The sequence below is a fragment of the Malaclemys terrapin genome, chromosome 3 (genome assembly GCF_027887155.1).
Source record: "Malaclemys terrapin pileata isolate rMalTer1 chromosome 3, rMalTer1.hap1, whole genome shotgun sequence".
Classification (NCBI taxonomy): domain Eukaryota; kingdom Metazoa; phylum Chordata; order Testudines; family Emydidae; genus Malaclemys; species Malaclemys terrapin.
In genome coordinates, this window is record NC_071507.1 from 1,881,742 (window position 1) to 1,986,144 (window position 104,403).

The following is a 104,403-nucleotide window of genomic DNA, read 5'->3' on the forward strand; positions in this document are numbered from 1 at the left end:
GAGTAACCTGAATGTCGCTGTGATTCTTGGGGCAAAGGGCCATCGACCCCAGCGATACACGGACACCCCCTCCCCAGGCTCCCACCTCTCCCAGGGGAGGGACCGACAGACTTTCCCCGCGACACACACGTATGCCCTCCCCCGAGACCACCTCCTCCCACACGAGGGAGGGCCCAACAAACCCCTCCCGCCCCAGACAAACCTGGTAACCCCACTTTGGCCACCAATGTGTGGACTCCCACCATAACCTAGAGATGACCCGCCCCGATAGCTGGAATAATACTCCCCCCATCCTTATCCCCACAGTGTCGGGGGTGTGTGAGAGGGATGATGTCATCATCACTAGGGTGACACCTCCCCAGTCCCTAATGCCTCACCTCTCTCCTTGTGGCCAGCACTGGAGCGTCTCTGCCGCGCCGATCCCTCCCAGGGGCGGCAGGCGCCTCGCGGGGGCCCCCAGGAAGCCAAGGGGGCACTGGCCCTGAAGGACTCGCTGCCCAGGACGTGGGAGCAGAGCTTGTGCTGAGTTAGCTGCAGCCTCTGGGCATGGGGCAGGGGTGTGTGTGTGTGTGTGTGTGTGTGTGTGTATGTGGGGGGGGGTGCTGGAGTCTGTAGGTGAAGTGGCTGCAGCCCCACTGCAGAAAGGGGGTTCTGCTGCCTGGGCTGGACACGCTGTACAGTTTGCGGGGAAGGGAGGCATTGCCCCCCCATCTCTGCCTGTGTGTAAAATGTCAGCGACAGGCTTTATAACCCAGGCTGACGCCAAATCCAAACCCCAGGGGGACCAAGGAGCTGAAGAACCCATCACCTGGCGGTTCAAAAATCGCCATCCCGAGCAGAACAGCCCCAGTGTCGGGGTGCGGCGAGCTGGGGCTGCAGGCGGGGCCCTGAATAAGGGTGGGCCAGTGCTATGAATGCTGAGCTGAACTCGGGGCAGAGCTGAGGGCGTGCGCTACCCCCCGATTTGTGCTTGCTGTAGAGTTAATGATTGTGCTGGGCTAAAACTGGCTCATGGACCCCGTCGAGCCCACGGGACACCCGTATTAACGTGACTCGTACACCAGGGTGTGTAGCACAGCTGAATGCACTTTTCAAACGCTAGCCCTGTATTCGGTGTCCACACAACGCTAGATGGGGAGCGCCCACCCCCGTGCTTTATCACTGTCACGCTGGCAGCTTAGCCAGGTGTACTCCACGTCTCACTTGTGCCCACTTCAGCTTTCAGCCCTCGTCCTCTGATCCTGCCCTTGCTAACTACCCTTCCTGGCCAAGAGGGGCCAAACCCGGGGGTGGTGCTGTTAAGGTTTTGCGCCTACAAGTTCGTGTGTGTGTGTGTTTTGTCCCAGACTTGAAAAATCCATGTGGTCAGGGTATAATGCAGCTATAGACTAAGCGGCTGTGCCCTTAGCTTGCAATCTCACGCTTGTTTGTCTTCCAACTCGCTCGGTGGCTCTCTCTCTATGGTAAACTTTTTTTTAACTTAAATATACAAGCTGCAGTTCTAGGCTGGACTTCATGGCAACCTTTGCTTTCTTACTTGTCACATGGGAACATCTGATCAGAAAAATGTCTTTTGTGAGCCAAGACCAGACACGCAACCTGCACCGAAACAAACTGCTCTTGATTCCAACAGGGCAATATTAATGGCCACCTATTCTAGGGCCCCAGATCCTGGAGTCATGTGATTAAAAAATAAATGCTGATAATCTTCTGTAAAGTCACCCTTTCTAGTGTTCGTGGTTGTGAAAAGCAATTTGAAAACGTGACCCAAGTGTAATCGATGGAGTGCCATCTGCCTGAGTCTGCAGGCAGTCTGAAACTAAAGCTTGGAGAGGTGTGAACCACATCATGAATCTCAATGGTGCATTTAACACCAAGACCCACTGCTCTGGGGAGCCAGGCCAACACCACCCCAGCAAGGGGCCCTGTGTGTGGGTGGAACGGGCAGAAAGCAGCCAGCCAGGTGGCCCCACTCAAGCAGATAGACCCTGCTTGCTAGGGCAAATATTGGGGTGCACCCCCTTTCAGTAGCCCCTGCTGCTACTCCTGCAAGGAGAAGGGAATGGCAAGGCCCTGATTTGAGGGGAGGGGCATGAACTCAGGAGTGACAGAGCCTGGGCTGCTACCCCTGTACAGTACAGGGCACTGGCAGCTGTCCAAAGAAAGCTCCACCACTTGGCCTAGCGGCTGTATGCTGTGTGTTTTACTAAACCGTATAACTAGCCAAAAACTAGTTCTGAATGTGTTTGTATCCTCCCCCGCTCCCCTCCCCCCAAAACACAATCCCAAAGCACAGGGAGAAACTAGACAAGAAATACAGAATTGGAACAAATGATCCTCAGTGGCCTTCTTCGAGAAATAAGTGGTGCTGACAGCCCCAAATGAATGAATATTAAAACAGCCATTTGCAATGATCAATGTTTCACCATTATTATATACATATAGCTCTCCGATCAACCAACTCTCTTGAAAGAAATGCTAGATTTGAAAAAGAAAGGTGGAGGGGGGTGGCAGAAAGCAAAGAAGCCTATTATTGCGGTCAGTGAAATGAGGACAACGCTTAGTTCCTTTACAGTGGACCAGTTCAGGTGTGTATCGGGGGCGGCACAGTGAGAAAATGGCACACGTTCTCTCGCCATGTGGCGGCTGGGCGTGATGTCTAAGAATCCGCTGCGGTGCCATGATGTTGGAATTTGAGGGTCTTCCTTTGCTGTTCTGTGTCCGAGTCTGCTCGGGGGTGGGCCTACGAAGTGGTCCTTCCCTGTGTTAGTCCCCTGCTTGCCCAGGACATATTGCCGAGGGTTGCTTGTATTAAGGTGCTGAATGGTCCCCCCAGGGAGGTGGAGGCTGCCTGACTGCGTTACGTGGCTCAGGGGCATCACTCGCGCAGCATGACTGCCGAGAAGGATTAATTTGACAATAGATCCCATACTAGACTAACGTCATGTGCCGTGCACTGAGCGTGTTCGTGCTTAGCTGTCGCTGTGCACAGCCCCGCCCCATTAGTTTCTTTTTAAAATGAACCAAGAGCAGGAAAGGAAAATCATTTTCTCTTTTTTCCTCTTACGGCAGCCTACTGAATGCAAGAAGATTAGGCCACACTGTTCTATGCTGAGGCCTCAAGCTCACCCTTCAGCAAACGCGTCCTAGTGTCCAAAGAAAAACTTTCCGTTTCAGGAATCGCTCCTCGAAGAACCAGTAGTGGAGTGTGCTCCCGCAGAGTTCAGTGCAGTGCAGACTAACGTATTAACTAGCAAGCCGGGGCAAACCAGCGGTGGGGGCAAAGTTCTAGATCACCGGTAGGAGCTAGATTCTTGTAAACACAGTATTGCGTAAAACAAAGAAGAGTTGGAGGATGAAAAGATGCAGGACGTGTGCATCATAAACCATCAACCCACTTTTCTGTCTTTCCAGTATCCAACACCAGCACGTGTGTCTCATGGGCGCCTTGGAAAATCGCAGTCCGAGCTGCTGTGGTTTTCTGCACTGCAGAGAGCTGCACAGGTGGTTCTTCCTCTCTCCTGAGCCTCACAAGTGGTTGTTCTTGGACAGGTAGGCGATCAGAGCCACGGCAACCCCCACATAGATGCCAGTTCCAATCGTGATTGACAGCACGGCCAAGAAGAGTGCTCGCCGGGAGCTAGAGCTTGCTTGGTGGAAGTCTCCCTTGGCCACTGCTTTGTTCGTCTGAAAGATAAATCGACAAAAACGGTATTTATTGACCCTGAAAATGAAGTGGACACATTCCTACCATACGGAGATGACTCTTACGATTCACAAATCAGTAACAGCTTCTGAGTGGAATTTAATGGAGATAGGCCCAGATTTTGCAAGGTATCTGGGTGCTACTGTGGTCACATCACAAAACCTAACTAATTTAGGAGATCAAATCTCATTTTCAAAAGGGGCCTCTTTTGGCTTTCACTTTGGCCTCGCCCTTAACGAAGCAGGGAAAGCAGCCCTAAACGTTCTCATTACCGTACCGCTGTTGTGCACATATTTCTTACTGGCAAATGATTACCATAATTAGTGGGTACAATAGAAAGCAGTAACACGGCCCCCATCTCTCTTACGAGTGAGTTGTACTGTTCCACAATGAATGTCCACACTGGGGACACGTAAGGTATTGGGGGCGGGGAGAAGGATTTGTGGGCATCAAATGGAACATTTCATGGGACTTGCCCTGAGGCCATTTCTCCATTTCCACATGCAGTGTCCGAGGAGCAGTGTAAGAGCTGGGAACCCAAAGATCTAGTGAAATGTGAAAATCACAACTGGCTCCTCTCAGATGGCCTTCAAATGGCTGACGCGCTTCCTGCTTCACACGCTCGCTGCCAGCTGCCAGACAAACGTTCTCGCCAACCTGGCCAAAGCCGCTGCAGACAGTCACTCCACATGGCTTGGGGACAAGAGCCAGAGCCGTGCTGCTGTGGGACAGCAGGTTTGCAGCTGGAGGCTTTGGGGGCTCCCGTTCACTGGCAAAGTTACTGCTCCTATGCTTAGGTGCTTTGCGGAACTGGGGCCATAGGGGTGCTTCTCCCTGGGTTTGGCTGCATAACGCTGTATTTAGCTGCTTGATCCCCACCCCCAGGGACCTACAGGATGAACCTCACCTTGATCCCCACCCCGGACAGTGGTAGGGGAGGCACTGAGTATGCTCGGACATCTTTTTCCCTAGCTGACTCGATGGCTCAGAGGCACAGTCCAAAGCCGGCTGAAGCTGATGGGAACCATCCCACTGAAACCAGTCCATTGGATTCTTCCCCTGTCTGCCCTAGAAAGCTACATGACAAGGACGCTGGATGGGAAACTGCAAGGTTGAAGGGCGCTCCTTTGATTATTGCAATTCCATTTGCTAACAATGAAAACCAAGACGACAACGTCTCAAACCGCATCCTTTTCCTGTTCGGAGTATCCTTACGCCTGTTCACCCCACGCCAGTGACACACGAAGGCCCATGGGCGTAGGCTCCTAGAGACCGGTGACGATGTGGGACTTTGACAGCAGTGGCATTACTCGTGTGCTTAACATTACACATGCGCTTAAGCGCTTTGCTGGGTTGTGACCCCAGTCAATCATTCGTTTGTATTTTTAAATTACCTTACTCCTAGGAACCCTGGACATGAAATGGTGCAGTGCATGGGCTGGCCCCACATGCAGAATTTTTAAAGTATATGTATTAGTAGGCTGAGCAGAATTCAATTTTGACAGTATCGATGGTTATTTTTAAGCATTTTTTTCTATTTTTATCTATTTAAATGTTCACAGTTGTGGGAAATTACGTGGGGGTCAGACAATTATTTAATGACAGGAGATGCTGAGATTCAAAAAGTGAAAGCTTTATAACTGTTAAAACACAAATTGTCATCATCACGTGTCAAAATATACAAAGTAAATCTCCTTAAATCAAACTCTAATACATTCTCAAACAGCATTTTTCTTACTGTGCCTGTCTGTACATTTCAATTATCAGCAATGGAAATATTTTTTGGTTGGCTTGTGTACGGTGAAATTAACATTTACCAGTAAAAATTGAATCCTTCCAAGTCTAATGATGACCCTACTATTATTTATTGTTTGTACTGCCCGAGCACCGAGGAGCAGCAGTAAAGACTGAGACGCTAGACACTGGGCAACCATGGAACAAAACCCCCAGTCCCTGACCCAGGTCAGTAAAACAGTTAGAAAAGGAACAACATTACAGGGCTGACTCATAACAATACCTACCTCTCATCTAGTGCCTTTTGTCAATGGATCTCAAAGCGCTTTACAAATGAGGTCAGCATCGTTATCCTCATTATACAGATGGGGAAACTGAGGCACAGAGCAGTGAGGTGACTGATCAGACCAGTGGCAGAGCTGGGAATGGAACCCAGGTCTCCAGAGGCCCAACACGGTACTCTAGCCACTAGGCCACACAGCCTCCCAAATGGCTTCTGTCACTCTGTCGGCTTCATATTGTCACTGGCAGACTTACTCGTCAGTCAATTACAATATATCAGTGTGCGGGGAGAGGGGGAGGGGCATAATGAATGCTTTGATTATATTTCTTTGTGCACAGACACTCTGTTTTTGACACATCTCTGCCCGTCTCTAGCTTTCTAACCGGTTCCCGCTACGCCGGTATTTGCCTTTTTACCATCTTGCTCCCTGAAGCAATTTCGAGCAGCCAAATGACAATCCACGAAGCTGACAAAAAGGCTGCTAGCCATTACGTAGTGACTCTATTAGGAGAACTGTCTCTTCTGATTTATCAGCCTAATTCTTCTTGAGCATAATGCCTTATGAAAGCGAAAACAACCTCAAACAATACATTAGTAGGCATCAGCGTGGGCCGGCAGGGGAGGAGAATAATTCTTGGGAAAGAGCGACAAGTAAACAGCTGCCATGATGAGATTAACCTCTCCTCCTCTGCCACCAGGCGAAGCTGCCGCTGACTTCCTGAGCAGCACACGGTATTTCCCCAGCTCTTGGCATCTGGCTGAACACACAGGCCAAAAGTTCCCAAAGTGACCAGTGATTTCAGGGCCTCCTGTTAGCCCAGCGAGGGCTACGGCCAAGCAGGCCTGCCCCAAAGGTGGGGCCCGTTGAAGGGTCTCAGGTTCACTACACGAACGTACTAGTCACTCTTAAGGCTTGGCCATAGGACCTGATCCCAAGCCCAGGTCCCCAAAGGTATTTAGGTGCATAACCCCTATTGAAACTAATGCGAGTCAGGTGCCTAAATACCTTTGGGGATCTGGGCCTGGGAATCTTTCCATTCAACAGACTTTGGATCAGGCCCATAGCGAGAGGAGTTTCCATTTATACATTACACTTTATTCCTAACATGTGCAGACACCCACAGAAAGCTTCAGAGATTGTCGTTCCTTCCTCAGGGGATTGCGATAGCTTCAACTTGCTCCCCACCTCCATGCCCCGGCTATCTGCAGCAGTCTTAACAAACGGCCTGATCCAAAACTCTCTGAAGGGAATTAAAAAAACTCCTACTGCTCCGGCCCATACTCCCATGGGAAATCTGTCTGGAACGCCCCAACTGCCGTGCTTAGCTCTGCCCTCGGTAGCCACTAAGCACCCCTGTCTTCACACCCTACACACCACTGTAATAATCTTTGTACAGAACATGCCTGGTGAGGTGTCATTTGAAAACTAATAACTCGCCGGTCAGTCACATCATGGTGACATGTCTGTAGCAACATGATAAGTCAGGTTATGAATTCCCCCATACGATGCCACTAGCACGCGTTCCGGACCAGACCACCTGCCTAGGCAAAAAGGTAAAACTGGGAGGTCCTAACCAAGCAATGTGGGTTTACCTCAATTTACATACAAGCAGTAAACAGGGCCATCAAGCTAACAAGGCAAAGAGACTGCAGGAGACAGAACAATTTGCATTTAGCAAGCGGGGGCGGGGAAGAGAAAGGGGGCGGAGGGAACACCAGGGAGCTTCCTTCACTGCCAGACTCCTCCTCACCTTTCTCACAATTTGAATAAAACTTTACTGTGAGGGGGAACCTTCTGAAGAATCCAATTCAAAGGTTCACTGGACTATAAAAGAATGGGACAAAGAACCCCAAGTTCTCTCTTTCAGTGAAGACATCAAAGGAACCAGCACTTTGGGCTTCCGGGGGAGATCCTGATCGAGAGGATGGGGTGACGTCCATCTTGCTGGAAAACTCTGGGTGAGAAAAGCCATCTTGAAGAAAGACTTATCTTGCTAGGGTAAATTCAGTCACTAGAAAGCATAGGGCAGTGCGCGTTATTTTCTTGTCCACACTGTCCTCGTTTACAGCTCTCCACTGTCACCTTTTAATTTCCTTGTGATTTGGGGGTTTGGCTAAAAATAATGATTACAGCATAAGCATCATATGGCAGGGCATGTAGACAACTCACACTTGGCATGATTATTGCTCAAATCACATCGCCTGCAGCTTCACGAGTGATCATTTGCTTTCAGGCAGGTCACTTTTCAACTCGCAGGGGAACTGTTTTGCACTGGACCCCGCACGTCAGTCTCTCTTTCTCTGCAGGTGATGTATGTTCTCTTTACCATGCAGTCATACGTGTACTGGTGTGTTCCCTTTGTGTTAGGAATTGCCATACCGGATCCGAGAAGTTGGAAAGGGTTCAGAAGGGAGCTAGGAGAATGACTTGAGGTTTGTGAAATCTGCCATATAGCAAGAGACTAAAGGCACTTATCTATTTCGCTTATCCAAGAAAAGGCAAAGAGGTGATTTGACCAAGTACCTACATGGGGCAGAGATGACCGATAGTCAATGGTTCTTTAATCTAGCAGAAAAGGGCATAGCGAGCTCCTGCGGCTGGAAGCCGAAGCTCGACAAATTCAGATTAGAAATAAAACATGCATTTTTAATAGCCAGGTAATTAACCACTGGAACAAGTTATCTGGGATGTGGAGGATTCTCCACCAGTGGGCATGGTTTAATGAAGACGGGGAATCTTTCTCAAAGATAAGCTCTAGCTCAAACAGAAGGTATGGGCCTGGCGCAGGAAGGACTAGGGGAGGTTCCACAGCCCCTGCTATGCAGGAGGTCAGACAAGATGATCGTAATGGTCCCTTCTTGCCTGAGACTCTGAGAGTCAGCCCAGTGGCCGATCTTGTCCAGTGCCGTGTCTCCAACAGAGGCCAGAACCAGCTAATTCACTGGATGGTTCAAAACCCCATGAAGCGGGCAGTTGTTGCCCATAGAAAATTCTTCTGACTACACTCCATGTCCTGAAGCCTGCGGGCTTACCTCTCTTCCACACTTCTGGGATTTATGATCCGAAGCCAATGGAATTCTATGAGGAGTCTTTCTCTTGAATTCCATGGGCTCTGGATCAGCCTCACCCAGTTCAGTCTTTCTCATGGGCCCCTACGCACCTGGGCTCATTGCTTTAGTTCCTTGGCACCAAACTGCTGCCTGAAAGCTTCAAGGAAACAAAATGAACCTTGGTACAGTCAAATCTTCGAAGTGAGGCTGTTGATCTCAAGTCTGATCCTGCAAGTTGCTAGGAATCCTTGACTACTATTGAAGCTGGTGTGAGTTCAAGATGCTCAGCATCGCGTTGAAGTCACGCAACTTGTAGGATGGCGACCTTAAATGTAACCTCCTCAGTGCCCCAGCAGGGATGTCAGCATTCCAACACGCCCTTTCCAAATGCAACCCACCCACCTCCACCGCAAACGGACCGGACGTCACTCCCTTTACACCATCCATTCTGCGCAGTTCTGTACAATGATGGGGACGGTGCTGCTGGATGGAGGCATCTCTTGCTGGAGCAGGGATACCATTGTGGTGCATTCTTTGTGGTTTATGATGGTTGTGCTAGTGCCGAATGTCTCTCTCTGGGTGGGGGAGTAGAGGGCATGAGCTGATGCTCGCTTTAATGTGTAATGTCCTTGCTTTTTAGGCTGTGGGTTAGGTGTATGGGGTTAAATCCTGTCTCCTTTGAAGTCAATGGGCCCGGAGTTCACCTGTTATGTATGGAGCAATCTAAATAGACACACAACACCGTGTATTTGTATTAATTTCCCAACTATTTTAGATAGGACCTTCACCATAGCAATGATAGGGTTAATAAAAACCAGCATTTTTGTCAATGAGCTCTTTGATGAAGGGTGTAGCTCTTTGTGACTGGAGCCCTTGCTACAGCAGAGATCCAGCTCTTGGTTAAACTGTTCACCCCACGCAAAAGCGAAGGTCTTGAATTGCCGAACAGCTTTCATGGAGTTGCTGTTTTTGGACAAACCCACAGTTACTTCACTCACAGCCCCACTCATCGTGACACTGTTCCGTTAGCTCAGCCGATTTGCTTCGGAACCAGCTGAACACTTCCATGGAGATCCCATGTATGTGTCTTCAATGTACTACTTCATCAAAATCTTCTTCTCAGACACAACCCAAGCAAGATCCAGTCACTATGCACCCAGTTGTGGATACAGGAAACATTACTGAGAGCACATACAAAAGGCAGTTTTTTAGTCTTCTAATCTGTTCAGAAAGGGTTCCCTATCACACGTTGGAGAACAGACGTCACTGGGTACATCTTATCTTTCAGTCAGAGGTCTCACTGGATAATTTGCATCCAAGAGATTTTAAAAAGCTGGCGGAGGAGCTTATTAATGTTGATTTTCAATAAGTCTTGGAACATCAGGGAAGTTCCAGAAGACTAGAAGAAAGCTACTGTTGAGTCAATATTTGACAAGGGTAAACAGGATGACCCATGTCATCGTAGGCCAGTCAGTCTGATGGTGATCCTGGACAAGATAATGGATTGACGGACGGGGGGGACTCCATTAATAAAGAATTAAAGGAGGGTAATATAATTATTGTCATTCACCACGGGTTTATGGAAAATAGATCCTGACTAACTTGATATCTATTTTTTAATACAAGTTTGGTTGATAAAGGGAATAGTGTTGATGTAATATACTTAGACTTCTGCGAGGCATTTATCTAGGTGCCATGATTAAAAAACTAGAAAGGTATAAAATTAACATATTGTCCCTTGTTGTTTGCAGTGTTGTTGTGTCAGTCTGTGACGGGGCAGAGCGGCCCCGCACTGGGACAGCAGGGGTTAATCCTTCCTTCCTGGCAGAGGAAGCCCCGCCCCGGAAGCTCTGCTGGGCATGCTCCAACTGGAGGCTAGGTATAAAAGCCTGCAAAGCTGCACAGTTGGGGCTGACCACCGGAGAAGGACGCACACAGCCAGCTCCCAAGGAGGAACAGCCCATGTTCCAGGCTCCAGCCTAGCCGGCCCGAACCCTGCATTTCAGATGGAGGACCCGCCAGAGGGGAACAGACCGGAACCTACGTCTCCGGAGGAAACCGTGACATTGAGGGTAGGAAGTGACTCAGGGGAACTTTAGGGACGAGCTGCATTAGAGCAACACTGACGTTTGGCATGCTGTGGCCAGATCCCCGCCGAGCCAACGGCCAGGGGAACCCCGCCATTAGGAGAGCCCTGGGTCGGGACCTGGTGGAGAGGGAGGGCCCGGGTCCCCTTATGCCTCTGGCCATGGGGCCACACTACCCCGCAGCTGAGGGGAGTTCTCTGGACTGTGGCCGTTGGGCTGCACTACCCCGCAGCTGAGGGGAGTTCTCTGGACTCTGCCCGTTGGGCCACACTACCCTGCTACTGAGGGAGAGACGACGGATGGGACACCACCAGGAGGGGGCGCTCCACTGGACAGAGCTAATTCCCCAAAACAACCAGTAGACGGCACCAGGTGGTGAGTCCCAACCCCGTTACACGGTCCCAGGATATTCGAGAGACCAAGCGGGTGAGGTAATATCTCTTATTGGACCAACTTCCATTGTCTCTCTCACCAACAGAAGTTGGTCCAATAAGAGATATTACCTCACTCACCTTGTTTCTATAAAATGGACATTGCACCCATTAAATGGATTAAAAGCTGGCTAACTAATAGCTCTCAAAATGTAATTGTAAATGAAGAATCATCATCAAGTGGGTGTATTTCTAATGGGGTCCTGCAGGGATCAGTTCTTAGCCTTTTGCTATTTAACATTTTTATCAATGACCTGGGATAAAACATAAAATCATCACTGACAAAGTTTGCAGATGACACAAAAGTTGAGGGAGTGGTAAATAAGGAAGAGGACAGGTCACTGATACAGAGCGATCTGGGTTGGGTGGTAATCTGGGTGCAAGCAAACAATATGTGTTTTAATAGGGCTAAATGTAAAGGAATACATCTAGCAACAAAGAATGTAGGCCACACTTAAAGATGGGGCCCTCTATCCTGGGAAGCAGTGACTCTGATTGCAGAGTAGATATCTCCATTGATGCAGAATGTTTTCTCGACTGGCTAACTACAGCTTAGAGGACCTCGCTCATGATTAGCAACATCCTCCCCCCTCCTTTTTTAAAATCAACAACAAAAAATCCCTAACTCCAAACTCTCACTATGTACAAATGATACTTTGTAGCTTTTAAACTAGGAGCCCAAAAAATCGTGAAATGCAGAAGGCAATTGGGGCCAATTTTTGATGGATTAGAACTTGGAAACTCGTGGATTTTCTTGAAACTTCTCCCAAAATTCCAGCTTTACTCAAACTATGTGTTGAAACTTTGGGACTGATACATTCATTGTGTTTTCCCCATAAGATAATCAGGTTCAACTCCCCCCTCAGTGTGAATCAGAACGTAACTTTTATCTCTGGCATCACAAAGCCCTTTCACAAATATCATTCAGTTCAGCTTGCTAAAGAACGATAAATATACACGGAAGTGATACAAATATCTGGTTCTAAGATCAGAACTACCTAGTAGTCTCCGACTGCCAGGATTCAGGAGGACATGTTAAATCCACTATGAAAATAAAGAGAAACTGTTAATTGGTATATATCTTCGTTTCAGCCTCAGTTAGGCAGAAGTGCTACTTTTAGTAGAGGCAGCCCTGATTTGAAGCAATCTAGATCATGGCTGTGCAATTTTAGCAGATGAGCCACGGGGGAAGGTAAATGGGCACGATCTCTGTCTAATTCTGCTCCCGTTTGCCTTGCTTCTGGGGCACCAATGGACTAGAAAGCTTGTTTCTCTCTGCTGGCTGCGCTAACCTATGCCAGTGTCAGCACAGATCAACCCACAGAATCCGGGAGCGGGAACCAGCTGCAGGTACCACTCCTGAGGTCTCAGCACAGGAAAGAAGCTAAGTGGATCAGACATCATCTCTGCTCTAAACTGCAAGGGAAGAAGGAATTAAATCTAACACAGGCCAAGGCTTTGAACTGAAGACAGAGTGACTGTACCATTTGTTACTGTTTTCATATACTATACATCTGACACTATTCGCTTGAAGTGGAAACAAGTAACTTCCTTAACGGGCAGGCTTTAGGGCCACTGAGCGGCCGATCTACCTAGTTCCACAGCCAAGCATCAAAGAGGGATAGAAAAGCACAATCTCACCATGATAAACCACAACAGAGACAGGATTCGGAGATAGAATACTGCTGGCCATGAGGCTGGAGCCAAGGTCATTTCAAAAATCTAATCTCCTTTTCACAGAACCCTTATTATGGTCAAATGCAGAAAAACTTTCATAGCGCCGCATTGGTTAAAACCTGGGCCAGATTCTCAGCTGGTGTAAACCACTGTAACTCCACGGGAGTCAATGGGCCAGATCCCCAGTTGGTATCAATCGGGGTAGCTCCACTGAAGTCCGTGGAACGACACTATTTTACACGAGCTGAGGATCTAGTCCACAGTGCTTGTACCTCCCAGCCATGAATAAAGAAAATTGTATTTTACGGGTCAAATAAAAACTGCCCTGTGTTAGGTGACGCTAACAAGCGACTTCGTCCATCCAGGCAGGGGCTGCAGGATTGAAAATCATAAATATGAAACTAGCACGATCGGGCCACCTCTGAGCCACTTGGGCTAAAAGAACACAGAGCGCAAGTGCAATTCTTCCCAAGCCACTCAGCCTGCCTCCTTAGCTGGTGTAACCTGGCGCAGCTCCCCGGGGGATCGGATACGGATCAATGCCTCTGCAAGGATCTCAGTTAACAGTCTCTGACGGAGGGAGGGATGTAGGCAGGAGCCCAGTTTTAAGAATGTGAGCAGTGCTCTTGTGCTGAATGTACTAACACTCAGTCGGGGTGTTTTGGTTGCTAGCTCCCAGCACTAAAAGGGGAGGGGTCGGTGGGAAATCAGGGGCCTGAGACTGACAGGCCCCAGGAACAGTGGGGAGAGGCCAATGCTCCAGATCAGCCTGATTGACAGGGCGGGCAGGCTAATCGGGGAGTCAGGAGGCCAGGGGGGGTCCCGTCCTCCGTGTGAACTGGAATTGCCTGGGTCAGACAGAGTGGGGCCGAGCGAAGGAGAGAGCAGGGGCCTGAGCTGAGCTGCTGGGAGCAGAGCTGCAGCCCCAAAGCCAGAGCACAGCCCAGAGAGAGCAGAGCTGCCCTGGGAGCAGAGCTGCAGCAACCAGAGCCAGAGGGGCCAGACAAGCAGCCCAGGGAGCAGGTCAGAGCTGGGAGCGGAGTCACAGAAGCAGCCTGCAGAGCAGACCTGTCCTGGGAACAGAGCTGTAGCCACCCGAGCCAGAGAAGAGCCCAGGGAGCTGGAGGCAGAGCGGAGCTGGAGCTGGGGCTGGAGCCGTCCGGAGCTGGGGCTGGAGCCGTCCGGAGCTGGGGCTGGAGCCGTCCGGAGCTGGGGGCAGTGAGCAGCTGGGGAGAGTGAGGGGGACCCTGGGCAGTGGGCCCAGCGCAGGGAGACGCCTCAGCCAAGAGGCTCTGCAGGCCAGACTTGGAGGGGGACCGTAACCCTGTCAGGGCAGGGGCGACGCTGGGAAGAAGGGTCCTGCCACCTAGAGCCTGAGAGCGTGTGGCCACCGCCCGAGCAAGTGTCCGACCCGCAGCGTCCCTGCAGCACAGCCAGGGCCTGAGAAGGAGCCTGGGACCTGCCCTGACGTTCCAGAGACACTGTTTGTGATGTTCCCTGCCACAGAGAGGGGTGATGTGTTTCCTTTAACCTTTCCCATTTTTCCTTCTTCTTTTTTTAAATTAATTGTTAATTAAACAACTTGTATTTGCTTTAAATTGTATGAAATGATCAGTGGGTCAGGGAGGTGCCCAGTGCAAACAGAGTACCCCGGAGTGGGGATACCCTAGCCCCTGTCCTGGGTGACCACAGCAGGATTGGGGGTCGAGCCCCCCAGGAATCCTGGGCCCAGCCTTGTTGGGGTTATGAGGACTCTGCCAGACAGGAGAGTGGAAGGGGAGTCCTCAAGGGCAGGGAGGCCTCTGGGTAAAGGAAGTGGGAGCGAGGACTCAGATCCTTTCGCTAGCCCACTTCACCGGGGTAGTGCAGAAGCCAGGAAAGTTACCCACAATAGCGGGACCATTCCCCAGCTTACATTAAAATTAGGCATAGGTCAAAGTCCCATACTGACCCATAGCCAGGATGGAGAGAGAATTGTGTCAGATTTCCAGCGACTTCCTCCTTTTCTCTTGCATGGCAAGATGGGGGTTGGCACCCACGTGAGTGCTAAGCCAGTTTAACTCAGTCTTCAGGCTGCAAGTTTGGCAGCAGCAGGGCCAGCAGGTTTGATAAATAAAAGATGTGACAGGCACAGAACATTGAAAGAATTGTGAGTTAGGGATAGTTCATCACGCACTGGACTGAGCACTCATTCGCTGCACTGCCGACACAATTAGAATGTGGCGTGTGTTCTTGCAAAGAGTTCGGAGCTTGGCGCTTCACCGATTCTCGATTGTCCTTACATTCAAGCAACCCATAACAGGGGTGGATTTCCCGTGTGACTGCTTGCGCTTGAGAGTAACTGTACTGTGCGGCTACCGGAGCAGGCTGTGGACACAGCTGGAAGGACTCCAAGTCTGAGAGCATTTAACCTCGTACTCATTCTAGACGCTACGGTGGTTGAAAGATATTTTCTGCAAAGCTGTGGAAAAGCGATGGGAAAATTCCAGTTTTGCTCAGCTACCAAAATGAATGTCTTGTTGCTTCAATAGACTGTTCAAGGAACTGCTCTGGCATTTCCACCAGAGAGTCTACAGAACATATTAATCATCTCTCTGGGCTATGGGTCTATGGGCTTGAGGAAGATAAATATTACATCTCTGTAGCTGTGAGTTAAAAATCAGATGCATCATACAGTGCCTCATACATCACACCCACATTGCTCACAAATGCCTCTTCTGCGATGCTGGCTTTTAAACCCAGAAACGCATCCAGCACAGTTATCAGTTAAACCCTACGTCCTGCCCCCTGCCACGGCCTGAGCAGCTGGCAATGTGCTGGAAGGTCCCTGAGGAGGTCTCCTCCATGCCAGATTGCGCTGTGTGGCTGCTGCACCAGCCTCCGGACTGGAGGAGCCTTCCTCCCTAGTCTGCAGAGAGGAACAATTTGGGGAATCTATGAATGTGATGCAATTGTTGTATCACTGACTGTATCCGTGTGTAGTGCATCATTCATGGGCTGACAAAATCCCCAACATGAATCTCCCACTCCCTCTGTTACCCGTTGTTCACCCAGAGCACAGTCGTTAAGGTTATGCCAAGGAGGGGGCCTGAGCTGGAAAACTGGTTTGACCAAGTAGATCTGCAGAAAGCCAGGAGTGGAGAATGGAAAATATCCAGACAGGAGAACAAAGGGACAGAGGTGACACAGCAGGTGTTTAAAAAGACGGAGGATGTTTGGGGCAAGAGAGAGGAGCAGACCTTTGGAGCAGAGGGGACTGCAGGGACAGCTGGCTGCAGGAGAGAGAGAGGCTTCATGGTTCAGAAGAGAAGCTGTGTGCAGGACTGGCATCCTGGACACTCCGAGGCCTCTGACTGGGGATGCCACCAAGTGTCCAGGTTTTCCCAGGTAGCAGTCCTGGGAAATCCATAAGGGTGCTCAGTGCACACTGCCCGCTGGCCAGTTTTGTGGGCTCAGGATCATCCTAGATGTCCCGGGTTTTTGTGCGTCAGAGGTGGCAACTCTAAGTCTGCCCAAATCCCAAAGCACACCCAGAGCGGTGAGGAAACTGAGGCGGCAGCACTGTGAATTGCCAAGTGTAGCCAAGGCCTAAGTGTTGGCTGCCTGTGGGTAAGTGATCAGGACTCTTCCCCCCCCCCCCCCCCCCCAGCTTGGAGTAGAATTTGTCCCTTAAAGATCAGATGCTTGAATGAAGTGCTGATGGCAGATGCAGGCACGTGTACACACACAGCCCATAGGTAAGATGCAGCCATACGAATTCCAAGAATGTTGCCAATGGATGTTAACTGCAGGCCAAGTTCCATTGCACGGCTTTTTATTTCAAGTTTAGTTGTTGGGGGAAGGACTGTGTAAAGATCATCCAATCAATCGCTCAATCTAGAGGTGATTTACAGGGGGATTTTCAAAAGCACAAATGGCAGTGAAATGCTCAACTCTTCTGGAAAGTCAATGGTAGCTGGGTGCCTCGCTGCCATGTGAGTCCCTCTGTTATCCCCATACCCCGGCCACAGCCTTGCTAGTCCAGACTGACTGACAAAACGCCACGTCAACGGCATGGTGGCTGGGTATTCTTGCTTCCAAAAATCACCGCTTTCCTTGCAAACTTATCCTGCGTCCCGTCAGCAGCAAGAGACCCCTAATTCTTCCCAGCGTTTATATAGAGCTTTATGTTCTCAAAGTGCTGTATTGCAATTAACTCACTCACACACAAAGCACTCCTGAGAGGCAGGTAAGTATCATCACCTCCTTTGTACACGGGGGGAACTAAAGCAGAGAGCTACGTACTGTTCATGGGAGCCGGCAGATCCTCTGCTTCTGATGTCAGAGGAGCTCTGGCAATCGGCACCATCTGAGGATCTGCCCCTGATTTTTGAACCGTATCTCAGCTGTGCCTTCCTTCCTCCCTGCACGAGACTCTAGATCCCTGCCTGCTTGATGTGAGTGGATTCCCTCTTCCCACACCCAGCCCAGTCAGATGCCCGGTAACGCGACACCTCGCAACTCTGGCAAATCTTTCCATCTTTCTAAATACACCCTGTTGGCCCCACTGTATGGAAGTGGCACTTCTGATTGTTTCTTGCTTGGCTGACTGTAAAATTTGTAACAGCAGCCTGGTGTGCTTTGCTCTTCCTGTGATCAATATTCTTCTTCTGAGGGATTGCTGCTGTTGTCCCTTTGCAATACATGTGCAGCCTGCGCCCCACAGACATACACCGCACGGGGGCTGTGCAGGCCCTCAGATCTTCAACTCGGATAGACACATTTTGCTGTAAGACTGTCACATTTAGGATACTTTTCCAAGTGCGCACCTGGCTTCCAACGAGCCAGATTTCCCCCCTCATTACGTAGCTTTTCACTGAAGTCATGTCCACAGATCTTATACAAATCAGACTAATCGGACACATCTCCAAGATACATTCAGTCTGTGCATTCATCTTGGATTTCTACTTTTTCTTTTGGGATAATGACCCCTGCTTTGCATTCGTCAAGCAGATAATAAAGGATGAATTCTAAGAAAGGAAATGATAAACTAGCGACCCTATTCCGTATCCGAATACCTAGCACTGGTGTTTGTATGTTAGAAAACGATCGCTCAGCTGAAGGAGGTTTTGCTATTCTACTTCTTTGAGAATATTCAACTCAAATCAAGCCAGTTTCGCCTTACATCGTCTACCTGCCAATTTCCCTCTTTTCTTCTTTCAAAGGGTTGGAGATGTTCTGCCACAGAGTTTAAAAATGGAGTCCAGAGCTTTAAAGTTCTTCACTTTGTTTCGGAAAGAGTAAGTCTGGTGCTCCCTGCAATTGCTGTATGTTAGTCTTACCTGCTGATGCTCCAGTCTATGCGTCTATTTGACATTCTTGCCCTTCTTATAGTGAGAACTGAGTCAAAAGATTGTTAGCACAATTACTCTCCTGCTTTTTCAGGTGTGTCCTTCGTAGTTTACCCCCCCGTGTTCTCAAGCCAACAAAGGTCTATGGGTCAGTGATGCCTGGCTGGGGCCAGGTTGGCCTGGGGACAAGAGGGGACTGCCCCAAATCTCACTGCCCCTCAGTTCCTCATGGGAATCCAGCAGAAAATTAACGCAGTGGGAAACATGGCTGAGTGCAGCTCCTCAGGTGACACTGTTTTATCTGCAATCCCCCTGCGCACCTGGGAGCCCACCTGCCTCCTGAACTCTGGGGGCAGCATCGCACTGAGTCCCTGATGGTGCAGCCGGTCGCCATGGGAACTCCCAGGGGGCCCACGGGCTGATTGAGGGCCACAGCCGCTGCAAGGGTGGTTTGGGGGACCCATGGAATTGCTATTTGCTCCCCTGGGCAGGGGAAACTTCATCCCTTTTCTCACCTTCCCACCAGGCGCTGTTTTTTGGGGGGGAATTGGGGACGATCCCTGCCCCAGGGCACCTCTCTGATGGGCATTTCTGCAGGCGGCGACAGTCGGTCCCGTAACCAGTAACTCAACAGGTATGTGAGATTTGGGGATTGCTAAAGGGACGTGACCTTTGAGACCCATACCTAGGAGCTCTCCCCACCCCCGCCACCGAGCAACAGTTATCCAGGATACCAAGCACAGAGCAAGAATCAGCGACAAACAAATTCCACATAAGTAGCTTGTCTAAATGCGAAAAGGCAACACTCCGTTCCACATGCTCCAGCTGAGAGATTCTGAACAGTCCCTAAATGCCAGGGAATATATGCACAGCTCCAAAGTTAAGTGATTAGATCCTCAGGTCACCGCTTGACCCAACCTCTCATTCAACAGAGGAATCTCACTTCGTACCTTTTCATTTTTACACGGAATAAAATTCACCAGCTGACCTGGAACAAAGAACACAAGATTCATTTGTATTCCTCCTCTGATACTTGCTTCGACATAGGATCCTTAGCCTTGCATTAAGCTGTCTGCACCCTGGCAGGAAAGATCTATGTCTTCTAGGAGTCAGAGCAGACTTCAGGAAAAGCCAGAACTTTATGTTCTCAGCCGGAACACACCAGAGCATCGGCTCTCCAGCTGAAGTCCCAAAACCTGATCTGCTGCATGCAGGGAGCTGGCCAAGCCCCTCTCCTGTCAGGGGCTCTGTATGGGCGGAAGAAGGGTCTGCTACAATGCACCTTCTTGAACGATCAGAGTCCAAGAGAGATTCCTGAAGAAGTGGAACATGCAACAGCCTCTTCCTCGGAGGAGGCTGGAATATGCTCCACGGCCGCAGAAGAATGCTGGGTGAACGGCAGTTCTGGCACAGGTGGGTGTGAAGGAGGCACAGCTCAATAGGGAACCAGGGACGGCCTCAGTAAAAGCTTCTCTTGATTTTTAAGAAGGAGACATTTAGCAAAATGCAAATTGCAAACCATTGCAACCCCCGTCAAGGAGCTCCAAGTGCATCACAGAATGAGCCTAGCAGGCCCCAAGCCTGCCAAGACTGGTGCATGTGTTTCATTTTGTGTACAGGGCTAGTCCCTGGGAGTCTGCAGGATCCAGGGGTGTAGCGACTGGTGGGCTGCGGCCCACCCACTTAGCATCCAGGCCCACCCAGATCTGAGCAGGGGTGCAGTGCTGCTACAGCAGCCCGGCCCCGGAGCATCACTCGGGCCCGAGAAGCAGGACGGAGCTCTGTGCCTGCCTGTCAGAAAGCCACGCTCCGGCAGCTCTGCCTGGCCATGTTCTGAGCCACCCCAGGAGCCTGCCCAGCTCGGCAGGTGAAGCCCTGTGTCTGGGGGCACCAGAGCTAGGAACAGGGCGTCGGGGGAGAAGCTGAGCGAGCACTGTCTGTCATTGCCCGGCCACCCAAAGGTCGGGGCCCATCCACATTTCCACTCCTAGCTCCGCCACTGGCAGGATCAGGGCCTTCTAGGCCAGCGCTCCCAGCTAGAACCATGCTTCTGCTTGTCCCAGGTCCCCTCTATCCATGCTTGCTGGCTAAAGCCTCCCTTGGCTGTTCAGGAGATGGCCGATACTCGCCTGGCCAAGGAATTCAAAGTTTCCTCTTCATTCAAAGAGCAAAGCAGTAACTCACCCTACCCAACATCATTCTAACAACCATCCTCCTCTAATTTAACCCATTACAAACACAAACAAAATGGCCACCCGACGCCTAAAGTACATTTCCCAGAGCTCCCCAGGCCTAGTGCTCTCTACGTATAACAGCTCCTGCTGTTGGGCATTCCTCCATTAGACGTCCCACCTGTAGTTGGAGGTAGGCAGGGTAGAGAACAGTGTTCCAGGTCTCCTGGGCACCCTGTGGTACAATCGAACACACCTTCACAACTTCAGTACAACCACAAGAGAGTGCTACCGTGACAGAATATATGTAGTCTGGATGACCCAGTACATATGTAGATGAGCTCTCACATATGTATCCTTTACCTCAGAGAGCTCCTTAAAATGTGTCCTTTGATACCCAGCCAACACCAAGAGAATGGCCACACTGCCAAAAAAAGTGGGGGTTAACACAGGTTAACTAACTTGGATTAAAATAGCAATGAAGACACAGGTTATAACTCAGATTAGCTCTTCGAGCTAAAGACTGTAGAGGAACCAAACTGAGTTAAAAGCCAAGTTGCTATGCCTTCTCTGCTAAGTTAGCAAATGCGGGTTAGAGAACCCAGGTTAACACCGCACCTTTTATCTGCAGTGGAGACAAACCCTAAGCGTACAAGACTCTAACAGCTATCTCACTCGGCAACCAGGAGCAGATCGAGGACAGCTCTGCATGTTTCAGGATTACCTTTGGTAATATCAGAGCAACAAAACAGTCTGCTGCCTTGCTATGGAAGACACCCATCTCATGCCCACCCCACTTCATACACATGCTAGCTGTCAGCTATGTTTCCGGTCTCATGCATCTCTGCCACTGACCCAGGTTATGAGACACTGCAATTGTCATAAGATTCTGTTTTATTTGTATCGCTGGAGCCCCATCAGTGATCCGGGCTCCACTGGGGTAAGTGTGGTACACACATAAAATCAGAGCTCCTGCTCTGAGGATCTTACAGCCAAAATAGACAAGACCAACAAGGAATTGTGCTAACCCCTGCCTTACAGCTGGGGAACTGTCGCCGAGAGAGACACGGGCCCAATTCATCCCTGCTACTCGTGCACCTCTGCTTCAATGACCTCTGAAAGAGCACACAACGGCCAAGATGCAGGTCTGCCCTGGCCTGACCCCCTCCGGTCACTCCTGCGGAGGTGATGCAAGCAGGTGAAGAGCTGGCGTGGTGCCTGTACTACACCCCTCAGCATGGCAGTAGATACCAGGAGACCCTTTGCAGCAGCCTAGCTGGCACAAAGGGGCCATACAGCAATGAAGAACCCGGCCGCTAAGTGAGGTCGCGTGGCCCACACTCACAAGGGAAGTCTTTAGCAGAACTAGAGACTCAGATCTTCCGAACTGGCAGCCAGTGTCTTAATCGCGGGCTCGCTCTTCCTTTCTCTAGCAGGCCTTGGGATCACAGTGAAGGTTAACTAAAAGCCCCAGGGCCTCCCAAGGAAGAGGAGAATACCTCGGTGAAAACCCGAGCTTTCTTCAGATACATCTTAAACATTTCCACTTTTATTATCATCACTGGGAAGAAAGGATAACGAACCAAACAGAGACTTGTATATTTCCAGTGATCCTCTAGCGGTTCGATACAATCTCTTTCTGCAGTGTTTTATTAGTACCTTTTCCCTTAATGGATTACCCCTGGGCTCTGTGTTCTCAAAATCTCTTATTGCCATACTAATAGAAACAAAGTATTATTTCACATGAAAGTGAACTATTACGATGGATTCTAAAGTCACATTAGCTGGTAGTGACCCTTTAATTTAGAATCATCAAAGAAACCGATTGCAGTATTGGCTGCCTTGATGCATATTGGTTTCTTTCCACACCATAAGGCTTAACAAACTGCGCCATAGGGGTGGAACTCTTCTGTGGTGAAGATCCATTAGCATGCAAATGGCAAGCCATGAGTGGCGAACCAGGACAGCTCCAATTGCTAATAATTATCTTCCTTTTATTACAGCTAGGCATGATTAGCAGTCTGGCGACGTTCTAGAATAGAACATTATTTCACAGGATAAAAATAAGAAAATTAAACAGACCCTTCCCCTCTGCTTGCTGCATACAGGCAGAGAATACCTCGCTGTGCACAAATGGATAGGCACCGCTCTCCCTGCAAAAAAGTGATAAAATGGTTGTAAACATCCTCCTCCCATTTCATTTGTTTGACAACGGAGGAGTCAAGCTCGAACAGTAGTCACTGAATAGGCCAGCTCCTAGTCACTTGGACGTGTGGGCTGGGGTTTAAATTCCCCATGCTAGTTGCATCACTTGGAAACCCAGTAAAGGGGCAGTGCAGGGACCCGGATGGACCTTGGGTCTGACCCGGTATGTTCTATCCTACACAGATTTTAATACAGAGGTAGCAAAAGTGATGCTGAACTAATAAATGTATTGGCAGAAGATTGTGTCTGCTATGCCCCCACCTGTCCATGGTAAAGGATAAAGTGTCTCTCTAAAGAACGCCTTCCCAATTCCCTAATAGGTTGCACTGACGACTCAGGTGTAACTGGTGAAAGCCTCCCTCTGACTTCACGGAGCTTTGAACCAGTCCTCAGTGACCTTCCTTCAAGGCATTAAAAGACCAGTGGGTTACATTTAGCACCTGTCAGGATAAGAGCTTGTCTACACACACAACGCTGCAGCTATAGCGCTTAGTGCAGATGACGGGAAACGTCTCCCGAAGTGGAGTATTCAGACAATCATTGCCTCAGAGACAGAAGCTCCTCACAGATGTAAATACCGTTCAAATGGCTTCCTTTTGTCAAGCCTGGCAACGTCAAAGGGGTCCGCAAAGGTTTGAGAGAGTCAAAATAAGGGTCAATCAAGAATAGGGTAAAAGGTGGGTTTTTTCAAAAATCTGTGAATAGGTTTTAACTCGAGGGTTGCTGGTGTAGCCAGGAGAGAGAGCAGCCTATTAAGCGGCTACAGGCCCTGCATTCTATGTAGGCTTTTCTGGCGTTCCTGATTGTCACCAAAATCAAAAGCATTCTGCTCCTGGATGCCTAGAACATTCCCTGAAATTCTGGAATTGATTGGCTGTGGTGATCAAGAGCTTTTGTGTTACAGACAGCCTCTCTTCGCTCAGCCAACTCACACATTGTCAATCCCTCCCTGTTAGTTAAAACGTATTAGCGATCACCTCCCCTTTTAGCTTAGTCCGGCCACACCCTTAGGGGCTGGATTCTCCCAAGGGCTCCTGGGATACTGAGCTCTTGAGAAAACCTGGCCTCTACAGAGGTGCCGAAATGGGAACTGAGCACTACTGAAACCTGGCGGCTCAGTTCCCACGTAGGCCCCAAGTCCTTGGAAATCAGGCCTGGAGCAATTTTGAAAGTGTGACCCCGGATATGTAGGGGTGATGCGTGAGTGACAGCTACAGTCGTACGCCATTAGGGGAGACGCGTTCAGACAGGGCAGCACATGGAATGGGAGGCAGCATGCAGGCTGAGGAATCAGAGGGACGGGACTGGAGCACAGAGCTGCATGCTTGGAGTTCGGAAAGCGATGCCCCGTTGATGAGCTATGAACTCACATTCTAGCTGGCTGCTTGTTCCTCAGTAAATGACAGGATCCTGTGGGGAGCTGGCTGAATAATATTCATTTAAATCATTTGAATTTTGTGACATTTGAAGAACGCACCATTTGCTAAGTATTTTTTGCTTTCTTAGCCCTGCCAAGCAAATAATTCCCCAATACTCAAATCCACACTTTGTGCACATTCTTAAGTAAACTCTTCATGAACAATTATTTTCATTATTCGCTCATCTCTAATTCTGTCTTCCCTCCCTTCTCTCCCATCAAGGCACTGTCCCAATGCAGGAAGCCAACTACTTTTTCAACGGGACGCAGACACTATTACACTTGGAGAGCTTTTGGGTTCTTGGGAGTCACAGATTAGGTGTCTGTAGCAGCGAGGAGTCTTACATTCTGAGGTATTGCTTATAAAGTACAATACATTGCGATAGTAACCCAACAGATAGACTTCACGTTGGCTAGGAACTTTTTTTTTATTTCTATCCATTACAGAAAAATTGTCTGCTCACTCAGTAAATATTTTCTTTTAATATCACAAGGTTGAGAAATTCGTGCTCAGTTAAATTCCATCATGCTTCCTTAGTCAAACAGCAGGGCAACACGTAAAGTTGCACGTGATCTAAGCTGAGCTCTTTATTATTCATTCTGGGAAGCCAACTGCACTCAGGATCCAGATAACATGTTTCAGATGACCTGGACTGTTTCCACATTCTGATGGTTTGGTTGTCAGATGGTGATGCAATTGATTTGCTTCTGCTATGTAAAGATTAGGAGCCAGCTCCTCACCTGGTGTGAATCGGCAGAGTTCCAGGGACTTTGCTGGAGCTGGCGTTGCATGGAATAGTGGCTGGGGGGCTGGGCTGGGTCTCTCCCTGATTTCCCTCACCAACCTGGCTCTCTGACCTTGGGCCAGGAGCTTCACCTCTCCCCGACTCTGTTTCCCTCTCAGCCAGGATCAGGACCTACAGCTCCACCTCACCCAAGTCAGCCAGTGCTGTCCAATGCCTAAGCCAACGTGTGGGTGACAACAGGGCAGGGACGGGAGCTGGTGGGCTGAAACTCAAGCCAGCCAAGACTGACGTGACGATGCTGCTAGGTTGGGGGGAGCAACCAGAAGATGCGGTGTGGATTATTTGTGCCCCTCTTATTATACAGTAGGAATCCAGGTGGGTGAAGTCCTGCTGCATCTGAATGAAACAACCCAAGTTCCACTGCCATGCTGGCCTAAGGACATTTCTGCAAACCAGAACCAGCTGGTAGTGTGACGAGCAGAAACAGAGAAAAGCCCTGCTATAGCGTGGGGGCATGGCCAGTCCCTCGGGGACGTGGTGTCCAGGGCCCAGCACAACAGGGCTCTGAGCCCTGTGATATAGAGAACACAATACGTCACAAGAACAACGTGTGTCTGTGACGCGGAGGGAGGACTGTGTTGTGCCTTCACTCAGCACAGCTGTCAGGGGGTTGGCTGATGAAGAGAGGCCATGGGGAAGATGCAGGCCGGGAGAGCAGCTCCGGGGCAGAGGGGAGAGTGCAGAAGCGACTCCTACCTCACTTCTGAAGGGCGGTATGCGTTCACTCCGCACTGGCTTTACCTGAAGGGGATTCCAAAGAGGATGGATCTAGACTGTTCTCAGTGGTGGCAGATGGCAGAACAAGGAGCAATGGTCTCAAGTTGCAGTGAGGGAGGTTTAGGTTGGATATTAGGAAAAACTTTTTCACTAGGAGGGTGGTGAAGCACTGGAATGGGTTCCCTAGGGAGGTGGTGGAATCTCCTTCCTTAGAAGTTTTTAAGGTCAGGCTTGACAATGCCCTGGCTGGGACGATCTGGTTGGGGATTGGTCTTGCTTTGAGCAGGGGGTTGGACTAGATGACCTCCTGAGGTCCCTTCCAACCCTGATATTCTATGATTCATTGAACCAGTCCTGATGTTTCCACCTTACAAAGCCAAGAACCTTGAATGTCGTATTATATGTGACATCTCTGAGCTTCTGCCAGGTTGCCTCATTGTCTGTGGAGTTCTCTGGGACCTCAGCTAATGCAGTCTCCAGTGTCTGTTCCAACTTTGCTTGTTTGCTGGCATCTTTCATTGCAGCAACATTGATTTCCTTTTGTGGTTTGAGGCGTCTTCCGGGTGCCTTGGTGAGAAGTGTAGCAACATGATACTCTCGCAAGCCGATGGTCTGACCAGCATTTGGTGCCTCTCAAAGAACGGGTGATGTGCACATCTTTAATGTCTCTATACCATGCTGTTACATAGTCCAGCATGTGCCACTGTTGTCTTATATTTGTTGACCTGTTGGAAGACTGTGTTCATAATGGTGAGATTGAACTTGGCAGAGAAGTACTTGGCCATTGGAGTTTGACCTTCCAATGCTGTGATGGCCTAAACACCCTGCTCCACCTGTTAGAGTTGGTTCCCACACGAGCATTAAAATCCCCAAGGACAATGAGTTTGTCCTGGTGTGACACCCTTCAGGGAGTGAGTCAAGCTTGTGGGCAATGTCGGACCATATGGCAACCTCTACCCCCAAATATCTGGGTTCATCCTTAGGCTTGCCAATCCAGTAGTAGGTGTAGCCTGCTCCGACCTCCGCAAGGTGGGACTCATCAGCGAGTCTGGTTTCACCGAGGGCACTGGCGTCTACACCTCTTCAGTGTTTTGGCAGTAAGGGCTGTTCTTCGTTCCAGTCTTTGGCCATTGTCAAGAAGAGTTCTGATAGTCCATGACCCAAATGCATCAGTGCAATAAGTTGGGTGTGGCAGCTCACACGCAGGCGAGGCTAACCTGGGTGCTCAAACATAGATGGCTGTCACACAGGCTGACTCTGCAGGGAAGTCAAACCTAAAGTTTTCCCGTGAGCAAGCATGCAAGCAGTGGAAAGATTCTTTCAATCCTCATCCCCACTCATGTACCCTTTGACTGGACGTGAATACATCATGCTTGTCAACAGTGAAGGCTGGGACAGCACCTGAACTACAGCCCACGATGGTGTGAACTCAAGACTTCCTGCTATCTGCTGCATATGAGCAAGATGGCCCAGTGGTACCCGGGTCAAAGGAAGGATGCAGGAGTGGGGTTACCAAGCTGGAGCGAGTTCCATTTAAATGCCCATCTCTCTAGACACAAGCTGATGCTGTTTTGCAGAGCGAGAGGTTTATCTCCAGCAGCAGGTTGGGAGTGAAGCACAAGGTCACGACAGGAACTTTAGCAAGTCTCAGCTGTCACAGTTCTTGGAGTAAACAGGTGACTCACCCTTGCTGTACTTTAAATGATCTTCTTTTAACCCCACGAGGGGGAGAGCAGGTTTACCTGGGAGAGAATGTGAGCAGCGACACTCACCCCCAAAAGAGAACGTGAGTCCAGGGGGCGCTGGCCGGCTCTGCGGTGTGAAGCTAAGGGGACTGTGGTATTTTTAGGGATGGACTCTGCATCTGTGCCAGAGGATTTATGCACAAGGGAGTTACAGGGAGGCAAACCCGCAGCCAAACCAGGGCTGCTCGCTCAGCTTCCCCCGACAGAGCTGCGGTGAGTCACCACTCAGGCAACAACCCAGCCATACTGACTTCCCTCCCGCAGAGCCTGCGGGGACTCCGCCCTCCGGCGTGTGGCAGCCTATCCCTGAGCAGAGCCTGGGTCAGATGACCCCCAAACGAAGGTATTTCGCCAACTCCGCCTGACCAGGAACCTCAGTCTGCCTCGCAGCATCACAGACTTCCAGCCGGCTCCGGTGCCTGCCCCAGCCCTCTTCCAGTCTTGTCCTTGCTCTGACTTTGCTCCAGCCCTGTTACTGACCCACTCCAGCCTTGCCCCCACCTCCTGACCTCCTTGGACCCTGACCACCTGGCTTTGACCTCTGGCTTGCACTGGCACGCCGGCTACGGTACTGATTTTGGCTTGTCTACGGACTCTGATCTGGGTTCCAATCCCGGCATGTCCCTGGACCTCGAATCCAGCGCTACCCCTGGCCCAGTCCCAACCCTATGTCTGGCTTCGACCTCTTCTCCAACCACTAGGCCTGACTCCTGGGAGACAGCACCTGACAGTTACCTCTGGAAATCCACTATGCATTGAGAGAACACTAGCCCCTAATGGTGTCCAAAGACACGCGCTTGGTTTCTGAGACATTCAGCAGTGGCATAGGAATCTCTCTAAGGACAGACTTTCCTGTTACCTCTTCCTTCAAAGATTTGGATTGCAGGAATAGCATTTTAAACATAGATCATCAGCTGGGGTAAACTGCCCTGGTTCCATTGAGTGCAATGGAATGGTGCCAGTTGAGACCATCTGAGGATCTGGCCCACTGACTCCAATGAAGCGGTTCGAGTTTGCACCAGCCAGGGATCTGGCCCACTATGTCTATTCAGTGGGTCTGAGCTAGAGTCCGGAGCTCAGCCCCTCTGTCTCTGACAGGAGCTGACTGCATGGCAAAGGACGCATACTCAGCTGAAACAGTTACGTGGCCCACTTGGGACATCCTCTGGTCAGATGGAGGTGGGGCATAGATAGTCTCCAGTGGGAGGAGCCATTTGGAGTCCCTCTCTGTTGGCAGGATGATTATTGTAACACAGGTGTCTGGGGAGGAGGCCCAGAAAATGGCATCACAGAGCTGCAAGGAGATCTTGCAGGAAGTCGTTAAGATCCACTTTAAGAAACAATCACTCATGTGGGGTCTGATCCAAACCCACTGACGGGAATGGGACTCTCTCCCTGGGCTTTGGATCAGCCCCCTGAAGAGGTGCCTTAGATCTGATTTCCTTTGTAGATTGCTCTCATTTTGGGGTCAGCTCTGCTAACTTCATCCGGCTTCAGCATGAACCTTCACCCTTTGCCCCAGGTGTATGCTTTACCGTGTGAGTGCATGCGAAGATAGTAACGCTCTTGAATTACTGGCTAGTCATGCATGTCTTGAGAAGGCCTGGATTATACATCAAGGAGAATACAGGAGGTCAGAGTAGACGATCACAATGGTCCCTTCTGGGCTTTGAATCTATGAATACTTCATCTCTTGCTCCCCTTTTATGAATTCCCTCTGTAATTCAATTGCTCTCTCGTAACACTGTATTTTGCTATTCCAGCATGCCTAGAGGCAAACTGACTAAGCCAATTACAGATTCGAATGTGGGCCAATATTTACTCTCTCTCTTCGGCACAAGTAACTCTTTCCTTGGCCAGCACCAGACTTATATGAACCAGTTCTCTTCTAACCTGTAAATAACTAGCCTTATAGTTAAAGTACCAATGGATCCTGTCCCAGTCAGGGTATATTAAACCAGATCCGGCTGGGTTGTTCCCCCCCTCGCCCTGACCAAAATAAAATTATTCTGTTTCTGCTGAAATTTTTCTATGGGTTTTTGGATTTTTTGACAAAACCCTGAAAATTGTCAATAAAATTAGACATTTTCCACAAAAATTTCTGTTTTGTCAAAAATGCTTTGACGGAATTTTTTTTGACCAGGTCCATGCTGGCCATTTGTAACGGGACCCACATCAGCTGACTCTGGGCTGGTCTACACTGGGGGGGGAGGGGAAATGGATCTAAGATACGCAACTTCAGCTACATGAATAGCGTAGCTGAAGTCAAAGTATCTTAGATCGATTTACCTCGGGTTCTCACGGCGCAGGATCAACGGCCGCGGCTCCCCCGTTGACTCCGCTACCGCCTCTCGCTCTGGTGGAGTTCTGGAGTCGACGGGGAGCACATTCGGGGATTGATTTATTGTGTCTAGATGAGACGCAATAAATCGATTCCCGATAGATGGATTACAACCCGCCGATCCGGTGGGTAGTGAAGACGTACTCTCTGGCTAGCAAATCAATGCCAGTCCCTTACTAGGACACCTTGGTGTTGTGTATGTGCTTAATGGCATCAGAAGAAAACTAAATCGCTGTCAAAGATGGAGCAAAGGAAGTCCCCGAGTCCCACTGTCTGAGAGGGAACCTTGCCAAGGTATGGGGGAGGTGAGTTTTCCTGGGAATGAGTGGCCCTCAAGAGAAATTGCACAAGATGGCATGCTCCGCCTGTCCTAGTGCTTGTAGCGCAATGATCCTTTCCAGAGGGAGCAGGAATGGAAGGGGATTACCAGCTGCTAAACAAAGCCACTGAGAAATGTATTTTCCACTGCATGCATCCGATAAAGTGGGTTTTAGCCCACGAAAGCTTATGCCCAAATAAACGTGTTAGTCTCTAAGGTGCCACAAGGACTCCTCATTCTTTTTGAGAAATGTGCAGCATTCCAGGATCACACCAAATGTCACTTGAAAAAGGCACATTGTCTTTGCAACAAGCCAGCTGTCAGATGAAACCACTGACTGGTCTAACAGACCCATTTGAAAACAATGTTAAAGCATGCGGAGTTGAGTCGGGCCCGAGGAGCAGTCTCTCTGTGGTATATGCCAGGCTGTTGTGAGAAATTAATTTGACGCTGGTGAGAATGGGGGATGTGTTGTGCTTCCTAAGTGAGTGAAAAAGCTGACGTGCATCTAATTAAAATATGTGCAATAATCTCCTGCTAGCTGAGAGAGAGAAGGTTCAATACACGTGGAATTTGGTGACATGATAAAATTAGATGTAGAGGTCACTGTAATAAAACCAAGCAAATTAAGGATTTATACAGAACCAAAAGTTGTTCTGAGCATTAGTACGAATACCTAGCGCTTATCTAGTGCTTTGCATCAGTAGATCTCAAAGCACTTTACAGGGGAGGTCAGTACCTTTATCCTGGTGTAAGTTAAGCACAGGGGGTGGGGGGGGCGGGGGAGTGACTGTGCCAAGTCCAGGCCCCTCGAGTCCTAGTGCACTGCTCTACCCACTAGGCAATACCGCCTCTATTCACTACTCAGTAACTATTTTTTTTCCATGTTGTTTTCGTGCCTGGCAGCCCCTGTCTTGGCATAGGTCCCCACTGTGCTGGAAGCTGTACAAACAAACCCAAGGGTTTCCAGGAATAAGCCTTTCAACTGCAAGCTCTCGCCCACGCGAACAGTTGAGCAGGTCAGATCTAGACTTCAAAATGCAAGAGCAATTTCAGTTTTAGGTGCAAGCCAAAGGTTTTGGCAGTAGCTCCTTTCCTGGCACACAGATGTTTAATAGCTTGTCTACATGAGACCGTTGCACTGAATTAACTAGGGGGTGATTTTAAACCAATTTAGTTTCTAGCTGACTTAAGCTAACCTGAAATAAGAGTGTGCCAACACCGCTTTGTACCGCACTAACTAAATCGGTTCTAAAAATAATTTAAGTTAAACCAGTGCAACTTTCTTCTGGAGACAAAGGCATAAGTGACTTCCCCTCATTATCGCCTGAGTCTCAGAGATCTAAAGCCTCATGGTGCTGGGCCAGGCATAGTCAAATGAGTTAGCAAAAAGTTGATGCCAACAGCGATGGACTGGATTTTAAAAGGAAAATAAACAGCCTGGGGCATTCCAAGGGTCCCTACTTCACATTCTTAGAATATCACCGCCCATCTCACAATGCTTCACTAGAACGATCAGAGCAGAGACTTGTGCACAGATGGACAAAAACCTCCATTCCAACATCTCACAACGTTTCTTGAGCCAAACACCATGAACTTGGAGGCCGTCACAAAGGCACTGTGCTTCAGGTAACTAGAGCAGAAAACAAAATACTCTGACAAGAATGTCAAACCAGAATGGCCCATCTCAAGTGGGAGAAAATGTCAGAAGCTAAACAGGACATGGCTGGCAATCTGCCAAAGTCACAGCTACGCCATCCACACCAAGGTCCCACCCATCACCCCGAAGAGCAGCGCTAGAAGAGGAACAGAAGAGATCCGAACAAAGCCAGCAGGACACTGGTCTGGCTTTCTTGAGGAGTGTGGATGGATGCCGTTCTAGAGCACCCGCTTATGGCCTGGGACAGCCCCACAGGGACCCTGCCTCAGTTTCCCCTTTTCAGGGCTTCCCAAGCATTGTGCTCCTAACAGTGATGGAAGAGTCAGGTCAGGCTGTTACAAACCAGGGCACAACCCCCGCCCTGGCTGGGAGTTCCAAACTTGGATGTCACCCACCAACCGCACCAAGTGCAGACTCCACCAGCACTTTAACAGCCTGAACACAGAGTCACAGACAGGCCCCGGGGTACTCCAGACTGTCTTGCCATCCAGGTGAGTGTATCTCTGGCATTAATGGCCCCTTGCTCCAAGAATCACAGCAATAGTCAGTTTGCTCCTAATCCCAAAGGACCAGGCCCTTATCCCAGATCAACGCCCGTGTAAACCTATAGTACAATCCTATAGTAAACCATGTGAAGATGTATTAAATAGGAACAGGAAATTAGCGAGTTATTTACTGGGTTAAAGCAAGCAAACGTAGACACACGAATGAGTTACAGTCCTAGGATTCAAAAGATAATATCGGCTTCTATCATCAGCAAGCGCTATTTGATCTTTAGGGCTAACCCAGGCTAAGCAGCTAGGGAGCTCTTGCTTATGCCTAGAAACACCTTACCGCTCCCCCCTCCCCCACCCCCACCCACCCAGTCCAAGCGGCATAGCCATGCTTAGTTCCTTTCGTAGCACTATGAACCCACAGGTGAGCATGCAGATCCCAGCTCTGCATCTCGCAGTATCCAGCAGGGACGTGGGGACCTGGCATGCACTGGCGCCTGGCCTGCCAGCATCACCCCAAGAACTCCACAAAGGCCAGTTTTCTCTTGGCCAATAAACCCCTCATTGTGGATCACAGCCCACTGGCAAGGAAGTGCTCAGAGTCTACAAAGTCCATGTGTTTATCTTCCCTCGCTCCTCCTCAAGGCCCTCCCAGACCCTGCTGCCTGGAGTCTGTCCCTGCGTTGGCAGACCACAGGAGCCACCTGCCGTCTGCAGCTCTCTCCCCCTGGGTGTCTCAGAATATGTCCACACTGCAAAGTAAGCCCGTTCGTGAGCCCGGGCTCAAGACTAACCCTCCTTGCATCTACACTACTGTTGCGCTAACCCAGGGCTCGGACCCAGGGTCCCAGGACCCTGCAGGGCTGGCGGGTCTGAGTTCAAGTCAAGCCGGGATCCCAGGGTCCAAGCTCTATTGTTTTGCAGCTGCAGCCCCGCTTGACTCAGGTCATCCAGGCGCATCCCACAATCCCACAGGACAACTTCCTTAGTCCTCTCTATCCCAACAATCCGCACTCCACTCTATTGAAACCGGAAGCTGCAGCAGTTCAGGCTGGCCTTAGTCCATTCTCATCTGACCACCGATCTGCAAGGACACTGTTGGAGAGCCCCGTGGGTTTGCAACAGAGAGTGAACTCAGTGAGCCTGTTGCCTTTTCCTGGTAACATGCAGGGCGGGCAGGACAGTTTTCCCACAGTGCAGCTTGGGCTACAGCAGCCACACGAGGGTTGGTGGTGCTGGGGACTCTGGGATTCAGTTACTTTGAGTCGGGTTGGCACACGAGAGTGTGGACTCCAGAGCCCTCGGTTTGAACATGGGTACGATAATTCTTAACCTAGGGTTACAATACAATACAGGGTTCCCTAACACGGGTCAGCTGACTCGAGTCCCACTAACCCTGGGCTTCCATTGCAGTGTAGATATAACCTCTGAGTCTCCTGCAGGAGCCTTCCTGCTCTCAACAGCCCTCTCCAGGTCTCTGCTACCTTCTCCATCTCCCACTACCCTGGCCTTTTCCTTATCTATCTGTGCCCCAATTCTACAAACACTTAGGCACGTGCTTAATTTTGCTACCGGAATCCCACTGGCTCACAGTAGCAAATTTAAGAACCTGCGTAAGTGTTAGGTCCCACTGGAGGTAAAAGGTACCTTATCTGCTGACTTTCAATGCTTCTGCTATTAAAAGTAACGGGACATTACCTCAGTAATAACCTGATTTGTAAGCTGTGTCAGAAAGTTGCTCAGGAATACAGAATACGTGGCATTTCCTGAAGTCACATACCATACTTTCAGCATGTCAGTTACCAGCAGCCTCTCAGAGCATCAGCGTATGAGGTGTAAAAAATTACAGAACATGCTCCTCACTGTTCACACTTCAACAGCTAAGACTACTGGAGTGACGCCAGGGAGAGCTTCATGGTCAGTGTAATGAATGCCCACAAATCAAAAGCTTGAGAAGATCTTCCAAGGCATTGAGGACTTTTAAAGCTAGAAATTGGGGCTGACTACTCCAAACACACACTCTGAAATGAAAGACTGGGAAGCGCCACTTTAAGGTGCCTACGTCTGGGGTTTTCTGCACTTCAATAGAAACTGAAGAGAATGACAAGCCTTGAAAGTCTTGCAGACCAACATCCCCCCAGGTCATTTTCTGATCATGTATTCAGCACACTGTTCTGGGACAAAAGGTTACTTGGAACGAGAAGCATCTGTCTGAGTTTCCTACTGCTAGGAACAGTAGAACCACTGAACAAAGTAAATGCAAGCTGTCACCCAAGGATAATGCATACATTTGAATGGATTGTTCCAAGAGGCTGATTACATCTCACCTATTACAGCCTTCAGTATTTGTCATGTCGCACACCCATGTTCAGATGAGAGTTCTTTTATACCAAGTTCACAAAGGCCAGAAGCTGTAGATTGCTTATGCCCGCCAAGATCATGGTAAAGTAGAGACAAAATATTCAGTTTACAAATGAGAGAGTGTTTGTGCCTGAAATGGGAAGTGACTGAAAAAAATACATGGCCAGTGTGACGGAATACACCCCTGTATTCACACCCTACACGCTACTGTAATAATCTTTTTACAAGGTATGCCTTGTAACGTATCATTTGAAAACTCAATTTGCTGGTCAGTATTGTCCTTGTACAATGTGTGCGGCAACATCATATGTGAAGTAATAGGATTCCCTTGTATGGTGTTATTGACACATGTTCCAAACCCCATAGCCCTGCCCAGGAAGAAGGCAGGTCTGTCCGAAACAAAGGAAGGAAGGTGTGGCTGCCTTAATATGCATTTAAGTAGTAAACAGAGTCATCAAGCAGGGAGGGGAAACAAAGGAAGCTCAAAGAAGTTAAAAACAAAAACAACCAACAAGGAACATCCTTCCCCATAGATTCTTAGTCTCCTGGGTGTCAGCTGGAAATGTATTTCAAGAGGGGGACTGAAACTATCAAAAGGGAGGCAAACATCCCGAGGCACCCTCTGCCCGCCCACTTCATTCTCTCCACCTGGGAATACAAAAGGAAACAGCCATTGGCCTCTGGGGGAGGGGGCCTGACCTCAGCGTTTGGTAGTAATCTGCTGGAGCATGTGGTGAGAAAGTTTGCTTTGCAACTAAGATAGTTTCCTAAGTAGATACTAGCAAGCTTTTTATCTTTATTTTTCTTGTAACCATTTCTGACTTGTATGCCTCATGACTTGTGCTCACTTAGAAGGTATCTCTTTGTAGTTAATCAACTTGTTTTATTGTGTCATCTAATCTAGGGTGTTTAAAGTTATAGTGTCTGGGTAACTTCATTTATCATGATAATCTTGTGTATATTATTCCCTGAAAGGAATAACCAACTTATTTCTGGACTGCCTGGGAGAGGGCTGGATAGTGCAGGACATACATTACTGGGGGTAAGTCTGGGACTGGGAGTGTGTTGGGGTCACCAAGGCTGGTGAGAACCAGGGTGTAACTTGCAGGCTACAGTTACACAAACACATCTGGGAGCGGGCTGCAGGCTGGTGGCTGGTTGTGAGAAGTCCAGGTTGGAAGCTACAACACCAAGATATTGCAAGACAACCCAGGTCACAGGGCAGGGGTGACTCGGCCCCCCACTGGTCTGGATCATACCCCAGTATGTCAAAGCCACCTACCCAGTAAAAGAACACAAACAGCTCTCTGATTTGCCTTGATCTCTGGGCGTCTGGGTTCTCATGTACAAGGTGTTCCAGCTGGTTCAGTTGCCTGGCAAGAGGCCCTGATCCAGCAAAACACTTAAGCACGTGGTTAACTTTAAGCACATGAATCTTCACACTGACTTCACTTTAGTACCATTTAGGAAGCAATTGAACCTTGATTTAAAAACCCCAAGTGATGGAGAAATTACCACAATCCTTGGTGAAATGTTCACTGGTTACTTGCCTTCATCATTAACTAACGGCATCTTATTTCCAGACTGAATTTCGATGACGTCCATTTCCAGTCATTGGCTCTTGTTATGTCTTTGTCTGCTTGATAAAAGAGCCCTCTAGTATCATACATCTTTCCCCGCTCATGTTAATTAGACTCTGATCAAGTCACCTCTTCATCATGTGAGGGGGAAAAGACTGAGCTCCTTTAGTCTCCAACCATAAGGCAGGTTTTCCAGACCTCAGAGAATTCTTGTTGCTCTTTTGTGAACCCTTCCCAATTTTTCTACATCCTTTTAAAAGTGTGGACACTAGAACTGACACAGTATCCAGTACTGGTGTCATGAATAGGTCTATTATCACCTCCCGACTTTTGCTCGATGTTGCCCTGTTAATGCATCCTGCAGGACCCCGCGGCTGTAAGAGAAATAACAATATATCTATCGTGTCAATTAGAAGCAATATCAAGAGGGTGAGACTGGCGTAAAGTCAGTTGGAGCGAGATTAGTATCAGGCCCATTATTGTTTCTAGCTAAGAATTCACAGTTTTCCTCATGGCATCGTCTCATCTTCCCAGCGAGCGGGGGAGGTGTTCGGGTTTGTAAACGGGGCCAGGCTATTTGTAAAGAGCTGCAGTTCCTCCTGATGTTCTCGAGCTTCCTTTGCACACATTTTTACCCACCCACACACCGAATGACACACTCCCAGACCTGTTAGCAGCACTTAGCAACATGTTTCTGCTGGGAGCCAGGCAGACATTAGCAACACAGATTGAAACCACTCTTTGGATCGGTCCTGCCAATTCCCACTCCATTGATCCCACCCGTCTCTTGTAGGGGTTCTGTCCACCACCTCCCACAACAGCTTTCACCCATCGATCACCAAGTGCTTTGCAGGCGAGGCAGGTATCATAACCCCCAAAATTACAGATGGGGAATGGAAGAGTGACTTGCCTAGGGTCACCCCGGGGGTCAGCAGCCACATGAAGAACAGAGCCCAGGTCTCCCGCGTGCCAGTCTCTAATGCACTAGCTCTTGGGCTGTACAGACAATTAAGTACCTCTTGGTCCTCCACGTGGCTGCTTCGTGAATTTCCTTGTTGGCTGTTCCTCTGGGGGTGAATTTAATCATGATCAGATTTACAGATGCCAACACAACTGGAGGGGCTCACCGATATAACAGAGTACAGCCCCCAGCCCCCCCCCCCCCCCCCCCCCACGAGGGGAGAGGCCGTACAAAGCCCTGTGCCCGGGGAGAGGAACCGGAATCTCACCATGTAAACGTATCCTCACAAGGCCCCTGGGAGGTAGCTGGGGACCATGACCCCCTTTTTACAGAGGGGGACGAGAGGCATACAGCGACTTGCTCAAGGTCACAAGGGAACTGGCAGCAGAGATAGGACATGAGCCCAGGTCCCCTCAGCGTCAGTCTGTTTCTTTAGGGCACAAAGGCAGCCAGGAGCAAGCTAAAAGCCACCTTCTCCCCTCTCCCTGACTGCCGTGCACAGGGGCGAGAGACAATCCAGGCCCTGCGCCTGGGAGAGCCCAGGGGCTACTCCCTCTGTGAACCCTGAGGGAGCACCCCACCCGTAGGAGCATCCGCCCTCTCTTGACACGCACCCTGGACTAGCCGACCTGAATGGTGGAGGCTGCACACACACTTTGCAGGAATGGAATCTGTTGTCCACACTACCCAGTCACCCCTTCAGCCAAGCACCCTAGGGAGAAATTTTCAAGGACACAAAGGGCAGCTAGGGGCCCAACTCCCATGGGAAGTCAAAGGGAGTTAGGCACCTGCAACATTGTCAGCTCTGGTGACTTCAGTGAGAGTTTCATCATAGCTGGTGTTTTTCTGGAAGCCTCAGCTCCTGGGATCAGGTGATGCGATGAGAATCTCAGCTTTCATTAAGAAAACACGAGAAGTCAGTTCCTAGTCCTCAGCGTTTGCGGGGGAAAAAAAGCTTTCAAACGTGAACCGTCAAGACTGAAAAACTGGAAGGCAAAGAAAATGAAACCCAAATAGATTATCTTTAGGCCACTCTCAGGCTCTCTCTGGGGCCCACCTCCTGAGTTCTGAATGCTTGGGATTGGAGTTACTGTGACCCAGCCTCTCATTTGTGTCTTTGAAAATCTCTTACCCAGCGACTGCCAGGAAGGTGGGAAATTGGGGTTGGGAAGGGAGATGATTCTCTGACTTGAGATGTATTGTGAAATCTGAAAAAGCCCGAGAGCAGCACTGCTCTAGTCCCTCCCCAGCAGTGGCCTTTTTGCAAAGCAGCCTTGGAAAACGGCGTCCTTGGAAGCTGGCTGTTCGGTTACAGAGGGATGTCTGAGTCTCACATACTTTGTTCCCTGCAGACAGGCTTTTATTTAGATTCCTAAACTCAGACTCTAGGACCATCATGATCATCTCATTTTGATTGTGAAGGTAATACCAGAAACAGCCGCCTGGTAAATACTGTCCCTCGCAGATTGTAAATACTAATAAACATCTGTGAAGCAGGCAAGATGGACGTCACAATGGATGGGCAACAAGATGAAATTCAATAACGACCAGTGCAAAGCACTTCACTTAGGAAGAAAAGTCAAATGTACCACTACAAACTGGGGAATAATTGGCATGGTGGTAGTACTGCTGAAAAGGATCTGAGGGACAGAGCAGATCACAAACTGAATACGAGTCAACGATGCGATACAGTGGCAAAAAACGTTAATATCATTTTGGGAGTATTAACAGGGATATCGTATATATGACACGGAAGGTAATGGTCCTCTCTACTCAGCACTGGTGAGGCCTCAACTGGAGTACTGTGTCCAGTTCTGGGTGCTGCACTTTGGGGAAGATGAGGACAAACTGGAGCAAGTCCAGAGAAGAGCAACAGAAAAGGTTTAGAAAACCTGACCTGTGAGGAAAGGTAAAAAAAACCCAACAACTGGGTATGCTTAGTCTTGAGAAAAGAAGACTGAGGGGGGAGCTGATAGCGCTCTTCAAATACGTGAAGGGCTGTTCTAAAGAGGACAATGATCAGTTGTTCTCCATGGCCACTGAATTAGGACAAGACGTAATGGGCTTAATCTGCAGCAAGGGAGATTTAGGTTAGGTATTAGGAAAAAATTTCAAGCTGTAAGGGTACTAAAGCTCTGGAACAAGCTTCCAGGGGAGGCTGTAGGATCCCCATCACTGGAGGTTTTAAAGAACAGGTTGGACAAACACCTGTGAGGGCTAGTCTGGGTTTACTGGGTCCTGCCGAAGAGCAGGGGACTGGACTTGATGACTTCTCAAGGTCCCTTCCAGCCCTGTCTTTCTATGGTTCTATGAAGATGAAGGCTGGGTAAAACACAGAGTTCCCTAAATAAAACAACATCACCATATTCCCAATTCAAGAGACTGATTCCAGTGGGGTTCTCCAAGACTGAGGTCTAGATTCATTACAGAAAACGATTGGGGCTGGTTGTAAATTTTCCATCATAACTGGAGGTGCTGGTTTTTTGTTTTTTATTTTATTTTATTTTTTTTTGTTTTAAACAGGGTTATTGCCAAAATGTGAGTGTTTTTGCAGAAAAAGGTAGGTTTTTGTTGAAAAACAAACCCCCCAAAACAAAAATATTTTGATTTGGATATCCTGCTACAGTGCCTCATGGGAGCTGTAGTTTGGTTTCCACATGTTCCTTTCTCCTCTGAGGGCCAGGCTCCCTGGCCAGACTACATGCCCCATGATGCAACGGTCTCCCCTCACCATGAGTAGACATGATGATGCATTGTGGGAGATGCAGTCTCCAACCAGGATACCCAAGCACTCAGACTACAACTCTCATAAGGCACCAAGGCAGCATTTCCAAATTGAATTATTTAGGTTTTTGGTTAAAAAAAAAAAAATGTGCTTCTTGATTTTTTTGCTGAAGAGTTGATCTTTGTCATGGAAAATTTTGAAAAAAAAAATTTTCCTGTTTTTGTCGAAATGTTCTGTGGAAAAAAAAGCCTATTTTCTGATGAGCTAGAGAAATTATGTTTGAAGGAGAAAAAACACATGAGCGTAGCCTGCTAGAATGAGTAGCATCTATTCTTAGTGTTCCATGGCTTTAGTTTAATACTAAAACACCCACACTGCTAACCATCATCTTTTTCCAGTTGATTTAAAAGGCAATTTATTTTAGATGAGTTTAATTCTGAAAAATAAAGCACTGAGAAAGTAAACATTTCCCACAGCGAGAACAGCTTTGAAATCGGCAATCCTGAAAAAGATGCGGTTAACTTTCCAGACCAGAAACCAATGCAGTGTATTAGCGCCTAATCCTAAAAGACACCTGGCCAAGAAAATCTGGGCAATTTGCTATTGTTGGCTTAGCTATCCTGTGAATGTGGCGAGATTACATCCAGGCAACAAATGAAACGTGTGGTATGGAACAAAAACCTGCCCTGTATACAAGAGAGAGAAGAAGTAAAATGAACACTGGCTGTAAAGAATAAGCAAAGAACAGATAGCAGATAAATAAAATAAATCAACAGCATGGCAAGAACTGGCCCAGCAACTGGATTCATTCCATCGTTTAACAATATGGGAAGAAACTACAAATCATCTAATATCAGTTGCCGTTTCACTGTTAATATGTTGAAATAATCCACAATTTCTCCCTAGTTACTGTGGTATTAGTTCTGAGTACCAGCCCCTGAAGGCTATGTCTACACTACGAGCTAGGGGTGTGATTCCCACTTGTCTGTACACACTCACGCCAGCACTCACCGAGCTAGCGTGTATGTAAATAGTAGTGCAGCCGAAAGCGGCAGCAGAGGCATGGCTGAGCTGTGCTGAGCACAGACCTGCCCTGGGCAGCTGCTTGGCATGGCTCAGGCGCTCAGCTCCATCTCCGCCATCACCACCCAAGCTACCGTGTCTACACTGCTACTTCTGCTCACGCTAGCTCAATGAATGCGTGTACACGAGCAGGTAAATCACACCCCAGCTTACAGTGTAGACCTAATCTAAGAAACACTCTCCTCCCTAAATCAAACCCCATCTTTGGAGATGGGTGGCCCTGGATTTTATTGTGCTAGAATAGCAGCTAGCAAGGCCCCAGCTAGGCAGAGATTGCAGAGGCAAAAGTGCCATTTCACGAAGGATTTTGAGATTTCAAATTCTGACGTCATTTCCGTTCAGAGCAAAACCCCAAAAGTTTCAAAATTCTCCACGAAGGAAAATTCTGGGGAAAAAAATCATTAATCAAAACATTTCATTGCGATTGTGACTTTTCTATTATACAGCAAATAAATAATAATAATAATAAAAGAAACAGTCACTTCAAAACAAAAAATTGGAACATTTCATTCCAAGAATGTCAAACCACTTCAACACTATCAGAACTCTTTCCTGGTTTTCTTCCACAAACACATTCCGGCAAAACTTGGCCCGATTTTGTGAAGTTTCAATTTCAAGAGAATATGGTTCCATTGAAGTTTCTCTGACCTGTTCTAGTGAGAGCTGCTGGACGCACATAACAACAGGGGGCCCTTGCCACAAACAGCTTCTGAATTTCAGACCCAAATAAATTCCTTTTGCTGATTTCTCTGCTACATTGTGCTACACACATGAGCCGCATCTTATCACAACTCCTATGCTTCAACTGCCTGAAAAACATTCCCCTGGGGGGTACGATGCTCTGAGACAAACATGGGTGATGACTCCTCCTTTCCTTCCGTGCGTACACGGCCTTCCTTCCTTTACAATACACACAAGTAGAGGTATTCTATTAGCAGCATTCGTATTACTATAGGTTTTAGAGGCCCCAGCCAAATTTAGGTTCCATTGGATACTGGGTAAACCCACAGTGAAAGACAACCTCTTCCTCAAAGAGCTCACAGTCTAAGTAGACAAAGGGTGGGAGGGGAAATGGAGGCACAGAGCCAGGAAGTTTAGTGAAGTCCTAGATCTGGTTTAATCCTCAGAATCCATGAATCTCTGGGGTGGCCCCGTGGGTGGCCCTCAGGTAGGGTTGAGGCATGTACCCCTTCACCCACTGATGGAGAGTTTGATAGTATGGTGAAGATTTAAATAATACCATGATCAAATGACCTCAGATCTTGACCACAAACTTTACTCTGCCCCTGAAACTAGCATATCAGTTTTCAAGCCAATCTGACTATCTAATATAAATTTAGAGAGGATTCAACATTCGCCTTTTAACAGAAACCAAGTCACAACCTTAACTAAAGAGCAACCACTGATCGCTCCGTAATTTGCGCTGACACAACAGGACTACAAAGGGGAGACTGAGAACAGCCTAGGAAGTGGACCACAAAGTCTGATCCCAAGCTAGATACTGGTTAGCGCGGTGCTGACTGCAGCTGCTTGGGAATTTTCATGGGAATGTATCGCTCCAATGAGACTTTAGGTGGGAAAAGGATCTCAGGCCCAGGATGGAATTTCTGGTCGAGAGAGAGAGAGAGAGACACCGACCCTCTCCTGGGTCACCAGCTGTTCAGGACACTCAAATGGGATCTGGGAAATGCAGGCTCAAGTCCCTGCTCTGAATTACAGAGACTTGATCCTGGGTCTCCCAAATCCCAAGGAAATGTTTGACCCAACTGGCTATTCGGGAGGGGAGGGGGGAAATGTGTGGCAAGTTGCTAACCCAGCACCTCCCTCCTGGCTTGATCTGTGTTGCAGCCACTTGCCTCAGTTTCCCCTTCCCTCCTTTTGCCTAGTCTGGCCATAGAAGTGTCCTGGCTCTCTGGCCTGACTACTGTACAGAGTCCTGCCTCTTCCAGGGCCAAGGAATCCTTTGCCAAAGTCTTAATGTGTTGTATATAGAAACCAAACCTTCAGCTGGCAGCCACCTCACTGCAGGCTGACCTCTGCTTCTTTAGCCAGTCCTCTGGTCTAGCCACAGGCTGTTAGGCCTGGATCAATGCCATGGCCTCAGGGTTCAGCCAGGCTACAGTACACCAGGGCCTGTCAGACTTCCAGCTCGTCTCTCCTGGTCAGTATTTTTTCCAGGCTGCTTCCCAGAGAGAAGGAACTTGCTGGCTTATAGCTTTAATTAGGCCTGGCCCACCCTCCAGCTGCACCCAGACTGGATTTCATGGCATTCGTGGGGTAAATACCCCATCACAGGAGGTGTTTCTCTCTCTCTCTGGTTTTCACAAAAGGTCTTGGGTTCATTCCAATGCAGAACAAAAGCCAACGTCAAACCTGAAATGTTTCACTGAATCCTCATTTTCCAGCTAGTCCTACAGCTGAGTTTTACAACTCATACTAGGATTTCGTTCTCACAAACCGATAGTAGTTATCATGCCGTAGGCTGGTCTCTGAACTGCAAAGACAAGGCAATCAGCGGACATTTTAGTGAGACATTTCTGCTCTATTCTTCTGCGGAGGGGGTGGTCACTTGGGGGACTGGGGCAGCAGACCCTGACAGACGTTCTGGAAGGAATAATGCTGCTGTACATGGGAAATATATGTGATGCGGAGAGCAGAGATAATGTGTGTCATGGTGAAGTTTATGTCAGGACCAGAAGGCGCATCATGACATGATTTTCTTCTTTATTGCTCCCAACACAGCTGCAAAACCTTATATTAGACTGTAAACTTCTACCATGCAATCAATGTAAATCACAAACAAAGCCAGGAAATGTTCCCGAGTGGCACTCACAGACCTCCATGATCAGCACTATAACATCCCGGGGACCCCTTAGTGCCTTCTCTTCATGGCGTCTCTGCAGACCATACAGCAGAGCTAAGAGGAGCACTTTTTCCTTGCTTGGAATATGTCCAGAGTCACAACGCTGAATGCCCCAGTTCAGGGGACAGCCACATCTGATGGACATTGATGGGTAAGAAATCTGTGGCACGTGTTACCACCTAGACGCTAGAGAGAATGCTGGAGACTAGACTCAGGAACTTGCAGGGATTGCGTCAACAGGAGTCAGCAAATGCATCTGACCAAGGAATAGCCAGTCTCTTCTCAGCAGCTCTTTGGCATTGGGGTCACCTCTGCGACCAGGACACGGAGATGCTTATGCCAGCGGAAGCCGAGGCCCACACAAGCAGTGGAGAATGGGAAGCAATTGCAAATAAGAGAGACCGCAAATCACCTCTCGAACAGAGCAACAGCCGGGGCCCTGTGAGGATTGCAGTGATCGATTCGCTCTGAGAGAGCGCCAGAACGTGTGCTGGGGAAATGGCTGCCCTGAGAAGACAGATCCCTGGGAAGAGGCGCTGCCTTGTAGGAGTGGCTCAGGCGAAAAAGAAATCAGGACGTTGGAAAGCTCCAGCTCCAGCTCCGGCTTCAGCGCTGAAGGCTCCTGCAATCAGGGAGAGTCAGAGGCCCAAGCAAAGGCATGTTCAGAGGTTTGGCGCCAGATGGACGGCAGGTGCAGCATCCCGCCAGTGGACATGGCATGCTGGTCTGGACGTTAGCAGAAACTCCTTATTCGAGCAGTTAATGGGGCATCACCACCCCTGAGAATGGGAGCTCAGAAACCAGGGGCCACATCCTGAGTTCTCTGTGCAGGTGCGACCTGAAGCCAGCCCCAAAGCATGGGGGACTCCTCAGTTGGCCTAGAGGGGCATAGCGGGCTTGCTGCCCTCCACTCCAGTGTAGGGGGCGACGGGTATGGGGAGAGGCGTCCTGGAGCGGCGCGAGGCTGGAGTGTGCACGGCTGAAAAGGGAGATGCTGGAGGAAGAAATCAACAGCACAGCGGGTAACACTTTACAATTCCCCCTGTCATGGGGCACATTCTGGATGTTTGACGCACCGTTCGCTCTTCAATCCAACAGAAATCAGTAGGGGAGAATGAATTGTTATTGGGCTCAGTACAGGAGTAACCGGGTGAAATTCTCTGGCCTGTATTATGGAGGAGGTCAGACTTGATGATTGACTTGTCTCTTCTAGCCTTAATATCTATGAATCTAGGGGCTTCATTCAGCACCATGGGGATTCTGCCTTGAGCTCCTGGGTGCTTAGTTCTGTTATTGTTTCCCCTCCACCCCCGCCCAGGGGATCAAGCTGTGAGGAAATTGAATTAATAAGCATGAAACAGCAATTTGCGGAAGCTCCACTAGACGAGTTGGTTCATGAGCAGCTTTTTCCAGGTCTTAAAAGCCCACCAGTGAGGACTCGTCCCTGGTGAAATAATTGGTGGCATATACTCTCCTGGTAAAAGGCATTCATCTCCTCGGAGACATGATAACAGAGTCTGACTAGATGCTTATTTGGCCATTCTCAGCAGCGAGGGATTAGAGCTGAGTGAATAATGGAGCTTTTGGTTTGACGGCCCACCTGAAAAATCCAAACCAATGTGGTTTGGTTGAACTGATTTTTCGCAGGTTTTCTTGCTGAAACAAAGAGATGAAACATTTCATTTGACCTGAAATGAGTTTTTTCTTTTTTTGGTTATTCTCTGTTTCCCCCACACACACTTTTCTTAATTTGCCTTAAAAAAAAAAAAAAAAAACAACAGTTAAATTTCTAAACAAATCACTGTTCTGAAATTACCATTTGAAATGCTTCATTTCAAAATGGCCAAAACAAAGCACTTTACCTTTGTTCCCCCCTTGGCTGAACTCATCGAATTCACACATTGTTACAGTGCTGCCCAAACTGCATTTTTGAGGCAAATTTACTATTCGCCAGGAAAAAAACCATGGCCCTATTCTCGTAGGGATGTCACAGATCTCATTCCCCGTGGAAAGGCAGGCTGTGCTACGGAGGGCTCCAGTCAGGCATTGCCCATGTCAGACAGGTAAGCTGGAGTGTCATTGTAACCCTTGACGAGGGGGCGTTGTAGTGACATTAGGCGTGTGAGTGAGTGTCTAGGAGTCCCAGCCTGGGAGCAAGGGACCATTATGCTAGGCGCTGTACAAACACAGGAGACAACAGCCACTGCCCCAAAGGGCAGCACTGGAATACGACTATGACCAAACGTTGTATTTCAGTAACCCCGAGAGGCCCCGACGAGATCAGGGCCTCGCTGTGCCAGACACTCTGCTAACACACAATAAGAGCCAGCCCCTGCCCTGAGCATTCACCCTCATTTTCCAGATCACTTATGCTGGCACCCGAGCCTGGAGGCAGCCAGAGACACTTCAGGCATTTGCAGCTCCTGGGGAAAAGAGGCCAGTCAAGCCCGAGGCAGAAGCGTGCTGTGAATGGGGGGCCAAAGGGATAGGAGGGGAGAATTGCCAGGGGGTGCAGTGCCAGTTGGCTGGGAAGGGTGGGTTCTGCGGGGGTTCCTACCTGCTCCCCAGCCCAATGCTGGACATTGTGGGAGCTGCTCCAGCCCCTCCACATCCTACTTGGCTTCCCTGGCCCCCCACATGGGCCTGAGTTTATGTGGGGGTAGAGCCCCCATAATACTTCCACTGCAGGGGTGTTTACCCCCACCCCCACCTGCCTGGTTCCACTGCCCCTGAGCTGGGCACCTGGAAAGAGGCTTCCACACTTGTGGCTTAAGAAGGCACAAAAAAATGGAGAGAGAGGAAAACTGGCTCCATGGCGACTTTCAGCCTGATCCCAGCCCCTGGACATCAGTGGGTTCTTTCCACTGACTTCAGATCCATCCCACGGTGAAGGACAGAAACGGTCACAGACTTGTTTAATATTGATCATCCTTGAAGTGTGGGAGAGAAGATCCTGTCTGTCTCTACTATGTCTTTATTATTCTACACAACGCTGCAGTGGCAGACAAACTGACAAGACGAACTGATCGGTCTGTCCCATCCCTAATGGCTCTGATTTTATGAAGCATGCAATCCAGGAAATAGGAGATGAAATGTTCGAATGAAAACACAAGACAATGACATCATTGGTTTGTTTCCTCTCTCTGGAATTAGTAATCAATGGAATTGATACTGCACCATGTATCATGGACCAGAAATCTTCAACTTGCTTTTCTTGAAATATGTTTCCCACCCCCTGCCACTAAATAAATCCAGTAACAAAAATGAACGGGCAGTTTCTTGCACACACAAAATAAGAGTTTGCAATCTGAATGAGTAACACACTTGCATGCATCACAAAACAGGACTATTTCAGCCATATGTAAATCTAAGTGGAAACTGAAATGCCTTATGACAGTCTTTGGCAGCATTTTCCTCTGGCTGTTCAGTGTAAGAACGCCTCTTGTGTCGGCTGCAAGGAACAAACCTCCTGGCTCTGGCTCGAACACTGGGAGTTCTACTACCTGCGTGAAAGGAGCGGCTCAGTTAGCGCCGAGGCAGTAGCAGAGACTCAGACTTTTCGATGTGGTCTAGCTGCTAGCAGCAAACAACTAACCTCACTAGGGGCCTGGGCTGCAGTCAGCATGTACTGTGCCTTGCTTTCTTTCACGGTTCGAAGAACTAGCAATTGCAAATTAGTATTTCCCAGTTTGGGGGTAAAGCGTGGCTGGATCGGTCTTTTTGTTCTGTGCCTGTGCAGCAGGGGAGTCCTGCCCACGACCGGGCTCTTAGGTGCTACTGCAATGCTAATCATCATCATTATAAATCAATCTAACCCGGGGCAGCGTTCATTTTCATTGCCATAAAAACAGCACTGTACCCGTCACGCATGATGTGGTGTATTGAAAGCTGTGTTAAAATGGCATGCTGTCACTTTACGTTTTAAGAGGTTTCCTGGTCCTGCTGACAGGCTGAGGGGCTCTGTAGGGATGCCCGTTATCCGGGTCTTCAATAGTTCATCTGCAGACAGGCAGCCTCATGTAAGGAGGGCTGAGCTGCGGCTCTCTGGCTCAGGGAGCAGCCTGCTTTGTCTCTGTACGGGGCTGTTGTGCGTTACAGTCAGTGTTCGGCCACCGCCTGGCCGGGAGAGTCCTGCTGCCGAATTTCTAACTCTCTGGGTGTACGTCCTGAACAGAACACCAAAAGGTCACAAGCCTCCCCTTTTCGGTCAAAATGGAGACAATTCATTTTTTCCCCCACACATGGCCACTTTTAAAAAATTTTTTCTTCCGTTCTTTTTAGAGACCTTTCCCCCTTCAGCCCTGCTGCCTGGATCACCTGGTACCAATGGGGACCCGTCATATGGGATTCCAGACCTGTCCCAAGTCATTTTCTTGTGAAGGCTCCAGAACCAAGTCAGGTGGGATGGCAAGTCTGAGTGGCAACACATTTTGGCAGCATTTTTTTTCTCTGATTGTTCAGCGTAATAATGGCCATTGTCAGTTCAGCTGCAAGAATGGAACCAGGGAATCTCTGGGTTTAAAGAACACAGACTTCTATGGCTTGACCTAAAAGAATTTTAACTTCAAAGGACCAGCAGACTCAAACTCTTTGCATAGTGCAGCCACTAGCCAAAAGGCCACTCAATGCCAGGATGGGCTACAACAATCCTGCTGTTTTAGTCAACTCCAATGATTTTAACTGAATAAGAACAACATTCAAGGACACAAATCAACACGATTCAAGCTCATGTAGCCCCCTGGTGGTGAATGGGTGCTCTGTGCCAATCCACAGAGGATATGGGTTGTAACAGCGCTCACCAATAGCTCATGCTTTTAGATCTGGAGGCCGCTAGCTCCAATGGGAATTAGGCACCTAAATTACTTTGAGGCTCTTGGCTGTAGTCCTTTGTTTAAGCACGCTCTTGGTGGGACAAACAAGGGCAGGTGGTGCATGGTGCTGGAATTACAAATCTCCGAGTAGCTTTGAGTTACCCCCCAGCTCTTTTGAAGCAAGCACTCGTATTCATCGGGGGGGGGGGGGGGGGAGGCGTAACTCAAACCTGTGGCAAATCCACCGTGTACCAGCTCTGAGGAGAGAAGCAAAGCAGCCTTGCTCAGCCAGTCTGACTTCTGCTGGGGAATGACCCCATGAAGGCAGGAAAAACACCCCTACCAGAACAGGGAGAGATGCAGGTCTGGAATGCAGCTGACGAACTGGGAGCCTAGCCTAGGGCGGGTACCCTGGCTGGAGCAGAGAGGGGGAATACAGGTGCAGGTGCCCTGAACTGTGACACCCGCAACAGAATATGGAGGATAAATGATCTTAATTCTTCTGTGATACACAAATCAGGCTCTGGTCTTCTCCGGGGGTATGTCTTTGGATGTAGCTTATGTAATAAAGCTCTTTCATCTTCTACAGCGACCGCCCCATTTTGCAAAAAGAAAGCTCCTCACGCCTGCTTTGCAATGTAAAGAGTGATAAAATTAATGGATGTCTTCAGCAGAAAGGACTTAACGCTGACCTTTCCGCAGTCTGCAGTCGGCGGGGGTATTTTTCTTCCATTCTAACAGCAATCAGAGCTGTATATCAAAGACCAGGCCAGGATTCTCAGCTATGCAGCATGCATCTCTGCACATCTTGCAATGGCTACTTTGTGCTGGATTGTTTGGTCGGTTTGGTGTCGTTTGGACACAGCCATGTGAACTGATCACCTGAGACAATTCAGACACCCCTTTCAAACCACTGACAAAAGAACTTCTCAAGCAGGAGATGATTCTAGCAGCCTTAAATTACAAAGGATGTCGGCCAGACACGTCTAGCTCCCAGCTGGGCTGGCTGCTTCCACAGTTCACAAGGGTTTTCATGGTGCATCTTTGGCCAAGCTGTGAAATGTCTAAATGTACGTGCCCGGCTGCATGGTTTGGATTGTAAAAGGCTTGGGCACTATTAGATTGTAAGCTTTTGGGGGCTTTTTATTCTGTGTCTGTATCGAGTGCTGGGCCATGACTGGGGCAGCCAGGCATTCCGTTAATAAATAATGAATAACATTCCCACTACCAAAGTGGGCCCCTCAGAGGTTCCCTTTGAGCTCAGTAAAAGCTGCAGGGGGCCAGTGCTTCCAAAACCCTGTCTACTTAATCAGGTGACTAAATATGGATTTAGGAGCCGGGCTTTAGCCTCTTGTGTTTTGCAAGTCTCAACCAGAGCTCTGAGCTGGCGGCCGGCTGAGGTCCTGTGAGCCGTGGCGGATTGGAAGCCCTACAACTGAAATGCGGATGAGAGCCCTTAGAAGTAGCCAGAGATGATTGAGCTTTATCTCCATGACCTGGAGCATTTACTGGCCCACAGCAGGAATAGCGAAGATGTACAGCTTTACTGACCAATCCGTTCGGGAGCCAAGCCTGCTAGGATGTCAGGGAAACCATGTGTTTTCCTGAATCAGTGCCTTAGCCTCAGGTCTCTGAGCAGCCATCAGATGGTAATTACTTTTAGCCACTACCAGCCTTGGTCAGTGATCTAGAGATTAAATTTCCCATAGTCTATTACCAGTCTCCTGAGTCATCTAATTCCACCACTCAATTCATTTGTGTCTTAGGCAACTGAAATCTGTGCAGTCAGAGGTGAAAGATTAGTCCATTAACTAATATCACTGCATTGTTCCCAAAGATAAGGGCTGTTTCTAATCAAAATAGCCCTTTCGCTAGATTCAGCCTCCTCTCATCTCTCAGAGGTACGTACGGCACTAAAACGCACCTACTGATACACATGATGCTAATGTATTCTCGGTAATAAAACTAATGGAATATTTTATGTACACTGGAGAAAAGCGCTATTGACCTTTTTCTGCACTTTCTCCCTCACGCCACATCTTCCCTATTCTCACATGCCGGTAGCGTTACAATCTTCCCAGTTTCCAGACGGCTCTGAGATGAGCAACATTTTACACACGGCCTTCTCAGACTGGAGAAATCTCAAAGGTTCAGGTGTGATTCCAGTGGGAGGAGACTTGACTGCCTCTGAACAGCTAGGGACACAAGGGCTTATGTGACAGTGGGACTCACCACCGCAGCGCCTCCTGCTGGTCATCTCAGGAATTAGCTCAGTCCAGTGGAGCGCCCTCTCTCAGTAGTGTCCCGCCCGTTGTCTCGCCCTTGGTTGGCATGTGGACCCGCGTTGCTTCCTGCTCGGCGGTGTCCTCTTCAGGACACTGCCCTCCGGCAGTGCCCACTGCTCCGGTCTCACCTCCTTCTGGGGGTGTTGATGATTAGCAGTCTCTCTGTGCCCCAGCCACCATGTCCAACCACATACCCCAAAGTCTAATCCCTCTTGTCAGGGATCTGGCGTAGTCTATGATGGCCGCTCTCTACGGCCGATGGCAGGGTGTACTGCAAAGGGGGAAGGGGGGGACCCAGGCTATCCTCTATTCTGGATCCCGGCCCAGGGACCCTCTGGCGGCAGCCTCGCTGTCCTCCTTCTCTCCCCTCGTCTGTCCACTTCCCTGGGCCGCTTCCCCTACGGCCCCTTGCACCCGCTAGGTGCTTCCCTTCAGGGCCTGCAGCATGGCAGACACCGGGCTGGAGTTCCCTTCTGCTCCCCGAGCCTGGCCAGCACTGCGCTGTCCCGGGTGCTAGTCTCCCTGCTCTGGAGACAGACCTTCCCCTAGCGAAGGCCTGGGACAGACTGCCTGCTCTCTCCCTGAGCAGCCTTTTTATAGGGCTGAGCCTGGCCCTGATTGGCTGCTTTGGGAGCCCCAGTGGGGGCTGATTCTGGGATTTGGGCCCCTGATTTATTTTGGGAATCTAGCCCTAAATCCTTGGATTCCGGCACTTGCACCTAACCCTGCCACATCCCTGCTCTGCCATAAACTCCTGGTGTGACCATGAGCAAGTCATGTCTCTCCCTGTGCCTCAGCTACCTCCGGCTGACCAGGCGGGCAACACCTTCTACTGGGCCTGAGGAGGTTCAGCTGTTATGGTGATGAGGGCCACAGAACGGACTGGGAGGGCAGGCGTTTGAGGCCTGTTTTCCACTCGGCTGAGAACAAGACACCACTGTTCGAAAGACGCCCCTTTCCAAAGCACCAGTGACTGAGCAGCACGAACTCCAAGATCCAGGCTTGTGCTCCTCAGTCATTGACGCTCCTTTGAAAATCCCACCCATCATATGGGCTATACTACAGGTCTCATCAAGCAGAGACAAAGGAAATGGCTGCTAAGTGAAATTTGTGGTAGGCTTAAAGCACCCAAGGGGGATAGACTTGTGGGTAAGGCAGTGAGCTGGGATTCAGCTCTACGGTCAGTTCTCGACTCTGCCATGCGCTTCCTGGGCCAGCCGAAGCAAATCACTCACTCTCTCTGCCCTGTAAAACGAGGCTTACGCCAACACTCCCTTTGTCTGTTTAGGTTGTAGCTCTGTTGGGCAAGGACCGTCTCTCATTGGATACAGCGCCTACCGCAATGGGGTACCAGATCTTGGCTGACACCACGGGGTGTTATCAATGTCTGTGAGCACAAAGGAAATTACAACCATTTAATTTTCATGATGTTTGTTAGCACTGGCACGGACATCCTCTATCATGCAGCCTCATAAATGTGTCAGAAGCGCAGTGCTCAGGAAGAAAGCAAGAACAGGTCACATTAAGGGTATTCTAAAAACCACGTTCTCCCTCGGTGTCGGAACAACGCGTTCCTTCACTGACTAACATTGTGACATCACCTTTAATATAGGCCACGGCAGCAGCACCGGTTGAAATTGCATTTGTTTTTATGGTCTCAGAGCATAAAGCATTCATAGATCAATCCCCGGGCTGGACCAGCTCCTGCCACACGCGGCTGGTTGTAAAAGACCCCTCTATCTCTTTGAACATTTCAAGCTGGTTTCTTTTCTGGGCCACAGCTTTCTCATAATTAAACAATGACACGTAATAAACTGAACGGTGATGAGAATGTGCCTTGCAAGCTACCTTTCCAATGATTTAAAATCAGCTTCAGGCCCGAGTCAATCAAGTGGTTCATTAACCTAATCTCCTCTGCTGTGCCTTGGTTCCTGCCTTGGGAACCCAATCACAAGACCAAGGGGACAAGGGGGAAGGAAGGGGCCTTCTCCAAGGTATTGCTAAGGTTTCCTGATCCACAGCCCATTTTAGCCAATAGATACCATGGGACAAAATTACTGTAAAGACAGCGCTTCCATCACACAATCACCATCCCTGCTGGATTCTATTCTATGTTCAGACTCCTTTCAAAGGAGGATGGTTTTGTAACCCCAAATGAGCTAGATCATCTGGAAGTCTGCAGCATGGCTGGGAATTAACCTCAGATCTCCTGCAGCCCAGGCTAGTGCCTTAATTACCAAACCCTTCTTCCTCTCCAGACACCACAGTCAGTCCCCTTACGCTGGGATAGATTTCCAGGGAGGTCATTCCTCCCAGTAGCTTTGCTGAGAACAGCTGTCATGTTATTTAATGTTGGCCCTGGCTGCCATCATTCCGTATTGACTGCCACCCTCCGCCCACCTGATTGTCATGTGTGTGATCGGAGCGATGATGAGTGAGAGCAATGAAAAACCAAAGGCTTTCTGCAAACACACTCTGGATGCTAAATTTCAGCCTGGGTGCCTTTCAACAACAACCCATACATACATACTTGATTGGCATGCATTCATCCCAGCACCACCAAATTCATTAACAAGGGATCGATCTGTATTCCGGCAAACACGTGCCCTTCTCCGCCGGCTTGCTATACCCAGAGACATGCAGACACACTCAAATTCAACTTAATATGCAGGCACCTTGTGGAATGATCACTGTCATGACAGCCAAGTCTGTCCGTTGCATGCAGCCAACCGAGTCCCTCGTGAACATCCACACATGTGAGCCACCTTGCTGGAGGGAAAACATTTCTTCGGTGAAATCTGCACGTGCATAATCTGGCCTTCAATCCTCCTTGGTAAGGGAATGATTGTTAAGGAATAGTCTACCCGATCTGCTTTCAAACACTTCTGTGGCACACACTGGATGCTTTGTTGTGGAGTCTCGTCTGTTTGCCTTAAGGGGCAGCAGATTAGATGAGAAGGTTGAGAGGAGATGAGCCAGGGATGCCTACCTGCTGTAGCAAGCTGTCTTGTCCATACTCTGAGTCAACTACCGCCATGGATGGTTGGGCGTGTTGTGCTTCTGAAGAAGTGTCAGTCAAACGAGATGTTCGACTGGTGACCACTTGGGGTCACTGAAAGGTACCCTGAGAACAGGAATGTTGGCAGGGCCTGTGTTCTGGGCAAACACCACCTGTTGCAGGAATTGGATGTGGAATTCTCTCCGGGTCCTCATGGCTCTGCAATGCTGCTGGTAGGCAGAACACCACAGATGTCCCACTTCTTACGAAGAGTTGAAGGGACCTCCCCAGAGCATCTGTATATCTGATCTTGGAATTGTGTCCTCACGTGCGCCTGAGGGGGGCTGAGGCCTGGTGCCAGGGTTATTAGGGGCTGCGCCTTTCCAGAGAAGCTCCTAAACTGGGAAGCTAACTCACTGCAAACTTGCATGGGTGCTTTCTGCCAGTCAAGTCCTAGAGTCATAGACTGACAGGCCAGAAGGGAGCAGCAGATCATCTAGTCAGACCTCCAGTATATCATAGGCCATCGGCACCATCCAGTACCCGACAAGCAAAACCAGACCAAAGTATCCCAGCCCACAGGAGATGTGCCACTGGCAGAGAACAAGCGGGACCCAGGTTCACCAGTGCCTGAGGCTCCCGCAGTGGCAGGGCAATGACAGACACACCCAAGTAATCCTGGCAAGTGACCCACTCCCCGTGCTGCAGGGGAAGGAAACCCCCCAAAGTCACTGCCAAGGGGGCAGTATTGCTGCGCTTCATGGTCGATTTCATTTCCCATGGATTATTTTCACATCCGCTGCTCTACTATCACACTCTGGCCTGAAGAGTCCTGGCGCCACGCAGACGACCAATCCCCACATTTCAGAGACTCTTCCAGCTGCCAGTGGGCAGAATCCTAGTGATCTGGGGAAACGAGATGGCCAGACAAGCTGGATTTCCACTACTTTAAGTGAGAGGAAAATCACGTGCACAGACTAGAGCTCTGCAACCAGACCCAACCCAAGTGTCAGGTGGGAAAACAACGGGGCAGTCTCTCCTCTTCCTGCCTGCAGGACTGGTGCTGGGAGGGGGCTGCAAGCCCGGCTCCTGCCAGCCGCTGCTACTTCTCTGCGCGGTGCGTGCTGCGGAGTGAGCGTGCCGGGCAGCAGCCGCGCCTCTGGCTCCGCAGCAGACACAGAGCGGCAGCGGCTGGCAGGAGCTGTGCATGCAGCTCCCACCATTCCAACCCCACAGCAGGAGGAGGAGAGATGACCCCGGGGGCAGCAGGCGGTAACTCGGGCTCAGCGGGAAACTGACTGCTTGGGCCCCAGTCGAGCTCAGGATCCCATCACACTGGGATCCATACACACAGCACAGTAGGAGACAGCCCCTACGCCAAACAGCTCACCGTCTAAATAAACTGGGCAGACACAGGGTGGGAGAAAAGAAAACCACCATCAGACAGAGGAGCACACAGGACTGGAAGTTGGACACGTGAGCCTACAGCTTTAGAAACAAATCGGACGATGCACTCGAGAAATGAGATGTGAATTACAGAGTCCCGTAACAGCCGAGGGCTGTGCCAGGAGAGCACCTTAATGTCGTCACTCCCCAACCTCTGAGCACAAGCCGGATGCTCTCACAAGCCGGATACACTCTGCAGGCAGAGTGGGTTGAGCCGCCTCGACTTGAGGTAGCCTCAGCCTAGCTGTTCCCCTGCTTATCCTGCCTGTGGGAGCCGACCAGATCGGACTTCTCAGTCGCAGCCCATGGGATCAGGCCCTGTACAAAACATTGCTGGGGGAGCCACTGGGCCACAGGATACTTGGGTGTGGGGCTTTCTCGGGCTTTCCTGTCGGATCAGTTCCCCGTGTATAAGTAGTTCAATAGGCATTAGGCCAGAGACAGAAGGACTGTATAGCCCAATGGTTAGTGCACTCCCCTGGGAAGAAAGGAGACCCACATTCAAGACCCTGCTAGCTAGCCAGAGCAGGAATCAAACATGAGAGTCCTAACCACTAGGCCAAAACCTATAAGGGCACCTCGGTTTTGTATGAGAAAGAGCTTCGGTGCCGGACTCCAGAAGAGGACCTCGGCTGTGAATCCTGAATGGAAGGAAGTGTCTCGGACTTAGCTACTCAAGTCACTTTAAGAGGTGGGGCTTAGGCCATACCCCTCTCCTTGGCATTTCCTATTGGCTGACTTAGGAGGCTTCCCGCTTGGAACGCTGGCTTTTGTAGGTCTCACGGCACCTCTCCCCACCCAAGTATTGTCCAGGGCACCTGGACCCATAACTCAGAGCGGTGGCTTCCATTTGACGGCGGGGCACCTAAACGTTCGGTGTTGCTACGCTGTGTCTGAGTCCCCTTTGTGGGTCTAGCTCTCAGACACACTGGAGAGAGCACTGCCTGGGAGGAGGTGAATAATTCGGTATTCTGGGCAGGAAATAAGGGTTGCAGCTGTACTTTGGATGAAGAGGTTAAAGAGAGATATTAAACCGCTACCAAGTCACCGAATGAGTTTGGGGTCCAGGGAAAAAAATAGTATGGGATTGTGTAATTAAAGCCTATCCTAAACACGTATGCAGAAGGAGACCGAATACACAGAAAGGGACCAAATTAAGGTTACATGGGCAACCTTAATACTGGCATTTCCTAACTGCTGAGTGCTTGACTTGGCAACCTTAAGCACATACCCGTGCAGTGTGGAGCAAATGCGGAGGTTATTACTGGAGCAACCTGTCACTGAAGTCAATGAACCGAATGTCTCAGAGGGTGTACATTGGTGTAACTCCACTGAAGTGGCAATTGACCCCAGCTGGGGATCTGGCCCGTTGGGAGCGTCCCTGAGTGGTTCTGAGTGTGGACTTCAATGTAGGCCAACGTAAATACCGAAATAATATGAATGAAATAGACGCAATATTAAACAACTATTAACATTTAAACAGTTTACAAGGAACCAAGACATCATTGTGTCTTCTGGATGGAGCCTGGAAAGCCTTGGCGGGAGGGGTTTTCAAATCGCCACGCTAAGTACAATTCTCCTGGGGAAGTGGGGTCTGAGGCAGGAAGGATGGAAGTGCAGCCTTGGACTGCTGGACCTGGAGACCTGCACAGAACTCAGCTGTGAAGATTTCTGCCATGAACCGTCCCGGCTTTGAAGAGCACCTTTCTCACAAGAGCTTTGTGTGAGGAGACTGAAGAAATGCTTCTAATTTTGACTCGATCCCAAAACAAAGGGGTTTGTCGCAGTCATTCTTTTGCAAAGCCGTTTAAAGCGTAAGCCTTCTAAAATATTGCTTTGTTACAAGGACAAAGAAAAGGCTCTTTTTCTGAGTTCTCAGGAGGGACACTTCAAAGCGCTTACTCTCGCTCTTTTTCTGACGATATCACACTATTTTATTGGAACGTGAATTTAATGCTTACATAAGATGTCAGCCTGAACGGATGGAGAGGATAAAGCATCTGCAGAATTGATACTGCACAGGCAATGGCAATACAGGCCTCTCCTCGCTGCCCCAGGGCGGCACTTAACCCTGAGCTGAAACGTTGGTTTACATTTTCAAAGCAACGAGGGAGTTTGGGGGCCCAACCTGAGACCCCCGCAAAGGGGCCATGTTTTCAGCGGTCGGGTGCTCAGCTCTTCGTGAAAGCCAGTCCCCTTTTTAAGGTGTCTCAATTTGGGTAACTAAAACTAGAAACACTGAAAAGTCACGAATCGCTTTTGAAAATTTAAGCCAACACTCCTACGTCCCTAGTCTCATCCCCTTTGCTGCATGGGACAGTAACGTCACCAAGAACCAGAGCTGTTCCTATGATGGTATTGTTACAAACAAGTTGTCTGATGAATTTAGCCTTTTGTTCCTTTTCTGCACATTTGTTTGCTGCACACGAGTATTTGCAGAATTGTCCAGACACAAATCTCAGCAAGCCTGGTTGCAAACTACCCGCCTTGACTCTGCCTTCAATCATTTACTTATCTGTCAGGTGTGATATGTCGCATGACATGATAGGACAGTGAGGTCTAAAGGATAGAGCACTGGACTGGGACTCAGTTGACCTGGGTTCTAGTCCTGGCTTTGCCACTGGCCTGCTGGGTGATTGTGGACAAGCCACTTCAGCGTCCTGTGCCTCAGTTTTCCTGTCTGTAAAATGGGGCCAAATGAGAGGGTTCAGGAAAGATTTCTTTCAGCAGGGGGGTCCCCATCGAGTATGGGTTGTAGCTATTTGATGATACCCTGTATGGTTCCAGTATTGGGTGGCAGGTGCAACTAGGGGTGTGTAGTTCTCTTGGGGTATTTGGGTCGCCTGTTCCATGATGCACTCTCCCCTGACCTGCAAACTTCCCCTCCAACCCAACCCAACCTCGCCAAGCTCACCATCAGAAGCAAGCTTCCGCAGACCAGGACCCTCCAACTCAAAGCAGCACCAGATGCTGCCAGAACAACAGATGCAAACCCTGCAGACATACCTCCACCTGCTACGATGATCAATGCCTCCCACAACACACCTTTCAAGATCCATGGATCCTACACAAGCCTGTCACAACCTGTGCAGAACCTCATCCAGTGCACTAAATGCCCCAATAATGACTCTGTGGGGGAAACCAGACAATCACTGCGCTCTCAAATGAACTCACACAGGAAAGTGATAAAGACAAAACCACCACATCACCGGCGGGTGAACACTTTTCACAGAGCGATCGCTCTACGTCTGACCTATCAGTCCTCATCCTCAAAGGAAACCTGCACAACACTTTCAAAAGACGGGCCTGGGAGCTTAAATTCATAACTTTGCTAGCCATTACAATCGTAGTTTTAATAAAGACACGGGATTTATTGCTTATTACAACAATCTGCAACCCACTAACCTCCCTTTTTTGACCTATGACTATAGGGGTGTCAACAGGCCACTTCACCTAGAATGGTTCCTTAGAATATACTAGAGGCAAGGTGGGTGAGGTAATATCTTGCAATCTGTGAGGGGGGGCAGGGATAGCTCAGTGGTTTGAGCATTGGTCTGCTAAACCCAGGGTTATGAGTTCAATCCTTGAGGGGACCATTTAGGGATCTGGGGCAAAAATCTGTCTGGGGATTGGTCCTGCTTTGAGCAGGGGGTTGGACTAGATGACCTCCTGAGGTCCCTTCCAACCCTGATATTCTATGAACTATGTATGCTAAACAATCTGTTCCACCTTGGATTTAATGTGACACTCAGAGCACCTTTCCCAGACTTGAAGCAGAGCGCTGTGTAACTCAAAAGTGTGTCTCTCACCAACAGAAGTTGGTCCAATAAGATATATTCCCTCACCCACTTTGTGCGTGTCTTTCTCTCACCACCGCCACCCCAAAGACTCAACATTTTTCCAAAATGGTTTTTCTTCAGAATAATTTATGGAAAACATTCTCAGAATTTTTAATTCACAAAACTTAAAACCTCTCAATAACCATTCAGAGATCTTTTTCTTTTTTGGGTGGGGGTGGGGGTGGTGGTGGTGGTGGTGAACAGCTTTTTAAAATACATTTTACATTTAAAAAGGGAGTTTAATAATACTAACATTTCACAATATATTTACATTTAAATTAAAAAACAAAAACTGTTGACCCTCTCCCCACAAATGCTTGTCATCCTGCCCTGGAGGTAATATACAATACACTGTACCTTCCTTTCTGACAATCAAGCCTTTATTAATCTATTTGAATTGCAAAGATGCCTCCTGGTAGGACCTCTTTTCCCCAGCAGGCCCTCTGAAATTTGACAGAGCCAGGTAATTGTAATGGTAAGTGGGCTCTTCTCTTCTGCAACAGGCTGCTGCTTGCTGATCACTTAGTAACAGTATCGCTTCTCGGCTCTCTGAGCTGTGGTGCAAGTTATATATATATATATATATATATATATATTAGCAAAAATTCAAAAAGTAATAGCAAATTTTTTTTAAGTACATCAGCAGCAGGAAGCCTGCTAAACAACCAGTGGGGCCACTGGACGATCGAGATGCTAAAGGAGCACTCAAGGACGATAAGGCCATTGCGGAGAATTCTTTGCATCATGGCTGAGGATATGAGGCAGATTCCCAAACCTGGGCCATTCTTTTTAGGTGGCAAATCTGAGGAACTGTCCCAGATTGAGGTATCAGCAGAGGAGGTTTTGGAATAAATTGATAAACTAAACAGTAATAAGTCACCAGGATCAGATGGAATTCACCTAAGAGTTGTGAAGGAACTCAAATGTGAAATTGCAGAACTACTAACTGTAGTTTCAAAAACAACAAGGAGTCTGGTGGCACCTTAAAGACTAACAGATTTATTTGGGCATAAGCTTTCGTGGGTAAAAACCTCACTTCTTCGGATGCATCAAAGCTTATGCCCAAATAAATCTGTTAGTCTTTAAGGTGCCACCAGACTCCTTGTTGTTTTTGTAGATACAGACTAACACGGCTACCCCCTGATACTTAACTGTAGTTTGTAACCTATAATTTAAATCAGCTTCTGTACCAAATGACTGGAGGATAGCTACTGTGACACCAATTTTTAAAAAGGGTCCAGAGGTGATCTCGGCAATTACAGGCCAGTAAGCCTGACATCAGTACCGGGCAAATTAGTTGAAATTATAGTAAAGAAAACTGTCAGACATGTAGATGAACATAATTTGTTGGGGGAAAAGTCAACATGGTTTTTGTAAAGGGAAATCATGCCTTATCAATCTACTAGAATTCTTTGAGGGGGTCAACAAGCATGTGGACAAGGGGGATCCAGTGGATATAGTGTACTTAGATTTTCAGAAAGCCTTTGACAAGGTCCCTCACCAAAGGCTCTTAAGCAAAGTAAGCTGTCATGGGATAAGAGGGAAGGTTCTCTCCTGGATCACTAACTGGTTAAAGGATAGTAAACAAAGGGTAGGAATAAATGGTCAGTTTTCAGAATGGAGAGAGGTAAATAGTGGTGTCCCCCCGGGGTCTGTACTGGGACCAGTCCTATTCAACATATTCATAAATGATCTGGAAAAAGGGGTAAACAGCGAGGTGGCAAAATCTGCAGATGATATAAAACTATTCAAGATAGTTAAATCCCAGGCAGACTGCGAAGAGCTACAAAAGGATCTCTCAAAACTGGGTGACTGGGCAACAAAATGGCAGATGAAATTCAATGCTGATAAATGCAAAGTGATGCATATTGGAAAAAACATAATCCTAACTATACATATAAAACGATGGGGTCTAAGTTAGCTGTTACCACTCAAGAAAGATCTTGAAATCATTGTTGATAGTTCTCTGAAAACGTCCACTCAATGTGCATTGGCAGAATGTTGGGAATCATTAAGAAAGGGATAGATAATAAGACACAAAACATCATGTTGCCTCTATATAAATCCACGGTATGTCCACATTTTGAATACTGCGTGCAGATGTGGTCGCCCCATCTCAAAAAAAGATATATTGGAATTGGAAAAGATTCAAAAAAGGGCAACAAAAATGATTAGGGGTATGGAACAGCTGCCATATGAGGAGAGATTAATAAGACTGGGACTTTTCAGCTTGGAAAAGAGATGACTAAGGGGAGATATGATACAGGTCTATAAGATCATGACTGGTGTAGAGAAAGTAAATAAGGAAGTGTTATTTACTCCTTCTCATAACACAAGAACTAGGGGTCACCAAATGAAATTAATAGGCAACAGGTTTAAAACAAACAAAAGGAAGTATTTCTTCACACAATGCACAGTCAACCTGTGGAACTCTTTGCCAGGGGATGTTGTGAAGGCCAAGACAATAACAGGGTTCAAAAAAGAACTAGATAAATTCATGGAGGATAGGTCCATCAATAGCTATTAGCCAGGATGGGCAGGGATGGTGTCCCTAGCCTCTGTTTGCCAGAAGCTGCGAATGGGCGACAGGGCTGGATCACTTGATGATTCCCTGTTCTGTTCATTCCCTCTGGGGCACTTGGCATTGGGCACTATCGGAAGACAGGATACTGGGCTAGATGGACCTTCAATCTGACCTAGTATGGCCGTTCTTATGCTCACCCATAGTATGGAAATCAAGCATTTAAATAACCTCCCTCTGGGTGCATTTATAATCAAAACTGTACCAGTACATGAACAGCGGGGATGTTTCGCATTTAATAGAACCGGCTGTAAGTTCACTGCCTGGATAAAACCAGTTAGTAGTTTTCAGTCTTACTGGAGTAACAGTATTACAGCAACCTACCCAAAATAAAATTAGGGTCATGGCCACAAAGCAGGATCCCAAATGCACCTACATGGAACAGTTCTCTACGGTAGGAAAACATTTCATATTGTGCTGAATCTTGTCCACTAACAGCTTTGGCTGGAGGGCAGAGGACTTGAAATACTGGGCACCCAAATACACCTCTACCCCGATATAACGTGACCCGATATAACACGAATTTGGAAATAAACCTAAAGCAGTGCTCCGGGGGGGCGGGGCTGCGCGCTCCGGCGGATCAAAGCAAGTTCGATATAACGCGGTTTCACCTATAATGCAGTAAGATTTTTTGGCTCCCGAGGACAGCGTTATATCGGGGTAGAGGTGTACTGTGTTTCTACACCAGGTATGCAATCCCCACTTTCAGCTTTCTCCTGAAAATTCCCCTGATGCAAGCCTGGAGCAATCAATACCCCTCAAACAAGGAAAAACTTGTTAAATTCTCTACTGAATCAGTCTTAATCTTCTCTGCAGTTTGGAGGCAGCTAAGATCAAATGTCCAGTGATCGATACATTTAAAATAAAGTAGCTTCATACCTCTTCCCTCCTACTGTAACCTTTTGTAACCTTTATGGTGAAATGTTCCCGATATTACCTTGTTAAAGATAAGGGTTCAATAAAACCCAACTTTTGTTTTTTAGGTTTGACTGTGTAGGTCAGTTACAGACAATCGATTTAGGAGAGGCCTGCTAGGCCACACTTGGAATGATACAATCAAATGTTATTAAAAAGAAACAATGATTCGTTAGGCAAACGGCTCACACAAATGTTACTATTATCCTGACACTCAAAGGTGAAATGGGTGATCAGCCACAGCCGTCTCATCCTGGAGCCCTGGATGTTAATTGGCGCGCTCCCACAATTTAGCAAAACCACTCCTTTTAGATGCCATTATAATATGAATTAGCATTAAACTGTCCTTCACCATTCTGAGAGTTCCACCACCTTCCTCTTGGCTCTTTACTTTACCCATGATTTAAATTAACATCTGCCCCAGTGTCCTTCCCATGCTCTTAATATAGACAGCATTGTAATAAAACAGTCACAATTCTCAAAAACACTAATGAAAAATCTTGCTCAAACCGGTTATAACCAAAACATAATGGTAACACAACCCCAAGTCATGTGCTTGCCAACTCTGACTTGCCCGGAACACTCTGTCTCCAACTTATCTTTAACTTTTCTCACACTAGCAACTTCATTTTCCCATATTCCTCTAGACTTTGGCTCAAAACCTAACTTCTACAGATTTTAATTTTAAGCATCTTCTAGGGCAGAGGTTCTCAAACTGTGGTCCATGGATCACCAGTGGTCCACGAGCTCCATTCAGGTGGTCTGCGGATAGTTCCCTCTAAGATGCACGCCTGGGGGGGCCACACACAAGGGAATCAAGGGCCACCCACCTAATTAGTGGAACTGCGCAGATGTGGCTCCACTAATTAGGTGCCTGGACCCTGGAGAAGACACACATGTAAGGTGATGTGGCTGCCTTGGGGACAATAGGGGGAGGTGGGAGGGGACAGTGGGGGGAATTTGTCGCTGCAGCCTTGCATGTCCCCAGAGAAAGAGGCGACTTTCCCCGGCTCCAGGGTTGCGGCTGCCAGTGAGGGACAGCCCTCCTTCCCAGCCTCAGCTCTGTGACTGCTGTGGTTTCCCAGCCCCAGCTCGGGGCTGCCGTGGCAGGGGAGAGAGGACACATCCATTGCATTAGAAAAGTAAGACTACTAATGTTAAAATATGAATTGTGTGCTTTTATTTGTAGATAATAAAATAATTTGTAATTATTATTACGGGTTTTTATATATATATATATATATAGTGCTTTTATCCAAAGCGCTTTACAATAGTTAGCTAACGGTAAAAACGACTTTTGGAAAGATCATTAAGTGGTCCGCTGAGACCCTCAGCAGTTTTCAAGTGGTCCGTGAAAAAAAAAGTTTGAGAACCACTGCTCTAGGTGCTACACAATAAACCATATTTGTAGGTTCCTTTGATCTTAAGGGCCTCAGAGGTACATAGATACATACAGACATGACAGAGACAATACTGGTGAACTTTAGAGCTGGGAGATTATAGAGTCAGACTAGAATGCGAGTGATTTCGGGGCTGTGAAGCACACAGATGGCATGTGCCAATGTGCTGCTCCATTTCTCTTATATTTTTGTCTAGTGATGGCAGCACACTTCATTGTAACCACCGATGAGTCCAGCAATGTGATTCCAGGCCTGTAAGTTACATTACCCTCTGCTCTGAGAGACTTCCAGCATTTCAGCCTTTCTGAAGACGCACTGGAGGGAGACGCTGAGTGGATATTAGTCATAGCGTGGCTGGAAAAGGGAAATCCTTCCTAAGAAAAATGTCATGTTTTTGCAAATTTGTCTATCCCAAATAGGGCTGAAAAGTTGAAAAAGCAAAATGGTTCACAGGAAGGGATTCCCAGAAAAAACCCATTTTGGAATTTTTCAGTTTCCCTCTGCCTGTCTGGAATGCTCTTGTCAATGTCACTTTTTCCCTGGACAGAAAATGAAACTGACAGAGCCTTCCAGGTGGGCTGTCTGGGAGTGGTGATTTTGAGTTTTCCTGGGGAGGGGGGATGGACATTTTTCAGCAAAATTTAAATTTTTTCCCGTGCAAAATTGAATTTTTCCAAAAAGGATATTTTCCAACAGGAAAGTGCTGACCCTCTCAACTATGAAGCAACATAACACTGGGCCACAAGAATCAGAGCTAAGGACTTTTATAGCATCTGCACTCAGTACAAAGGAAAACATGTAGGTACATGCCACTATCGATATATGCATTTCCACAGAAGGAGACCTGGAACACACACTCACCAGTGGGTTAGCTACACTCTGAACCGCTCTCTGCTTCTAGCTATCCACATCATGTGTGTGTAACCCAAAAATATATGCCCAGTTGCCTCCTTCCACATCACACTGGGTCCATCCAAATCCTAGACTGCCGTGTTCTGAGTTAGCAGGAGAGACTTTTACATTACCTCGTGTGACAAATAAAAGGCAGCAATTCCCAGTGGCCAAAAGCAGCAGAGCATGGAGAATACGCTGAGGCCGAGATGATCCCTTGGGGGCATCATGAGGAAATTGTCTTCACTCTCTGTGTCACTCGAGTAGTCGCTCTGGAATAGCAAGTGGAAGAAGGAAGAAAGAAAAGACTCCGGTTAATAATTCAGTTACTCCTCCCGCCAAAGGCGCCGTCTGTGAGCACCTACGAGTAGAACCTCCCCGGTAACTTGAGGCGTATTTTTATAGCTCAGACAGGATAATCACCTTTCCAAAATGCAAAAGGGTCACATACAGGAGCCCCACCCCCTCCATGGTCCCGCCTCCTGCTCCTCCTCTTCCCCCATGGCCCCACACCCGGCCAGGCCTGAAGCCGGAGCTGAGATGTGGGAAGAGCTGCCCAGGGAGCCCGGGCCATTGTGGGGAGCCCTGGACCCTCCACTGGAGCTAGGGTACCCCAGAGCAGCGCCCGGCCTGTGTCCCTCTCCCTGGGCTGCGCTGACCAGGGCAGGGGGAGGGTCTGGGACTCTGGGGCTCCCTAGGCAACTCTTACTACTGTCAGTCTCTGGCTTCTGGCCTGGCCAGGGGCGGGGCCATGGGGGGAAAGAGGAGGAGCAGGGGCGGGGCCTGATGGCGAGGGGGTGCTAAGGCTCACTTCAGCCCCCCACTGGGAAGAGGCTGGTGCCACACAGAGCCTCAGGCAGAGGGAGAGCGGTGCCACAGGGAATCCAGGACAAATGCTCTCCTGGAGTCATTCAGCCCGGGACCGGGACGTGTACATTTCGGGACTGCATTGTATGTTGCTAACGCTGTTTCAAGCATCTCAAGGCATTTTGGGAAGGGTTAAAGGTGTGAGTGTGGAGTGGAAGATTCCTTTGCAAGTTGCAAGGAACAGCACACACATCCTCCCGCGATGGAACGGTTACCAGACAGCTCATTTTACAATCCCAGCATAGAGCCCGTCTGGCCTTGCTGTGGCAATTTACAATACTGACCATGGCACAAGCACCTGGAGGAGAGGAAGGTGATCAGGAACAGTCAACATGGATTCACCAAGGGCAAGTCATGCCTGACCAACCTGATTGCCTTCTATGATGAGAGAACTGGCTCTGTGGATGAGGGGAAAGCAGTGGACGTGATGTATCTTGACTTTAGCAAAGCTTTTGATTTGGTCTCCCTTGGTATTCTTGCCAGCAAGTTATAAAAGTATGGGTTGGGTGAATAGACTATAAGGTGGATAGAAAGCTGGCTTGATCGTCGGGCTCAATGGATAGATGTCTAGTTAGCAGCCGGTACCAAGCGGAGCGCCCCAGGGGTCGGTCTTGGGGCTGGTTTTGTTCAACATCTTCATTAATGATCTGGATGATGGGATGGATTGCGGAAGAGGTAGATAGGCTGCAGGGTAGGGACAGGGTCCAGTGTGACCTAGACAAATTGGAGGATTGGGCTAAAAGAAACCTGATGAGGTTCAGTAAGGACAAGTGCAGAGTCCTGCACTTAGGACAGAGGAATCCCATGCACTGCTACAGGCTGGGGACTGACTGGCTAAGCAGCAGTTCTGCAGAAAAGGACCTGGGGATTACAGTGGACGAGAAGCTGGATATGAGTCAGCAGTGTGCCCTTGTTGCCAGGAAGGCTAACGGCATATTGGACTGCATTAGTAGGAGCATTGCTAGCAGATCGAGGGAAGTGATAATTCCCCTCTATTCGGCACTGGTGAGGCCACATCTGGAGTATTGTGTCCAGTTTTGGGGCCCTGACTACAGAAGGGATGTGGACAAATTGGAGAGTGTCCAACAGAGGGTAACGAAAATGATCAGGGGACCGCGGCACATGACTTATGAGGAGAGGCTGAGGGAACTGGGCTTATTTAGTCTACAGAAGAGAAGAATGAGGGGGGGATTTGATAGCAGCCTTCAACTACCTGAAAGGGGGTTCCAAAGAGGATGGATCTAGGCTGTTCTCAGTGGTGGCAGATGACAGAACAAGGAGCAATGGTCTCAAGTTGCAGCGGGGAAGGTCTAGGTTGAATATTAGGAAAAACTATTTCACTCAGAGGGTGTGAAGCACTGGAATGGGTTACCTAGGGAGGTGGTGGAATCTCCTTCCTTATTGGTTTTTAAGGTCAGGCTTGACAAAGCCCTGGCTGGGATGCTTTAGTTGGGGATTGGTCCTGCTTTAAGCAGGGGGTTGGACTAGATGACCTCTTGAGGTTGCTTCCAACCTTGATATTCTATGATTCTATGTCTGGACCCCAGGTGTAGTAAGTGTGACTCAGAGGAAGGCTGGTAAAGAGACAAGTGAAAATTAGCCCCAAGCCTCATGCATGGCTAACAAGTGTTAATATCCCTACGGCATGACAGAGCTCCGTGTCTACAGACTCCAGTGGCTTCTATTAACATATTTCCTTTCAGGGGAAAAAAAAATCAAATGCAAATAAAGCATAACTAGTGCGGCCTGTTAATTAATCACCTACATAGTCGAATCATGGAACGTGGGGAGGGGGTCTGACCTGAGCTCGTCAATCTGTCTGTTCTGCCTGTAACAGATTATTCCCTTTCCCACACTAAAGCCCCTCCCCTGCCAGCTACGATCCACTAGAACGATGAACATTTCCCCAAGGCCAGCGCACATATCTAGATATGTGTCTCTGGGACACAGAACATCTGCCGGGCCTAGACTTACATTATAGAACTTGCTCCTGCAGGAGAGAAGGATGGCTGCAGACCTCAAAGTGCTGAGTACTAAGGCTCAGGTGATGGGAGCTCAAGTCCCTACTCTGTCACAGACTGTGTGAGAGAGACCTTGGGCCAGTCACTTAGCCTCTGTGCCTTAGTTCCCCATCTGTACAATGAGGCTAAGAGCACTTCCCTATTTCATGGGGCATTCTGAGGATACATATCTTCAAGATTGTGAGGTGCATGAATACTATAGCAATGGGGAGCACACAAATACCGGTGATAGATTCTTCAACTCACATAAATGCCATAGAAACTGCAAAGGTCTGTTAAATACCAGATTCCCATCTCATGCACATGTTGCATTATTGTTTCCTAGGTCTAAACTCCCACTCGTGTGCAAGCCCTATAGGGTTTCTTCCAAAACCGGGGATTCTGTGCATCTGAGATGAAAAATGGACCATGCAGGTTTCTGCACACTCTGAAGAGTCATTGCTGGACTGCTGAGCCATGTCGGCACGAAGTTCATCACTGTGTTAGGGTGGAAGGCAATTCATTTCCCAACACTGGATGAAAAGGCTCCCCCCGCAGAACCCACTGTATGTATTTCATGGTAGCTGCACTCAAAGGAACATACATTGCTTTAGCACGCGCCAGCCTGTCCACGGAGAAACCTCCTTCACTGGCATTTGTTCTGGGCACATGTTGTACAACCTGAGCTCTCAGCCAGGAATTTTAGAATCAATATCCAAGTCTGACTTCAGTCATAAGAGGCCTTAGAATCCCATTAACCATTTCATTCTCCATATAGGCGCCACAAAGTAAGTCAAGTTTGTTAACACAGAGACCGGGGTGAAATCCTGGCTTCACTGAAATCAATCCCAAAACTCCCCTTGACGTGACCTTGGGCAAGTCATTGAGCTCCCCGGGTCTCAGTTCCCCACCTGGACAATGGGGAGCAGAGCAATGCTCTACCTCGCAGAAGTGCTGTGAGGCTGGAAAGCCAGGCGCGAGTCCCGGGCACTAAGACACGATGGAGAAAAGGGCCACATAAGCACTGAGACAGATGTAACAGGTTTTGGTTTTTACTCACTTAAACATTCTCTCTTTTTTTCCATTTTACAGAGAATATTTCAGACATCGCTGGATTTTTTTTAACACGAGAACTCAAATCCATTCTCTTATGCTCTATGTATGAATAATTCACTCTCTCACTCCTGTATTTCATCAATAACTTGGGTTTCTTTAATAAGCTAGTCACTGAGACGTTCGCATAGCAGAGTGTGTGGGGTATGACGAATGATACTCCTGGAGAAGAGACAGCAGCCCAACCACAGAAGAATACCTCAGTAAGGAACCTGTGCAGTATTTTAATGAAGCCTTATTTGATGGGTTGTCTAGCCATTAGCCCTGACATAAAGAACTGCCTGCAAGGTTACGGACCTCTTGAGATATCTAGATAGAGTTACGTACAGTTCAGGGGAGGCACCGGTGATCGTTGGTACCAGAGACATAGGGACAGGAGAGAGGACCCGAGGCCAAATTTAGGCTGTCAGGTAAGAGATTAAAGTCCAGGACCTCCATGGTAGCATTCTCTGAAATACTTCCAGCTCCATGCACAGAGCCAGGCAGAACTGCTGGGTCTCAGTGCGTGGATGAGACGATGGTGTAGGGAGGAGGGCTTTAGGTTTAGTAGGAACTTTCCTTTTGGGAAAGGAGGAGCCTATACAGGAAGGATGGGCTCCCAAACCCAAATGAAACTAGATAGCTGGCATTTCACATTAAAAAGGTCACAGAGGAGTTTATAAACTAAGGGCCGAGGGAAAGTCGACAAGTGCAGAAGAGCACATGGTTCAGACAGAGACACCCCTTAGGGGAGAATTTATTAAAGGGGATAATCTGTGTCCTAGCAAAGAGGAGAGGATAGAAGTTGACAAAGTACAGACAGGAACTCAAGAGAAACAGTCAAATGAAAGAGAGTCCCATTCAATTACATCACAGGAAGGCAGACAACTAAATATTGACAAATGTTATAAGTGTTTATTACAAATGCTAGAAGTCTAAATAGAGAGACAAGGTAGGTTGGGTCATCTCTTTTAATGGACCAACTTCTATTGGTGAAGCAATATTAAAAAGGAACAGTCACATGCAGAGAAACCATTTCAAAACGGCATAAGAGAGGCTCAAACTAAATGTATACCCAAATTAAAAAATACAAACAGTAAGAGGACCAAAGAAATGCCGCCTTGGCTACAGAACAGAGTAACAGAAGCTGTTAAGGCAAAAACGCATCCTTTAAAAATTACCTCCTGCACCTTGTCACTCTAATATCCTGAGACCAACATGGCTACAACAGCACTGCAAACAGAAGTCTAAATACTAAGCTGGGTGAACTTGAGTGCCAGGTATTCACTGAGGATATTGATATAATAGGTATTAAAGAAACATGGTGGAATGAGGATAAACAATGGGACATAATAATACTAGGCTATAAAATATACAGGAATGACAGAGTAGGTTGTGCTGGTGGGGGAGTGGCATTATATGTGAAAAAAAAGCATACCAGTCAAATATACACCTCTACCCCGATAGAACGCCGTCTTCGGGAGCCAAAACAGCTTACCGCGTTATAGGTGAAATCGTGTTATATCGAACTTGCTTTGATCCGCCGGAGTGCGCGGCCCTGCCCCCCCCGGAGCGCTGCTTTACCATGTTATATCCGAATTTGTGTTATATCGGATCGCGTTATATCGGGGTAGAGGTGTAGTACAAGTCTTAAACTAATCAAATTGTACCATAGAATCTCTATGGAGAAAAATTCTGTGCTTGAATAATAGGAGTATAGCAGCAGAGATACATTACCGACCACCTGACCAGGATGGGGACCATGACTGTGAAATGCTCAGGGAAATTAGAGAGGAAACAAAAACAGAAGACTCAGTAATAATGGGGGATTTCAAGTATACCCATTATGACTGGCTGGGTGTCATCTCCGGACAGGATGCAGAGATAAAATTTCTAGACACGATTAATAACTGCTTCTTGGAGGAATTAGTCCTGGAACCCACAAAGGGGAAGGCAATTCTTGATTTAGTCCTAAATGGAGCACAGGATCTGATCCAAGAGGGGAATATAGCTGAATCACTTGGTAACAACAACCATAATGTAATTTAATTTAACATCCGGGGGGGGGGGGGGGGCCGCGGGAGAATACCAAAGAAACCCACTGCAGTAGCATTTAACTTCAAAAACCCACTGGAAGCATTTAACTTCAAAAAACTACACAAAAATGAGGAAGCCAGTTAAATGGAAATTAAAAGGAACAGTCACACAGGTGAAATGCCTACAAACTGCATGGAAACTATTTTAAAAAAGCATAATAGAAGCTCAAACTAAAACGTATGCCCCAAATAAAAATCAATCAATACATTAAAAAAGGGTAAGAGGACCTTAAAACAAACAAACAAACAAACAAACAAACTACCGCCATGGCTAAACAAAGAAAAAGAGGATATTAAGAGGCAAAAAGACATCCTTTAAAAAACGCATGTCAGATCCTACTGTGGAAAATAGAAAGGAGCATAAACTCTGGCCTGTCAAGTGAAAATGTATAATTAGGCAGGCCAAGAAAGACTTTGAAGATCGATTAGCAAAAGATACCAAAACCAGCAGCAAAATATTGTTAAGTACATCAGAAGCAGGAAGCCTGCTAAACAATCTTTGGGGCCACTGGACGACCAGGGTGCTAAGGGAGCACTCAAGGAAGATAAGGCCTTGCAGAGAAACTAAATGAATTAATTGCACCAGTCTTCACTGCAGAGGATGTGTAGGAGATTCCCACACCTGAGCCATTCTTTTTAGGAGACAAATCTGAGGACCTGTCCCAGATTGAGGCATCAGCAGAGGAGGTTTTGGAAGAATTTGATAAATTAAACTGTAATAAAACACCAGGACCAGATGGGATTCACCCAAGAGTTCTGAAGGAACTCAAATGTGAAACTGCAGAACTACTAACTGTGGTACATAATGTATAGCTTAAATCAGCCTCTGTCCCAGATGAGTGGAGGATAGCTAATGTGACACCCAGTTTTTAAAAATGCCTCCAGAGGTGATCCTGGCAATTACTGGCTGGTAAGCTGAACTTCAGTACCTGTCAAATTGTCTGAAACTATCGTAAAGAACAGAATTATTAGACACATAAATGAACACAATATGTTAGGGAATAGTCAACATGACTTTTGTATGGGAAAACAAGCCTCACCATCTATTAGAATTCTTTGAGAGTGCCAACAAGCGTGTGAGCAAGGGTGACCCAGCTGATATAATGTATATGATATAATGTACTTGGACTTTCAGAAAGCCTTTGAGTTTGCTCTTAACCATCTAAGCTGCCATGGGATAAGAGGGAAGGTCCTCTCCTGGATCAGTAACTGGTTAAAAGATAGGAAACAAAAGGTAGGAATTAATGGTCAGTTCTCACAATGGAGAGGTAAATAGCGGGGTCCCACATGGGTCTATGCTGGGACCAGTCCTATTAAACATATTCACAAATGATCTGGAAAAAGGGATAAACAGTGAGGTGGCAGTGAGGTTTGCAGACAATACAAAATTACTCAAGATCATAGGTGCCCATGAAAAAAAAAAAATTAGCGTGTGCTTAGCACCCACTGGCAGCCAAGCACCCCCTGCCCCCCAGAGCCCTGCTGATCAACTCCACCCCCTCCCTCCCAGCGTCTCCCACCTGCCACGATCAGCTGTTCTGCACCTTGCAGGAGGTGCTGGGGGTAGGGTTGCCAACCCTCCAGGATTGTCTGGGAGTCTCCAGGAATTAAAGATTAATATTTAATTAAAGATTATGTTATGTGATGAAACCTCCAGGAATACATCCAATCAAAATTGGCAACCCTAGCTGCAGGGAGGGGAGGAGGGAGGAGCAGGGACAGAGTGTGCTTGGGGGACGGGGTGGAAAGAGGCAGGGTGGGGGCAGGAAGAGGTGGTGTGGGGCCTTGGCGGAAGGGGTGGAGTGGGGGCAGGCCTGGGGCGGAGGTGGGAGGTGTCAAGCACCTCCCGGGTAGAGAGGAAGTCGGTGCCTATGCTCAAGATAGTTAAGTTCAAAGCAGACTGCAAAGAGTTGCAAAGGAATCTCACTAAACCGGGTAACTAGACAACAAAACAGCAGATGAAATTCAATGCTACATAAGAACATAAGAACGGCCAAACTGCGTCAGAGCAATGGTCCATCTAGCCCAGTATCCTGTCTGCCGACAGTGGCCAATGCCAGGTGCCCCAGAGGGAATGAACAGAACAGGGAATCATCAAGTGATCCATCCCCTGTCGCCCATTCCTAGCTTCTGGCAAACAGAGGCTAGGGACACCATCCCTGCCCATCCTGGCTAATAGTCATTGATGGACCTGTCCTCCATGAATTTATCTAGTTCTTTTTTGAACCCTGTTATAGTCTTGGCCTTCACAACATCCCCTGGCAAAGAGTTAAACAGGTTGACTGCATTGTGTGAAGAAATACTTCCTTTGTTTGTTTTAAACCTGCTGCCTATTAAACTTCCTATTAAATATTGTTGATTCAATATTTAGCTAAATCAGTTTAACCACCAATGTAAATTCAAACCGGTATAACTTCCCCATGTAGACAAGGTCACACATTGGCCCGCCTAGAAAGGGTCTGCTGCTGGGGGTTAGCCCCAGAAAAAAGCCACAACGCAGATGTGTGGGGAAGACAACACCTCCCTTGCAAATCTGTGCCTTGAATGGGCACTGGGCCATGCAACTCACATCCAAGTGTCTCTTGGCAGAGCAGCTGATTCTCCCAGATACGCAGCGATGTGCCGCGCATACAGGATGGCAGGATCAAATTCTCTGCGTCTCTCCAAAGGCTGATGAAAAAAGACTTGGATCTCTGCTCACATTTCCCTTTACTGCTGATCTGCCTTAACAACTCTGCGGCACAGTCAGGGAAGCTGTGGGATGAAACCCTTTTCCCTTCCTCCGTTTTAGTACCAGGAGGAGGGAGACCCCTTCGCTCACCAATAACTGGGGATGAGCACGGGGAGCCTGCAGGGTTCCTGCGGTGTCATTCAGAAGCCCGTTTCTTCTTTTAGACAGAGACATTTGTATGTCATTAACAACCCAGCGGGGCTCAGTCCCCGCCTCAGCAGCTGTTGCGCTAATGTTTTCTTCATTCACGCTGTGGCAACCTCCAGCCACTGATGCAGGGGCCGCACCCAGAGAGACATGTTTGGGCCGCACAGTCCCATGCCAGGGGACCCCCCCCCCAGGAGACCCACCCTTTGCGGTTTCCTCTCGGTGTCACATTCAGAGCACCGTGAGGGGGCAGGCGGGGGCGAGACACAGGAGCGGCTGTGAAGATGGGGGGTGGGGCTGAGGCAGAAGGCTAGAGATCAGGGCTCTGTGTTCAAGTCCTGGGCCTGCCATAGACTCTGACCTGGGGCTCCTACCCTCCAAGCTACTGAGACATCTGAGTCCCATTGAACTCGCTGGGAGCTAGGGACCCAGCTCCTTTGGAGAGCCTGGGCCATAACCTCTCTGTGTCTCAGGCCGGGAACACTTCGCTCTCTCACGGGGTGCCGGGAGCAGGGCCGGCTTTAGGCCAATTCCACCAATTCCCCCGAATAGGGCCCCGCGCCTAAGAGGGCCCCGTGTCCAGTGGCAGGGCTGCCCAGATTGGGGGGCAAGTGGCAGAGAATCTCTTCCCTGGCTAGAGGCACCTTTTTAATTTTTACTCACCTGGAGGCGCTCCGGGTCTTTGGCGGCGGGTCCTTCAGTGCTGCCGAAGACCCGGAGTGAGTGAAGGACCCGCCGCCAAAGACTAGGAGCACGGTCAGGTGAGTACAAGCCCTGCGTGTTTTTTTTGTGTGTTCCCTGCCTGGGCCCCGTCGAAACTGTTCGAATCGGGCCCCGCACTTCCTAAAGCCGGCCCTGGCCGGGAGGTTCCCTTCACTGTCGATTCTGAGGTGCGCAGTTGCTATTGCACTGGGGGGCCCAATGAACAGGTTGATCCGGGCGCAGTGGGTCGAGGCAGCCCGTTCATACTGACCCCTGCTATCCCCTTTCCGTCAGCAGGGCCCCTGCTCTGTGACAGGGGCTCTCTTAAGCAGCGCAGGGTGTTGCGATTGCTATCAGAGCTGGCTTGGCACAAAGGTTCAGCTTCCACCGGCGGCTGCCAATTCTGCAGAGCCAGCCGCGCTAACGCAGCGCTCTTCTGGCTTCAAGCCAGCCGCCTGTGAGCTCAGTGAGACTGCAGGCCTGGCACGGGCCTAACCCTCTGTCTTTGCTAGCGGGATCATGCACGGAGCTACTCCCCACCACACACACACGCGCCATCATCTCAGCCCGGGTTCAAGCACTTACCGCAGCCCCACTGCCCACTCAGCACCGAGACAATAGACCCCCCCACACAGTGTGGAGAGACGGGGTCCCTGTTTGGGGCAGGGGGACAATTGCTGTGTGTTTGCCGTAGTACAGCAGTGCTAGCGGCCTCGACTGAGACCAGGACCCGAACTCTACCCAGGACCCGAGGTGAGGACGTCCCATGGCTGCTTGGAGCACTTGTCCTAATACAGCAATTGGCCCAGCTCCACCCCCCCCAGCAGAATTTTCTTTGGGGTAGAACAGTAGCAGCTGGAGCCCCCAACTGAGATGGGGGCTGGGTTGTGCCAGGCGCTGTCCGTGCGCATAGCGTGAGACGCGCCTGGCTCCAGAGGCTGTGCGATCTAACCAGGGCACAGAATGCTGCAAGGTCACATTGAAGGTCGGGGGCAGACGTGGGAGCAGGACGCAGGTCTCCTGAGCCCAGCGCCTGAGCCACCAGCCAATGCTGCTCCCTACAGCGATAGGAGGGGAAAGAGGGCGTCTCGCCTACCTCCTCTGAAAGCAAAGGGGGAAAGCGCCTCCGGTTTTACAGAACAACGCCTCCCCAGACCCAAACGAACAGCCAGTAGACTTAGCAGGAAGAGCCCCCCGGACCACAGCAGGGCACGTTTGGACTGGGCTCCTTTTGTATATTTTGTGGTTAAAAACCACAGAACCCTGTGCAAGAGGGAGAAGCCCATTCAGCGTGCACACAGGCCCTCCACTGATCCCCGCAGCACGTCGGCTCCAGGGGCAGTCTGCCGCTCGCACCATGCTCTCACTGAAATTCCAGGTGGCCTCAGGAGGCCTGGCTGGTTTGAGTTCAACTAAAGGGAGGGGCTCTCGGAGCAGGAGTTAGGGCCAGATGTGTCAACAACAGCATCATGCAATTAAACACCCACTGTAATTATCGACATCAAACCCCACGTGGAAGAGCTGGCTTTGAAGGGGACAGCTGCTCAGTCTGTTCTCCTAAAAGTAGGGTTACCATATTTTGTGCCTCCCAAAGGAGGACACTCCACGGGGGCCCGGCCCCGCCCCCAGCCCCGCCCCAACTCCGCCCCCTCCCCAAAGTCTCCGCCCCCTCCCCTGCTTCCCGCGAACATTTGAGTCGCGGGAAGCCTGAAGCAGGTAAGGGGGAGTGTGGGGGGAGGAGGCGCGGTCCAGGCTGTCCCCGGCCCTGGGGTGCCGGCCCCGGCCCACCACCCCCGGCCCGGCCTGGCACCGCCGGCCCGGCCCCCGAGTCCCCGGCCCGGCTGGCACCCCCGATCCCCCCGCCGGAGCCCCCGGCCCTGCCGACCCGACCGGCCCCGGCCCCGCCGGAGGCCCCGGCCGACCCGACCCGACCCGACCGGCCCCGCCGGAGGCCCCGACCCGACCCGACCTGGCCCCGCCGGAGGCCCCGACCCGACCCGACCTGGCCCCGCCGGAGGCCCCGACCCGACCCGACCTGGCCCCGCCGGAGGCCCCGACCCGACCCGACCTGGCCCCGCCGGAGGCCCCGACCCGACCCGACCTGGCCCCGCCGGAGGCCCCGACCCGACCCGACCTGGCCCCGCCGGAGGCCCCGACCCGACCTGGCCCCGCCGGAGGCCCCGGCCCGACCCGACCTGGCCCCGCCGGAGGCCCCGGCCCGACCCGACCTGGCCCCGCCGGAGGCCCCGGCCCGGCCGACCCGACCCAACCTGGCCCTGCCGGAGGCCCCGGCCCAGCCGACCCAGCCCGACCGGAGGCCCCGGCCCGGCCCCGCCGGAGGCCCTGGCCCGGCCCCCCCGACCCAACCCGGCCCCGCCGGAGGCCCTGACCCGGCCCCGCTGGAGCCCCCGAGCGCCCAGCCCCGGAGCCCCCGGCCAGGCACCGCACCGCGGGCCCGGCCCGAGCCCCCGGCCCGATCCCCGAGCACCCGCACCGCCGGCCGGCATGTCCCGATTTTCCCGGACATGTCCGGCTTTTTGGGCTTTCCCCCCGGACGGGGATTTGGAGCCCAAAAAGCCGGACATGTCCGGGAAAATCCGGACGTATGGTAACCCTACTAAAAGCCCAGCCCCCAGAGCTGACTGGCAAATGCCGCCGGACAGGGTTCTTACAGAAACTCCTCTGGCACACCTTGCTAGGACAACGTCTCCTCGCGTGGAGTTGGTAGCCGAGACGGCATGGCGGCCACTAAACTGGCCGTGAAGAATTCCCCTTTCCCTGCCCTATCGGTACAGAAACAGCAAAGAAAAAACCATTCCTGCCTTTTGTTGCATGTCTCTGAGCCAATCAAAGGGTAATGCTAGCCCTCGGGAAAACGGAAGCTTGCAAACTCTTCCCATTCGGCCCTTTTTGAATGGAGAAATCCCCTGGCCAGGGAACAACATAAAGAAATATTTAGCCTCTTAGGTTCTATTTGGACCATGTGAGGCTATGGACTCACCTTCACTTGGAACATCTGCACCAACCAACGTAGTTAGAACTTTGTTGGGTTCAGGGCTGTTAATACAGTAACATCTTATGTGGACACGCTTCTTAGGGCAATTAGGGGTAGCCAGATACAGGCAAGACGACCCAGGCCACAGCCCAGCAAAGCATGTGCCCCACCGTAAGCCTGTGAGGCTCCCTACTGAAGCGAACGGGTGAAATTCTGGCCCCACTGAAGTCAATGTGAATTTTGCCTGTGGCCTCAATGGGGCTGGAGGTTTCACCTGACGAGTCACAGTCCTGCGTGTGCTCAAGTGCCTTGCCAGATCGGGGCCACACCAGTCCTCGAAATGAGCATCATGCCCCTCCCACACCATTCGAAATAACGCCCCCCCATCCCCCGCCGATCAGGCAACATGCAATATCTGACCTCCAGCTCCTGGAAATCCTCGTCTTCCTCCACGTCATAGGAGAGGGTGTGGATCTTGATGTCGTCAGCAGAGAGGTCGATGAACTTGCTGTCGGGGTACTCCAGGCTGTCCTTAGTGGGGGAGCGGTCCTCGATGAAGGTGGTCTCACAGCACTCGGCGCTCACGCTCTCCCCCCAGGAGCGCAGCACGTTCTCCGAGTAGAGGATGATGTTGGGGCGGTAGTGGGACCCCACGGTCTGTTGGAGTGTATTGGGGTCCAGCAGCTGCTGCACCGGGTCGCTCCTACTTTGAGCAGCGAGGTTCCCCACGATGTGGCTCTGGTACTGTGGGGCTGGGTACACGGAGACCAGGCCATCTCTGTTCTCCGCCAGTAAGTTCCTGGTGTTAATTAAGCCATTCTTTTTCCCAGCTTCAGCGATTTTACTGTGCATTAACACACTGGTCTGTTCTAGGAGCCCATCCATGTTGTTCTTCACCTTCCTCCCACAGGGATCTTAGCTGGTCACTCGGAAACACTGGTCAAACTGGAGTAATGGCTCCCATTTTCCTGAGGGGGGTGAAATAAATACTAACATGAAAATTAAATATCAGGACCTCCCAAATCTGCATCCGACACCTGATAGCAGGTGTAACGACTGAAGCAATGTAGGCCCCGATCCTGCCAGCCGCTCCACGCAGAGAGATTGCCCGGCCCACCCAGAGCCCCAAGTGCACACCACAGCTAGCAGGAGTGGGGACTTCCCAGGCCTTTTCTAACCGAGTCCTTTTAAAGCAAGACTTTAACGCAGGGGTTCTCAACTGTGGGTCGGGACCCCGTTCTAATGGGGTCACCAGGGCTGGCTTCGACTTGCTGGCGCCCGGGGCTGAAGCCTGAACCCCACTGCCCAGGGCCAAAGGCAAAGCTCAAGGGCTTCAGCCCTGGGCGACGGGGTCAGGTTACAGGCCCCTGCCTGGGGCTGAAGCCCTTGAGCTTTGCCTTTGACCTCCACCCCCCCCACCGGGGGCAGTGGGGCTTTGGGCCCCCCGCCCAGGGTCGGGTAGTAGTTTTTGTTGTCAGAAGGGGGTCGCAGTGCAATGAAGTCTGAGAACCCCTGTAGTTTAACACATCGAACAAGAGGGAACGCCCAAGCCGGCCTCGGGTTTACGCTTTCACACTGGGCTGCGCCATGCCAAAAGGAGGATTTCAGCTGAGCACTGACCCTCAGGAGATATTCCACACTCATGGCACAAAAGCCCAGGAGCTTCCCCTGTCAAATGAACAAAGAACGGGAAGAAAACACACATCTTGGAAGCTGGCCTGCCCTGATCGCACAGAGAGTGTTCAAGACTCACCGCCCCTTTCTACACGCTTCAGCCAGGTGCAGGGCCAGTGAGAGAGGCTTTGCTAGGAGGGATCCCGTGCTCCCCCTGGCCCCGTAAGCTGCCCTGAGCTTCAGAGGAGTTCAAAGCTCCCTATGGGTCATCACCTCTCAATGACACCAGGGGGTGGATCATCTGAGGGGACTGAACCCTTGACCTAGAAGCAACAGCAGCTACCACTTGGCTTGAGCCAAAGCACGAGGCCTGTTAGCTCACAGCCAGTAGCAGGCTTGTAACCTCTCATATTGAACCACCATTAGAGGGACAGAGCCATGATGCAGGGTTTCTTGTGCCTCTCTCTGAAACCGCTGGTGCTGACGGCCATCAGAGACAGGATAAGGGGCCAGATGGACCAGTGTGGCAATCCCTGTGTGCCAAGTAGGACATGCACGACATACAGGTCGATTCGGGTCCTCCCACGCTGCTGATGGAGCCAAGACATCAGGTTCCAAGAGAAACAGCAGGGAACGTGGCGGCGTGCTTCGTGACAGGCAGGGATGTGAAAGGCAGGGTCCGTGCCCACTGCCTGGCTGGGGCCCATCACCCAGAATGTTTCACGCAGCGGTTGCATGGTGAGTGCTTTTCACTCCACTCGCACGTCGACCACACAATCGCTGGATGGAGAATCTCCTGTCCTGGTGTGCACTCGCCACAGTCAAAAACACTTACAAGTCCACAAGCAAGGCGAAGTGAAAGCATCCATTGTGCTTGCCCAGACCTGACGGCAAATGGATCCTTGCCGAGCTCTCTGGGTTCCTGGCAGGGGCGCATTATCTGTTGAAATTTCAGCCTTTTGGTCTGAGGAAAAGGGGAAGGCCGAGGGGGGCAGTTTCCCTTCAAACTGACTGAACAATACCGCCTGAGCGCAAGGGATTACATCTGCCCCAAGGAGCTAATGGGACTCAGTTCTTCCAGAGATCACCACAAATCTATAGTGTGGGTTTGTGTGTTAATATTTCCATTGAGACCTGCACACTAGCAGTTATTTTTTCACCCATCTCCAAACAATTCCTCATCTAAGGAGACTGCTGTATATGGATGGAATATGGGCTTGGGGCGTCGTTTCAGGCAGCCCGGGCTTTCATTTCACAAAGGGTGTGTCTACACTGCCATTAGACACCTGCAGCCGGCCCGTGCCCGCTGGCTCGGGTCGCGAGGCAGTTTAATTGCAGTGTAGACATTCTGGCAGCAGGTTGAGCTCTGGGATCCTCCCACCGTGCAGGGTCCCTGAGCCCGTGTCACATTCCTATGTGCACCCCACAATCTGACAGAACTGCAGTCAGCAATTCTGTATGTTCAGCCACTGCCAGCTCTAAATCAGACCTCACAGAGCTAGGAAAATGTTAGGGCCTAAGAGGCAAAGCCACACAGCTGCATGTTAGCAGCTTTGCTATCAAAATAAAAACAGAAAACAGAAAATTATATAATAAAGTAAATAAATAGCAACCTTGGTTTTAAGTGCCCCTAACGTATTGTTGTTATAACTACAAATACTAAACATGCTTTAAAATAATAGTTCATTAACATTTAAAAAATTGGTAACCCACTAAAATCACTAAAGGTTATGATTTGTTTGTCTTTGTTTAAAATTAGCTATAAAAATTAAATAAAAAATATGCTTCAAAGCAGTTCGGGGAGCTTTTCTTCAGGCAAAAAGCTGACATCTAAACTGCCCGTCAGCTGGACAGACCATTGTTCCCTGGATATTCCAGCTTTGCCCATTCCTGTCTCAGATAGAAAAAGTGTTCTGGTTCTCAGTAGAGCGAAATTTTTCAACCAACAATTGCCCTCTGCCCCATGGCTGGCACCTGACACGCATTTGTCCACGCACACGGAGCCACCACATAGAAATGCCGACGGGAAGCCCCACAACTGGGGCATCGTTTGGGATAAAAAGTGTACGTCAGGCAGTGCCCAAAAATAATGCACAGGGTGGCCGCTGTTGTGCCAGTTACCCGAGTGGCTTCTTTAAGGTCGTGCGATCAGGACCCACACCTCCGGGAAGTCACACCGCCCAACAAAGAAAGTCTTGTCTGTGTCAGTAGCACTTGGGAAAAAGCAATTTCAAGCCACCCTTATCTCTGCCTTCAAGTTCAGCTGTCAAATTCCCTGCCTGCTTGCTGTAGGTGCTAATATTGGCCAGATAACACCCAGCTCCAGGAGTTGGCGTCTCATCCTGGGTTGTTATTTACAACAGCACAAGTGGGAGTAAAATGCTCGCCATCTCATCTGGCAGAGCGTTCAACACTCACTGGATTTGCTCCGCACAGCTGTGAGTGGGGACACAAAGCGGTGGAGAGTTGGGCCACTTACGGCAATGGCGAGATCAGTGGCATTATCCTCGGGAAAGCATCCAGGCTAATCCTGCCTCCATGACCGTAGGGACAGCAGCTTCCAGGGCTCTGTCCACACATGGCTAGGGAGTGCTCAGAGAAGCAGTGGGACTGGAGAATCTGGCAGGGCACCAAGCGGCCTAAATTTCCAGTGACCAGTGAGTCTGAGGACCCAACTTGAAGCAGCACAAAGGGCCCTGACAGAGGCAGGGCGTTCAGAACTTTCTGAAAACTAGAGCCCTTCACGGGTCTTAAGCTGGCCACTCCACAATTGAGACAGCCAAAAATCACTTGGCACTTTTGGAAATGAAAGCCAGCCTCCAATTCTTCTCCCATCCCAGGGGAGAAAAGAGGTGTGGGGCTGGGGAACACAGAGCAACATTTTCCTAAGTGCCTAAGGGCCAGAATCAGATTTTTTAAAGGCATTTAGGCACCTATCTCCCCTTGAGTCAATTGAAATATGGACTTAAGTGACTTAGGAGCCAAGTGACATTTTCAAATGTGACTTAGGTACTTTGGCGCCTACATCTCATTGAAAGCCAATGGGATTTTGGCTGTAAGTGCCTAAATCTTGGGACTTAGACTCCTCAGTCACTTAGCAGAGTGGTAGCTGTGTTAGTCTGTAGCCACAAAAACAACGAGGAGTCCGGGGGCACCTTAAAGACTAACAGATAGTTAGTTTTTAAGGTACCCCCGGACTCCTCGTTGTTTCAGTCACGTAGGTGATTTGAGAAAAAAAAAAAGCAAACAATGGCCGCTCTAGTTGCTATGGTGATCATGGAGGGTATGTCTACACTATGGCAGCACAGCAATGGCGTTAGAGCACCATAACGTCAACACTTCCTACCTCGACCAAAGGGGTGTTTCCATCAACATCGTTCATCCACCTCTCAGAGGCAGTAGCTAGGTCAACAGAAGAATTCTGCCATCAACCGAGCCGTGTCCACCTCTTGGGTTAGGTTGACCTAACTACGTGGCTTATGGCATGAGATTTTTCACAGCCCTGAATGGCGTACCCAGGCTGATCTCATTTAAGTGTAGCCCAGAGGCCAAGTTCGGTCTCCATCTAGGAATGCCACACCAGAAGTTCCAGACCTTAAAGGTGAAGTAACACATACATTTCTTAAGGCGCCACTCTCCCAAGAACATTTTGCCATTGATTTCAACACGCCCAGGGCAGAGCTAATGATTAACTGTGTCGGAGAAAAACTGAGTTCTCACTATTTTGTGCTGCTTCCACAACTGGCTGGTGGCCACCCTCTTGAATTACGATCCTAAACCAACAGGCCTTTTCTGAAACAGGAAGGATCATTTGGTTGGTCCACTCTGAAATCTGTCTGAAATTACTGCAAGGATGAGAAAATGAACTGTATTTCCACTCAGCATTCCTATAGTAATAGGGCTAATGCATTCCCCTAATTCAGAGGTGATTCTCAAGGAATCCTGCATCTCACATATCTCAGAAAACGTCACTGGATGGTCAATCAGGATACACCGTACACTCTAGGAAAACTGCTTATCCCTCGTGCCATAATCTGTAACTGCTTAACCACGCACCACCCTTAACAGGCACTGTCCCAGTGTTCTGAGCACAGACTGGGTGAGATGCTTGCCTCTCTTTATTTGAATACAGCGACAGCAAAATAATAAAAGGTGTCACCGATTTCTTTTGAGGGGAAATTCCCGAGCTGCGAGCCACTAAGCTTTAATCAATGATCAACTTGAATGCCAACAAATTTTGTTGTGCAGTAGAAAACAAGGTCAATAGATACCGAGGGACTCAGAGTTATCTATACATTTCTCAGCAGTAAAGCAGCAAGGATGAACCCTCAGCAGACAGTCTGATTCCAAGCCCTCACAAGTCCTTTGTATTTCTGAGCCACAGGTTTACCAGAGTGAAACCAGACATATTTCAGAGGCATATGAGGACAAGCATTTTGAAGCAAAGATAAAGCACCGACCATGGTACTCGCCCTTCCTGCTATGCATGTGCAAACAGAGTTACAGACAATTTTCTTAGCTGTGCCTGTGTGTGTGTCACTTTGTGAAGTCGGAGTCTGGCTATCAGGTCTAGCCCCCATGCCGTATTAGTCCATTGTTCAAAAGAGCCTTATGTGAAATTATGAAAATTCTCAGCCTGTTCATACAGCTGGTTGGGAATTTTTTTTCACAAATTGCTTTTTCATCAAAAAATGCTGATTCACAAACAATTTTGGTTTTGATGATACAGGGCCAGTTTGCACAGATCTCCAGATTCTAAACAATGTTGAAAAAAAAGTTACTAAATTGTTGAAATACTTCGTTTTGTTCAAGACAAAAATGCCAGGTTTCTGGTTCGCGGTGACTTTTCGTTTAGAAATTTAAGCTAATGAGTGAAAAAAAAAAAAAAGTCAAAACATTTGAAAATTATTGAAACAAAACATTTTAACTGAAAAAAAATGGGTTTTTGAATGAACATTTTCAAGATTTTTGACTTTTTCATCTGTAAATGATCTGTTTTAAGGATGTGATTTTCAGAAGCACTCATTGTTGGCCTAACCCTCCTCCCGCTGAAGTTGACGGGAGTTTTACCATGGATTTCACTGAGGGCAGAACTCAGCCAATCCTGAGCACTTCTGAAAACCCTCACCACAATAAATAAACCTCTACATTGATTTAGTTCTTGGGAGGAGGGGGGGGGGTTATTAATCTATTAGGATAGTGTTCCCCAGAATATGAAGTGCACCTGAAGAACCAGCTAGAGCAACACAATAGGCCTCTCAACTGTTCTCCAGAAACTCAGCTTTCATTTACAAAAAAAGCAAGTCTCTAGCTGTTGTGGTTGTGAAAAAAGCCTTGAGAACGTAGCCTGAATGTAACCAATGCAGGTGTCTGCCTGAGTTTGCAGAGAGCCAGAAACAATCTTGCTCAGAAGCATGAACTGCACCGCTGATTTCAATGGGTCTTAGTGATTACGTTACATTAACTATTTCATGGCTCAGAGAGCATGTGAGAGCTCATCTATATGGGGAAATTCAGTGGCTTAATTGTACCGAGATAGTTATACTGGCATATCTCCCCATGTGGGCAAGCTTCTTCCAACATAAGAGAGCCTCTTTCCAGTTTAGCTGATGTCACTTTGAAAGCAATATAAACTCAGCTGGAAAAAGGCTCTCTTATTCTGGAGTAAGAGTGTCACACGGGTCATTAGACTGGTAAAACGACAGTGGTACAATTCGTGTAGGCAAGCCCTAAGAAAGTGGAAGATGTATCCGATTACCAACCTCAGCCCAGGCTACCCACACTTTCGGCAAGGGGCACAATGGGTTTCATTTGCCAACCTTTTGAAAGCTGGGTCCTCCAGCAGGACATCGCTGCGTTGGGGATGGGAACGCTGCTGTTAGTCGTTGCTGCACCTCTCCGATGAAAGCCGAGTTTCCTCTTTAAAACTAGAATCAGAGTTCGCTTCTGAAACGCGCAGAAATGAATCGGGGTCCCAGCCGGGATGGAACTAAGGGTCAAAATGCAAAGCTAAGGGGAGTGCTTGGGTATGAAATAAGAAGCGTCTGCACTGGGCCTTCACTTGGGCTTTAACACTGCCACCGTGTGTGCTGCAAAGTGGCTTTTATTTCAGCCGGATGTGTCACCTGGAGTTACCAGACTGACTTCTGCCGAACGGCAGGTCAGGGAGAGATTTAAAATTCTCACTCGTTGGGCCAGGGACGGTCATTTCCTCAGTGTCCGCACGCCTAGCACAATGCCGAGCCCTGGCTGGCCTCTCCCTGCTGCTACAATATAAACAACAACAAGAGCTCATTCCCTTGTTACAAACATATCGCTTTCCATTCAGATCCTCGCAGCCCTGACCCCACGCAGCAGCATCCCGCTGGGATGTCAGAGCTCTGAAGATCTCTTTATTTGCCCCTTTATCCTGTCTCCCCATGAGACCAGCTGATCCTCCTTCAGGAGACAACAGTTGGACGTGTTTCACCGCAGCGCTCCTCCTGTGGCCTTCCCTGCTCCCTATGAAATCAATGCTAAACTCTCCACCGAGCCTGACAGGAGCAGGAGCAGACCCTCCCTGAGCTAGGGGGGTTGTGAACATGGGCCACTTGCCCTTTTTGCACAGAGCACGCTCCCCATGCAGGACTCGCAGCTTCTTCTGATGGCACAAGAGCGCAGAATCAAGCCGTGATGGTCAGCTTGGATCCGCTGTGGGGCAGGTCGCTGGGCTACTGACAGGTGGGGCTGAGCCTTGCCGGGACTTCTAATGCTCAATAACAGTTTGGTGAAGTTCTAACTTTGGTCGGATGCTAAAGCTGGGGGCAGTTTGAGGTGCTTGATTTCGTGAGGCGTGTGCCATTAGAAACACATGTATGGTCCGGCCGGCGTATACCGGTACAACTCCACTGCCGTCCAGGGACCCTTAGCGACCCCTCTAGCTGCCTGAGGGGTGACTTCAATGCCCCTATGCTGATTTACACCAGTTGGGGATCTGGCCCCATTAATTTCAGTATTGCTACTCTGGGGCTCAGGCTCCGGATGTAGAATTGCATTCACTCGGGAGAATGGAAGCCAACAGCAGTACACGAGCACTGCAACTAATTTATTATTGACATTGGCTCCTCTGATCGATAGAGCTTCCCTCCCCCACGGCCCCCTCCTCAGGGGAGTTCGCTGCCCGGCTCGTAGGCCAGCATCACATACTCACGGCTCACTCGCAGGGCCGAAAACGCTCCTTGCCCAAGTTCCCAGGCCAAGCTGTAGCGAAGAATAGTTTGGCTGACAAGAGAGCTACCTGCAGGAGATTCTTCCTGTCCATTCCCAGCCTGGAGAACGAACGGTCGTTCCCTGGACCCCTAGCGAAGCTTTAGCAAGTCACTGTTACGAGCTCTGCACCGGTAATTAACACTGCCCTTCCGAGCGAGTCACTTCTGCCCATTGAGGATGGAGGTGGAGGGAGGCTCAGCGATCACATCGTCCTCCCTGTCAGTACCCGGCCCGGGGAAGCTACTGACCCAGCCAGCGGAGCAAATGGGGTGATGAGTCCCGGTCCCGTGCCGCCTGGGACACGCTGCGCTATGCTAAGAAGAGAGCGGACAGGCGAATTGAAGTAAATAGCCCAGGCTGAGCAACCTCCCCACACACATCTGGCAGCGTCCCTCATCCGAACCTGCAGCCCCCGGCCAGTCCAGGGCATGGTTTTGTTTAATATCTTCATTAATGATCTGGAGGATGGTGTGGATTGCACTCTCAGTAAGTTTGCAGATGACACTAAAGTGGGAGGAGTGGTAGATAGGCTAGAGGGTAGGGATCGGATACAGAGGGACCTAGACAAATTAGAGGATTGGGCCAAAAAAAACCTGATGAGGTTCAACAAGGACAAGTGCAGAGTCCTGCACTTAGGACGGAAGAATCCCATGCACTGCTACAGACTAGGGACCGAGTGGCTAGGCAGCAGTTCTGCAGAAAAGGACCTAGGGGTTATAGTGGACGAGAAGCTGGATATGAGTCAACAGTGTGCTCTTGTTGCCAAGAAGGCTAACGGCATTTTGGGCTGTATAAGTAGGGGCATTGCCAGCAGATCGAGGAACGTGATCGTTCCCCTTTATTCGACATTGGTGAGGCCTCATCTGGAGTACTGTGTCCAGTTTTGGGCCCCACACTACAAGAAGGATGTGGAAAAATTGGAAAGAGTCCAGCGAAGGGCAACAAAAATGATTAGGGGTCTGGAGCACATGACTTACGAGGAGAGGCTGAGGGAACTGGGATTGTTTAGTCTGCAGAAGAGAAGAGTGAAGGGGGATTTGATAGCAGCCTTCAACTACCTGAAGCGGGGTTCCAAAGAGGATGGAGCTCCGCTGTTCTCAGTGGTGGCAGATGACAGAACAAGGAGCAATGGTCTCAAGTTGCAGTGGGGGAGGTCCAGGTTGGATATTAGGAAACACTATTTCACTAGGAGGGTGGTGAAGCACTGGAATGGGTTACCTAGGGAGGTGGTGGAGTCTCCTTCCTTGGAGGTTTTTAAGGCCCGGCTTGACAAAGCCCTGGCTGGGATGATTTAGCTGGGAATTGGTCCTGCTTTGAGCAGGGGGTTGGACTAGATGACCTCTTGAGGTCCCTTCCAACTCTGATATTCTATGATTCTATTGTGAGGCACAGGCCTCTCACTGACCACAGCCCTCTGCCCCGTGGTTTGTGCGAGGCTGATAAATGGAGCCGATGAGGCCAAACAGCTTTTGGCTTGTGAATGCAAAGCGCGTCTTACCCCAGTGCTCCCAAGGGGACAGCGGGGTTGCTTACGAGCGCACAGTTGGCTTTTCATAGTTGCTACCTGTTCGGAAATTCAGGCTGAACCGCTGCGTTTTGTCTTGATTTTATTAGTATTTGTAGGACAGTAAAACCTAGGGGCCCAACTGCCATCGGGTCCCATGTGCTAGGCCCGCAACAGACCCATACCTAGGGCCAGTCGCTGTCGGAAAGAGATGGCAGTCTAAATGGACAATGGGTGGGAAAAAGGGTCACCCAGAGCCAGAGCCCATCTCACCCGCGGCCCTGTCCATCGTCTCACACACAAGATCAACCTGCCTCCCCTATTCGGTTTGGGCAACAGTGATGCGTGTCCCACTTGCAGTCTGTCCTTCCCCAACCTGAGCACGTGCAGAGCAGAACAGCCCGGGCACGGACTAGAGGGATGCCAGCCGAGGACCCTCACGCATGCAGCCCCATTGAAAGGTGCAGTAAGACCTGTGTCTAAACAAGGTAGAACTCCATTAAACAGGGGCGGAATCAGTCCAGCATCGCTACCCCTGGCTTTTCCCTGTGGTATGGCCCAGCCCTGGGTCTGATAGAGGGGAGCACTACAGAGACAATATGCCCAGAAGAGAAGGGAGTGCCCTACCTCAGTCTCAAGACTCCAGCTTGCAAGCTGTACGCTCTGCCTCTTAACAATCAAACCACATTGCAAAAGCGGCAGCTGGTGCTGCTAAGTTTGCAAGGCTCTAAAGATGCTACTCTGGCTTGGCTGAGACATTAAACTGCCATTTGCTTTTCCAGCACAGGTAACTAACTCTGACCTACCTGCCTGGAGCTGAAAGCCCAGACCCATTCATGGCAGAGCTCTGATCAGAGCCTGAAGAGAGACATTCCAATGGAGGCCCAGGTACGTTCAGAGAGGTACCTCCCTGGTGTCCCCCCACCCGCAAGGTATTATTGCCATCAGCTAGGCTCAGTTCTACTGCTCCGCTCACGCCTCCCCTTCTCCGGTCCCTCCCCCAGAGACGGTGTGGGTCTCTTAGCTCCGCCCCCGGCCTCTCTCCTCTCTGGCTGGGCCTGGGGTCACTCAGACCCTCAACAGAGGTGTTAGTGGGATGAGCTTGGGAGAAGAGGGATTCTTTTTCTTTGGGAAAACACACACACGCTCACTTTATACGCTGGAGCCTTCCCTGTTGACTTCACTGGGAGCCCCACTTAGGTCTCTACAGTGTAGTTTGCCCACCCCCACCCCCCGGAGATCTCCTCCTTTATTCACTATTAGCAGATTTCCAAATCGGAGGCAAGCACGAGGCACTGATGTATTCTGAAACCCGCCAGGACACCCGTCTTCGCTCAACGGCCACGAACACCAGAGTCTTCCCGTAGTCAGCAGCTGAACTTACTTAGCCAAGCAGAAGGAAAGCAAACTGCCCTGCCTTGCACTTTTGGAGCCTGCAGATACATCTGTTCTCTGGTGTGGATAATTGAATTCTTAATTGTAGGGAAGGGCAAAGTGCTGCTCTCATTCAATGCAGTAGAAATCCAAAGTGACTTCACTGGCTCCTCTGCGCCTAATTAAGAATTCATCCCATACACCAGAAAACAGGTCTATGAGTCGACAATGCGACGTGGCGGTGAAAAAAGCCAATGCTGTCTTGGGATGCATTAGGCGAGGTATATCTAGTAGGGATAAGGAGGTCCTGCTCCCGTTGTACAAGGCGCTGGTGAGACCTCACTTGGAGTACTGTGTGCAGTTCTGGTCTCCCATGTTTAAAAAAGATGAACTCAAACTGGAACGGGTGCAGAGAAGGGCCACTAGGATGATCAGAGGAATGGAAAACCTGTCGTATGAAAAGAGACTAGAGGAGCTTGGGTTGTTTAGTCTGACAAAGCGAAGGCTGAGGGGGGATATGATTGCTATCTTTAAATATATTAGAGGGATTAATACAAGGGAGGGAGAAGAATTATTCCAGCTTAGTACTAATGTGGATACGAGAACGAATGGATATAAACTGGCCGTGGGGAAGTTCAGGCTTGAAATTAGACGAAGGTTTTTGACCGTCAGAGGGGTGAAATATTGGAACGGCCTTCCGAGGGAAACGGTGGGGGCGACGGACCTGTCTGGTTTTAAGATTAAGTTAGATAAATTTATGGAGGGAATGGTTTAATGGTAAAACATAGTAGTCAAGGAAAACCAAACAATGGTAGGTAAATCGTATAATGGCTGACAGGGGTCAGGCTGGTGACTCTTGCCTATATGCTCGGGGTCTGACTGATCTCCATTTTTGGGGTCGGGAAGGAATTTTCCTCCAGGGCAGATTGGCCGAGCCCTGGAGGTTTTTCGCCTTCCTCCGCAGCATGGGGCAGGGATCTCTAGCAGGAGGGTCTCTGCCGATTGAAGTCACCTAAAACAGGATTGGGGACTTCAACAGCAGAGTCCAGGGAAGGGGTAGGGACGGTTTTATGGCCTGCAGCATGCAGGGGGTCAGACTAGATGATCATAATGGTCCCTTCTGACCTTAAAGTCTATGAGTCTATGAGGTCAAATGAAGTAGAAAAATTCTACCCTGGTCCCAGACTTCACCTCACACATTCAAGGCCAATCTGACCCTTGCTGTAGATTTTAGCAAGGGCCAGAACTGGGCATTCAATGAAAATTTGGTTGCAACCTTAACTCTGCAGTGTCACAATGCCCAGGACTTCTCAGTATCACTGAGGGATAAATTCAGATCACATTTACACTGACGTAGGGCCCAGAGTAACTCCGTTGACTTTCTTCTACTCTATTCCAGGCTTTATAGTGTACCCATCACTCTAGTATTCGAGCAGCTTAAAGGGGAGCAGTATGGCCCAGCTGCTGGGGCACTGAATGAGGACTCAGGAGACCTGGCTTCTACTCCAGTAGCCTGCTGAGTGACTAGGAGCAAGTCATGTCACTGTCCCGTGCCTCAGCTTCCCCATCTGTAAAATGGGGATAATAATATTGACCTCCTTTGCAAAGCACTTCAAGATTTACTGATGAGAAGTGCTAGATAAGAGCCAGATAGTAGCAGTACGGGAACCACCCTGCACTTCCATCTCCAGTGGAACAATGTACTTCCCTCCTGAGATCTTGGGGGGTGAGTTACGAGGGCTTCTCTCCTCTCTAACTATTATTGTGATCTGTGTTACAATAGCACCTCTGAGATCAGGGCCCACAGCATTATACTCTGTACAAACACACAGGAAAAAAATCAGTCCCTGCACCAAAGACCTTACAGTCTAAACACACAAGACAAAGGATGGAAGAAAAGAATTGCTATGAACTGCCATCTTGCAGATGGGGAAATGAGGCAGAGATAGATTGAGGCCCAGGTCCTCAGAGATATTTGGGTGCCTACCACCCACTGCCATGAATAGAAGTTAATCACATGCTATCAAGGATCTCTTCTAGAAGAAGGGGGTAGGGAAGCTTAGAACTGAAAGCAGGCTTTCAGACCAATACCTTCATCACAAGCCCCTCCTGCCTCCCAGATGTAAATGGTATCAGTGGTCCTTGTTCGCCGCCTGCCTCATCACCATCAATGGGCAATTTGCGGTAGGCAGCATGGTAAAGCAGACCCTGCTAGAGATAGGAACCAGTACCCCAAGGGGCAAGCAGTCTCATCGCTCTCCCCTGAGGTGGTCGGGGCAGTTCCCCATCGTACAGGATCAGCTGTGACCTCGCACAATCTGTTTAACCAGCATGAACCCTGAACCCTGAGACGAGGATGAAAATTCTCCAGGGTAATCACGTCTGTGGTAACCACGCGACCAGAATGCTTAGGTTGATTGACAAGGCATTTAAATGAATGATGCCATATCAGACCACACCCCGAGCAAGATCACAGTTTGCTTCAGAGAGAACGTGTACAGCAGGTCAACCGCAAGCCGACAGACAGAGACCAATTTAATAGGCCAGGTACCTTCCGGCTCTTCCCCAATTGGTGCTCTAGGGGTGCATGGGAAATGAGACCTGCTATTGCACTACAGCTGGCCTCACGCCCTGCGCACGACTGCCGGGCTCAGTCCTATGAACTTCTTCTACCGAGAGTCGCCAACTTTACACTATTTTCTCAATTACATTTTCCCAAGTAGTCTATAGAGGCAAATCCACTGTCACTTGTAACAGAGCTGGCCACGGAGCAGGCCAAGGTTTTTAGAAACTGGATTGGGACCCAGGAGACCTGGAGTCTATTCATCTCCCTGCCACTGACCTGCTCTGTGACCTTCACCCAGTTATTTCACACCTGAGTGCCTCGGTTTCCCCTCCCACACCCCGTTTCTGTCTTGTCTATAAGCTCTTCAGTACAAGGACTGCATATGTACAGAGCTTAGCGCAACCCTGATCTCAGCTGGGGCCGCTAGGGTCTACCAGGTAAGGACAGAGCAGAGGACGGGCAGTACCAATGGGGAAACAGAGAATTCAGAATTAATGCTCCCTCACTGGCAAAATACAAACGTATGAACTGACTTTGCCAGTGAAACAATTCACTGGTACGGTAAATAGCTAATATCCATCTATCACGGGCAGGAGGGCTAGATTAAGCTGACACCGTCAGGGCAATAAACCAGAGCTCGCTCTAGCAGGTTTTTAAGCAATTATGGAGCCAGAAAGAGACAGTGGCGCCAACGTGCCATGTACTAGTAACTGAAACGGGGCTGGGCTGGGACTGGCGTGTGACAGGAGCATGGGACACAGATGGAATAAACCAAAGTCACGTTGGACACACTCTCTCCGCCACAGGTAAACGCGTTTAGGGGCGGGTCCGAAGCCCATTGAAATCCATGGATCCCGCTGGGCCTGGGATCAGCCTTTATGGACGTTTCTTAGCTCCTATCCTGAGCACAGGTAACAGGCCCTAGAAAGCCTAGCAGAGCTGAATCAAACCCAGCCCTATCACGGGGTCAGCCTAGCAGACCCCACCCTGAGAGCAGGAAACAAGAACCTAGGCACCTTCCCCTGCCGGCACGGCCAGATGGGATGAAAATCAGGTGGGTTCCCGGCTCGGGGCATGGAAATAGAGAGGGGTTAGTACCCACCCGGCCCTGGCTCCGCCGAGAACTCTGGATGGCGATGGAGGGTCACCCGCGGGCCCCCATCCAGCAAGGTGCTTAAGCAGGTGTGTCACTTTAAGCACATGAGCAGGGCCAAGCTTTGCTGGATGAGGGTGGGTGGAACTGTCAGAAGTAGAGCACACATCGTCCTCCCCCTGCAAACCAGTGGGAGACCCACCGAAAAGCAATGCTATCTTAGGGCTGCACCAGCTTTTGGGTGCAGGCTGCAACCCCCCTTTGGAGCTGCGCTGGGGACACCTGCAAGCAGGGAAAGCCCTGTCAGCTGCCGGATCCCCTAAGATCTTGGCAGGCCTCGAGAATAACCCCTTGCTTCTTCCCAGGGCCTCTGGGAAGAGGAAGAAACAGGCCTGGCGCTCCAATTCAGCAAAGCTGAAATCCCCCTGACTTCAAATTAACCACACGCTCAAATGCTTTGCTGAATCGAGACTTCAGTGCTTAAAAATAAAGAAATTTTGCAGGTCTGTGTGGGTGGGGAACAGGTACCGTTACAAAGGCTAATTGATAGATACATGCAATAGGGACAAGGATGGGTCTGTATAAAAATAGCTTGTGTACTGCAGGCATACACGGCCATCCCACATGTACTGCATTGCTCTTTTGAAGTGCGGTCTTTGCAGGTGCAATGAAAACCAGTGCCTCCTAACCCAAACCCATCACACTTCGTGCTTTGCCTTCTGGCCAGATCCTTAGCACCGCCCCAGCGAAATCACTAGAGCGCCGCTGATTTGGGCCAGCTCAGGACCTGGCTTTTTGTTTTATTGTTACCATACAGACTGTAATAGCTCTGAGGCTCTCCTGTGTTAATCACATGTAGGGAAGTTTGGCCAAAGGATTTATTATTTAGTCTGTGTAGCCGTATGCCCAAGCATGTACATAGACTTATTACATCTTGGTTGAACCAAAGTTATTAGTTATTTCTAATATTAAAACCTTCACTTTGTTTTCCTTTTCTCCCACTGGCACAATGTAAATCATGACCTGTCAAATTTCTGTTTCCGAAAAAACACAAGGATGCACACACAAATTCTGAAGTCAGCAAACCTAATTGGCTATGCAGTCTTAGTTTAATAGCAGACCAAACTGGTTTTAACGCTGTCCTGGACTGAGACATTTATGGTTGAGTTATAAATGCCTGCGGATAGGAATTTATAATGGGAAGGAAGAGAAGCATATCAGGGCATTAGTGGGCATTGCTAGAATACGCTTCACCTTCTGATACCATCCTACGAAGTCAAAACATTAGGAATACTGAACGAGGTTCAATGGAATATGCTGCAGATATATAGTGCAACTGCATTATATCTGCATTTGTATAACTAAGAGCTTTAGTTCTGTGCGGGATGTATTAAGTATGTGGTGGTGGTGGTGGAATGCAATGTTCTTCGGCTTGATTTAATTTATTACAAATGCATTTATCTTTCATAAACACGCACATGAGCTACAGATACAAAATTCTCTCTAAAATGTCACCTTGACCAGTAAAATGAGAATTAATTTATCCTGTGGGGCAGCGAGCTTCCAACTAGTATGAAGAGGCTCCAAATGCTGCTAGTTTGAGGTAGACAACTCATTAACAATCACTATCTTCATACAGGAATGGATACAAGTGTATTCTTCACTCTGGCTGCAGTCTCCAACCCACAATAATCCCCTGGAAAACACCAGTTAGCACATCTTCCTGGGTTTAAGAATCTCAAAGCATCTTTTAATTGTTGTTAATACCCAGTTTCAGAGGGGTTCATGGCTCATTATTTTAACGGAGTGTTTAAGCCCCCTCAAGAAAGGTTATATTTTTCATAGGTTCTTTCTGTCTCTCCTTTCTTTATTTATCCTTAGTTGTTTATCTTTTTTTTTCTTTTTTTTACTTTTATTCTTATGAGTCAGAGCCCAAGAGATGTTTTCTAAAGCTAGTGTCTCATTTCACTGGCTAATTCCGCTTTTCTTTCTATGTTAAGAAAATACAACTGGATATACCTTTGCACGCCCCATTGCTACCGTTTTTGTTGCAAACAAATTGTGCTTTGCAGACGACACAGTATAAACTATACCTACAAATCCGTGTCCTAGCGTCTGACAACACTTCAGTTTCCGATTAGGAACATCTACCACTGCTGCAGTGCCGTGCACAGAAAGACCTTCGAGCATTTTGCAAATTGTCCCGAATGAAGCCGTTGGAGACCCGTGTGAGGGAGCTGCGTTTCCATGTTACCGACAGGCTCGAAGGGATAACAGACTTGCCCTAGATCACCCAGCAATCGGCGGCAGGAGAGACCCACATTTGCTGACTCCCAGGGGCTTGCTTTACCCACCAGCTTCCCTCCCCCAGAGGAATCGGTTCCTACCTGTGAACGGACGGAGCAAATCGCTTCTTCTTGCAGAATGATTCCGCTTGTCCAGCACCCAGGGCACACCGGCTCCGCTCCCACAAGCCAAGCCCGCACCTTCCCCTTAACCACCCACCGCCCTGACACCTGGTCTGTTGGGCACGGATCCCGGGCGGCCACCACCGCGCCCTGCTGGCGGGAGCGGAGCGCTGGCCCCCCGGCTGCGAGCCCGCTCTCCCCGGGGAGCCCCCGACAAACTTCCCCTCGGTGTTCAGCAGGACGGGCTGATGTGTCCGCGCCGGGCGCCCTGCCTGGCATCGCGGGCACGTCCCTGCGCCCACTTCCCCCAGCAGCCCGGGGCCGGGGCCAGGGCTGCTCCCCGAGGGAGGGTCCCAGCCCCCCTGGGCCGGGCAGGGCGCCTCGGGGTAACAATAAACCGCTTGAGTCCAGCGCCGCTCCCGGTACAAGGGGAGCCCCGGGGGGCCCCGAGACAAGGGGGGCAGGAGCAGCCCCCCCCAGCGGTTACAGGCTCCGCCGCCCGGGGAGCCGGGCTGGGATCCTCCCTTCGGCCCGCACCGCGGCTCCCCAGCCGGGGCGCATCCCTGGGGCGCGCCCGGACCCGCGTCCCCCCGCAGAGCTCACCTGGTCCGCAAGGTGACCCGCCTCTAGCTGCCCCGCTCGGGCCCCGCACACGCCGCGCCCCGCATGGCAGCTGCCGGAGAGGCCGGGCTGCGGGCTAAGGCGCCCCGGGCTGCGGGCGCAGGGCAGAGCCGGCGGGGGACCTGGCTGCACCGCGGGCGCCTGCCGCGGGACTGGCGGGGAGGAGGCGAACGCGGCCCCGCATGGCAGAGCGACCAGCCGCCCCCCTGCTGCCGGAGCGCGGGGTGCCCAGGCGGGCGGAGCCGCGGGGACGGAGGCGGCGGCTGCTGCCCGGGCGAAGCGGCGGAGGTTTGAGCCGAAGAACCGCTGGGGCTGGGGCTGGCCGGGGACTGACCGCCCTGCGCAGCTCTCCCTCCCGGTCCTAAAGGCAGCCCGGCGCCCGCACGCCTGGCCCGCCGAGCGCACCGGCCAGGGCCCCCCAGCCCAAGGATCCCGCTGCCTTTCCTACCAGCTCTGCCCCGGGGGAGGCTCCAGGCAGCTGGGGGGGCTGTTGCAAAGGCTTTCCCTTCTAGGGTGACCAGATAGCAAGTGTGAAAAATCGGGATGGGGTGGGGGGGTAATAGGTGCCTATATAACCGGGCTCGGCACGGGCTCGCCAGGGTAAGCACCCTAGCCGGCCGGGCCAGTTCAGTTACCTGCTGACGCAGCAGGTTCAGCCGATCGCGGACCCCACTGGCCGCGGTTCGCTGTCCCGGGCAGGGCCGGCTCCAGGGTTTGGGCCGCCCCAAGCAGCCAAACAAACAAACAAAAATCGGGAGCGTGATCTGCGGCAGCAATTCGGCGGGATGTCCTTCGCTCCGAGCAGGAGTGAGGGACTGAGCACCAAATTGCCGCCAAACAGCTGGACGTGCCGCCCCTCTCCGGAGTGGCCGCCCCAAGCACCTGCTTGGTAAGCTGGTGCCTGGAGCCGGCCCTGACCCCGGGCCAATGGGGGCGATGGGAAGCCGCGGCCAGCACATCCCTCGGCCCGCGCCGCTTCCCGCCACTCCCATTGGCCCAGGACGGCAAACCGCGGCAAGTGGGGGCCGCAATCGGCCGAACCTGCCGCATCAGCAGGTAAATAAACTGGCCCAGCCCACCAGGGTGCTTACCCTGGCAAGCCGCGTGCCGAACGTTGCCGACCCCTGCTATATAAGAAAAAGTTCCAAATACCAGGACTGTCCCTATAAAATCAGGACATCTGGTTACCCTATTCCCTTCCTCCAGGGAATTCGTGCTACAAAGGGCACCAGCCCCATCTAATCCGGGTTAGAATCATAGAATATCAGGGTTGGAAGGGACCTCAGGAGGTCATCTAGTCCAACCCCCTGCTCCAAGCAGGACCAATCCCCAGACAGATTGTTACCCCAGTTCCCTAAATGGCCCCTTTCTACTGTAAACTCTTTGGGGCCGGGCCCAGCTCTGTTCTGTTTGTACAGTGCCTAGCACATGGGGTCCTGGGCTCTGCCTGGGGCTCCTACACAGCAGGATAATACAAACAGACAATGACCGTGATGTTCATTGATCCCATTGCATGTCACTTTCCACCACTGTCAGCATCGCTGGACAAGCCACTTGGGTAAAAGCTTCTCTCACCATTCTGGATGCTTCAACTTAAAATTCTAGCCCAAGGTCCCCACCCATTGAGTGTGTTTCATTTCTTTATTTGCTTTTGTCAACACAATTGGCATTTCTACCAGCTGCAGCGATCATCCACAACATAATATTCATCAGGCTAGCCCCCCTTTGGCTCCATACCCATTCTGTGCCTTGGAAAACTTTAATGAGGAGCATGATGGATTTTCTCTTCTTGCGTGCACTCTCCTCATTAGTCATACTTGCAAAAGCAGTAGTGGCAAATCATTAATGAAAGATCAATCTCAATATTTAAATTGTATTTTAAATGTCTTGTACATGGCTTGGAAATCTACACTAGTCACATTTTTCTTTCTCTATTTACATAGTTTTACTAATTTGTTTGCTCACTTGCTGTTCTTGAAATGTGAAAAGGGGTGTAATTCCATTATTTCCACAGCTGTTCAAAACATGGGATTTCTGTCCCATCTGAAATTCTGATACTGACATTTTTATTTTCATCCCAAGTCGGGACAAAAAGTTGAAACGTCGAAACTGTTGCTGTAATGAAAAGTTCAGAAAAAATCTATTGAGAAATATCAAAATATTTTGTTTTGGTGTTTTTGATCAAAACATGTTGATGTTCACACACGATGCATTTCATTTTGATTTAATTTTCCCAACAGAGAATTCAGCTGCACTCAGTCTTTTCCCTTGGAAGATTTTTGTTTTAATAAAGCCCCATTTTTCTGAAAGGTAAAAAATATTTTATTGAAAAATTCTCTTCTTATTTCTTGGCTGGCATCGGGGCTTGAAAAACCCACTTGCCCATCATGGCCTCACCTGGAGTATTGTGTCCAGTTCTGGACACATTTTCGGAAAGATGTAGACAACTTGGAGAAGATGAAGAAAGGTCTAGAAAACATGAGCTATGAGGGAAGATTGGAAAATTGGGTTTGTTTAGGCTGGAGAAGAGAAGACTGACGGGGTGAGGGAGACAGGATAACAGTTTTCAAGTCATATAAAAGGTTGTTACAGGAGGAGGGTGATGAATTGTTCTCCTTAACCGCTGAGGATAGGACAAGAAGCAATGCACTTCAACTGCAGCAAGGGAGGTCTAGGTTGGACATTAGGAAAAACTTCCTAGCTGTCAGGGTGGTTAAGCACTGGAACAAATTACCTAGGGAGGTTGTGGAGTCTCCTGCATTGGAGGTTGTTAAGAGCAGGTTAGAGAGACACCTGTCAGGAACAGTCTAGTTATTACATAGTCCTGCCTTGAGTGCAGGGGATGGGACTAGATCACCTCTCGCCATCCCTTCCAGTCCTAGATTTTGGATTCTATAATGAGTAGGAAACTTTCCTGGGCAAATATCATCCACTTCTGCAGAATCTCAGTGAGCATTCAAAAAAAAAATATTCCAGTCCTTCTAGTTGTGACAAAATCCCCTTGCAACCACGACAGCGTAACCCAATGCAGTACCACCTGCGTGAGTCTGCAGGGAGCTGCCCTCCAGAGAGGAAGGCTAATCCACTGGTTAGAGCACCGGCCTAGACCCTGAGATGCCTTGTCTTCAACTCCTTGCTCTACCCTAAGTCACACAGCCCCTGTGCATCAGTTCCCTCTGCAACGGGGCCGGTAACACGAGGGTGGGAGGTGCTCGGTTGGCCCGGAGATGGCGGGTAGGGAAGTACCATATCTAGAAAGATAGTCACCATTATCTGCTGAGGAGAGGGAGGGGCTGGCTGCATCTGGACCCAGCGGCGACCACTGGTAGGTGGGCATGGCTGGCGTGGTCAGAGGGACCTGGCAGGGCATTGTTGGTAGGAGGCCCTGGCAGGATAGTTCTGCATGGCCCGGGGGGCACTCTGCTGACACCACCCCAGCAGCATGAATTAATACTCTGCAGGAGGATCTCCAGTAGCATTCATCCATTTATTTCCTCTGTTTTGCGAGGGCTGCGCTGCCTCCGTTGATTAGAGTGTTGGGGGGCAGCATTAATTGATTTCGTTAGAGTGTGGGGAGGGAGCATGCCCTGAGGCCCAGCGTGCAGACAGAAGGACACTGATCTCTGGACCTAAGCAAAGGGCCTGGAGGGGTATCTGAGCCCCAGGAGAGCCGTCAGGCAGGGCTGGAACTCAGCAGGGGGTATGCCATAAGTTTAGTTCCTGAGCCAGTGGATACGGGGTAAAGTTTCCCGGCTCTGATTAACACACCCCACGGTCACACTTGAGCCGAGCTCTACAAACTGACGTGCTGCTTTCTCAGTTCTTCTTAAAGACATAAAATTTGATTCAGCTCAAGCGCTTGCCCAGGGTTCTCCTTTGGGCTGTTATCAGCTGACATGTCTACACATTAGCCACCATAACACAATGTGTGTATCAAATGCAGGACTTCTTTTTAAATTCAGTTATTTATGGGTTGAATGCAGAAGATGCCCATGAGAAAAGCTGGGAGTACAAAAATAGGGGTATTCTCAGATACCTTAATATCTTCAAAGCCACATCAGAGTATGCTTCCATGGGAGCAGCTGTGTCATTTTTCTATCATAATTTGCATCGACTACAACACTCTTTACAATCAGACACCCAATATGGTTCTATTAATATCAGAGATAAAAGACAGATTGAGAAGATTAAAATGGAGTGAAAAGGGAAGTTAAAGAAGGGAGGGGTCTAGGCCACAGATTAGATGGAAATAGAGCCAGTTCCCCAGTGTTGTGTGTCTTATGCTCCCCTCTGCTGGACAGAACCACATTCATCCGAGTACTTGTCACTAGCCCCATTCAGCTAATAGCGATAGATAACCCTCCTCTAGTGCAAGTGGCAGAAGCTGTTTGGAGAAGGAGCCGCTGAGTTCTGTTCCCTGCTTGCTGTGAAGTTAGGTGAGCATCTTGTACAGCAGAACAACCCTGGGGGTCTTAATTGGCAACCGGTGTCCTACAGCCTTTAACTACACAAACCAACATCTTTGGGTATGAACAACGCAGCACTCACATCGCCAGCGTGGAACAGACCGACAGTCTCTCTCGGACAGTGGTCACACCAGCTGCTGCAGTAAGCAGTGATAGAATAACTTGTCCTCAGGGAAGTTTCTTCCTGACCCCGTTAGAGGTTTTTCTTAAATCCAGAAGCATGAGGGTTTGAAGCCTTCCAAACGCCTGTTTATATTTGAGTATTATCACTGGATAGGTTTGTTACCCAGTGTGACGCGGAGGGAATTTACTATTTTTATGAGTGATATGCATGACAATGACTTATTTGACTAGGGAATGCTACCCAGAGGCGGGGGAAGGGTTAAAAAGCTACCCCTGTGGCAGGCCAGGAGCCCTGGGTGTTGAGTTATGCAGCTGTCTGGGATGGTAGGAATGCAGAGCATTAAAGGACTGGCCAAAACCAACCCCATCAGTGTAGGATTCAGAAAGACCAGGGGTTCCCCAGGGACTGAACACCACACACCTAACAAGGGGAAACGCCAGCAGGCAGAGCCGGTGAACTCAGGAGGACAAAGGGCCACCAGGTGACAGGAAGCTAATAGAAGACAGCTGGTGTCTGGCCACACAGGGGAGACAGAGAGAGCCAGGAAATGGATTCCATGACAGCATGACTGGGCGGAGCGCTGGCTTGGCCAGGATGGACTGCGTCTTAACCCTTGCGTCTCTGTGCTAACACAAGCGCCTCCCCACACTGCGTTTCTGCTGACTGGTTAACCCTGCTCTGCTTTGAAAAGGCTGCCTGGGGTCACTGCAAATATGGGAAGAGGTGCATTGGGCCCTGGAGAGTGTCGATGTCTCAGGCCAGGAGTCTATTGAAAAGGGAGCGGGGATTGCAGGGGTGAGGTTCAAGTAATTGCCCCATTGGATTTCAGAGCAGGTTGAGCGGCCCCGAAGCAGTCTCTTTACACCAGCATGGTTCCAGGGGCTTGGCCACAGGTCTGCAAAATGCACCCTTTATCCTCACGTGGCCAGGCTCTAAGAGGCTGGCGCTGGTACCACTCCAGTTAGACTGATGCAATGCAAACTCCAGTGTAGACAAGCCCAGAGCAGCACGGAGATGGCCAGAGAGTGGGGGATGGAAAGTTAGCAAAGGGTGGGATAGAAGGAAAAGGCCCTTCCTGCTCTTACAATGACAGGTTAAGAGGCATCGCTCTGGCTGGTCTAAACTCCCCCGCTGCATCCTGCTGTGAAAAGCTCCTTGACAAATAGCCAGCCCTACTTTTGAGGGTAGGGCTGCGAAGAACCATCCAACCCTCTGAACACAGGTCGAAAGGGCAGCGGATAAGCAGCAGCTCCCTCTCGCGCTCTGTGTTGAGCGACTGCCTGAACTCACACTGCTGATAGAGAGGCGAAGGGCATGTGAGCAGAGGTGCGCACAAAGGGGCGGGGGGAAGTTCAGAGGCCTGGGAAATACTGTCTGGGACTTCCCGACAGAGAAAGGAAGCCAGGCAGTGCAGAAGGAAAGAAGTGGAGGCAGATTGGTGCAGCTTGGAACGGCGGGTACATGTACGGCCCAGGGGCCATTTCAAGGAACAATATTTCAAACCCCCTGGGAGGAGACCCCTGAGAAATCCCAGATCTCCAGTGACATTTCCCAGAGAAGGATCTGAATTCAGTGGAGCAATGCTGCTCCCCCCAGCCCATGACACTATCCCCACTGATCCTTTGCTTTCCCCCGCCTGGGCCGTTCTGTCCTGGTTTTAGTGACCTCTGCCTGGAGACCCGGCAGAGCTGGACCCAAAGTTGAAAGCTTCCTGGAATCTCAGCTCTGAGGCAGTAAGAGAGTCCAAGGAGTTTGTGAGACCCTCAGCATTCCTGAAGCCAGGCTGTAACGGGCGTGGGAGGTTGGGGAAAGCCCATCGAGATGCCCTAGGTCTGAGCAGGGGGGTGGATACCACTGGTTTTTCAGCACCGCTGTTACTGAGTGTTAAACTTGTTAAACAAAACAAAACAAAAAAACACCACACCACACCAAACCCTCAGCAGCTGGTTTAATAAATGTTGGCACTTACACCTCAGCTGGGGCTCCCGCTCCGTGACTGAGCAGCTGTGTGTGTGTTCTGGTAGCCCTGAAAAACATCAACCAGGGATCAGAGCCCACTGCACCAGGCGCTGTACAAACACAGTCAAGGACAGGCCTTGTCCCAGCAGCGCTGAGGCCCAGCTCCACAATGAAAGTCAGGTGCTGCAATAGAGATTTAGTCCAGTGGTTAGGAGACCCACTTGGGATGGGAGAGACCTGACGTAAGCCCCCTCTCTGCCTGCTGAGGAGAGGGGATTTGAATGAGGCTCTGCCGACACCTCTGGGGCTCACTCCAGCTCCCGTTGAAGTTGATTAATTCAATATTAATTGGGTCAGAGAGAAAGACTCCCCCTCCCCCCGTTTTGCATGGAGCTTGGCTACTGGAGCAGGCCCCACTTGCTAGGTAGGCAGAGAAGCACCCATCTCCCCAGGTTCACGGATCACTCTGGGGTTGTGTAGGTCACGGTGGCACCTAAAACTCGCACTTGGGTGCTTCACCCCCAGATTTAGAGACCTAAGTGCCTTTGTGGATCGGGGCCCTAGAGCCGACATAGTCAAGACAAAGGGATACAACGTTCCAGCAAAGGACTGGGAAGAGAGGCAGAGATTAAGTGGGTTTCCCCACAGTTATGAAGTTCACTGCCTCAGCCACACGGCCATCCTTCCTCCGAGTCCCAGGTTACTGCTGCTGATGAGAAAGTTCCTTGTCCAAACCCACAGCTGGTGTAAGTCAATCCTGAAGTCAGTGGAGCAATGCCAGTTTACACCAGCGGAGATCTGGATTCTATTGTATTCCTTATCTTATACCCATCCCTGTGGTATGTGAGCGCCTAACTCAGTACTTCCTGCCCCTGACCAATACAGGTAAGTGGAGAGAATATTGTACCGAGGAGGAAAGAATGAAGCCCACTTAATTTCACTGGGTTGTCATCTGCAACATGGGCCCTGCAGGGGGGGAAAGACCCTCAGTCTTTGTGGCAGAAGGAAACAGCTGGGAGGCAAATATGAACCTTTCTTAAAAGTTACATTTTAATTAACATGCAACAAAACCTGAGTTTTTAAAGCAATAAGTTGGGTGGTGGGTGGGGGTCGCACACTCCAGGGACCAACGTTCCCTGATTTACAGAGCAGAAGTGGATAAAGAAAAATGCTCCCAGAACCAGCAAATGGATCTAGGCACCAGTTCTGGGCCAAGGACCAGAAAGAAAGGTGCCCAATCCCAGAGACTCAGCACTGACACCTACCTGCCACCAGCAACTCCACCCCTTCCCTGCACCAGCCATGTCACCCCCCCCCAGGCTGCACACAGCGCTCCAGAGGAGTTAGGCAAGGAGGGACAGAGAACCTGGTTCTCACACTGGATGGGAAGGATGGTGGTTGCCTTCCTGGAGTGAGGGCAGAGGAGGAGGAAAGGGGGAATGGGAGAGTCCTACTTGGGCCTATAGTGGGGCTTGAACCTGGGACCTTCCTGCTAAAAACAGGAGCCTCTACCACTTAAGATAACGGATTAAAGCTGATAGTGGTGAGCAGCAGCCAACTCAAACTCCTTACATAGCCCAGCTTTTGCCTAGCATGGGTTGCAATATCATCCCAGCCTGCCACCCAGCCAGTCCATCCCTAGGAGACAAGAGGCCAAACAGAGCTCAGAAAGAGAGAGAAATGTCTGATGTGCAGAGCAGGCATCTCTGGAATTCTGAGACACAAGGGGGGAAAACTACATCTCATTTCATAGGCTCCTTCCCGGAAACAAAGCACACAATAAACCAGCCACGTTATGGAGGGACGGTCAGCTACTCTCAGCTCAGGCCGCATCACCATCATCACCCCCACAGCGATGGTGGCCTCCTTGCAAAGTGAGCATC

At 49.7% G+C, this 104,403-nt stretch overlaps 1 protein-coding gene across 3 annotated transcripts; it reads right to left on the minus strand.

Annotated features, from left to right (window-relative positions):
* Positions 1-2,402: 2,402 nt before the first annotated feature.
* SYNDIG1 (synapse differentiation inducing 1) lies at positions 2,403-96,439 on the minus strand. Of its 3 annotated transcripts, none has more exons than XM_054022639.1 (4): positions 96,420-96,439; positions 77,964-78,511; positions 65,048-65,185; positions 2,403-3,687 (listed from the first exon to the last, which is right to left on the minus strand). In XM_054022639.1, the coding sequence occupies exons 2-4, from the start codon at positions 78,426-78,428 to the stop codon at positions 3,529-3,531; spliced, it is 762 nt and encodes a 253-aa protein (XP_053878614.1). In that variant the 5' UTR covers positions 78,429-78,511; positions 96,420-96,439; the 3' UTR covers positions 2,403-3,528. The 3 variants fall into 3 exon arrangements, with proteins under 3 accessions (XP_053878614.1, XP_053878612.1, XP_053878613.1); XM_054022637.1 differs by lacking the exon at positions 96,420-96,439 and adding an exon at positions 95,954-96,259; XM_054022638.1 differs by lacking the exon at positions 96,420-96,439 and adding an exon at positions 95,330-95,406.
* Positions 96,440-104,403: the final 7,964 nt, after the last annotated feature.

What these genes read in the sequence shown, in the direction of transcription:
- SYNDIG1 (XM_054022639.1), bottom strand. Translation starts at nt 78,428, where the DNA reads ATGGATGGGCTCCTAGAACAGACCAGTGTGTTAATGCACAGTAAAATC. An exon ending in AGGATTTCCAGGAGCTGGAG is followed by an intron (nt 65,186 to 77,963) that starts GTCAGATATTGC and finishes TTGCTATTCCAG; the next exon opens with AGCGACTACTCGAGTGACAC. An exon ending in CCTTTTATTTGTCACACGAG is followed by an intron (nt 3,688 to 65,047) that starts GTAATGTAAAAG and finishes TTTATCTTTCAG; the next exon opens with ACGAACAAAGCAGTGGCCAA.